The sequence below is a fragment of the Sus scrofa genome, chromosome 3 (genome assembly GCF_054392235.1).
Source record: "Sus scrofa isolate SSC_HxYL_T2T_F1_AM1 chromosome 3, Sscrofa_HxYL_maternal_Yorkshire_Landrace_v2.0, whole genome shotgun sequence".
In the NCBI taxonomy this organism is placed as follows: Eukaryota; Metazoa; Chordata; class Mammalia; order Artiodactyla; family Suidae; genus Sus; species Sus scrofa.
Genome location: NC_139385.1, coordinates 77115376 through 77259554, shown reverse-complemented (window position 1 = coordinate 77259554; position 144179 = coordinate 77115376). Strand labels below are relative to the sequence as shown.

Sequence of the window (144179 nt, the reverse complement as noted above, 5' to 3'; positions counted from 1 at the left end):
CTGTATAGCACAGGGAACTTCTCCAATCTCTTGGGATAGATCATGATGGAAGATAATACACCAAAGGATACACATATATATGACTGGATCACTTTGATGTACATCAAAAATTAGTACAACATAATCTTAATATATAAATATTCTTTCAAATTAATAAGAAAAAAGACTCCACATGGAGAAAGAAAATTAAGAATGTAAAGTGTAAATGTTTTAGGGGAAAATATCCATAGCCAATTTTACACTCTTCAGTTAATAATTCCTAATACATCAGGAAAATGGAAATATAGTAGTTAAGAATAAATTTTTAAACTATAGTAATATAAAAATTAAAAATTTGGTACTACTCAGCATTTGGAAAAGGTATGAGGGAAAGTACCTCTCATACACGGCTAGAAAGAGTATAAATTAGAAGATAATCCAGGAATTTGCACAAAATATATTTAATAGTTCATTCAATTCATTTCCATGCAGCAATTCCACTTCTGGAAATGTCTTTATACAATGCAAATAATTGAGAAAAAAATTGAAGAATTATATACACACACATACATACACATTTATAGTATATTTATAATAATTATATACATAGTATTGTATCTATAATATTTGTAAGATATTTATCAACATAGTTAAAGATATTAAATTGCCCAGTGACCCACAACTTGTACATGGCAAAACTTGATTTGAACTTAGATAATCTTCTATACACCTAAAAGAACTATGTAGTTTAAAAGTGACAACATTGAAAATGAGACATCAGGGACTTTTATTTTCTTTCCTTATTTTCAATGTTTTAAAGCAGGAAAGCAGAGGCGAATGTAAATATTTGACAAGAATAATTTTTTTTTTTTTTTTTTTGTCTTTTTGCCTTGTCTTGAGCCGCTCCCCGTGGCATATGGAGGTTCCCAGGCTAGGGGTCTAATCGGAGCTATAGTCACCGGCCTACGCCAGAGCCACAGCAACGCGGGATCCCGCATCTGCGACCCACACCACAGCTCACGGCAACGCCCGATCCTTAACCCACTGAGCAAGGCCAGGGATGGAACCCGCCGCAACCTCATGGTTCCTAGTTGGATTCGTTAACCACTGCGCCTCAACAGGAACTCCATGGCAAGCATAATTTTAATGAGATTCCGCAGGGCTTTGAATCCCTAAATGTTAAGAGCGCTGGTCTAAACTGCTAATCTCATCATCACTTTCTTGGCTGATGGCAGCGGTAGTTGGCCAGCTGACACTCCTGCTTCTGCCTCCCCTTCCTTTCTTTCACCCTATTGTTGCCATTTGAACTGTTCACCTTCAAACAGTTCCAAACTCATCTCTTGGTCTCCAAGGCCAGATCAAAGAAGTTATTTCTCTAAGGCCAGGGCAACAATTAACTGTAGCCAGACAAAATATAAGAGGCCAATGAAAGAAAATCTCTTCATCCCTTGAGTCAGCAAAATCACTTAGTTGAAGTTTTGCTCTCATTTACTAAAAGTAGCATGCTACTGAGATATTTGTTTTATTCTAAAAAAGGTTTTGCATTGATACAGAGAGCTTGAAGTTTTTAAAAAATCTGCCTTTAACATATAAAGTCCATTCTATTATAACCCATACTATAATCTAGTGCCCTTTTCTGGGTTTCACAGTGAGAAGGAATTAAGTTGGACATTACTAAAGTGAATATCTTGCTGAAATAATGAAGTAAATATGGTAAGCATGATCTAGTAAAAAATAATTGATTCAAACATTCTAATTTTATAAAAGCAGTTTTTGTCTGCTTTACTTAGGCTCAATTACACTCCCCCTTTTACTTGGCATTCAACTTAAAAATGAAATGTAAAATAAGCCATGTTCCTTTCTATTGATCAAGGGAGGAATTAAATATGTAAGGAGGTATAAGGGAAGAGTTGGGAAGAGAGGAAGGTGTCATTGCAACAATTATGCAAATGTATTTCTGTAAAATAATACTGTTAAGGTCATTTTGTTAAGACCTTGAATATTGTTAATTCTAAATACCTATTACATTTTAATCAAACTACCCACATCCCACTCTGCTGAGAAATTTACATTCCAACTACATTTTGAGGGCAGTTAGGATCCAGCTAAGCTCTCAAATATAATAAGTATCAGGAAATTGTCCTGAATTATTCATGTTAATTATGCTGAACTAAACATTGCAGATAGGAAAATGTATTTCCCACTGAAATATGTTTGCCTTACAGAGGTTTCTAAATTGATCATAGCCTCCTTTTCTTCTGATTAGACCTAAAAGCCCCTAGGATGGTCAAAAGAATTCAATTCCAAACACCATCCTGGTTTTTAAGCACAATCAGCATCATCTGAATCAATTCTGCATTTGTTCCTCAGCTTCATAAATAATCACAGCTAAGCCCCAGCCCAAGCCATTATCAATCATTTTAGCACACATCTGTTTGGATTAAACAGGAAAAAATGTTTTAGGGTTGCATTCTATTTCTGTACACACTTTCTAGTCAATATAATAAACTTAATAGTATATAAAGCATATCTTCTATTCAATTTTTATTTGTTCATCCACAAATTCATTTATTCATTCAGTTATTCGAAAAGCAATGTTGAACAGCAGCCGTGAATCAGGTACTATGCTGGGAAATTTCCCCTTGCTTCTGATTACCTGTTGTGATCTGCTCTTTATTATGGTTTGCCTAAAGGATTCCAGGGACTAAGAATTGTGCTAATCACCATCCTTATTTAATGACACATAATCATTATTTTATCGACTTGTCAATCATCTGCAGTACAATCTCATTTCTAACCTCACCAATTTCCCTACACAGATTCATTCTCTTTGTTTATAGACATGTATTTTTAATCCACTGAAATGCTGTATTTAGTATTATTTTAGGTACAATATGCCTAAATGCACTAATTGGTATTATGTTTCATTCTATATCCTACTTTTTCACTCTACATAATGTTTAATGTGGATTTGTTTAGTTACTTCTGAAAGCTGTGTGGTATTCAAGAATAGGTACATTCCACTCAGTTTTTATTGACGAATGGTTGACTGAGTAGATAATGAATATATAGTATAATACATACCAAAGAATATTATTCAGACTTAAAAAAGAAGGAATCGTGTCCTTTGCTACAACATGGGTGAACTTGGAAAGCATTATGCTAAGTGGAATGAGCCAGACACAGAATAATTACTACATGATCCCACTTTATAGCACAAATCAAAAACTAGTTAAAATGCATATTCCATATTTTCTGTGATGGACTTCAGACTAAAGACTTCAACTCTGCTTAGAACAAACAGATCTGATGTGAACACGTCTGTACATGTTTCTGTGTGTCAATGTTGGAGTTTCTTTGGGTTATACAGATAAGACAGAATTGCAAACACTAAATTTCATGTCTAGGAAGGGCCAGATTCCTTAACAAATTGACCATACTCATTAACAATACCACCAGCACTAAAAGAGAATTTCTATTTTTCTACTACTACCCCAGAAGCTGACCATCCATTTTCTCCCAAATATGAAAATGAAATGTTATTTTAGTGTTAATTTAATTTGTATTTCTCTGATAACCAATCCAATTGAATGTCTCTTTAATTGATATTTCCCTTATGGATAATTATTCACTTACATTGTTTGCATTTTCAATTCTATAAAGTCTTTTGCATTTTTATTGTTGGGTTTCCCAAGTTTCTTAGTTATTTATAGGCAATGCAAATATCTATCCCAATCTTTTATCCAGCTTGTTTTATTCTTTTCAGAGAACTAGTGACTGGGAGGGGATGTCCTGGCAGTGTGGAGTTCAGGAAGGCACATAATATTTGTTTCATAAACAGACTTTGAACCAGTATTTCTGTTTTCAACCCCAATTTTATCACCACTTCCAAAGGTAACTGGTCCTTCCATATTATGACACTTTGGAGGGGTAAGCTTTCTATAGATATTATATCATTTACTAGATTTCCCTACTTCAAGCTTAGGGTTCAGTTTTCTCATTTCTATTAAGTCATTTCCACTAAGGTATCAGTTTTCTAGCTTCTAACATCTTGTTGCTAGATTGTCTTCACTTGTCTTCTTAGTCTTTGAAAATATGTCATTTTGAAAAAGTTCTTGTCATTTGGTATGTATCCAAAGGGAGAAGAGTTCAATATATTTGTGCAAACTGCCAACTTGAACTAGAACTTCCATTCTATTTCAACAGTTTTTTAAAATATGTGTCTCTTGAATGCTCTCTCCGGCTTATCTGTTCATATGTTTAGTCTCATATCTAAATTCTGCAGAAACTAGCTCCATAGCAAAATCATTCCTTCAAAATATAAGGAATCACATATTCATCTTTGCCCCGCAAAATTCTAACATTTTACTATATTGCAGAGAGTTTTCTAGAAATGATGATAGGTAAAAATAAAATGATAACAAAATATTTTATATAAACCTATAAAGATAAGTAAAATATACACAAATGACTACAATACAAAATAGAACTTTGGACAAACCAAAAGAGATTTGGTAAGTTATTTACACCCGTCTCTACCCTTCACCTAATGTTACTGGACAGAATATACTCACAAAATGTTATTTTCATAATCCCAAGATTCTTTATTGGTGAGACACATAGTAGACACAAAAATATTTTTGTTTATTGAATATATCAGTGTAAAAATATACACAAGAGATAAAAACATTTAAAAATTATATGCACTTCTTTTAAAGAAGATCCAGCCAATTTTCCCTTTTTTCTGATTGACTCTGAACATTGACAATAATAGTGTATAGGCCAGCATTTCTGATTTTTCCCTACAAAAATTATAAACCCAAGAAAAATAACCTTCCCCCGACACAATATCAGCATTTACTAAGCAGAAGAAATATGTCCTATTGCCCAAGGTTTGCTGATACACTTTCTCTAAGTTCATTCATCCCTAGGACTGCAATCTAATTAAGTGTTACCCTAAATAATTCAATCATTTGAAACCAACACTCCTTTAAAACACTGCCAAAGATATAATAAAGGAATAAGCCTGATAGAGGAACACATTTCCAGTTCCAAAAACCCAGCTGTGCCCTCCCTCTTGTCAGTCTATCAACATTTTATCAAATAAGAACAATACTTCAGCATAGAAAATATCAGCTCATTCGTGTCCCATTTTGCCCTACAGAATCCCAACAGCTCACTACAATCCCATTATGACCATATCCTTGAGATTGTCTGACATAAAAGCAAATTACCACCACTGTAGGAAGGGACCTGAATATAACTATTGCCAGATTTATAGTTCTGCTGCAAACCCTGTCATTTTGATCTAGTTGAATTTCCTGTCACTAAAACAGATTGATGTCTTGAGAAACCTTAACCCAATGAATCCAAGGAATACCAATTAAAATGTCAAATCCTTATAACTAATCTCAAAAAGTTCAGTTTCCACATATGATCTGATTCATATTCTTGATAAACCAGCTCTTCTGCACTCCCATATCCCCAAATTAAATGATTTTCTTTGATATTATGGGAATCCAAATTGTTAAAACAAACCTAAGTTCTCAGAAGGGTTCTTTATAGATACGTATTTAAAAATATCTCTGAGAAGCTTATCCCTCGGTGAAAGAAAATTAAAAAGTAGCTTCAGGATAAAAAAATAAAACATCAATATTTGAGTTCAGAGTAAGGACAGAAGGGGTCGGGTTATTGCTGAGATATTTGAATATGGAGGATATAAACATAAGTGATAGCTCCTCTCCACTGATGCTCACCTCTCTCATCTTTGTTTCTGAAATAAAAATAAAAATAAAAAAGGCTGATTTGACAACCTCCTCTGAGCTTGTAAGGCAGACAATGAAGTTTAGATCTTCCTTAAGTGGTAGGTGAGTTATAAACATGACTTTTAAGAGAAATTTCTGGTTTTATCACCTAGATATGAGGAGACACTGTAATGATAAAATGTCAAACAGGATTATTGATTGGCCTGGTGTAGGTGAGAAGCTGTCATGGAACACACTGAGCCTGGGAGTTCAATCAGGGAAGATGGAATCTCTTTGGAGCCTAGAAATCACACTGTGATACGTGCTTCCCACTTCTCTTAAATGCAGTCATTTCTGATGACCACAGCAACTCAGTGTAACCATCTACCTGAGGTCTGCTTCTTGGTACCCTATTACTGAAGGACACTGGAGTTTAACAGAAGTGGATTTGCCAGATAGAAGGATGAGTTTCCCAACAAAGCTTGATTACTGGAGAGCTGCAGACCAAATCACTTCAGGTTCATTGGTTAATATGTCGTCATTATTATCCACATTGAAAATAGTGACATGATTCTAAATCGCTGAGCCAGAGGAACAGAATAATGTTCTCCAAGAGACAGTGTGAAGCCTGGGGCAGATGATTTGAAATAGGAGAATAATGTGTTGCCATGAATCCGGGCTTTGCCTATTTGTCATCACAGATGGGAAAAGCTCCTGTAAGACCATGCCAAGACCCTTAAGCTTCTTTCTCTTGTGTTGAAGCTGAAAGATTATAAAAGTGATAGTGGTCCCAGTATGTTATTAATGAATCAATTCAGTTTTCAATGGCCATAACAAACATGTTTTAAATAACCAAAATTCATCAAGTTAGAGATGGGTGATAAAAATCCAAATAAGTAAAATAAATTCTCCACTCTGAGATAATAACACTTTTATGGGCATGTTGATATGTTATACAAAACAATACTTCCCCTTATAATGTATGAACAAATTAAAACATTAATATAAATTTTGAGATTATTAATATAAAGTATAAAGTTTAAAGGGAAATTCCCATATGAATACTAAAAATGTGAATATTAGGAAAGAGGTTTAATGCATCTGGTGAGTTATAAGTGCTAATGCTAGCTGGGTTATAAATTAATACAGCATGGAATACATGAGGTCAGTGCTACATCCAAACCTGGTGCATTGATGAGCTTGTTTTTTTCCTTCATTTTTCATGGGGTCCAGGTGTACATGTCCACTTAGCTTATGTAAATTTTTTTGTGTGAATAGTAATAATAGCAACACATTTCAATAAATACTATTACATTGCACCCATTCTAGTCTATTAGTTTCTATTCTGTCGTAATCTATTTCATTTTGCAAATTCTGATCATGGCACACTAAGTCAATTTAATTGCCTAATAATGTGTCAAGACGTGCTGCTTTAGAACTTTACCTATATCTTCTATTTGATAACACATCATTCTTCTGTCACACAGTTATTTACACAATTCAAAGAAATATCTGGAAAATATCTGGAAATATCTGATTTTACTTGAAATGTGTAAGATTGGAGAGAATCAGAATCTGAGGGGTCTTGACATCCCCCTTACAAGTTTCTTCTCTTAGAGGGCCAGCCATAAACTGAAATCCCTAAGATTCATGTACAGAGGTTATACTGGAGATAGTGAAGAAGAGTGGTATCCTAGAAGGAAAGCTGAGTTTTATCAACTAGCAAACAAAAACATACTATTGTAAATATGTCATTATGAGGATTCATCTAATAATCATTCAGCTCAGAGCAGATGCTCTACATTTTTTTTTACATAATATGATTTTACTGAACACCTATACTCCTAAATTGTAGTGTAGCTCTGCCTCAGATGATCTATTAGAACTTGACTTATCTACTCCCCAGTAGGCTACACTTCATGTCGTTACCAAAGACATGACATCACAATATTTGCAGACTTATCATGCCTTACTCTTTGTTTCTTAACATTTCATGTCCTTGCCTATGCTATCCTAATTGCACAGTAATTTCTTTAATGGTATGAAATTTATCTCTAACTCTTCTCCTGCTGCTCTGGTGTTCACATAGTAGATGCTGCAAAAATACTTAATGGTTTATTGAGCAACATCTGAATCATTCATTGCCACCAAACTGGTAACCAATATAAATGATAAAATACAATTAATAAGAAGCAAGATTTTCATTCCTTTCTTATTTCATATTTTTCTCACTTGGCCAAAACCATGTAATCAATTAGCCACTTGAAACTTCCTTTTGGGTATATTGAAGTTATCCTAAATCCATTATTTGCAAAATAAGTGCATCATCTTCCTCTCTATCTCATATCTTGTCCTGTTCCTAATTTCAGAGAAGAAATCTATCATCTATACAGCTGTGAAAACCAAAAAAACCTGTAAATTTTTCTTGTCATTTTACTTCCTTTTACCTCTCTTACCTAATTCACCACCAAGTTCTTTGACTTAACCTCTAAAATATCACCCAAAGTCATCTACTTCTCTTTAACTCCACAAATGCCAATCTAGGGCAGGCTAATTCTATATTTTGCCCTTATTGTTTCTTTAAACATCCATCTTGTCCATGTATCTCTACTTTAGTTCTTTTCTAAACTGTTCTTTGTTCCATAGCCAGTGGCATTATCAAAACACACACATACAATAATTATCTCATGCTTCAAACCTTTTCATTGTTCTTGGGATAAAAATCCACAAGTACTGAATATTTCCTGTGTGGGTAACTCTTAATCATGGCCACTAATTCTTTGACTTTCCTCCGATCATGAGCTGGCCTCAATAGTCTCTCTACTTGAATCTGGGAATTCTTCATCCTATATGAATCCTAGAAGGAACTGTGGGAAGTACAAAGGTCCCTCCATGCCCCCTGCCTCTTGTTTGTAGCAAAGTTGAAATTTCCCAGTCCTCCACTTAGTCACAAAAGAGAAGGCTCAAATAGTTAATGATTAGGATGACAGAATCACAGAATCTTTAGTTCTTCCCTAAAAGACAAGATGACAGTGCCTAATACATAATCCCCAATTTTTTTACAGACACTTTAGCTGTCACCAAAGGGAAGAAACTAACAGCATGATGACGAGACTACAGCCATGATATAAGCTGCCCCATCTTGAGCAGTACTTAATCTATGGCTGGCACAATTCCAAGAACTGACCTCAAGGGAACTGGATTAACACCATCGCTCATAATAATATGTATTTTGTAGACATCAAAATAACTGTGGCTTGTTCTGCCCACATTTGTAAGCAGGCAACTAAAATTGTCAGCAAAGAGATGCAGCAGACCCATGTTGACACCTTCCACTCTAAGAATATGGCATCCTATGTTAGCATGAAGAAGTTACAGAGATGAAATATCACCCCTAGTCCCATAGAAATAGAATAGTTTCTGATAGTGGGGATTTTGTAAGCAGCTCTTCACAGGAAGCAGCTCTTTGCAGGAAGCAGCTCTTTGCAGGAAGCGGCTCTTTGCAGGAAGCGGCTCTTTGCAGGAGGTCCTTTCTCTGTCACTGTAGCAGCTATTTTTTAACTTAACCTTTACATCAGGTGCCCCCATGCTTCACTAACCTCTGGCACACTCATGACTCTTAAATCTTGCTCATTCTTTTCTTATATTAAAGATGTAGGAGTGCAGAGTAAGTAATTAATGGATGACTAGATCTTTTTCCCAGGTTCCCTTTCAGTAATCTTGGAAGAAAACTGTGTGAATAAGTGAACAACTAGAGGAAGATCAAAAGAAGTCAACAAGTCTACTACAATAGAGAATGATGAAAAATCTGACCCCTTACCTGAATGATTAACTGAGAGTATACCCCCTTTTAATCCCCTTAAAACTTTCAATGTTGAGCAGAATCTTCAGAGTTGGTTCTTGAACACAAGACCATCTTCTTCTCAGGTTGTCAGCCTCCTGAATAAAGCAATCTTTCCTTTCTCAACCAACATTTACCTCTCAAATATTGACTTTTGAGAATGGTGAGCAGCCGGGCCTGATATTGGTAAGAGTACATTTGAAGTGACATTATGTGGCTTTCAAGACAAAATCATATAAGGTCATGTGGTTTTCTTGTTGGTAGAACACTTGCACTAAACTGACAAGAAGTTGGATGACTATAAGACTGACATGCTGGAGAGGTCAAATGTAGACACCATTCAACAGCCCCACTAAGTCATTCTTCAGTCATTCAAATTCAGTTGCTAGATGTGGGTATCAAGAAAAAAATCACATAAGTGGACATTTCAGGTCTAACAATTTCAGCCTCCAACCATGCAGGCCATTTCAGACACCATCTAAGAGAAAAGAACCATTCTCACTGGGCTCTCTCCATGTTTCCAGTACTTTCTATCTTTGAGCATAATAAAATGATTATTGATATATGTCTCAAAGTTATGGGGCTGTTTGTAACACTGTAATAGATAACTGAAGCAATCTGAAAGCTTTACAAGATTCTTCTTATCAAATTATTCTGTCTCATATAATACCAAGTTCATCTTTATTCTCTCCTCTCTAGACATGAATGCGAACACTCTGGCTCTTGCACTTACAATGCTCCTTTTCATCATGGGGCCACTGAATATGCCACTTCCTCCGCCTTTTCCTTTTTCCGCTCACATTGCTAAACCTTCACAACACTCAAATCTCAAGTGAAAAAGAGCACATCCTCATCAGTATGTTTCCTTACCTCTCTCACTAGGTCATAACCCAAAATTACAGTCTTTAATAAGCCATGAACCTCTATTTAGCACTTCTAAAAATTATAATTTTATATTTGTGCAAATGATTTCTGGATAGTATTTCCTTCTTCAACATGAGCTTCAGGAAGGAAGAAATTGTTTTTGTGCTAAGCACTGGATACAAATGGTTCAAAATCATATTCCCTGCAACTATTACAGAGCCAGACACATGTTAGGCACTCGGGAAAGATTTAAGTACTGGGTTGTAAAGGATTAAGCAACTTTCAGAGGAAAGTATACATTTTCCAATTTCAGGAGAGGAATCTGGAAAAGGAAAGAGAATAGTACATGTTTGAGTTCTTGCTCCTATTTATCAGATTTATTCCAAAAGGCTTTTTGGAAAGAAAAACATCCTAAGTTTGGAGAGTAAAGGAACACTAATGATCATTCTTTCCCAATTCTAATCACTTTCACATTTTAAGATGATGAGTTGTTTCTGATGTTCAAGGCATTAAAAATGAAAATTATAGTCATTGGATTTTCTCACTTGCTGCCATCTCAAGCAATATTTTAATCAGCCCCCCAAAGGGATTATACTTATTTTACAGATGAGTAAACAGACTCAGAAAAGTAGTTAGTCTGCCCATTGAAATCTGACCAAGTGTTAGAGCTAAAATCTTTCCAACAACCAGTTTCTTTCTGCTACATTATATTAGCTCCAAATCAAGAGGCTGGCAAGAAGATGAGAGGAAATGTTTTCATGCAATTTAGAGGAACGGGTAGTTTGCCCCAGAACTAGTGCACTATTCTCCTCTCCCCTAGTTCCGTAACAAAGTCAGAACAAGATTTTTAGGAAAAAGTGAAGTTAATAACAGTATTAACAGATTATAAAATGAACAAAATATTAAAATCTTATATTTACACAATACCAAATACTTCCTTAGGTAAATCTAAGGAATACAATTCTATGAACACAATTATGGTAAAGAAAAATGCACTTAAATTTGAGGGGTTTTTTCATGAAAAATGGTATCACTGATATACATCAGATTAGAAATTATCAACAAATTAAATTATAGGTTAATTCTAACTGAAATATCATTGTAAATAGTCAAAACAAAAAATCTGATAAATAAGAATTAAGAAATTGTTGGCATGAAAATGTCTTATAGGTATCAGTGAAGAATTTCTCAACATTCAATTAAAATGCTTGGAAACAAAGATAAAGAAGTTTCACCTTTAGGGCAAAAACTAGAAATAACAGTGAAAAAGTTTTCAGATCCCAAGAAGAACATCATTAACCTGAAGGCCAAAGGAACTCCTTGGACAACTAATTTTGTGGCCACTTCATCAAAGAGAAAGCAAAGCCAGCAATTAGATGGCACCTAACAAAGATTTTGATGATTCCCCATGCATGAACCCTGGTTGAAAAATCCCAAGTATCTAACAATAATATAATATACCCCACTATCCCACTCCATTGCTCTTGATTGTTAAGACAAAAATTGTCTTTTACTCCATAAATATCTCTTTTTATAAACAAATGGGTAGAAAATAAAGACTGACATTGGTAGGAACCCCCCCCCCCACAATTAAAGGAGTGCAGACACTAGAGAACAACAACAGCAAAGAGCAGGAGTGAAACTAAGTTTTCATTTTGTTTTGATTGTTTGCTTTTATTAATGTACTTTAACTGCTAAGATTCCCATGTAACAAAAGAGTGAGCAAGACAAGATTCCTTCTTGGATCACCAAGACTACACTAAGTTGTAAAAGTCTTAACAGACTCTACTTTTTTCCTGGAAGCTGGGACCTGGTGGAGAGATATGCTTAAATCTACCTGTTTCTGGCTGTAATTCTGAGACGATTAGAATTGCACCAAAAGCACACAGAGAGAAGCCAAGGGTGAGTCACGCAATTTTTTTTGTCCACTGCAGAGTCTGAATAGATTCCTCATTCTCCCTCTATCTCTCTCTCCAGTGCCACCCCCCCACCCCCCACCGCCCCATGATGAATAACAGGAAAAGTCGACATGCAGCAAGACTAAATTTAAAGGATAAAGGAAATAAAAAACAATTCTGAAGTTAATTTGAAGGAGTAAATTATTCTACACTTTAGAAACTTGTTTCAGCAGGTAAAGATGTCCTGTTGTCTGCCCCTTGGGTTATTGGTATTTCCTCCAGAATTGGAGTTGTTCTAGGTTGACTCTGGCTAGGAGGCTGTCAGTAGGTAAAAAGTGGGATTTATGATTGGTAGGTTTCTTGCCAGGGGCTTGGGCAGGTGTGAATTCTGCCTAGTCCCTGGGTAAATGCAATTGTTTCCAGTACCTTATTCAGCAGGGTAGTGCTGAGGCCAGTGTCTGTTTCACTGTCAACAGTTGGATCTTCAGACAGCAAGCCTTTTAACAGGTATAGTGAAAGTGTGGTTTCAATCAGGTCTTTGTGAGGGTTGCTGCCTGGTCACTGGAAGGGTTTCTTGGTGGACAGGACTGGCCCCTGAACTGACAGAGACAGACTGGAATTGAGCTCCAGGGCTATCTGAAGTTACACATGGAAGATTGATTTTACAGACCTGGTTCTTAAGGCAAAAATGGGCATGTCTCCTACCAGCTCTCTGGACAGGCTAGAGTGGTCTCTGACCATGACTGGAGGGGTTGAATCCAAGTATAGGAATCTCCTGAGTTATCTGGTCCAATAATACTTCTGTGGACTGTGTCTAGAAGGACCTGGATCTAATTACAGAGTCCTTTCAGAATCTCCAGGATAACAGACAGGAATGTGTCCTATTGGATCACAGGCTGACAGGTCTTTTGGCTGAATGAAGCTGTGATGTGTTTGGAGATGAGTATTGGGCCATTTAGAATCTATGGGAGTGCAGCTGCATATACATACCAATAGGATTGTTCATCAGCTATGATATGGAGGAGGTGAGCACAGTGCAGCATCCTTTCAGAATTTTTCTGGAGTTGCAACTGGGAATGTTTCTCACTGGTACCCTGTACACCCTTAGGATTTCTGGCAGACTGTGGCTATGAGGGCCCTGGAGATAACCGTAGGGTCCTTTTAGAATCTCCAGAAATTTCCATAGAGTATCCCCCACTGGGACACTAGACCTTTGATGCAGATGACAGACTAGCATATTGCAGCTGGGAAGAAGTTGGAGTTGCATGTAGAGCCTTTAAGGATCTCTGGAAATGCCAATAGGAGTGGATCCTGATGGGTTCCAGAGCTAGCATGACTAATTACAGAGTGAGATTGGGATAGGTTAGAATCCAACGAAAGGACCATTTCAGAGTCTGAAGTCTGAGTTTTGTGGTCCAGAAGCTCTTGGACCACAGCCAAGAAGGGGCTGGAACTGTTCATAGATCACTTCAGGATCCTTAATCAGGACAAAGATTGATATGTCTATTGCCTGAAGTAGGGTCGGGCATGACTCCTCCCAGGTCCATTGGGGTATGGTGCTGGTAACAGGATCATTTCAAATGGAGCTATAACCAGCTCCTCAAAGGTACAGAGATGTTTCCAAGTCATAGTTAGGACCATAGGCAGTAACTCTGCCATGTGAGTGTGAAACCACCTCCTCAAAATAACTTTCTTTGGTCTTGGACTGTATTAGAGTTTTATAATCTTCTGCTTGGACTCCAAAGTTTTCATGAAATTACTTTTGATCATGAATGGATACCAAATTATTACTGCTAGGGAGGGGTACATGCAAGGGACGTATTTAGCCGTTTTCTTTCTTTCTTTTTAAAATCCTTTTAGGGCCCCACCTGCAGAATTTGGAAGTTCTCAGGCTACAGTTGACTTGGAGCTGTAGCTGCTGGTCTACACCATAGCTGCAGCAACTCCAGATCCAAGCCGAGTCTGTGACTTACACTACAGCTCATGATAATGCCAAATCCTTAACCCATTGAGCAAGGCCAGGGATCGAACCCTCATGGATACTAGTCAGTTTCATTACAACTGAGCCATGAAGGGAACTCCCCCCCTTTTCATTTTTTATCAAACTAATTTTACTTCAAAATTATCCTATTTTTAAAATAGTACTTTTATGATTATTTTTATATAATTAGGTATTCTTCACCATCATTTGTTATAGTTGTTTCCTATCTCATTTAATAGATGTTAATCATTACTTCTTCAATTAATTTAAGCTCTGTTTATTGAGTGGCTACTATGGTTCAGGTACTTTTCTAGACATAAAACACCACAGGGGGCCAGGAATTCAAACAAACAAACAAATTCTGTCCTTATAGAGATTACATAAAAACATAAAAGAGTAAATTCATTATAAGTCAAAAATTGATGTCATGAATAAAAATCAAACAGTAATGAAAATAAGTAATAAGATAAAAAGGTATGGAGGTAATACTTTACAGTGATGATTTCACTGATAAGATGATGCTTATGGCAATATCTAAAGAAAGTGATGGCATGAGCCATGTGGATATCTTTTACGAAACACTTTCAGGCAAATGGAGATTCTTGAATGGGAAATATCCTCAGCAAATTGGCCAAAACCTGTGAAGACCTGTGAGTAAAGAGTAGAGTAATGGAAAATGAGTTCACAGAAGTAGAAGTAGGGTATATCATACAAGGTTTGTAAGAATATTGTTTTTTACTCAGCAGTAAAGTAGAAGCCATTAGAAGCAATGAAGCATGGAAGTGACATGATTTGGTATGTTTTAATAGAATACTCCAACTCCTAGACTGAAAAGAAATTTGAGGAAGACAAAAAATAAAAGTGAAAGACCAGTTGAGATACTACTATAATAATCCAGGTAAGAGAGAATGGTAATTTAGACAATGGAAGCAACTATAGAAGAGTAAGATTTGGTGTTTATTTTGAAGGTAGACCCAAACGGAATATGCCAAAGACCTGAAGAAAGGGTATGAAAAGAGTCAAGAGTGAGGGATAAGGAAAATGAGGCAAGTCTAAGTTTAGAGTGTTTATGAATTAGAGTTCAAACTACAGTGCTAGAATAAAGACACCAAGGAAATAATCATTTAACTAAGAGATAGGCTTATTCCTACCTCACAAAACATTCCAACAGAAAGCCATACAGAGCTAGAAAGACAGTTCTGCTCCAGAATCAACTTGAGACCGAGACTCCTTCTATTTTATTGCTGCACAATTTTCCAGGAGTTTGTCTTTTGCTTATGAGTAAAGCTGGCTCACTTCTATATCTAAAATTTGGCTCACAGTTATGGGAAAAGGAGATTCCAAGACAATTTTAAGGAGACGACCTGGAGGTTGAACACAACAGTTCCACTGCTATTCAAGCTGCGTTAATTTTGTTTTATAGAAACAATAAGCTGAAAGAAATGGCTAGAATATAAGTATAGCCCCTAACCACATAAAAACTCAGGAGTTTCTGTTACAAAACAGCAGGCAGGGAGAATGAACACCAGAAGACAAAACAGTGGTGTCTGCCATAGCATTGAGAATCAGAAGTGATTTGGGACATGTTAAGTTTGAGATACATATTAACTGTCTGGTGGCTATATTGTACAGACAATTGAGAGAGCTGAATATGTAAAATCGGGGTCTGTAAACTTATAGATTATATTTAAATTCAAATGTTGCAATTATCTAAAAAATGAGTGGAGAGAGAAAAAAAATAAGTCCGAAATCTAAGTTCCAGGGCACTACCATATACATAGATCAGGAAGATTAGAAGGTAAAGAAAGTGGGGGGGGGGGGGGAGAAGCGAAGAAGAAAGAGAATAAAAAGATTATATACTCATACGAAATTCCTTGACTTTTTGTCTGATTGGGTACAAATTCTACACTTTATACACTGTGGTAGCTTTGTAGTAAGTTTTGCTAACTGATAGAACAAACTCTCTTACCAGGTTTGTATTGCTCAAGATTGCCTTAGCTATTCTTGGTCTTTGCACTCCAGTATGCAAGAAATGTCTTCAGGCTTAGCTAAATCTTTATTTTAAGTTGTAGAACTGAGCATATTCTTTCAACCACATCACAAATATCACTACATCTTTAGCTGCCCAATCTTGTGTACAGTTCCCCTGAACAAAATCATTTCAATAGCACTGCATTACCCTCTTAGAAGGGTATTGGTGTCTGCTTCTTTTCCACACTGGTCTGAATGACAGTAAGCACAATTATTCCTTTAGAGAATCAAAGATAGCAATTCTTGGATCAACTAAGGATGTCATAAATCTTCATAACTACTTAATAACCTTATACCTGCTAAATAAAAAGGAAGGTCAGCCAAAACATTTAAATATAACACCATTGCCCATAGTAAAGAACTGGAACTGAACAGAGATTATTAATAACAAGCCTCTAAAGACATAATTAATTGCTTAACTTAATGACCCCCATTAATTATCAGACCATAAGCATAGCCAAAATTACAACCTGAGTTTGAACCTCAAGAGAAAAATTTTCCTTCATCTTATTCAAGATTCCTAAATTACTTACTCGAGACTTTCTTGATTAGAATATGGGCAAAATGAAAAGTTAGATAAATCAATTTTTAAGATGTAGGGTGCTAGCAATTTCAGGGGAATATATGAAAGAATATATTTTTTAACTTTTTATTTTGAGATTATTTTGTGTAGGAATAGATATAGATAATATGCACTTGCAAATATGCTACAAAGAGATTTTGTGGACCCTTCACTCATTTTCCCCCAAGGATGACGTTTTGCAAAACTCTAATGCAAATTCACAACCAGGATATCGACATTAATACAGTCAAGATTCTATCACCTCTAGGATCTCTGGTGCTGTCTTTTTATAGTCATGCATCCCTGCCTTCCACACCCATCATCCCTGGTCTGAAACCCTAGTAGTTACTAATATGTTCTCCATATCTGTATTTTTCTCATTTGAAGAATATTATATAGGTGAAAATTTTAGAGTGTATAACTATATGAACATATATCCAGTATGTACCCATTAGATTGTCTTTTTTGAATCAGCATAATTACCTCCAGATTCATCCAAGCTGTTGCATGTAAGCATATTTAATCACCTTTTACTGCTACCAAAGGGGCTGTACCATTTTATATTCCCACCAGCAATGTGTGAGTGGCCCAGTTTTTTTTGCATTCTCATCATATTCTCACTTTAAAAAAAAAGTTTTAGCCATTCTGATACTACTGTGGTTTTAATCTACACTTCCCTAATGGTTAATGATGCTAAACATTTTTTTCATGTGCTTGTATGCCATCTGTCCTTTTTCAGTGAAATGTCTACTCTTATATTTTACTCAGTTTATAATTGTATTGGTTTTTTTGTCTGCTTTACTGTTGATTTTTGAGAGTTCTTAACATATTTTAAATGCAAGTCCTTTACAGATTGAATACATCGTTTTCAAACATTGTGATCCACTCTGTAGTTTGTCATTTGTTTCTTCACAGGATCTTTCACAGAGTTTTGTTTTGTTTTGTTTTGTTTTGTTTTGTTTTAATTTTGATGAGGTATGCAGTGCTGTTTTAAATGAGGAACATGATCGGATTCTATTTCCTAGAGATTTACTTCAGTAATTTATCAGATTCTATGAGGCTTAAGAGTATTCTTATTTATGTTAGAGACATTTCTCATAAACCAAGTCTCCAAGCTGAAGGGTATGTAGAAGTTCCTATGGTGAATCTTTGAGAAACATCACCTGCAACTGTCAATTATAAACTTGAGTATACTGAATTAATCCTTTGTAGTATTTTTAGCAGATCAACCTATAAAAGAGCCAAGTCATAGATAGAAGATAAGATTCCCACGTGTATGGGGCATCTGGTGATCAGCTTTCCCATTTTTCATTGTGTGCTGGCATGGTCTAGATAATACACTTGAGTTTGACAAACTTGGGGTTTATCTTTAGGGTTATGGCACAAAAAGTAAGAGAGCACATCTCTCAAACCTTAAGAAATGTCTGTCCATGTACTGTTGATTCCCCACTAAGTTTGTAAGTAGCTCGTATAAGTCCAGGTCCATGGATAAACTAAAGAATGATGACCATGATAGGCAACTTAATTTGTGGGGTCTAGGGCAAATGAAAATGTGGAGCTCCTTGTTCAAGCATTATTTAAACATTCAAAATGGTGACAGCCTCTGAAAACCAAGGATAAGACCCTTCTCAGCAGGAGGACTTGTTCTACTGCACAGACTGAATGCTCATGTAGCTGACTTTAATAGTGAAGACAGATCCTCTACTGTAAAAAAAAGCATAGAGTTGGTACTACCAGGAAATAAAGAGGTACAAACCTGTCAATATCTAGTAAGCCTTGTACAGAGCAACATCCTTACCCATTTGCCTATTTGACTGGCAGAAAGGAATGTTACCATAGGAAACACACAGGGAATAGCAAGTCCATCCTGAAAGTATAAAGATACAGTGTATACTTTTAGTTTTTTTCAGTGAGTATGGGGCTAGTTTTCATAAAGGCATAGCCAGTTTAACTGAGACTTTTATGGGATTGTGTATGTATCACACATCTGGACCACATTTGTCTCAGAGACTATGTGGGACAAACTTATGTTCTAAAATACCAATAGAGGAAGCAGCAGAAAGCAGGCAGTCAATCTGCATCATCAAATGGCTGGGGACTCTTCTCCTTCTGGGATTTCCAGAAAGAAAACATTTTGTTAACATTTAAAGACACCCCATGTACAAACCAAATCTCATCCCGTTAGATTCATGGTGCCAAGAAAGCATTCTGATTTCTTGAGTGGCTTAAGGAAAGAGAAAAAATTTGCAGTAAGAGGGAGCTTGAAGAGTAATTAAAAGTGCTTGCACCTGTGTTCCCTGTTGTGGCTCAGGGGTTAACGAATCCATCTAGCATCCATGAGGATGTGGATTCGATCTCTGGCCTCACTCAGTGGGTTAAGGATCCGGTGTCCCCATGAGCTGTGGTGTAGGTCATAGACGTGGCTCGGATTCCACGCTGCTGGTGGCTGTGGCGTAGGCAGGTGGCTACAGCTCTGATTCCACCCCTAGCCTGGGAAACTCCATATGCTGCAGGTGCAGCCCTAAAGAGACAAAAAGACCAAAAAAAAAAAAAAAAAAGAAAAAGAAAAAGTACTTGCACTAAGATAGCACGATTATGCCAAGGAAGAGGTGACAGAATGATGGTAGAATTAGCGAGTGAATTATTGCTCATTTGTCCACTAGGAAAGGGACTCTCTGTCCCTATAATCACACAAATAAAATATTTCCCTTTAGAATGTAGTGATAATAGTGGACACAAAGGATAAATTATTTCCTTAGACAATCTTCACTTGGGAAAAGGTGTCTCGCTCTTTCCCTTTACCATGATACTGAGCTGATGTTAGGCATTTGATTTTCCAATGATCATTTTCCCTTACAGTACTATCAAATGCTCCTCATGTATTTTCCGGTTGGATGTTTTCCACTTAGACTTTTATTCCATGGGTTATTCTAATTGTTTAATTTGGGGGTCCATTAGTTTTTCATGGACTTTTCCCTTTCTTTGATCAAGTCTATCTTCAAATATTCTTTTAACCCCTGCAACTTACTTGAAGAAGCAGAAGTCCAGGCAATGTTCTGTGTTTTAGTGATTCAGCTTACTAAAAGTTCTTGAACCTCTGTAGAGAAACTGGAGAGAGCTACAGGAAAGGCTTTTATCTCTTCTAGTCTTGAATATCCCTTACAATTTTAGGGCAGATCAGGAGGTTCCTAAAATATGGAAAAGATTCAGTTTTTATTTATAAGAATGGATTTTGGACCAAGAAGTATTAACAATAAAGACCTTAGGGATCATAGCGAGAAGGATTTATCCTATTCCAATTTCTTTATATACACATATATATTTTTCAGTTAATACTAGATCAGGTTGGACTAAATCTTCTTTTGCAACCTCATGCAGATAACATTTGTAAGTGTTCCATACGTGTTTAAGAAAAATGTATGTTCTCTGATTTTTTTTTTATATAAGGACTTCTGAATATATTAAATTAAGCTCAGTTACACTGGGGCCAACGTGTGTTTCTGTGTGTGTTTTCTTCTGCCTAACCTCTCAGTTACTGAAAAAGGAGTGTGACTAACTGTAAGTTTCATATTTTGCGTAATGTATTTTGAGATTACTTTCTAGATTCCTTAAATATAGAATTTTCCTTTATTCCCAGCTTTACTGAGGTATGCTTAACAAATTTAAATCGTATGCATTTAGGTTGTAACTGTGATGATTTAATATACAAACCCATTGTGAAATAATCCGCAATCGTCCATCCCCTCACAGATTTAACATCTGATGGAAGATTATCTGCTTTTGTGCATTCTATCTCTCTGGTTTTTTGAACATTTCGTTTTTATTTCTATTTTACTGAATTTCTATTGGATTGATTCAGTCCCTATTTTCTTTTTTAATTTTCTTTTTTAAAATTATTTCTATAGCCACACCTGCAGCATATGGAATTCCTGGGCTGGGGTTGAATTGGAGCTGCAGCTGCAGGCCTGTGTCACAGCCACAGAAACACCGGATCTGAGCTGCACCTGTGATCTACACCACAGCTTGTGGCCATGTCAGATCCTTAACCCACTGAGTGAGGGCAGGGATCGAACCTTCATCCCATAGGTGCTATGTGGGGTTCTTAACCCACTGAACCACCAAGGACATGCCTCAGTCCCTATTTTATTATACTAAGTTTTACTTCTACAGATTTGAAAGTTGCATACTTCTACATTTACTTTTTTAGTGGTTACTTTAGAAATTTACCATAATGGAGTTCCCATTGTGGCACAGCATAAACGAACCTGACCGATATCCATGAAGATGTAGGTTTGATCCCTGGCCTCGCTCAGTGGGTTAAAGATCTGGCATTGATTGCTGTGAGCTGTGCTGTCGGTCACAGATGTGGCTTGGATCTGGCATTGGCCAGGAGCTGAAGCTCTGTTTCAACCCCTGGCCTGGGAATTTCCATATGCCATGCATGTGGCCCTAAAGAGCAAAAAGAAAAAAGAAATTTACCACATACACTTAAATTTATAAGGTTCCAATTAAATTAACACTTTATATCCTTCTCTTGGAAAATAAATGGAGATTAAAATATTTTAACTCTGATGGCCGACTCTCAGAATATATTCTAGGGACAGCAGTAGACTTGTTCCATATGTTTACCATTTCCCTCACTCTTGCATCTCAAAGCTTCCTGTCAGTTAGGAATCACTTTTGCCTACTAGTAACAGTGGTCTGACTACAGTGGCCTTAACAAATCAGGAGTTTATTTTAACATGTCAAAACAATTTGGAGCTAGGTAATCCAGTGATATGCCTGTGATTCCACAAAGTCATTAGAGATTGTTAAAGAAAAATAGCCCTGGTTAAGATGAGAAGGCAGAAACTGATTTATTCAGACACTACTGCCAGTAATAAAGGAAAGAGTACAGACCTGTCTGGATAATGAGTTCTGTGGAAACAAGGGGCAGGGGAGATTTTAAGAGCTGAGGTGGGGGATCACAGGCCATCAGTGTTTGTTAATTAGTTTTACTCATAGGAAAAGCAAACTTTATCTTCTCTTTCTGGCAAGAGATAGTTTTAAACTTGGAACAAAACACCCACTGAAGTTATGCTCTTTTCTTTCCACAGAGACTGGCAGATAGGGGTCCATCTTGCTTCGATATTTATATTTCAAGGAGATGATTCCCAGGTCCTTGAAAAGACCTCTCCTAGGTCTTAAAATTTCACAGAAGCTTTTAAAAAGATTCATATATATTCAAAGGAGCAGAGATAGGATTTGCCATTACAAATGTTCTAAAATAAATGTGGTAAGAAAAGGGTGATCAAGGGCTAACAGTCATGAAGAAACGTCTAAAGTTGAGTTAATCTGAAGGGAACATTAAGACCATCTTGGTCAGGATCCTGAACCTTCTCTCTTTCTGCTAACCTACCCTTGGTGCGTTGCTTCTAATTTCAAAGTCACAGGAGGGCTGCAGGACTCCAGCCACAACGCTTGCATTCCAGGTTGGAAATAAAGGGTGAAAAAGGTAAAATGGCAGTCCTTATGTCTAGCCGTCTTAAAGGAATCACTAGAAGCCCTACTCAGCAACTTCTATTTACATTTCTTTATCCATTTTAAACTGTGAGTCCAGAAAATGTAGACTTGCAATGAAGATAACCAGTCCAGAGTAAAGTGAGAATTCTGTTATAGATGAAGGTGAAATGGGTTATTTGATAAATCATACAGTCTCTGTGACAGCCCCTATTTAATGACCCACATCTTTACATGTCCCTCTTCCATTTATTCATGTACTTATTTCCTTGCCAAAAGGTAACAAGTTTCTGCACCTGGTGGGTGTATTCGGCTCAAAGTCCAGGTAATGTGCAGCTCTCTTTATCAGGTCCCCATGCAGCTTCTGCAGGCTGGTCAATTGTAAAGGAAATATATTTATCTGCTACCCCACCCTAGAACACCTCAGATAAGATGGATACAATATAAGAAGAAAATAAGTAGATGCAAGAAAAACTTCCATTTGAAAAGAGAAAAAAAAAAGGGGGGGGAGCCATACAATCACTGCTGGACCAGAACAATTAACCTATCCTGTTTGGAAGAAATAGTGAGAACTCCTTTTCCTAGCAATGGAGTATGTTCTATGATGAATTCCTCTGGTGACCCCTTGTTCTACCTTCCATTTCCCTCCATAGCCTCTGGCCCTTCCATCTGAGAGGTATATCTCTGCAATCTCGCTCATGGTCACAACAAGGTGAGCATTAACAAATTGTTGTTCCTGGGGTCCAAGTTGCTTTAGCAGCTTCATTCTTCTTGGTGGAGGTTTGGACATAGGATATTGTTGTGGTAATTTGACAGTGACAGGCTGTTTTATAACTTATGCCTGACTTGGAGGTGCTTTAAAAATATTATTTTCAAATCTTTGTAGAGCCTCAGTGTACTTGCTTCCGGTAAGTACTTCAAGTAAATACAGCCCAAGGCTTGACTAAATGTTGTTTATATAGCTAAGAACACATCTGTAACTTTCTGGACTCTACATTCTGCATATTCCCTTAGCTCCTAATTAATGGTGGCTACTTTGAGACCTTTTGAAATAAAAGGCTCTGTCAGAAAGCAATGCTGTTAATCTGACCATTGCTCCTATGCTGCTGCATGGGTTATGTTTTCAGCAATTTCTCCATTTGTTCCACTAGGCTCTGAAGTATTTACATTTTTAAATCATTCCTCTCCTATTGTCAATGTTTTTGAGAAGTATTGTGGATTCACAGGTACTTCATTTATGAAATGCATATTATCCCACAATGCATCCAAGAATTTTGTATGCTTTGAGGGGCCACACAAACAAAAGAGATGATTTATTCTAAGATACCAGGTGATGAGAGAAAGAAGAACAGCAAATAATTTCAATTTCTGAAAACAATGAAATGTCCTTTTAGAGATTTCTCTTTTATTTGTAGTATTCTAGATAACATGAAAAAAAGCGCAAGGATAAATTTAGATGTTTTATAAAGAATGATTTCTAATATAATGATGATGGCAATGATGAATAAGACAAGTCTCAGAACTGGGCACTGTGCTAAGATTTTACATGGAATGTATCACTTCGTTCTCATGACAATCTGCTGTCTCATGTCTTGGAAGGTGGCTACTAGAACCTATGATGTGCTCCAGGAATAAAATATTTCAACTGTTTAATTTTGGCACAGTTCATATGCATTTACATGAAAGCCATGTCAATAGTCAAGAAACAAAAGGCATTAAATTATACATTTGCTACATCCTGAAGTGTTTATCATTTAGGTCCATTTTTGTTTTTATTTTAATTTTAGGTATCTATGCAGTACTTTGAGACCTCATGATTCTCTTAAGGGCTTTTTATTAAAATCCATCTAGTGTTGATCCTTTTCTAATGGACAACTCTGCCTGCTCCAGCTGTCACTGTAGCAACAAGATGTGTATTAACAATGACTTTCAAGCCAGAAAGTTTTACATTTGTTTTGACAGCCTATAGTGAATTCTCTACCAAAAGCAATTTCTTGTGAGAGTATTATGAACAAGTCTTTGCAAAGTGGAAAGTTTGGGGACCTTTTGATGTGAGGGTTTGCCTTCTTTGTGCAGAAGAGCATTATATTATTGACCAAGGCTGTTGTCTAAAAATAACCCATTTTATAAATCCAGTTTGTTTTCAGGATGGGAAGCTTAGCTTTCAAACTTTTATTTTATTTTATTTTGAGGGTGAGACGGCAAAAACGTTGTACAAAAGACAAACAGAATTATTTTACTCATAAAGCATAACCTGTCAATGGTTTCCTTGTTATGGGATTTTTTACTATATAAAATAAAATAAAGCTGGTGAAAGAGGTATATGTTACCCTCTTTTTGTAGATAAATACAGCATGATGCCAAATTAGAGACACAAAAAAGAAAAAATGGAAATATTTGGCTACTTAAAAAGTAAAAGAGTAACCTCCTCTGTGTGTGTATGAGAGAGAGAGCAGGGCAAATAAGTTGGGAAGAATACTTACAATACATTGCATCAGGTAATATATTCATCATTTATCATGTGTCAAACACAATATTGATTCTTCACAATAGTCCTGTGAATTAGGTTTTACAGGTTGTATTTTGTCTCCTGCAAATTCATATGTTGAAGTCCTGACTCTTAGTATGTCAGAAAATGAACTTATTAAGAAGTAAAGTCACTGCAGATACAATTAGTTAAGAATTAAGGTTGAGGAGAGAAGGATTAGAAGTTTGGAATTAGATGATGCAAACTAGTATAAATAGGATGGATAAACAACAAGGCCCTACTGTAGAGCATAGGGACTATATTCAATATCCTTTGATAAACCATGATGGAAAAGAACATGAAAAAGAATATACATGTATGTATATATCTGAGTCATATAGATACCTGAGTCACTTTGCTAGTCAGCAGAAATTAACACAGCTGTTAAATCAACTATACTTTAATAATTTTTTTTAAAAAAAGAGCTAAGATTAGTTAAAATGAGATCATATTGGAGTGGGATGGACCTCTAATTCAATATGACTATCTTCTTATAAAAAGGAGAAATTTAGATACAGAGACAGAGAAACAGGGGGAAGGCCTAATGAAGATTGTAGTAATACTGCCATAAGCCAAAAAATGCCAAAGATTGCTGGAAAACCACGAGGAGCTAAGATAGATTTCTCCTGCAAGAAAGTAACCCTGATGACATCTTGATTTCAGACTTCTCGCTTCCAGAACCAGAAGACAATGTGTTCCTATTGTTTAAGCCACCCAGTTTGCAGCACTTCATTATGACAGCCCTAGAAAATAATGCAGTAACCATTATCATTTTTCCCCTTTTGGAGATGAGGAAACACATGCTCAGAAAGTTTAAATAATTGTTTTATGGTCATACAGTTAGTGCATGGTTAAATGAGACTTAGAACTAGACCCTTCTAATGCCAAACCAGCTGTCTTATATAATTCTACAATCAGTAAAACAATATTCCAGGTAGTATGAACAACCAGTGAAAAAATATGGAGATAAGAAAAGCAAGACATTTTGTGCAACTGATGAATAATTCCATATAAAGGCATATTATAATTCCATATAAAGGCTTATCTACCAGGGCTGGCAGTTATTTTTTTGATATTACTACACGTTCCAGGGAAGACGTCCAAAGTGATATCCTTGGTGCCACATTTAACAGACTGATCTGGGTGCTTGTTTAGATCATTCCTTGGCCAATGACATATTGTTCATGCAGCAGGCAATCTCACTGATACGCAGGGCAGGTATCAAATGGAAAGTGAATTCAAATATTCACTTACAACTCCCAGTCCTTGGACTCTTCATGAACACTCTCCCTTCATTTTTATTGGTTGTCATTATTACATATCTCATTATATTTCTGATTTTGAGGCTTAGACATTACTCTGACACTCAGCATTCAGCACATGCCTAATTAATCCCACCACTAACTGAATTTCTATTTTTCCCTCCCTGTAGCCTTTATGTAGTCAGTCTGAAAAGCATGGCCTATCATTACTTGGTTTAGAATTTTTTTACCTTGTCTCAAACACAAATTTGTATAATTTTACATGTTTCAAAGTCAATTACCCAAGTATGTCTTCTCCCTGAACACCCTATATGCAGCTCAATGTTCCATTTCTGAGATAAGCACCTCTTTGTACGTTTCTCCATTTTTCATACATCATAATAGGTATTTTATATATTTATTATGTGCCTAATGGAGTGGAGTGGCAACAGGAAAAAAACAAAAAGCAGTGTTTATACATAAATAAAAGCGAACATTAAATTGTAGCTAACTTGGTTATGAAAAAAAAGCATTAAATGGTAACCAAAAGAAGAGTAAAATCCTACAAATGAAAAGACACAGGAGATGATAATTGGTTTTGGAAATTTAATTAACTACCAAAACATTTAAAATATCTATATGGCTATTTAAACACAATGTGTCATAGTGAAATCTTTATTCTGGTCTACTTTAAGTTATTCAAGGCAGTTGATTTGTGATAGATGTCAAGTTACTGCAAGCAATATTTATTCATTCAGTTTAGCAAATAAAGATTAGCGTTACCGGAAAAAAAAAAAATTATGGAGTTCCCGTCGTGGCGCAGTGGAAACGAATTCAACTAAGAACCATGAAGTTGAGGGTTTGATCCCTGGCCTCACTCAGTAAGGTTAAGGATCTGGCATTGCTGTGAGCTGTGGTGTAGGTCACAGACGCGACTGGGATCTGGTGTTGCTGTGGCTCTGGCACGGGCCGGTTGCAACAGCTCAGATTAGACCCCTAGCCTGGGAACCTCCATATGCCGTGGGTGTGGCCCTAAAAGGACAAAAGACAAAAAATAAAATAAAATAAAAAAAAGACTAGTGTTACTGCATTCTAGGGATATAGCAAGAAAAACAAATTTTACCCACACAGATTATTCACGGAAGTGCCAGCAAACAAGCTGTTAAATAATATTGTTATATATTGACAATTTTTGATAAGTACTATACTAAAAATGATCAAGGTGATAAAATATCATACAACTGAAGGTGTCTCTTTAGTTGCATGGTCAAGGACTTGAAGGATAAAACTGGTTCAGCACTTCAAAGAGTTGGAAGAAAAGAATCTATATTTGTTTCGTATTGCTGCTTAACATATTAGCACAGACTTAGTAGCTTAAAAAAAAACTCCCATGTATTAGCTCACAGTTCTGTTGGTTGCATATCTAGCAGGCTCAAATGGGTTCTCTGAATACATGACAAGTTGGAAATTAGAGGTTGGTTGGCTGGGCTTTTACTTGGAGACATCAAGAAGAATCTGCTTCCAAGTACATTTAAGTTGTTGGCAGAATCCAGCTCTTTATGATTGTAGGTGTAAGGTTCCCAGTTCCTTGCTAGAATAGCCCTCAGCTACTCTCAGCTTCCAGAGGCCACCTGTGTACCTTCTCATGTGGCTCCACTCATCTCAGGCCATCAGCAGTACACTGAATCCTACTAATGCTTCAAATTTCTTTGATGTCTTCTGCCTTTCTTTCACACCACTATTCAGAGAAAACTTCTCTGCTTTTACAAGCTTATATGAATAGGTAAGACAAATCTAGATAATCTCTCTTTTTAAAGGACAACCATGACATACAGCATAACAATCATAATACCACATTCATAGTCTCTGTGGATCTGGAGGCTTAAAATCTGTGAGGGCATTTTTATTTTTTAAGTGGAAATATCAATCATTTTTTAAATTTATTTTTTGAAGTATAGTTGATTTATAATGCTGTGTTAGTTTCTGATGTATAGTAAAGTGATTCAGTTTTATATATGTATAAAATTTTTCAAATTCTTTCTTTTTCAGATTATTTCCCATTATGGCTTATTAGAAGATATTGAATATAGTTCCTTGTGCTATCCTTGTTGTTTATCCTTTCTATATATAATAGTTTGCAAGTGCTAATCTCTAACTCCCAATCTATCCTTCCCTTACCACCCTCCCCCTTGGCAACCACTAATCTATTATTTATGTTTCGAGGGTATTTTTAGGATTATACCTGCTATAGAAGTCTAAACACTAATGGATATGCCTAAAAACTTAATTTGGTTTGTTGTTATCTTTGCTTACTTTTGTCTTTTGCAATTCTGGAGAACTTCTGAATGTTTCTGAAGTCATGATATCCAAAAAGAAGGAATGGGGAAATTTTTAGGGGAGACAAGAGATGTTGATAATGACAAAATCTAAGAATTTGTGGAGCAGCTTCATTGGAAGCCCTGAACATGAAGTCCATGAATGAGTTATCCGTTATCATTTGTACGAACATATCTATGTTGTGTCCCAAAATTCTGATCTGGTTTCATTTTATTCCAACCTGCTCAACGTAACAGGACTCAAGTCCAGTGGGAAAACTACTAAGCTCTCCTCCAAGAAAAGCAAAAGGGAATTTGTCCCTGGAGATATTACAGTGACTTTGTTAATGAAACAATTGTTCCATTTACACGAAATGTAAAACAGAAGAAATTTTTTGCTAGTTATAGAATAAGAAATTTAGAGCTCCTGGGTGGTCAACAGTTGACTCTTTCTTGTATAAAACATGAAACACAAAATTTTCAATCCACATCATACCTTGGATATATTGTCTACTTGCCTCCTTTCTTATCTCTAGGACAGAAATATAGCTATCTTTTAGAACTCTAATATCTAACCCATAGGACATGGGTTCATATATGTGCCTATGCCTTGCATTTTGCTTGACATATAGTTTGTATTCCAAATGTTAAATATTTTATTTGTTTCCCCTTCTTTGAGTCTAAAGTCTTCTTAACTATAGCAAAGTAGAAAGGGACCTCTGCTCTTTGTCTGTATGTGTAAGACATTCTATAAAACTGTATGTTAAAATTTATTTTTTTATCAATACCATTAGATATTGGCTTGACATTTACAGGTTGTGTTATGTTTTGCTGTGCTGTGCTTTCTAATTAAAGCATCCAAGGTTAGAGTTTATAATCTATCACATGGCCACTTAAATACCTCCAATACCAAAAAAAAAAAAAGAACTACTGTTGAGAAAACTCATCAGTGCTGGGTGGCAGCTAGAATGACAATGCCTATGGAATATCATAGCAAGTGGGAAAAGCAAGTGGGAAAAGCTCAGCTATTGGACATTAAATGGTTAAGATGTAGCCACAAGCCAAGAGACATGTTTAAGTTCCATATGAAGCATCACTGTATATAGTTTCTACCTTGAATTTGGGTGGGAAGTGACTCTCTGCATAAGCACAGAGACAATGTGACTTCCCCATCATTGCAGTTCAGCAGAGAACCTTAACAGATAGACAGAGAAGCCAAAACCTCAAAGCAGGAACTCCAGCCTCAACCTCTCTCAGCATGTCATAAAGAGGAATATTATGTTCCACAATAAATGATTAACACCTGTTAGAAGCAAGACAGATATTAATCACATTTATCACAAAACAGATGTATTGTGATCTGAAAGATAATGTTAACAAAAACCATTAAAATATCTTATCTATATGTATTTATTTCACTTAGTTTCATCAAATATAATAAAACTCCCCCACATTTTCTCCTGAGAAAAACCTATATCACAGCCTATAGAACAGGGAAATTGCCTGGTCAAAGAGGGAAGACAAAAAAAAAAAAAAAAAGTAAATCTGGGATGTATAGATCTATTACTTTGATAGATCAAAAGCAAAATTGCAAGTATTCTCATATTTCCCTAACTGGCATCACCCTAACAATCCCTGGATTCTGAAAAAGTGGAAAGAAACGGAATGAGGTTTATTCTTTGGCCCATGACCCATTCAGGAAAATGCTATGGTAGATCCATGGAATACACAAATTACTGTTTAGGGTCCCTTTTCCTGGGGTAGCTTACAAGTACTTTGTGATCTTCCCTCTAGTTCAGGAAAATCTTCAGTAACTTTTGGATGAGTAAATATGGGAACAAAAAGCAGAGTAAATGTGTCTATCAGACACTTGTGAATGAAGGAAATGAAGGAAAAGGAGCCATCATGAAAGAATTAAACAGGCAAGGAAATTTTCTTTAAAACATTCTTAGCAACTTACTCTCAGAGAGCCACAATCCTGGTCCCATAGCTCGATGGAGTCCATTTTAATCTATCTTTTTATCCAAAAAATTACGGGAGCTCCTATTTACCTTAAGACACTACATAGAATAGAAAAAATTTTTTAAAAAAAAGGTAAGAAGAATTAATTTAGTATGATTGGGCCCACACTTTGTTGTGATTCATTTATATAATAAATATCTATTAAGGTCCTAATATTTGCTCAAGTGGGGACAAAATATTTGCGGTAATCACACATAATTATGGGAAATGACTTTCTGGTTTTGAGCCATAACTTGTCAAATAGTTACAGCTCCTAAACCTAGGGGAGAAAAGGGCAATCTCATTTTCTGGAAAAAAAAAAAAACTTTTACCATGAACTTTTCCTGTATGAAATGGACGTATTAACGAAAAGAGGCCTCGGATCATCCCTCCTAAGACCACTCCCTCTGAGAACAGAGAGAGCATCATCTCCCCAGTTTCTCAAAGAAACATATCACTAATGACACAAACCAATGCACCTTTCTCACTTACATGCCAGCATTGCCCAGCTGAGGGCCTTTGGCAGGTTCTGGGATAAATGGACGCAGGCCCCACTATGGGCATATGGACACAGCTGTGAATCTTCTGAATTATAGCATACAATTCAGCATTAATGTTGTTTTGTTTTTCTCATAGCAATTAATAATGATAAAGTCTAGATCAGACTTTGCACTACTTTTAAGTAAGAAGGAAGATTCTTGTCATGCTCCCTTCCATGGTTGAGTTATTGAAAAAGGAAAGCCGGCCTCTCCTCCCCCTCTACCAAAATAGATGGAATTGATTAGGGTGGCCTCTGCCACAGCTACACTGGAATTGCACTGCTAATCATCAATAAACTCACATATAGCGTAGCCAATAAAATGAGCACTCACTGAAGGTTTAAAAAGCCGCAAGAAAGTATTTTTAAATCTGGCAAAAGTCTAACAGCCTTAAATTCATCCTCTCCCAATATATCACAAAAACACCAGCTAAAGTACATGAATAATAAGAAAATAGAAAACATCACCAATATATCAAGACATAGCATAGCAGAATCTTGGAACAATTGTAAGAAATATGTGACAGGTAGAATTGGAATGTGAAAACCTATACGATTTTTTTTTTATGATTTTTATTAAAACCTACACAATCTCCAGTCCAGCTCTGGGGAAACTCGATGAACCAACTGCTTTAAAAAAGCAAGGCTTGTGTTCAGGTATGAATTTACCACGAGTCCTTCTTGGAGTCTTTATTTTTGATGCATATACCTCCTCATGACATATACCTCTTTATCGGAACAAACTTGAGTGCGTTTCTGTACTTTATATAAAAATCCAAATCCCTAACTACAGCAAATTCTTACCCTCTTTTTCTTTTTGCTTTTAATAGATTCCAACTAAAAATATTTTTTAAGAATTCTAGTTTTCTAACTTTAGGTATTTTATGTGCACAGACTTAGACACAGCATTCACAGCAGCAAAGGTGTGAGAAGGTCTAAAGGCCTCCCCTAGTGACTCACTCATAAGCTCAACAATCAGGAGATAAGAAATTGTGAAAATCCTACACACAGATGTTGTATGGAAGACTGGAATGCCCTTTCCCCCCAAGTTATTTCCTTGTCAGACAATTTTCTGTTCTTCCTGCCTCACCTCGGGTATCATATTTTCTGGGAGGACTGCACTGACAGCCTTTCAGCCACCCCACAAATGTGCCACACACTGAATTAGCTGCCCTGTGTTCGCACCATGAAAATAACGATGGCAGTATCAGGATCAATAGCTAACAATTTTTGAGTGCTTGACATGTGCTAAGCTATGTGCTAAATGCTTTATGCACATTGCCCCACTCAATCTTCACTCCAGAAGTGAGATTATTTTACAGATGAGAAAACCATTATCTTACAGATGAGAAAATTCAGGTTTCAAGCACTGTACACTTACTGCTTCATTTTATCATCATAGTGATAGTTTGGAGCAATTCTGAGCTCTACTCTAAAGATGAGAAAAATAATGCTTATAGGAATTGTCTAATTACTGGCTTTTATTTTCATTAGATCTATCATAGAATTTATTCCAATGGAAATGATCTGTTTATGTGTTCATCTCCCCTGGACACAATAAGCCAAAAGATAAAGGTTGTACATTATTCACTTTCGAATTCCAAATTCTGTGCTCAGTAACTACACAATTGTCAATGAATGTTAGTCCTAAGATGCTAAAGTTTTAAATGTGTTTCAATAAATCAATAAACACAACTACACCTTCTCTGAAAAAGACTCTGACATTTTTATGTGGCCACCACATCGTGGTCTCCCCTGCAAAGTACCCCCACGGGATCATACTTCTTGGGGACTCAACCAAAGCCATGGTTGACTGTTGCTCATGCCCTTTCAGGTCTCAGAGCAGGAACTCTGCTCTGGAGGAGCCCAATATTATTCTTTGTTGCTCTTAGGCCACTAAAGGACTCTAAGACCATGGCTATTAATGAAGGTTGTACTCAACAACCCATGCACAGCTCTGCACTGTTGCAGGCAAAACTGTAATATTGGGGGAAAAGCTTATGCCATGGACCATTCTAAACCTCCATTGAGAGGCTAGGGAAAGCTCACGCCGCACACTGCATCTCTTGAGGCCTCTGCAACCTTGGCCTCAATCCACCTCCAAGGTGACAGAGAGAAACGGACCTCCCAAAGCACATCTCCTCCATGTTCTCAGATTAGTTCCTACAGGGAGCAGGAACATCGTTTCTCTTCAGGGCGAAAGGATGTGTCATTGCCAGTGACCCTCAAAAGGGAATCAAAATATTAACACGGTTTCAAATTATTCCTTTTTATCACCAGTCACCTTGTCACAGTCATATAACAGCGGCAGAGATAAACGTAAAATAGCTCTACCTAAAAGCATATAATGAAAGTTAATATGAAGAACGTGTCGACGGACTACTAACTACACAGTTGTAATGAAGAAAAGCCCTTTTCCTGTAAAGCAAAAATGTGAGTGATAAACCACCGAGGCACTCCTGTGCTGCTGAGTGATTAAATTCTGCCACTGGTGCCAGGCAGCATTAATCCTACTGCTTCAGCGGCAGAAAACACGTCATCAAACTGTCGGAACGTCACTGAATTTTCCCGAAGTGCTTTTCCTCTCATCTCGATTGAACATCTAAATCTTTTCTCTACATGATAAAAAAAAAGAAAGAAAGAAAAGAATGAAGAATGGCTTTAAATCTCTTTCCAGTAACTGAGAGCATTATGATCTTATGAATGAAGCCGGGCCTCTTGTGCTCTCAGAGTCTATAGGGACTGATTTATAAATTAACCGGTAATGCATTGATCGTTGCTCATTACTTTTTCGATAAATCTCTTTGGGTGAGTTATCTGCACACTAACCTCAGAAAGGCACCTTTCCATGTCTGGAGTCTGGCTTTCTCTGTGGTGCGCAGTCAACGTCTCTGTACAATAGATTACTCCAGACCTATCTGTCCTTCAAATAAATAATCCTAAACTCCCTTCATACATGTGTGTCATTCTTTCTTTCTTTTTTGTTTTTGTTTTGTTTTGTTTTGTTTTGTTTTGTTTTTTTAGGGACACACCTGTGGTACATGGAGTTTCCCAGGCTGGGGTCGAATAGGAGCTGCAGCTGCCAGAGTACACCACAGCCACACCAAAGCAGGATCCAAGCAGCTTCTGAGAACTACACCACAGCTCACAGCAATGCCAGATCCTTAACCCACTGAGTGAGGCCAGGGATCAAACCCACATCCTCATGGATACTGGTTGGATTTGTTTCCACTGCACCACGATGGGAACTCCCTGTCTCATTATTTCTGGGTCACCAGTAGGTAATTTAGATGGAAAACTAAAGATGTTAAATATATTTTGTGTGTTTAGTCAAATATATTTTACATCATAACAGGTTATATTATACATAACTATATATTACATTGTACTTTTTCAATAATTTGCATTCTTTTAGCTCCATCTTTTTCTGAAGTAAATTGTGTATGAATTTGCTAAACAGACTTAAACAAAGGCACTACTGCTTCATAGAAAGACAAATGGAAGATTGAGGGAGATAGATGTTCAAACTGAGACGGCATTTTCTTTTTTTCTTTTTATCTTTTCTAGGGCCACACCCAAGGCATATGGAGGTTCCCAGGCTAGTGGTCTAATTGGAGCTATAGCTACCAGCCTACATCACAGCCACAGCAAAGCAGGATCCGAGCTGCATCTGTGAACTAGACCACAGCTTGTGGCAACTCCTGATCCTTAACCCACCGAGCAAGGCCAGAGATCAAACCCACAACCTCATGGTTCCTAGTCAGATTTGTTAACCACTGAGCCATGATGGGAACTCCTGAATATGTTTCTTAAGGAGGTGTATTTCCACTTTATGACACCACTAGGAAGTTTTTCTGGGACTGAATCTTTTCTTCTTCCTTCTATGGGAGAGGAGAGATTAGGAATTTTCTTTGTTGATTGTTTTTTCTTTTCTTTTTCTTTTCCTTTGCATTAGGATGTTCTGATCTAACATGTGGCAGGAAGACAAAGACCTAAATGCCCTTGTTGACTTCCAGCAAATGCAGTAAAGGAATGGGGGATATATGGCAGTTATTGCTAAAGTCCTTTATAATATATTTTTCTCAGTGTATGCTTGTTCATCCAGTGTTCTTATCTCTTGCTATGGATGACTTGTGCATTCATACAAACTATGTTATAAGTCTGTTTCATCTAATGAGCTGAATCAAAAAAAAACTTAATCAAAAAAAAAAGTTTGCAAAAAGAGCACTAGTGGTTTAAGTTGCCTACTGTTGTTGCTATTGTGTTGAGTTTTAATTCAAACCTTCCGGCAGTGTGAGCCTCATCACCAGGCCTGGTCTGGCTCATGAGGCTGTGAATCAATCATTTTAGGCAGATAGATAAGGGGCGCATCAAGTTAATGTCAGCATAGAATACACTCAGCTTACCTCCAAGAAGAGGTGGCAGCTTGAAGAATAGTATCTGCTCCCTCTCCTTTTCTTCTCTCCATTTCTCATCTTGCTGATCCAGCAGACATTGCCTAGGAAATGAGAAGGTGATGAAAAATATAGAGAGATGGAAATTAAAAATAAAAACTAAAAAAAATAATCACACAATTTAAAGTCAGGTATCCATATTCTTATTAAAACGTAGGGCCAGCTCAGGGTGACATCAAATTATAATGAAAGGAACCAAGAACTTTAGGAATTTTATCTTACTTCATGGATTTGCATTTCTTCAATGTCATCTCTCATCAAAGTGAGAAAGCCTGAACTAGGATTTAGTAAACTTTCCAGGGTTGGGAAAAGAGAGAGAGGGGGCAGGGAGATTCATCTAATTGCAAGCAATATAGCCATTAGTGTTTGGGGTTAAAATTCTACCTAGTAATATAATATTAATTTGTTTCTTTTTTAAGGCCATACTCACTGGTGGCATATGGAAGTTCCCTGGCCAGGGACTCAATCCCAGCCATAGCTGCGATCTACGTCAAAGCTGCACAGCTGTGTCAATACCGAACCTACTGCTCTGGGCCAGGGATCAAACCTGCACCTCCGCAGTGACCCAAGCTGCTGCAGTCAGATTCTTATCCCACCGCACCACAGCAAGAACTCTGAAGTGCTTCTTTTTCCACATGTATTTGTCTCCCATGTCACACTTTCCAGGGAAAAATCATCATAATCAGGGACAAGAATGAGGACATGGGCCACTAGCGCTTAGAGACAAGATGCTCTAGGCCAGCCACAGTTCCAGAAAGAGGAAAAGACAAATGGACCAATCCTATCGGTTCCTTTAGTCCACAGTGACTTCTTGGGGCCCAATCTGTACTGGAGAATAATTTAGGTACTAGATGCACATGGAGAACCAAAAGGAGACAGGGTCTCTGCTCTTATGCACTGGTCTGCACTGACATTTCCTTTGTGGAAAGCTCTAGTCACTTTTCCCTACTACACCAGAACTATCATTATTTCTCATCCCTAGACAAGTAGCCAAGATTGGACTCAGAAATGAAGAAGAAATCCAGAAGTTTTCTTTGGCACTGACTAGAGCCCTAACCTTCCAAATGCTTGGGGGTGGGGAAAGCAAAGTTGGAAAACAAGAGGCTGCAAGGGGCCAAGCATAGCATGAATGACAACAAATGCAAAACTCCTTTCCTGTTGTCAATGACTCAAATTGGATTAAAATATGGAATTAAATGATATGCTACCTATTCAACTAATAAAAAAGTGAGAAGCAAAGATTGGCAGAGAAATATTAAATGAGAACAAAGGTAAGAGCATAAATTAAATACAGCTGAGTTCAAACAAAATGCATTTTTGAGAAAGTGAAGATCATCAACATATTAACAAAAGAAACAGCAGGAAATCAATGCATAGGACTGCATATTTTTAGATAAAGAAAAGAAAAAACTGATGGAAATGCCAATATGAAATGACAATAATACAATTATAAAAGTTACTTTCATCATTCACTGTTCAGTCATAAGATCATCTAAATATTCACTCAAAAGCTATCTCCTGAAAACACACTCTATACAGGTAGTGTGTTAGGCATTAGAGATACAGTGATGAGCAAGGCAATAATGGCCCCTTCAACATGGAGTTTAGAGTTTGTGGTCAAGACATATACTGATTAAGCAATTAATAAAAAGTTTAAAAGTGGGGTAAATAAGAAGAGTAGGGACAGGATAGAAGAAAGCAGGAGACAGGCAGACGACAAAGGCTTCGCTAGGGGAATAAAATTTAAGTGGGACCCGCAGAGTGATTATGAATCGCATAGGCAAAAAGCCAAGGACCAATCCTTCCAGGAACAGGGGAAAAAAAAAAAAAATAACAAAAGCTATAAAATGCCATGTGGCTAGAATGTAGTAGAGAGTGGAGAAGTGAGATTGGAGAGCTAAACTAGAAACTGATTGTAAATGCAATTCTAATTCTAGCACAACAAGGAAGTCATTAAAAGGTTGAACAGATGGCTGTGTTTACACACTGTATGTTTTAGTATCATGCTGGATATTGCATGGAGAATGGACAAAAGTGAAGAAAGAGTCAAGCAAGGTTGAGCCTGTTTCAATAGTCTAGGTAGGGGATGTGAATGGGCATAGCTGATAATTCAATGTGAAATTAACAGAACGGGGGGAGAGACGTATCACATCTTCTTGAGAAGTGGTGTAGTTGGTGATGCCACTAGGGAGATGGGAACAGGGAAAGAAACATACTAGAGTTGAAGAATCAAGGATTTACTTTTGAACATATTAATTTTGTGAAGTCTATAGTTTAAACAAAAGGGAGAGGGGTGGAATAGAGATAAAAATGTATACGATATCAGAGTATATTTGATATTTAAAATGGGGAAACTAATCACTAAGGAGGAAATGAAGATAATACTAGAATACAATCCAGATTGGAGACCGAGATGACTCAAAATTTAGAATTTAAAAGAGGAGACTGGGTGGGAGATTAAGACAAGCAGGAAGATGAAAGGAAAACTGAGAAGCAGGACAATTCCTGAGGAGAGTTAACTCTATAGAATACTTTAAACAGTTAAATAAAAAATCATAGAAAGCTACTCATTTGCTATATTCTAAAAGAGACATTGCAGATGAATTCTGGGGATGGCAATAAGGGCCCCAATGGGCCAAAAATTATGATAAATCCCTTAAAGGAGATAAGCTGAAAGAAGAAAAACTAAAAGTCCAAAACTTGCTGGGAAAGAGCTAAAAACAGTGTATTCTCCATGCTTAGAGGTCAGAAAAACAGGAGTGAGTCTTAAAGAAATCTGAAATCTAGCTCCAAATCTGGCTATCATATTAATACAAATGAGAAATGATTCATCTCTCATTCCTTACCTTGCTCAGGTAGAAATAATGAATAGTGCTCAAGATGAAGTGATAGGGCTGTGTCCTTGTTGCTAGAAATTCTAAAACTCCAGCTCCTCCAGTATTCTATTTGCTTACCACCAGAAACTGTGAATATGTTGAAATACAACTCCTGTTATTATATGGCAGAGCAAAGTTGAATATAAAATAGGGCGATTACTCCAGATTATCCAGAGAGATGCAGTGTAGTCTCAGAAGACCTTAAAAAAAAAAAAGCCCATTCCCTAGGTGGAGGGCTAAGGGCAAGCTGGAGAGAGATGCTAAGAGTGGGAAAAAATCCACACACCTTTCTTGGTCTGAAGATGGAGGAGGGCCCAAGGGAAGGAATGCAAGCAGCCTCTAGTCTGTGGACTTGACAGCTAGTGAGGAAACGAACAAACCTCAGACCTATAGCTACAAAGAAGTTGATTCTGCAACAACCGAATGAGGCTCGAGGCAGATCCTTCCCGCAAGCCAGCAGATAAAGAGACCAGTTGTGATAACTTTTATTTCAGCCTTGTGAGACACTGAGCAGAAAACATAGCCAAGCCCACCTGGATTTCTGACCTGCAGACTATAAGAGAATAATATGAAGCAGAATAATAATTCAGGTAGTTAGTGTAGGAACATGGGGTTTGATATATTCCCTAATTAATGTCCATGGTTTAAGATTTGTAAAAACTAATCAAAACAAACAGGCCTTGCTTGTTGGAAGATTACCTATTGAAAATATATTTATGTCAAGGTGTGAATTAACCCCTGACCTATACATTTGATTGTTAGAAAAAGAATGTAAAAAGTGGTGACTCTAAGTCTAGGGGAAAGAAGAGCAAAAGGACCATGAAGCTCATGGCACATGGCCCAACTCTAAAATCGCTATTGGACAAGGCCCAATATAGGTAAATTGGGCAAGGCCAATGGAAAAAAGAACTAATATCTGGTACTTCTGTCTTTAAGAGATAAAAACCTCCATAGAACAATAGATAGGGGGCCCTTTTCCTCCCCCTCCCAGTGTTTGTGCTGGGAGCTATTTGCTTTCCTGTAATAAAGACTTTTGCTTGCTTGTTGCCTATGTGTTCATGAAGTTCATTCTTCTGCTCTATGAAAAAGAACCCAGATTCCGGTAACATCTTTCCAGTAACAAATAGGTATTGTTTTAGGCCACTTACTTAGTGGTAATTTGTTACACAGTGAAAGGAAAATAATGCAACTTTTAGAGGCTGAGAATCCCAAATGTAAGAAAAGTATGCACTCAAGAAATACCAAATATCTTAAGCAAGTCAGCAAGAAAGAATGGCACTTAGATTGAAAATCAATAACAAGAATAGCATTTGAGTAAAGAGAGCAAGCAAAGGGAGACCCAAATACAAGTACAATTTTTTCAAAAAAAAAAAAAAATTCTGAACTGGAATTTTGCACTTGCCATCTGCCTCTACATGGATTAAATCATGAGCCACTGCAGCTGCTGACCCACAGCACCTCCTGAGAGGAGCTCAGGGTAGAAATCAGGAATGAAGCACTCTATTCCCTGGAAGAACAGGTCTTCAGAGAGAGATTTTTATGAAAAGATTTTATGAGCCCAATTCTTGCATCTTCTCATGTCTAGAAAAAACTTGAACTCCTTCACGGTGATGTCTGCTCCTCATGAATAGTGATAACCTTCATGAGACCAGCAACAAACTTTTGCAAAATGTGTGCCTGGCTGCATGCACCTCCCCCTTCACCTTTAACACATACGCTGATACGATTTCCCCCTGCCTCTTTGGAGTGGAGTCATCTGAAATACCATCACCTGGGCTGTGTAGCTAAGTGGACAAAACAAAGGATGTCACAGTCATCTTGCAAGTGCAGCCACCTCCAAGGTTGATCTGGTGAACCCTGAGGGAACTCAGGAAAGAAACAAAGAATACCTGCCATCTAGCAGCCATCAGAGGGCAGCCACTCCTAAGAGCAAACCCTGAGGAAACTCAGTATGTGAAAACACAGAATACTGGCCCCAGTAGCTGAGGTTCATATCGAAGGAATGATTTCAGTGAGCCTAGACTTCTGTTCCTACTACCTGCCCATTGTTGCAAAAACTCCTATATATCATAGCTCCCCCTCACCTCCTTGGAGCAGTTTTCTCAGAGTTACCTGAGATGCTGGCTCCTGGCCTTAATTCCTAATTTTACTCCAAATAAAGCTTAACTCTCAACTTTCAAGTTGTGCCTTTTTTTTTTTTTTTTCCCAACAGTTTTGGTGACCATGAAGGGATTCAAACCCTGAATTTGGGGAAAACTCCAGTTCACAAAATTCAGAGGTACATTAAAGGACAGCACAACATAAGAGGAGATTATTTTAGAAAATACAAATTAGATTTTGGCAATGAAAATATATGATTATTAAAGTAATAATGAAATAAAGTCATAAGTTGGACTAAATAGTTGAATGTGCGCTTTTGATAATAAATTAGTGAACTGAAAGACAGAGTCAAGAAATTCTCCTAGAATGCTGTGAAATGCGGAAAAAAAAAGCATGGAGAATAAAAGTTAAGGGGCATTGAAAAAAAACCTCAGAAATTTCAACAGAGGAAAAAGAATGACAGACAAGGAAAGAGAGAAAGAAATCATGGAAAAAATTTCTTACAATTAAAAAGATGCATCATATTTCCTATCATTAAGGAGTTCCTGTCGTGGCACAGCAGAAATGAATCTGACTAGGAACCATGAGGTTGCAGGTTCGACCCCTGACCTCGCTCAGTAGGTTAAGGATCTGGCATTGCCATGAGCTGTGGTGTAGGTCGCAGAAGCGGCTGGGATCTGGCATTGCTGTGGCTCTGGCATACGCCGGCAGCAGCAGCTCTGATTAGACCCCTAGCCTGGGAACCTCCATATGCTGTAGGAGAGGCCCTAAAAAGACAAAAGACGAAAAAAAAAAAAAATCCTACCATTAAATAACCACTAAGTTTCATTTTAAAAAAGAAATTAAATAAATAAATAACTGTGTGTGTGTGTGTGTGTGTGTGTGTGTGTGTGTATCTCAAACCATCATGGAAAATTTTCAAAATGAAAAGATAATGGAAAAAAATTTGAAAAGTTTTCACAGCCTACAAAATCAGATTAGAATCAGACCTCACAGTCTTAACACTTGTTGCAAGAAAATATTGAATGAAGCAATATATTTAATAACATATATGAATGTGATTCTGAAGCTAGAACTATTCTATCACTATTTAAGCAGTTGTTCCAACAATGAGCCTAAAGAAAGATTTGTTCAGACCTGCAGTCTCTCAAAATAATGCATTACAGGCCATTATATGCTGGACTAGGACTGGAACTATTCACAGGAGGCTCCTGGATACAGATTCAGGCAAAACACCTCTGCAGCACAAATGTAAGCATGGGGATGTTGCCTCCATTGAGGCTAGCAAAATGAGAGTCCGAAGGCACACATTCAAATTGGATGATGTGATTATTCTGTGCATTTGGGGATTATTATGTTTTTATGGCTATCACAGAAGTTGTGCTTGATTGCTGGCTACAAATGTCCCAAAACGTTGCCTTAAAAAAATTTGCCTCTTTCTCTCTACATTATTATAGAGATCTTTCTTCCCCTTTCACTCCCCTTCTTTCTCTCTCCTCTGCCTCCTCTTCATCCTCCAATCTTCTCTTCCCCCACCCCTGACCACCCCATCACAGAGTATCTTCTCTTAAATGAAAGAAACCTGGAAATATTTCTAGCTTCCCAACATGCCATCCTTAGCTCGTGATCTCTATCCTTCTCGTGCTTTTAAGATGCCTGACAAAAGTCCAGGGCCCAAAACTATCCAGTTGCTGAGTCAAACCTTATAAAGAGTTTTCCCAAACCCTTCTAAGTGGCTACTGCATTTTTTTTTCTCACTTTTGTGTACCTCATAACATCAGAAGTGATTGAGAAGTGCTCCTGTTTAATTTGGAACACTGCCAATTCAAATAAAACTGGGGTTCTCCTGATAAGGAATATTAAAGGATGGATATTAGGTGCCCCCAAATAGTAGTAAAGTTGTTTTGGATTCTGATGGGTTTTAGTACTTAAAAAAAAGAAGGGACCCTCAGGTCTATGTTTTTTCTGTCTGGAGCACGTTTCATTCCCAAGGGCTGTCAAACTTACTGGATTTGGGAGACATAAGGAAAAAAACAGGGTGCAGCATTTATAGGTTTAGATTCTAAACTCATTTGTATTCTTTCCATTTCCTGTTTGCTGCTTGGGGTAAAACAGTACAAACAACCATGATCTTGCCCAGTCATCCTTCTCATTCACACTTGAGCTGAAAGTCCACTTACTTTTGTGTGTGTGTGTCTTTTGTGTATGGAAGTTCCCAGGCTAGTGGTCCAGTCAGAACTACAGCTGCCAGCCTATACCACAGCCACAGCCACAGCCACAGCAATGCAGGATCCAAGCCATGTCTGCGACCTACATCACAGCTCATGGCAATGCTGGATCCTTATCCCACTGAGCAAGGCCAGGGATCAAACATGCATCTCCATGGGTACTAGTCAGGCTCATTAACCACTGAGCAACAATGAGAACTCCTGAAAGTCCACTTTCTAACTTATCTCTTCCTCTCTAAAAGATTGTCCTAAGGATGAACTACAACTTAGTAAAAACTAAAGATAATGGATCCGAGAAGCATTATACCCAAACAAGATAAAGAAAAACCTGGAGTTCACATCATGACGCAGCGGAAACAAATCCGACTAGGAACCATGAGTTTGTGGGTTCGATCTCTGGCCTTGCTCAGTAGGTTAAAGATCTGGCGTTGCCGTGAGCTGTGGTGTAGGTTGCAAACATGGCTCAGATCTGGTGTTACTGTAGCTGTGGTATAGACCAGCAGCTACAGCTCTGATTGGACCCCTAGCCTGGGAACATCCATGTGCCATGGGTGCTGCCCTAAAGAGCAAAAAAAAAGAAAGAAAAAGAAAAACTTAGTGAAACTTCAATGTCTAAATACTTGGTCTTACTTAAAATCTGATGTGCAAGAGTCAAAACAAAATAAAAAGTACCTGGAACTAAAAACATGGACTGAAATTATGTACATATGGAGAGGAAATGATGAAAGTAGAGAAATAGGACTTGAGAGGAAACAAGGGGAAATTCAACATTACACAGAAAATTTTATTTTATATACACACAGGTATCACTGTATAACTATAACCAAAATAATAAATTATTAACATTTGTGCATTCTCATCGCATGGATACTGTCAGAGTAATCTCTATGCACTCTGGATTTTACAATATATTAATTACAAAGAATAGTGTAAAGTCTTTTGTGTTAAGAATGTCACCTGCCAGAGTTCCCGTCGTAGCGCAGTGGTTAATGAATCCTACTAGGAACCATGAGGTTGCCATCCCTGGCCTTGCTCAGTGGGTTAACGATCCGGCGTTGCCATGAGCTGTGGTGTAGGTTGCAGATGCGGCTCGGATCCCGCGTTGTTGTGGCTCTGGTGTAGGCCGGTGGCTACAGCTCCAATTAGACACCTAGCCTGGGAACCTCCATATGCCACGGTAGTGGCCCAAGAAATGGCAAAAAAAAGACAAAAAGAAAAAAATTTTAAAAAAAAAGAATGTCACCTGCCATATCAGTAAACAATGAATGTTGAGTTCATCAAATCAGCATCCACTGTGAAGCTGACAGCGCTAATGGCCTGAACCTAGCCACAACACAGATTGGGACTTGAACCCACATGCTGGGACTCGAACCCAGCTGAAACCCAGATTGAGACTTAAACCCATGGTTTGAAATTAGAATCACTCACCTGATGTCTGAACTCACAGAGGTTCAGGTTCTTCTTGCCTCCACAGAGAAGGAATTCAGTGAGAGACAAAGTGATAGGCAAGAAATAGATTTAAGATAGGATGCCTGTGAAAGATGCAAGTAGGCAGGCAAGGAGACTCTATCCTGAGGATTAGGGGGGCTACAGTTTTATCATCCAAGGGGAAAAGAAAAGACTGCCTCTTCCTTTCTGGGAGTAGTACTTCCTCCTAGGTGTCTGTTATTCAAATCAGCAGATGTCTAGTCAGTCAATTCCTGCCCTTTGTCTGAACCTGAATGCAGCCCTCATGTCCTCCCCACCCAATGACCTGAGGCAAATCTCAGGCCTCCACTAGTCAGGCAAGCCTGCCTTGTTCTAATGCCTTTCTTGAGCAATTATTAACTTGCAGTGATCTCCCAAAGTTCCTGAGGTTTCCCTCTCTATCTACGGTTCCTTAGAGGGACTTCTACAACTACATGTGCCTACTCCATCCCTATCAACTGCAGCCACCCTCAACTGTGACCCCTAAGAAGTCAGGCAGCAGAAAAGCAGGATACCAGCCATCAATAGTGAAGGTGCCTATCAAAGGAATGATTTCATTGAGCCCAGACTCCCATTTTCCAATAGAAAGCACTAAATTCTTTACCTTGAGATGTCTGATTTTCTTTAATTAACAGTAATCTTTTGATGTTCAGGCTACCTGATTTTTGTCCCCAAACTCCCTGTATATCCTGGCTCCTTCCTTACCTCTTCAGAGCTGTCCTTCAGAGCTACATGAGGGGCAGCTGCCTCCCAGGCTTGAGTCCTCAAGTAGTCTGCCAAAGAAAGTAAATTCTTAACTTGTAGATTGTGTTTTTTTTTCTTCTGTTGACAAACATGTAAGTACATTGAAATAGAAAATAAACACTATGAGTGCATAGCTTCCTTTTTTTCATATCACATTGGCAGAATTTTAGGTCATGTAAAAGAAGACAGTTTCTCTGATACATTTGATACAGACTTTTTAGAGGTTGATACAGAAATGTTTATCTGAGGAATTAGTGAAGTACAAGCATTTTACTCTAGAAAATCCACTTCGAGGAATTAATCCTAAACAATAAGAAAAGTGTGCAAAAGAACAAGTATATGTGTTTATCAAAAAAAGGGAAATTTTTAAATGCCTAAAAGAAGGAAAACATCTAACCATGGTTTATGGACTTAACAAAATATAATCTTTAACAATGAAGTGGTGGAAGTTTATGTTCTCACTGAAACCCTTATCCAAAAAAGTTATACAAAATGTTAAGGGAAATTATCTCCAGATGGTGGAACTATAAGAGCATTAAGTTATCATTTTAGGTTTCTTTTTGTACTTTCTAAATTCCACACAATGAATATGTGTCATTTTATTAGTACAAAAAGAATTTTTTTAGCCAAAATTAACTAATTAGAATTAAACTAGAATATTGCATTTATTTCAGTAAGTTTTCCTTGTGTAAAAGTCCCCTGCCCAAAGAAGCTAATTTAAATGTAAATCCTTTGTTTAAGTAATCCCTTTATTTAAAGAATTCCATTTTGTAATTTGCTGGCCCACTTATATACATTTTGATTATCATAAATTTTTACATTGATCCAATGTTACTTTATTAGCTCAGTTACACTGTCAGAAAAAAAGTAAAATTTTATCCCATTTTTAAAAAAGAAATACCATCCATCAAATTCAAGGCCCTGTCCACTCCATTATTAAAACTCATGAGGGTCAAATTAAACAAGGCTCACATTTATCAGGTATTCATTCTTTTCCTACCATATAACTGAGAAGTATCTGCCAGCAGGTATTAAATTCTTCTTCTTAAGGATTCCAGAGAGCTCCATAAATGTGTGAAAATTCCCTATATGTATATTTTAAATGCAAATTTCTGTGACAATTTTATGAACAGCTGTAGAGTTCAAAAAAAGTGCATTTCCTAATTCATACTATCTATATGCAAAGTCACGGAAAATATCAGATGTGATATGCTCTAGCTTGTTTCAGTAGAATATAACCATTTATATTTATAGTGCACAGCACCCCTCTTTCTCAAGCACATTCTACCCTCAAAGAGAAAAGTTAGTTAGCCTGCTATTACAAAAGAACCATCTTCAGGATGAAATAATGGCTTCCTCTTAAACATGAAGAAATAAGCTGCTTCAAATTGAAGGCAGGAAATTATGACTGATCAACTTCAAGACTTTTTTAAAGGCTGAAGTGAACTTGAATTTCACTGAGAGACCAAAGGCAGTGTAATTGAATGACTATCAGACTGGAAATCAGAACTAAGTGTACTTCCCAGTTCTGAAAGTAGGAAGCCAAGTGGCCAAGAGCAAACCATTCAACTTTGTGAAGTCCCTCCAGAAAAGTAAAAGGGGGAATCCAATTGGTCGCTAAAACCCTATCCAGTTTTGCATTCCACATAATAATCAAAACTCTTTTAGGGTCTGTTGCCAAAACTCAGAACCTGTCCACTGGTGCTGAATAGAAACTTAAGAGACAGTTTGGGGTGAAGGAGAAAGGAGTAGCTTTGATTACTTTGCCAAGCCAAAAAGGCCACAGCAGGCTAATGCCCTAAAGACAGTCTCTCCTTTGAGAGAGAATAGGAAGGGAGTTTACAGTTTGAGAGTGGAAAATAGGGCCAGAGATAAGTGTCAGAGTAGATGGAAGCTGGCATTCTTCAAAGCTGGTGTCAGGAGGTCCAGGGACATGCTCCTATGATCCTAGAGAATATTGCACAATGACCTTATTTCTGGTATGAAGAATGCTTCATAAAGTAACTAACATCTTCCATTTTTTTGAGGCTTTAGTTCTGCAGAAGAGCTCAAAGACATTATTATATGTATCTGGTGAGGGGGGAACCAGGACCCTGCCCCAGGGCTGCACTATTGTTTCCTCACCCCTCCTCCTTCTTCTCTGCATCCCCTCTCTTCCCTGCTTAACATCCGTTTCAACCTGCCCTTTGGAACTTGGGGAAGGTCATAGAGGCTGAATGAGGCCTATTTCCTGAAAACAAGACATGGGGGGACAGAGAAAAGCTTTTGTGCCCAGGATCCCCCCCAGGTCCTGCTTGGTTTCACATCTAAACTGACCTTTGCCACAGACGTGACTGCATCCTGAATGAAAGGGAACAAAATATAGGGAAGGATACTAATGGAAAGGTAATAATGTCCCTTTTCTCTTTCAAATCAGTGGAGTGACAGGGAAAAATACTAGAAAGATGAGAGACATTGTAAAGAAAAATGTTCTGACCATGTACATCCTAGATTTTCTTTTAACTAGATATTTTACATTTGATTTAAAAATCATTTAACAAATAAATATCTACCTAAAATTATGTATTAATTTGTTAATTTATGTGTTCTGTGCAGTGTGCTGTAGCTCTTTGAAGGTTTCTTCTGAAACAGAACCTACTTACTACCAGTGTGTTGTTACCAGGGGCACCTGGACTGTGTGGACCCTAAGTGACACTACCAAGCTCACCATGCTCTGGAGATGTAGCCTTGTACGAAGCTTTCCTGCTAGAACTCTGGGCAAGAGACTAAAGATACAAGTTGACACTTTAAAAAATGTGGTGTAAGTCAGGTTGATAGTGGGATGCCAATAGTTCCAATCTTTCTTGTCTCATGATGCCTTTAGTGTCTCAGCAACTGTCTCTTGGAAGGTCTGGTTAAAACAACATATACTCAACAACTGTATTATTAAGTTAGGACCAAACAACTTACTAAGTATGCATGACTTAAGAACTTAATAGCTGTTTCAAAAAATCTTACACACAAATTGAAAGAGAAACCAACACACATAAATAAATTTTATCTCATTCTTATAGAACCATAATTCTCATCCACAGGAAGTGTGTACCTACTGGGCATTGTAGAATTTCTCGGATCTTGGAATCAGATTGGACAATACCACCCTCATTTCTTATTTCTCATTGGTTTTCACACAGGGCTTGCTTTTATCGCTGAATCCACAAACAACAGCTTCACAAAGACATGATGCCACTAGAAGAAATGTAGCATAATCTAATATTGAAATTGATAACTGCTTCAGTATAGTAGTTTGAGTGCTCTTTGATACTTAGCAAGTATTGCGGTTCAATTGAATTTTAAAATATTTTGTATTGCCCTGGTAATTTTTGAGGGACCTGGGGTGCCTCAGTGCCAATTTTGGGAATTGCTGTTTTAGTGTGGTTTTATTGCTAAATGTATCTAGTGTATAATTCCACTTGTCCCTCTGGGGTTATCAAATTCTCTCTTGTACCTCAGTGCCCTTTTCCACTCTGGATTATACTAATAGAATTCATATATATATATATATATGTATGTATGTATATATATATGTATGTATATATATACACACACACATATATACACACACATATATGAATATATTTATATTTATATATATATTTTATATATATTTATATATATTATCTATCTATCTATCTATCTATATATATATATATATATATTTTTTTTTTTTTTGCTTGCCCATGGCCTGTGGAAGTTCCAGGACCAGGGATCAAATCCACACCACAGCTATAACCAGAGTCACAGTAGTGACAATGCCAGGTCCTTAACACACTGAGTCACCAGGGAACTCCCAGAATTAATCTATAAGAGCCAGCAAAGACTATAAGGGTTGAAAAAAAAAAAGAAAAGAAAGAAAATAAACCACTGGTCAGAGTGTTACAAACTCTGATATAGGGACTGGAGGAAGTTTTTCATTACTCAGAAACTGAAATAAATTAAGACTAGGAAAGAGGAGAAAGGCAGCAAAGATACCACACAAACAGAGTCAGAAAATATAGGGAAAATTTGGACCATGGTAAAGATGAGGGAATGAGGGTGTCCTAGCCTTTAGCATCCTCTTCCTCACCTAGGAAGAAACACACCCACACTGATAAGCAGTCCCCTCACTGATTGAATGGTGTGATGAAAAAAAAAAAAGTTTCACCACCTAACCAAGTTGGACTCTACAAAATGACCTGAGATTGTTCTATGAACCAGGAGAGCCATGAATTTTACACCTTCTTTCCATTCATTCCTTAGTTTTGGGAAAGGGGTATATAAGTGGGTAATTCATTCTGGAGAACAGAATCCTCATACTCTTTCTGGAACATAATTTCTCCAAGTAACATGGTACCTAAGCAGCCAAAATTAGTCATCACACTGATCATTGTAAAGTTAAGGGGGAAAAAATTGTCAGGGATTGAGGCCAGTCATAAGAGATACATATAGCCTTGTAACCCAGCTGGACCATATGGGGCCTTCCCAGAATAGACCCCCACCATGTCCTCTGCCTGCCTTTGTAGAAAAAATTTAGTCAAAGAGTAAGTTTAATCAGAGACATGAGAAAATGCAGAAAGAAAGGAAAACAGTCAAGCAAGACAAAGTAATATTTCAGCCATTAAACAAAGTCCAGGACCTTTAGTTCTTGCATGGGTAATATTTTGAGCCATGTTCTTTGAGCTGTTTTGCAGATACTGAAACCCCCACCAGGTGGAAGAATTTAACTATATGCTGTCCATAGGCATGTAACCCCTCAGACTGGTTGGAAACAGAAGGTGGATGCTGTAAATGCCCAATCACCTCACCACCAACCAACAAGAAGAAGGTCAGTGAGGTGACCACACCCTGCTCCTTGAACATTGTAAGACTCCTCAGTACAACCTCCAGGGCAGCACGCAGTTTTGAGGGCACTAGACTGCTACAGCTCCCTTTGCCTGGCAGAGCAATAAAACTTTTGATTTCTACTTCACCCAAAACTCTGTCCCCATGATTCAATTCAGTGTAGAGAGGCCAAGTTTCAATAACACCCCAAGACATGGAAATTCTCTTTGACCTTCTGCATATTTTACCTCCAGGGAAGGTTGGAAAATTCATGGTTCACATGCAACCCTTCCCCCCAACAAACCCTGGAGATATCATTCATCAATCAGGGCATGCTTTCTCAGTGACACTGGAAGGATCCTGATAATCACTCCCAATCCACCGCACCAGATACTGCCTCGCGAGTTACTCAGAAATTAAATGTTTTCCAACACAGGCCTACAATGACCAGATTACTCCCTTACATGAAATCAGCATCTCTATCTTAATACAATTCTGGATACAGACTACAATATATATAATTGTTTATATATATCATGTTTCTATATGTGTATGTAATTTTATATACAAATATATTTTATATTTTTTAAGTTTATTTTTATTTATTTATATATAAATACACATAAAGTTTATAAATTCCATTTTTCGATTCTAGAGCTACAAACTTTATTTACGTGAATCAAAATCACTGATTATGGTAAAAGCAAGTTGGCATGCTAGTGGTTTCTGGTGAGTGCTAGAAACTCCCCCTCATGAGACCTTGAACTAATGAATTTAACTCTGATAAGGTGATCTTAATATTATACCCTGGAATGACAACCCATTGTCCCCACTCTACACTGACTGCATTATTTTTTTCTATTTAAGGCCACACCCATATGGAGGTTCCCAGGCTAGGGGTCGATTCAGAGTTACAACTGCCTATCTACACCACAACCACAGCAATGCAGGATCTGAACCAGGTCTTCGACCTACATCACAGCTCACAACAATGCCAGATCCTTAACCCACAGAGCGAGGCCAGGGGTGGAACCCGCATCCTCACGGATCCTAGTTGGCTTTGTTAACCACTGAGCCACGAAAGCAACTCCCATGCACTGAATGCATCTTAATAATCAAGAGAAACATAACATTATAGTTAATCCTGAATCCAGTAATTAGCCCTCCGTGGTTTGATCCTGGAAACTCAGTATTCTGAGTAAAAATGGATTTATTGTGTCAAAAATTACAGGAGCTTGTCAGAGTCTGACTACCATTGTTAGTAATAAGAAATGTAATAACTGGGTGGAACATTAGGTTGCCTGTCTTCTTCCATTTTGGAGTTCCTCCCCCAGGAATTTAAGGAATGACTGTGAGACCACTTATAAAGGATTTGGAACAAGAGCAATCAATGTAACTAAAAAACATTATCTAGCTCAAATCAACCAGATGCTCTCTTTGGCTAGTCTCTGTTTTTTCTTGCCAGGCTGTGCTATAATATAAGACTCTTCAAGTTGCCATCTCAAATCTTTCAGTTTCTGGGTAGGATCCTAATCTCTTTGAAAAGAGAGATTCTATACATAGTAATCTCAAACACACATTGACTTCAGAGGAATCTGCCTACCCCAAGCATAAAGGCAATTCAAGTAGGACAATTTGAAAGAAAAAATATTTTAAATATACCTGAGATGACATGTATTCTACTCCTCAAAAACTCAACATCCCCATGAATTCTTTGCAAATACTGCTCTTATTAAATACATGCATCTGGGAGTTCCTGTCATGGCTCAGCAGAAAAAAATCTGACTAGCATCCATGAGGACGCAGGTTTGATCCCTGGCCTCGTTCAGTGGGTTGAGGATCCCGTGTTGCCGTAAGCTGTGGTGTAGGTCACAGACACGGCTTGGATCCTGCGTTGCTGTGGCTGTAGTTTAGGCTGGTGGCTGCACCTCTGATTTGACCCCTGGCCTGGGAACCCCCATGTGCCTCAGGTGTGGCCCTAAAAAGACAAAAAATAAAAATAAAAAATACACGCATCTGAAATTACAAAGTTTTGGTTGTTAATAGTGATTACATGACACATTTAGTTGCACAACATTAAGACACCTGTGTATTAGTATATGCACAAAAGCGAATATGAATTTTTTTCAGATTCAGGATGATGTGAAAAAGAATGTACATATATATTATAACTGGGTCACTTTGCTGTACAGCAGAAATTGACAGAACTTTACAAATCAACTATAATAGAATACTTAAAAAAGGAAGTTTTTTAAAAAAGAAATGAAAGTACAACTTACTGAGAGGGAGAAAATACTTGCAAATGATGCAACTGACAAGTGCTTAATTCCCCAAACATACAAACAGCTCATGCAATTCAACAACAAGAGCAACAAAAAACCCCAATCAAAAAAATGGGCAGAAAATCTAAATACAAAATCCAAAGATGTGCAGATGGCCAACAGGCATATGAAAAAAAAAATGCTCAACTTCACTAATCATTAGATAAATGCAAATCAAAACTATAAGGAAGCACAACCTCAGACCAGTCAGAATGTCAATTAAAACATCTACAAATAAAAAATGCTGAAGAGGATATGGAGAAAAGGAAACCCTCCTCTACTGTTGGTGGGAATGTAGGTTGGTACAGCCACTCTGGAAAACACTATGGAGGTTTCTCAAAAAACTATGAAATAGAGTTAACGTATGATCCAGCAATCCCACTCCTGGGCATACACCTAGACAAACCAATAATTCAGAGGGATGCATGCATGCCAGTGTTCATTGCATCACTGTTCACAATAGCCAAAATTTGGAAACAACCTAAATTTCCCTTGACAGATAAATGGATAAAGAAGATATGGTCATACATACAATGAAATGTTACCCAGCTATTAAAAAGAATAAAATAATGTTGCTTGCAGCAACATGGATGGAACTAGAAATTATCACACTAAGTGAAGTAAGTCAGAATGAAAAGATAAATACTCTATGATATCACTTATATGTAGAATCTAAAAAATAACCCAAAGGAACTTTTATGAAACAGAGTTGCAAAGAGACACTTGTGGTTGCCAAGAGGGTACAGGAGTGGGAGAGAGATGGAGTGGGAGTTTGAGATTAGCAGGTGCAAACTATTATATATAGACTGGATAAATAACAAGGTCCTACTGTATAGCCCAGTGAACTATATTCCATATTCTGTGATAAACAAAATGGAAAAGAATATTTTTAAATGCATACATATATATGTAAATCACTTTGCTCTACAGCATAAATTAACACAACATTGTAATTCAACTATATTTCAGTAAAAAAGCAATATTCAAATTTTTGTTATTGAAAACCCATTCAGTAAATTTTGAACATGTACTCCCTAATTTTATATATATATACTTTTAAAATATATTTATATTTACTTACTTATGGATGATGTACATATACCATTATTCTAATAATATGTATATTCTAAAACACACACCAAAAAGGTATTTTTAAAAGATACAATAAAAAAATCAATATTTCTATTAAAAAAAAAAACTAACAGTCTTTCCCATTGTAAACATATTGAACTTATCTTGCTAATTGTCTTCCTATAAAAATAAACAGCAGTGGAAAAAAGCATTCACATGGTCCCATACATAAGCAAAAAGAAAAATATGTTAATCATCTGAAATCCCATCACCATGCATAGTCACAACATTTTAGTTTTTTACCAGCGATTGGCAAACATTTCCTGCAAAATGTCAGATAGCAAATATTTTAGGCTTTGCAGGTCCTACAGCCTTAATCTCAACAACTTAACTATGTCACTGCAGTAAGAAAACAGCCAAAGATAATGCATAAACAAATGGAAATAGCTGTATTCCAATACAGTTTTATTTGCAAAAACAGATAGCGGGCGTGATTTGGACTGAAGGCTATAGTTTGTCAACTGTGGTGTACACACTCTCAGAATTATTTTCCATGTAAATGCACACATGTGCACACATCCATGTGCCTACATACGTATATGTATATTTACAAAAATATATTTTATATTCATATATATGCATACATATGCATGTGTGTATACATACCTATATGCATTTGTGTGTGTCTATTAATAAGGAAAAAATTTAGGAAAATCTACTATCCGTGGGGTTTTGCAAGATCAGATTTTTCCCTCGAAAAAATATTATTGAACCAGAATATATTTAAAAGGTGCAAAATATAAACTGGATCACAGTATTATAGTTTATTTTCCTAATTTCTATGTTGGGTTTTTATTCAGTTTATTGTTTTACTTTTTTCAGTGATGCTTTTGGTGGATATCATTGTTTAGTCCTTCTGAGCATCTGACCCACTAGAGTGATTCCCCACAAGTCGAATTATGTAGAGTGAAAACATTATATGATTGGGTTAATTTTCCAGTCCCCTAATCAACTTAATTATTATACTCAACTTTGTTTTCCAATTTCATACTTGAAAATTAAAATGTAATTTAAATGTGTCATTGCTTTGTTTGAATATCATTAATCTACATATAGTCTTTCTTTGCTGTGCATATGCATTTAGGATGGAGGGGAGGATTCATCTTTTTAAAATTGATTTGTAAATTTTCCAGGCATTTTCCATTGTAAGAAATAGAAATCTAATCAATGTGGCTCAAAGAGGTGTTTTGTTAATACTGGGAAAAAGAAAGAAGTTGTTATTTTATATAGAAACATTCAACATAAATTCCTATTGTTTCACTGGTCAAACAGCAAAACTAACAAGACTTCAAGAAATTTCTCTCTTTTTCTCATATCGTATGGGTCCCTCACTCTGTTGCCTCAATTTTCTCCTCTGCAGATCAATTTCCTTGGCAGGTTTTTTTTTCTCCCACCTGCAATGGGAATAACAGTAGAATGACTTTAGAAGTATTTATGTAATAGTTATATATTTGCTAGGATCAGTTTTAAGTTCTTATAAAACTCTTACAACTACTCAGTGATCCCCACTTCAAAGACAAGGAAACAGAGACAGAAGTTAAGTGAACTATTCAACGTTACACTCATTATAAGTGGCAGAAGTTAGATTAAAAACTAAGCACTTTAGTCTAGAAGCATACTTTCCCACCAAACTCCACTAACTCTCCAACTCATTTACAAAGTGTTGCCAGGACATAAATTTTGGCTCCAGCTCCACATGGTCATATACTTTGTGAGCCCTTAAAAATACTCATTTGACTTAAAATCTAATTCTCAATTCCAAATTTCTCAGAAAGACACCATGACTGGCTCATCTTGATTCAGAAGTTGGCACAGGCTCCGTCATTTCAGGATTAGGGAACAAGTTCAATTTTTTTTTTTAATAGCACTTGTATATATTTAAACTGTACATGATGATTTGATATGCATAGACATGGTGAAATGATTGCTATATCAAACTAAATTGTCATCTCCTCACAGAGTTAGCATTTTTGTGGCAAGCGCACCCAAAATATATTCTCTTAGCATATTTCTAGTGTTCAATACATGATTATTAACTATAGCCATCATGTTGTACATTAGATCTCTAGACTTCTTAATCTTATATAACTGAAACTATGTACTCTTTGACAAAATTTCCCCTTTCCCCAGCATCAGGAAACCACCATTCTACTTTTTGCTTCTGTGAGTTTCATGTTTTTAGATGCCACTTACAAGCAGATAGTGCAGCATGTGACTTTTCCATCTAGCTTATTTCACTTAGCATAAATAAATCCTCCAGATTCAGCCATGTTTCAAGAGATGGCAGGATATCCTGGTTTGTTTTTGGTTTTTTTTGTTTGTTTGTTTGTTTTTTGTCTTTTATGTTTTTAGGGCCACACTCGCAGCATGTGGAACTTCTGAGGCTAGGGGTGGAATCAGAGGCGTAGTCGCCAGCTAATACCATAGCCAGTGTGGAATCCAAGCCGCGTCTGCGAACTACGCTACAGCTCACAGCAACGCCAGATCCTTAACCCTCTGAGGGAGGCCAGGGATCGAACCCAAGTCCTCATGGATACTAGTCAGATTCATGAACCACTGAGCTAGAACGGGAACTCTGAGGACATCCTTGCTTTTTTATGACTAAATAATATATTTCATTAAATATAACAATGTGTGTGTGTATATATGTATACATATGTCTATATATTATGTATGTGTAATGGTTGTTTTATCTGTTCATCCTTAGATGGGCACTTAAGTTGATTCCATAACTAGGCTATTATAAATAATGCTGAATTGAACATGGGAGTGAAGATGTCTCTTGAAGATATTGAGTTTTTTTCAATACATTCAGTTTTGTATGAAACTTCCATATTGTTTTTCATAATGGTTGTAACAATTTTCATTCCCACCAACAGTGTACAAGGGTTCTTTTTCTCCACATCTTTGCCAACATTTGTCATCTGCTGTCCTTTTGATTAAACATTCTAACGTGTGAGATGATATCTCATGTTGGTTTTTGATAGGCATTTCCCTGATGGTTAACGGTGTTGAGTGTCTTTTCATTTAACTCTTGGCCAACATTAGGTTTTCTTTTGAAGAACATCTATTTGGGGCTTTGCCCAGTTTAATCAGGTTATTTATTTTCTTGCTATTGAATTATATTGTTTGTTATGTAATTCGGATGTTAACCTCTTATTCAGATACATAGTTTACAAATAATTTCTCTCATTGCATTGGTTTTCTATTCCCTCTACCCTCTATTGGTACTTTCCTTCGTTGTGCAAAATCTTTTTCAGTTTGGTGACTTCCAATTTGTTTAGTTTTGCTTTTCTTGCCTGTGCTTTTGGCATTATATGTAAATATTATTGATTAATGTCAAGAATTTTTTTCTGTTTTCTTCTAGGACTTTTAGTTTCAGGTCTACATTCAAGTCTTTAATTCATTTTGAGTTTAGATTTGCATATGGAGTGAGATAAGTTCCAATTTCATTCTTCTGTGTGTGTGTGGATAATAGTTTCCTCAGTACAATTTTTTAAAGTGACTTTGTTTTCCCCATTGTACATTTTTAGTACCTTTGTTAAAGATTCACTGATAATAAATGTGTGGATTTATTTCTGGGGTCTCTATTGCATTCCACTTTATCTACATGTCTGTCTTTATTCCAGCACCATGCTGTTTGGTTACTATAACTTTATATTTTGAAATAGGGTTGTATTAGGACTTCAACTTTCTTTTTCTATTATTCATAGTTATTTTTTATTTCATTTTAGTTTTAGAATTTTTTCTATTCCTGTGAAAAATGACATTGAAATTTTAGCCCCCATTCCTTCAGTGTTCTATATTTTCTCTTATTCTACTTATTTTTTTATTTCTTTGAAGTATAATTGAACTTTATGAAATGATCACTATGACAAATCTAGTTACCATCTACAACTATACAAAATAATTATAATTACTGATTCTATTTTCTATGCTGTACACCTCATCATGTTCTTATTTATTTTATAACCAGAAATTTATACCTGTTAATCCTCTTCCCCTATTTTGCTTATCCTCCCACTCCTCTCCACTCTGGGAACCAAAAGTTCGTTTTCTATGAATCTGTTTCTGTTGTATTATGTTTATTTGCTTTGTGTTTTAGATTCCATGTAGAAGTGAAATGATGTCATATTTGCCTCTCTCTGAGTTATTTCACTTATCATGATACCCTATATGTCCATCTGTGTTGTCACAAATGACAAGATTTTATTTTTTATACCAAGTAACATTCCATTGTGTATACATCCATTTATCTATCAATTGGACACTTAAGTGCTTCTATACCTTGGCTATTATAAATAATGCTTCAGTGGACAGAGAGGTGCATATATCTTTTTAAATGAGTGTTTTTATTTCCAAAAGAAGAACTGCTGGGTATTTCTATTATTTTTTTTTAAATCTCCGTACTATTCTCCATAGCGGTTCCAACAATTTCTCTCCAGCAATATACTAGGATTTCCTTTTCTCCATATCCTTGCCAAAACTTGTTATTTATTGTCTCTTTGATAATAGCCATCTGACAAATGTGAAGTGACAGCTCATTCTACTTTTGGCTTGCATTTCTTTGGTGATTGGTGATGGTGAGCATCTGTCCATATTCCTGTTGGCTATCTGTATGTTTTCTTTGAAAAAAAATGTCTATTTAGGTCATCTACCTTTTTATTCTTTGTTCTTCTTATGGCTGCAACTGCAGCATATGGACGTTCTCAGGCTAGGGGTTGAATTGGAGCTACAGCTTCAGGTCTGTGCCACGGCCACCACAACACCGGATATGAGCCACATCTGCAAACTATTATGCAGCTTGTGGCAATATTGGATCCTTAACCCACTGAGCAAGGCCAGAGATTGAACCAGCATCCTCAAGGAGACAATGTCAGGTCCTTAAGCCACTGAGTCACAATGGGAACCCCAATCTGCCCATTTTTAATTAGGTTGATTACTTGATTGAGTTTTATGAGTTCTTTATATATTGTGTATATTAATTCCTTATTGGACATAGCATTTTCAAATTTATTTTCCTATTGGTAAATTGCCTTTTCCTTTTGTTGAATCTTTGAGTGTTTTCTTCACTGTGCAAAAGCTTTTTTAGTTTGATCAGGTAACATTTTTATTTTGATTCTATTATCCTTACCTGAGAAGACAGATCCCAAAAAATATTGCTAAGACCAATGTTACAGTTTATTTGGTATGTCTTTAATTCATTTTGAGTTTATTTTGTATATTATGTGAGAAAGTGTCCTGGTTTCATTCTTTTGCTTGTAGCTGTACAGTTTTCCAAAAACCATATGTCCCAGGGGATGCCAGGACATGCAACACCAGAGTTGCCTTGGGAAGATGGCTATAGCTACTATGGGCTATATAGCTAATATGGACTATATGTGGTGAACTGGGGCAGCCTATCAGGCTGGTAAGATGCCTGGACCATGTTCCTGTCTGTGCTTTCAAGGTGGAGGAATGCAATAAAAATAGTTCTCCATATTGCATCCAACCACAGAGAGAATTTCAGCCACTTCCCATTTCTTTTGGCAGATGTTCCAGGTTTAGTAAATGGATTTTCTTTGCATATTGACTAGTGCTCTATAAATTTCTGTTTTCTTACTGTACTTCAGAGCGAATGAATCTGTGTGAGTACCTCGCAGTGATATCACTTTTTACCGCAGGTTATTATGACAGACATGGGTTTCTTGTTGAGTTTATGTCTCCATCTTTACCCATTTCTATCTCTATGTGGCCCCTGTATGGTTTGTGGTACAGAAGGTATTCAATCAACACTCATTTTTTCTTCAGGAGAAATTGCTCTATATTTAAGAGTAGACTCGGGGTGTGTGGGGGGGATGTGGATTTGGGTCTTCATATATCATCGTCTTGATCTGTTAACTTCCACCACTGGAATTTTGATAGGAGTTGCATTGATTTATTGATAATTTTGACAGTATGAACATTTTAACAATATAAATTCTTCCAGTTCACAGCCATGAGACAGCTTTCCCTTTGTGTCTTCAGTTTATCATGAGTTTCTTAGAGCTATACTCCTCAGGCTATGGTCAGAAAATTTTTATCTAATCCCAATTTTCTGTAATATTTTTTACACTATGTCACACAAAGAAATCACAATGCTTATGGCATAGTCAGGTAAAATTGAGGCCCATTGCAGCCAGCTACCTCATACCCTACCCAGTGACCGAGGTGATTAATACATCAGGCCGTTTGTAAATCCATCATAACATTTCAAAACTCCACAGAGTACTGCTTAGGGAATATTGTCCCAAGTATGTTTGGGCCTTAGGAGAGATATTATTGCAACTATTAGACTAAAATATGAGTTATATGATTAAGAAATATGTATCAAAAAGTTTTAAAGGATTGCGATGTTTTGTTTTTACATTGCACGTTATATTTACTCCCAAATACAGTTTTAATATTGAGAAACCATTGCCCTTTCCTTTTACAGACTAAAAGTTAAATATTTTCATACTTAATCTAAATATCTTGATGTATTTACATTTTTATTTTATATTTAAATCTATATTAAAATTTCAAACATATTTTGAGATAATATCAAGTATAGGGATCTAACTGCCCCTCCCAAAAAAAGCCAAAAATCTTAGGACTATTTACTGAATAGTTCCTTCTTTAACCTCTAGTTTTATTTTGCATTTTTAAAAATTTTATTATAGTTGATTTACAATATTCTTTCAATTTTGGCTGTACAGTAATCTAGTTATGTGTGTGTGTGTGTGTGTGTGTGTGTGTGTGTGTGTGTGTGTGTGTGTGTATTCTTTTTCTCATATTATCTTCCATCATGTTCCACCACAAATAATTGGATATATATAGTTCCTTGTGCTATACAGTAGGACATTATTGCTTATCTACTCCAAATGCAATAATTTACATCTACTAACCCCAAACTCCCAGTCTACTCCACTCCCTCCTCCTCCCCCTTGGCAAACACAAGTCTGTTCTCTATGTCCATGAGATCATTTCTGTTCTGTAGATAGGTTCTTTTGTGCCATATTTTATATTCCATGTATAAGTGATATTATATGGTACTTGTCATTCTCCTTCTTATTTCAGTTAGTATGAGAATCTTTAGTTCCATCCATGTTGCTGCAAATGGCATTATTCTTTTTTATAGCTGAGTAGTATTCCATTATGTATAAAGACAACATTTTCTTAATCCATTAATCTGTAAAGGGACATGTCATTTGTTTCTATGTCTTGGCTATTGTGAGTAGTGCTGCAAGGAACATAGGGGTGCCTGTATCTTTTTGAATGAAAGTTTTGTCCATTGTATGCCCAGAAGTGGGATTGCTGGATCACATGGTAGTTCTATATTTACTGTTTTCCACAGTGGTTGTATCAATTTACACTCCCACCCACAGTGTAAGAAGGTTCCTTTTTCTCCACACCCTCTCCAGAATTTGTTGTTTGTAGACATATTCATGATAACCACTGTGACCAGTGTGAGAAGTTACCCTCATTTTAGTTTTTTTGTTTGTTTGTTTTGTTTTGTTTTGTTTTGTTTTTTGTCTTTTTGCCATTTCTTGGGCCACTCCCATGGCATATGGAGTTTCCCAGGATAGAAGTCGAATCGGAGCTGTAGCCTCCAGTCTACACCAGAGCCACAGCAACTCGGAATCCGAGCAGCGTCTGTGACACACACCACAGCTCTTGGCAATGCCAGATCCTTTAACCCACTGACCAAGGCCAGGGATCAAATCCACAACCTCATGATTCCTAGTCAGATTCGTTAACCACTGAGCCATGACAGGAACTCCCATTTTAGTTTAGATTTGCATTTCTTTTTTTTTTTTTTTAATGGGTAGAACACTATTTTTATTAAATTCACTGACATTGGTAAATTCTGAGAGGTTTAAGGGTGTAAGGTCCAAGAGCACAACATACCAGCAAAATTTAAGGGGTCGTATAACTATCTCTGTATGGGAACACGCCCTGCAGGGTAAATGCTGGAGTCTCAGGAGTCCGGCCATTGGTTGCTGACCTCAGATAAGACACCAAGCAGTCTTGTCCGCTTATAAAAAACAAGACTTCAGGACCAACAGCAATAGGATTGGAAAGAACCGATTCAAGATGGGGGCCGGTCTGAATCCGGATTAGCTGGGATCGGTAGAATGGCTCGTGAACTGTTCTGAAATCGCTGGTTTCCAGGTCTTAAGATGCTTTTCCCAGACAGAAAGAAAATCCTTTTTTTTTTTTTTTTTTTTTTTTGTCTTTTTGCTATTTCTTTGGGCCGCTCCCGCAGCATATGGAGGTTCCCAGGCTAGGGGTCGAATCGGAGCTGTAGCCACCGGCTTACGCCAGAGCCACAGCAACGCGGGATCCAAACCGTGTCTGCAAACCTACACCACAGGTCACGGCAACGCCGGATCATTAACCCACTGAGCAAGGGCAGGGACCGAACCCACAACCTCATGGTTCCTAGTCGGATTCGTTAACCACTGCGCCACGACGGGAACTCCAGATTTGCATTTCTCTACTAATTAGTGATGTTGAGCATTTTTTCATGTGCATGTCGGACATCAGTATGTCATTTTGGCTCGTTTAGGTCTTCTGCCCATTCTTCAGTGTTTGGGTTTTTTTTTTTTTTTTTTTTTTTTTTTTTTGATGTTAGGTTGTATAGGTTGTATATTTTGGAGATTAAGCCTTTATGTATTGCATCGTTTGTAAATATTTTCTCCCATTCTGTAGTTTTTTTGTTTTTAATGGTTTCTTTTGTTGTGCAAAAGTTTGTCAGTTTAAAAAGGTCCCATTGGTTTATTTATTTATTTTTTTTATCTCTATTGCCTTGGGAGACTGACCTAAGGAAACACTTGTACAGCTGATGTCAGAGAATGCTTTGCCTATGTTCTCTTCTAGGAGTTTTATGGTGTCTTGTCTTATGTTTAAATCTTTAAGCCATTTTTTTTTGTTGCTGTTTTTTGCTTTTTAGGGCCACTTCTGCAGCATATGGATGTTCCCAGGCTAGGGGTCGAATAGGAGCTACAGCTACTGATCTACACCACAGACATAGCAATGCAGGATCCAAGCCATGTGTATGACCTACACCACAGCTCATGGCAATGCCAGATCCCTAACCCATTGACAGAGGCCAGGGCTCAAACCTGCATCCTCATGGATCCCAGTTGGGTTTGTTAACTGCTGAACCACAAAGGGAACTCCAAGCTAAATTTACTCTTAACAATTTTATATTACCATATTATTCAATTATAGGCACAGATGGTATAGAGTTGGTTTTATTTTGTTGGGCTTAGGCTTAAGTACTATGGCAGCTCCTGTGTAAAAAAAAAAAAAAAAAAAAAAAAAAAATTGACCAAGAGTTTTCTTTCTGTATACTTTGTTTTATATTTACTTTTATGGCTGCACCCATGTCATATGGAAATTCCCACACCAAGGATTGAATGCCGGATCCTTTAACTCACTCTGCTAGATGGGGGACTGAACTCCATACATTCAAGCCACTGTAGTCAGATTCTTAAACCACTCTGCCACAACAGAACTCCTATTATGTTTATTTTAAGTGGAATATGAGTTGTTTGTCCCAAAGAAATCATATTGGCCTGTCACTTTGAGTAGGAGATGAGTTATTTGGCAACTTTCCTAATAGCTTTCATAATCATTGGCTATTTCAGGATTTTTATTTTAAAAATTATTTCTATAATGCTACAAAATAATCCATGTCATTCAAATTTTGAGTGAGTCTAAAAAATGTGAGTCTAATTATAAAATACGTGTCTATACAGTTATTTATCAATATTTGTTATTATAGTTCTATTCTCACTTCTAATTTTGTGGTTTTCTAATATTGTGCATTTTTACCCCACACATGCATTTATTTTTAGTTAGAATATTTGGTGGCATATGTGCTTCATTTGTCTGTTCAAAAAATTTATTTTAGGACTTAGTATTATATTTTTAATTATTTGTGGGACTAATTTCTCTCTTTTTTCTTTCTTTTTCTTTTTTCTTTTTTCTTTTTTTTTTTTTTTTTTTTTTTGCTTTTTAGGGCCACATCTGTGACATATGTAAGTTCCCAGGCTAGGGATCAATTTGGAGCTGCAGTTTCTGGCCTATGCCATAGCCATAGCAACACAGGATCCAAGCCACATCTGCAACCTACACCACAGCTCACAGCAACACCAAATCCTTAACCAGCTGAGCGAGGCCAGGGATTGAACCTGAGTCCTCATTAATACTGGTCAAGTTTGCTACTGCCAAGCCATAATGGTAACTCCCCTCCTTTTTTATTCTTCTTGTTTTACATAGGTTTTATCTTTTAATATAATCTCCTGAATTGATATTTTAATTCATTTATATTCATTACCTTTTAGTAGGAAAACTATTATCCTTGTAAGTAGATCTACACACAAGTTGGCCACAGTTTTTAAGCTTTGATAAATATTTTAAACATTGCCATCAGTCATCATTGAGGTGATTTAAATTTGATTCAAAAATTAGTTGGGGGGTTTTCATTTAGTTGAAAATTCTGTCTTTACTTCTAAAATTTAATTGAATTCGGGACACGGAGCATGACATTTTCAATTTTTTTTCTTTTTAGAATTGATGATTTCTTTTTGAATTTATATTTAGTAATTTTTAAAATAAACTGCCCATGGAAGTTGATAAATCAAGTTGATCTTCTGTTGCAGAATACAAAGTACCTTCTATTTGAGGTGGGAGGTGTTCTTGTGAGGTCAGAATACATTGTGTAGTTAATTGGGAGCCTGTTTGGTCATGCCTTAATATACACAACAAGTTGGATATCCTTTCTTCAAAGCAGTGACAAAAAAAGAGAAGACACAAAAATTAAAAATATACAAATAATAAAAAACTTACATAAAGTGCCAGAAAGATTCTCATGCATGATTGCAGAGTTTGTTTCTTGGTTCCAGAGACCAGATAAGACTAGATCCATTTTGTATACTTAATTAATTTGTTTCAAAATGAAGCCTGTCAATTTAAAAATCCTTTCCTTAAACTACTAATTAGGTCATTTTTATTGCCTTAAAAAGACAAGCCTGATGAAAAACAGCCACCATTACACTTTCTTATCTTGGATGCTGGATGAGGCATTTAGACCTTGTTTCCATTTTATAAACTCCAGTCAGTGAATGTGGTCAACATTAGCTGAAAAAGAGCAGGCCATAAAAAGAAAAAAACAAAAACAAAAACAGTAGAGTCACATGTTTTCTAATCAAAGGCACATTTTCATCAATTCAAATTTATATGTGGAAATTATTAAAAAACTTTTGTTCTGAGGTTTTCATAACACCAGTTTCTCCCAGGCATGTAATGTGTCGAAATACAGCAAATGATGCATTTATATTAAAATTAGGCACAGTCAAAAATATTAAAAAGGGGAGTTCCCTAGTGGCCTAGCCGTTCTAAGTTCATATTATGCCTGATCAACTGAACTAACTCATGGACTATTTTTCCTTTAAATTTTTTCCCCTACCAATAAGTATTTATTTTCAATTAATCCAAGTTCTCAAGTTCTCTTTTCTGGATTATTGCAATCACCTCTGAACTAGTTCTTCTGTTCTGACCTCCCCACGGTTTCTCCTTAACAGGACTACTAGAACAATCTTTTCAACTAGAGAATTCACATTTTTAAAAATGTCATGCCTGCCTTTCAATCTTTGCACTATTTACCACCTCACCCTAAAATGTTGTCCACTGCTCTATCCACAAGCCTAACTTCCTCACTTCCCTCATGTCATTGCTTGGTTTCCCTTTTCAATGAGTCCCCCTTTGACATCTTAATACTACAACTTGGTCTCTGATGTCAGCATTTCTAAACTCCCTTACTTTGTTCTACTTTTTCATTTTTCTGTAGTACCTTCTGATCTATCACATGTAGTTATGATTTATTGATTTACTATCAGTGCTAATATATAAGCAGCAGGTTAGGGATCTTCATCTGTTCTGTTCACCTAAGTATCCCAAGCACTACACCTGTTACTTCCCCACAGTATGCACTCAATAAATATTTATTGAATGTTTGACTAATGCTACGATTTTCTACTCACCTGGAAAAATGCATTCTTAAAATACAACATTACCAAAAAAATCCAAACTTACTACAATAATTTAAAGGCCTAAACACAAATATTTAAACATGCAGAGAAAGCACTGAACAAACTCCAGGCTTATGATGGTATGATGAAACATACCATACATTTATCCATATGGAGATGAGGGTGTGAGCGGCAAGGGTGCCCCTGAGCCCTATCCAGGTTTGTGCTGAGCATAAAGAAGCCCTAGTATTGGTAAATGCTGACCATTCGGTTTGAGTGCGCCTTTGTTTTGTGACTTTTACAGGAAGAAATAAATGCACATCATAAAAAAATAATAATATTTATACCTCCAAACCAAACAGAAAGGTCCAAAAGGTCTTCTACTTCTCTCCACAATTTCTATATCCTGGAGGTAAATATCTACAACTGTTTCTCTTCAAATAATATATATTCACTTACATATTTTTAGATAGTCAATACCTAAAAAATATCTATTTATTTCTTGCTTTGAAATATAAAATGTACCTCATTGACATTATTGATCTCTCTCCCCTCTGTGCTCCATCAGTCTTGGCAAGTTATATTATTATGTTTAGATCTTCTTCTGTCTTTCAGATATTAAGTAATATAATTCAGCTTCTCTTCAATGATCCATCAACTTTGGAAAGTATGTCTTCTCACCATTAAGGATGAGAAAATTAGTATCTCCAAAATTCTCTACTTCCATTCACTTTCCCCTTCATTTGCCAATTTCTGTGACCTTTACCATGAATGTATACTAAGTTTATAAAATTTGCAATTTTTTTTCAGAATTGTGATCATCAATTATTCAAATAGCTTTTGGGTTTCCCTGAAGTTACAATGTCTTTATTATTTTTTCTGACTTAAAAACATACTGTGCCTTTAACTTATATCCAAGTTCATTCAGCTTTTAAAAATATGATTTGTTAAAGTAAATACAGTTTCACTTTGTATTTTTATTAATTGCTAGCTAAGCTTACTGCACGTATAATCTTAATTGACCTCCTTTTTGTACATATATATCACTATTCATCCTTCTTGGATTACATTTTAATATTCCTCAAGCATATCTTCAAATTTTTTTAAGTAAATAAGTTCACGGAAAATAAATGTTCAGAAATCTTCTGTGCAGGAGTTCCTGTCGTGTCTCAGTGGTTAATGAATCCGACTAGGAGCCATGAGGTTGCGGGTTCGATCCCTGGCCTTGCTCAGTGAGTTAAGGATCCGGCGTTGCTGTGAACTGTGGTGTAGGTTGCAGGTGAGCTCAGATCCCACGTTGTTGTGGCTCTGGCGTTGCTGTGGCTCTGGCGTGGGCTGGCGGCTACAGCTCCGATTTGACCCCTAGCCTGGGAACCTCCATATGCCTCCATATGGCAAAAAGACAACAACAAAAAAAATCTTCTATGCAGAAAATTTCTTTATTTTGTCTTCATAATTATTCCTTAGTCTGGGTATATAATGCTACTTTGAAATTATTTTCTTTAAAAACTTTGAAAATATTGCATTCTACTGTTATGAATGTGGTGTTGCTGAAGTGAATATTTTGCCTTTTCTGATTTCTGGAAGATTTTTGGATTTTGTTGAGTTGGTTTTTTGCATTTTCTTCCTGTAATGATTATTAAGGAATAATATTACATATTTTTAATCCCTAAGAATTTATCTTATTGTCATATCTCCTTTTCTCTAGTAGTCCATTTTCTTTAAAAATACAATATTGGAGTTTCCACTATGGTGCAGTGTGTTAATGATATGGCCTTCTTGTCTCTGTGGAGGCACCAATTCGATCCCTGGCCTGGTGCAGTGTGTTAAGATCTGGCATTGATGGAGCTGTGATGTGTCTTGCCTTGGGTTTGATCCCTAGCCCAGTAAATTCCATAGATTGCAGGTCCAGCAGAAAAAGAAATAAAAAGAAAAAAAAAAACAAAGAGAACAATGTTTTCTTGTATATCTCTGAAGATAATAAGTACATTTTTTGAGAGCTATCCTCCAATGCATGATTTACCCATTTTTCCAGGGTCTGTATTATACTTGCTTATCTTGGATCTTCTCTGCTGTGCTGTTTTTTATCCTTAAGTAGTTACTGCTCATTGGACACCTGTGAGTAAAGGACTACACAGGTTAAATTCTAGCAGGTTTCTTCTTTTTCTGCGTAAGAGTGCTTTCCAATACATTTTAAGAAAACACAAGGATCTATCTCATTTTCCACATCCCTTGGTTGAGAATGTCATATGGAGTTTTCTATGTATATTAGTTGAGTATGCCAGGCAGTAGGTGTCTCTATAGCCTGCCTGTTGTGTGGTAGGGTTCTGTGTACACTCACTTAGATATCACATGGTACACTGTTGGAATATGTCCCCTGGTTGTGAATGTCATACAGGAACTTCTAGTATGACATATGTATTTTATTGACAGATCACCATTGGGAAGAATTAGGTATTGTGGTCAAAAAAGGAGGGGTTTATTCTGTTGTGCTGATGCACAAACCAGAAGTCCTCATCATTCATACATAGATTCTTAAACATATATCAGCATCTAGTTTTAGACTGGGATTAAATATTAATCTTTCCACTAGTCATTCTTTCTGTAAAAATAATTGAAGAGACTAGATAGAGCCTAATTAACACACCTAAATCTAAAACTTTCAAATATTTATTAACATAACTTCTTGGATAAACAGCTTCCATTTCTGCCGCCGGTGTTCCCTTTGTGTCCTCTGAGCCACTGTTTTGTTTATTTTTTCTCAAACACTAAAACTGTATTCACATTTTGTCTTTTTACCAAAATGTCTGGTCTACTGATGGTCCTCCATTTAATTTTCATCTTGATTATGGGTTTATTTCCTTTTCTTGGAGAGACACTATGGCATGGTGATGAAACATGTGGGTTTAAACTCAGACTCTGCCATTTACTCTTGTGTGATCTCAGGAGAGTTATCTGACTTTCACCTACCTCAGTTTTCTTATTTGCACATGATAAAAAAAATTGTATCAAAACAGGATAATAGTAATATCTATCCCATAGGAATAACAGACATACTTATCTCAGTAATTTAATACAAGTTAAATACTTAAAATCCTAGCACATAGTAGATACTAGGTAAATGTTAGCTATTGTTATTCTGCTTTATTTAATTTATGGGCTTTAAGTGGGAATTTGAAAAGAAGAAGAAGCAGCTTAGTGATCACACAACAAAACAATAAGGTAAACTTTAAGTTCATAGTTATTATTTCAGATAAATATGGGATTTTTTTTTTAGGTCCACACCCACGGCATACGGAAGTTCCCAGGCTAGGGTCAAAGTAGAGCTGTAGCCACTGCCTATGCCACAGCCACAGCAAGTCAGGATCCAAGGCGTGTCTGTGATCTACACCACAGCTCAGGGCAATGCCAGATCCTTAACCCACTGAGCAGGCCAGGGATCCAACCTCCCTCCTCATGGATGCTAATCAGATTCATTTTCGCTGAGCCATGAAGGAAACTCCAAATGTGGAAAATTTTTAATTTGAATACAAAACATAGGTATTTTTCACTGCCTGTCTATAGGTCTTTATTTCTCACCAATGCAAGTGAACACTGAGTTTCTTGCTAGAATTACCCACTTTTTTGTGCTGTGGCTCATGTAACAATATTCCAAGATTTTGTAATGAAATTTTAAGAGGATTATTTAGCAAGTTTCTCATTCTTGTCAGATCAAAAGTTTACCAATTTCTCAGTTCTGATAATGAGTCTTAAAGTTGAGATCCATTGTAACTATACACAAAGACTTCTACCTTTACTTCTTTCCTATTTTTATCAAATTGATTAAAATGTTGCACTCGATGACAAATCCTCAGCTCTCTTAATTTAACATTAGAGTACAATAAGACTGTGTTATTGAAAGCCAAATGCCCTGTAACACTACATTGGCATAATTGCTTCTTTTCTGAAATATTCACAAAGGTATCAACTTTTATCTTTCCTATTGATTGTATTTAAATATAATTAGACCATAGAAGAATAAACTTTAGCATATGTTCTCAATTTCTTTACAAATACACATTGATACATGTTTCTCACCCCACAACAGTCAAAATGTTGCCATTCAAAAGGGATGTCAGTTTTCAAATAATATAAATTTATAAATTACATTATTTTATTTATTTATTTATTTGTCTTTTCTAGGGCAGTACCCATGGCATATGGAGGTTCCCAGGAAAGGGGTCTGATCTGAGATGCAGATGCCGGCCTACACCACAGCCACAGCATCGCCAGGTCCAAGCTGCGTCTGTGACCTACACCACAGCTCATGGCAACGCCAGATCCTTAACCCACTGAGCAAGGCCAGGGATCGAACCCACAACTTTATGGTTCCTAGTCAGATTCGTTAACCACTGTGCCACGACGGGAACTCCAAATTACATTATTTTGCATAAAAGGGATTATTTTTCTAATTCAACTAGTGCTTTCACTCGCCAAACCTATAGTAACAATTGCCCTTCTTCAAGTAACATCATTATCAACTAGGAAACATTTCACCCTAAAGAATAAGAAAATAACACAGAGACAGTGACATCATCTTTCTCAGCAGAAACTGATGTTTTAGACAAAAGTTCTTTTACATACCCTTTATATCATTTGATTTAAACCAAGATTCTGACACTAAAATTAAAATTACCATAATATTCAGAAAACCAAAGGCATCTACATTTGAATAAAATCAAAGAGAAGAGCCGAATAAAAGAAATGAGCAAAACACAGTCATATCCTTAGCCCAGGTTTTTAAAGAACAGTCTCATAGCATCAGTCTCTTCCTCTCTAAACAGCAGCAGTAACAGCAGCAGCAATGCAGCCATTCAACTAGGCATGAAATGAGCATGATTTCCAGGTGGACTTCATCAATGGGATAGCATTCAATGACAATTTAAATTTGCCAGGAAGTGAGACATTTCTCAAATAAGAAGCCTATACAATTGAAATTCTGCCAAGGAACTGAGAAGGGAAGATTTGAAGTTTATACGTACATAGTATCACTATCATCAAGCATTCCAACATTTTTTAAACGAGCAAACTTAATGATAATGAAACTAATTTTACCACATCATTCTGGGAGAGGAAGATTTTCTATAAACTTTTGCTATTAACAGTGAGGATATTCTGAAACTATTTACCATTAAGAGATAAGCACAATGAGAAAAGGTAGTTTTTAATATACAGCACAGAATGTGGAAATAAAACCACCGATACAACAGAATCCCAGAATAATAGCATTTGCAACAGTCAACTTTATAGTTAAGGTTGCAACTCAATTTCATACCCCTGTTTCACTTGCTCATAAAAACTTGGTAGAAAGTTCTTCAACATTAAAACTTTTCATATTTGGCCTCCAAGTAAATATGGATGATAAATATGGGTGTTTTTCCATTTTAATAAAGATTTTTTTTTTTTCTTTCTCCAAGGACAATCCCCCAACCCAGGTACTCAAACAAATAGAGTGAACAATAAGGAATGTAAACACATGAATCTCATAATTAAACTTCAGGCATTAATTATAGATCCTTTTCTTTTAAACAATACCTGAAGTTCAGAGAATTTAAAATTTCATTGCTGGCCCTCCAAAATTAACTGTTTAGATCTAAAACCCGTGTCACCACCTGAAACATTAATATGTTAACAAGAGAGAAGGTGGGTGTGGTTATTGGACGTTTAACAGACAGAATTGGAACTTAGTCTACAACACTACTAAAGTCATATAAAATCATATTTTTGCAGACAGACCTGACCTAGAATTTTCCACTTCTGCCCAGATGGCATCTAATGCCTCCTTGGAAAGGAGACACTGTTGAGTCTTAGCAACAAATCAGACCCTTAATATTTGTTAGTACTACTTCCTTTCTAACCTCTTCCTTCATGTAACCTTCTTCAACATGTATCTTTTACCCCAGGAGATATCTTTCTCTGCTCTCATCAATGATATAAAATTGTCTTTTAAAAGCTGCTGACCTCCCTCAATACCTTCCGCTAACTTCAAGACTGCTTAACCTATTCACTGGCACTAACTGGAAGCCAGAGCCCACCCACCCCCAGGGGCTTTTGGAAATGTATGGAGATAGTAACTTGGGGATTAGGGTGGAGAACCACTGTTCTCTGCAATACTTACCTTTCCCTGGATGAAAAACATTTTAAAATCATACTTATACTACTGTATAGCAAAGGGAACTATATTCAATATCCTGTGATAAGCCATAGTGAAAAATATATACATACATTCTTTTTCATATTCTTCTCTGTGCATATACATATAACTAAGTCACTTTTCTGTACAGCAGAAATTAAGACAACATTGTAAATCAACTACATTTCAATAAAATTATAAAAAAAAAAGAGGAGTTCCTGTAGTAGCACAGTGGAAACAAATCTGACTGGTATCCCTGAGAATGTGGGTTCGATCCCTGGTCTCACTCAGTGGGTGGGGAATCCAGGGTTGCTGTGAGCTGTAGTGTAGGCCAGCAGCTACAGCTCCCATTCATCCCCTAGTCTGAGAACTTCCATATGCCATGGGTACAGCACTAAAAAGCAAAAATAAATTAAATTTTAAAAAAAGAGTTGTATTAGTAAGTGTAAAGTTAGGCTTCTATAACAAAAGGAGCCAGTGGTTTAAAGATATTAAAACTCTATCTTTTATGAACAGTGCAGAGTGTTCATTCATGATGAGCATCTGGCAATACGTGGCTTCCAAGATGGTCCAGTCACTGCCCCTTCTGACTGGCAGGGAGGAAAATGGGGAAAACTCAGGCCACCAAATGTCCTTTTAAGCACATAATATAAAGTGAAGACCTCACTTTCACTCACAGTACATCAGTAAGAATAATAGCTGGAAAATAATGTCTCTAGTCATATAATCATGCATCCAAGACAAAGGAGAAAATGGATTTGGTGAGAAAACTAACTGTTCCCATCACAAGAAGTGACTCAAAACTTTATTCCTGAGGGATCTGTGCCCTTTGTATTTCTGTCTGAATTTGAAATAATTTTCCATTCCCACTGATCACTGGACAAAAGTAAACTAGAAAGTTTCCCCAGGAAAGCCCCTGGGCTCCAGATGTACTATTTTCTCACTTCATTGTGTGACATTCTTGCTTTTTGTTTATTGATAGACTCATTCAAACACATCAGTCATCATTCTTAACTCCTTTTACCTTGTTCATTAGGTAGAAAACGAACTCAAAGAGCTCAGGCAAGAATCTCTATTTTCCAATTAAATTGAATCATGACTGGGTCCTATAATGAATATCTTTCTTTTTTTAGGGACTCAGACAGGTAAGCCAGCAGAGTCCAAAAGCATAGAAATTAGAAATAAAAATGTTGCAAGCTACTTAACATAATAATAAAAGGAAACACTCCCACTTTCATCTTGTTACAGTGGACTGCCCCTTCCATTATCTTGATGTCTAGAGAAAAAATAATTTAAATCAAACACATACATGGTCTCCAGGCTAATTTGATAAATTCCTCTACAAAGTGTAGTGAATGGGTTTGTGATCCAGTTCATCTGATCTTCCCCCTCTCCCTGAGCCTTAGAGGAAGCAACACAGGTAAGTGATTTCCTACCAAGGTTCAAACTTTTCTCTGGGATTCTGTGAGTCAGCTTGTAGGGAGTTAGCATGCCTATACATTTGGTTCTCCCAACACAATATGTCCACCAATCTATAGCTGTCAACTCTACAGAAGATATTTGCTGTTCCATCTCCAAAAATATCTCCAATCTTCCACTTAGTCCTTCAGTCATTCTACTTTATTTATTTATTTATTTTTTTAATGTTCTTGCTTGTTTGGGCCACACCTACAGCATATGGAAGTTCCCAGGCTAGGGTTCAAATCAAAGTTGCATGTGCCAGCCTACACCACAGCCCCAGCAATGTCAGATCTGAGTCATTTCTGCAACCTACACCAAAGTTTTACAGCAATGCTGTATCCTCAACCCACTAAGCAAGGCCAGGAATCAAGAACACATCCTCATGGACACTAACTAGTCAGGTTTGTAACCCGCTGAGCCACAATAGAAACTCTCCCATCATTAACTTGAGATTACATAATTCCACTCAAAGCCACCATCACCTCTCGTGTAGACCGTCTCCTTGTTTAAATTATCTCCACTATCTCCTCATAACCCCACCTCCACCCACTACTTGACCTCTTAGATCTTCACACAAAGCCAAAGTGATCCTTCCAAATACAAGTTAGATCACACATTGTTGTCTTTAAAATCTCCCAGTGAATCCAGAAGACAAGATGTGACATACTCACTAAACCTCTTGACATCATATCTTACCATACACTTCCTTGCTCTCTCTGCCCAAACACACTTTCTTATGATTTCTGGAAGAGACCAAATACAATTTTCTGTATAGCTCTTTCCAAACAGCTCATTTGCTGTTTCTTCTGCCTTGAGTTCCTTACCTACAGATAGCCTGGTGTCCATTTACCCTTCTTTCTCCAAGTCTTTCCTTGAATATGACCTTAATAGTGGGTCCTACACTGACCGAAATATGTAAGAAAACACCTTCCCCATCTCATATGAACGTTTTTCAAATTTTGAAAAATTTGTCATGTTGAAATTGAAATTTTATAAGGTTCCAAGAAAAAAAGCTAAGCACAAGACAGGGAAAGTAATTTTCATGCAGAAATTCTGTAAAAGCTTGCTTTCTTATTGCAATAGCCTAGATTTTATAATTTTCTTGATGTTGAAAGTCACAGTAATTTTTTGGCTATTCTAAAAATAATGTAACATATATATATATGTAGATATATGTGTATATATATATGTATATATATATATGTTTTTTTTTTTCTCACTCATCTCATTTCAGTAGTTACTTTCAAATAAATGACTGTGTGTTTGCATCTCACTGTGTGTATACCTCCTCCTAGGAGAACAATTTTAATTTTACAAAGAATGTGTCTTAGCAAAGGGTTAGATGACATCTTCCTGCCAAAGTTAGTGGCATAATTAAAATGAGTATGAGGCAGATAGATGGCAATTGACTCCCTGCGTCTCTTTCTAATATAGATTCTCTAAATCACACGCCTTGGTTATGACTACAGCAGTATGTTGCCTCCTCTCTAACTACCTTCTTCACAATTGCATGCACCATTCAGGGGATAGATTTTGCTTTACTGCAGGAAAGTAAGATGCAGTACAAGGCCTGGGTGCAATTTTGCACATTTTCTTTCACTGAGAGCATACAATATGATGAAAATTTTAAAATCACCGAAAAGGACAGTGGTTCTCCATTTCCTATGAAGTAAGCTTTAGAAAGTAAAATGATAGTCTTCCAAACATGTTAAATGTACTCATTTAACAAAGGCAAGTTGCTTTGCATATCACAGCTTAATGGAATGTTGCCCAGCTGAGCTGTGTCTCTGAGAGCTGTCAATTCTTAGGAAAAGGAGACAGAATTTAATATTAGTAACTGAACATGAGAGCTATAAAGCCAAGATGACAAAGGCAGAACATCAAAGCTTAGGTCTTTAAAGAGGAAAAAGCTCTGGATCAGTAAGTGACCAAGAAAAAGTGTGTCAGTATTTACTACAGTTGTACAAACATATGACCTAAGCCTGAGTATATCCATTCCCAAATATATATGGACAATAGACATATTATTCAGAATAGCATATTCATAATAGCCAAAATACTGAAAACAGCTTAAATATTCATCCAGAGATCAGAGAGAAATGGTAGTTTATTCATGCAAAAAAGTGTATATAGCAATTAAAATTCATGGATTAGAGCTACATATAAAAATATGAGTAATCCCACAAACACAATAGTAAAGAAAAGAAACAAAATACAAAAGAGGCTCTACTGTATTGTTCCACTTACACAAAATTGCAAAGTAGGCAAATCTGTAGTGTTGGAAATTTGGACAGTGTCTGTCTTTGCGATGGATGTGAGGCACTGTGACTGAGACAGGTTATGGTCAAGGCTTCTGGGTTAATGCCAGTGTCTATTTCTTGACTTGGGTGATGTATACGAGGGAGTTTATTTCAGTAGGGTTCAATGGACTGTACATTTATTGTTTTGTTTACTATTCATTATGTGTGTTACACTTCAATAAGACGAAGGTTTAAAAATGGAATGCATAAATCTATTTGAAAGGACAAGTTTGTAAAGTTCTAGCTAACAGAAATTTTATAGTAGTCCTATTTAACCTCAATTGTTGCTAAACAAAAGGCACAGGGAAAGAAATTGCTGTCCTAAAGCTACATTAATATAAAATCACAGTGGGGGGAGGGATATTGGTTTGTGACTACAGTTACTTTTGCCCACTAGGAGAATGGAAATTCCTCTCTAGAAAAGGATATCATAATGAAGAAAATAAAATAGCTGTTTTGGATGCAGAAGTTAAGGCAAGCATGGTCTGAGCAAAATGCAGAAGGAGACAGCAAGAGTGAGTTGAATTTTTCTTCCTAAAAAATATATCAATAATGGACTTAGGAGAGTTTAAAAGCTAGCAGGTGAGAGAGGGAGGTAAAGTGAAAGATGCACCTGGGGTCCTTTTCTCTTCAGTCAAGTTTAATGCATGCTCCTCAGGCTTTGTTTCCATCTAGTTTGATGTAAAACAAAGAAAGGGAAACAGCAAAGAGAGGTATGAGAAGGTCAATACTAAAACAATAAAAAAAGGACAAATGGGAAATAGCAGTGCAAAAAGTAACTAAGAGTAACATAAGCCTTCTCAAAACAACAGCAATAACAGCAGCAACACTAATAAACCTTAGTAACACTAAGATAAAAGTGAGTGGCCCTTCTTATGTGTGGCAGGATTGGGGCCATCTTATGTAATTTTACAAAAGGTGATTCAAGCAAGGCTGGAAGATTTAGGGACATCTGGGTTATATAAACATTGGCATAGTATCTCTGTAACGTAACACTTTTTACGTTTCATCCTCACCATAATCCTGAAAATTTATTACTATTAGCCTTATTGCATGCCTAAGGATATTGAGATGCAGGAAGCTAAGAAAGCGACCCCTGTCCATGGTTCTAGTATGTGGTGGAGCCAGGGATCAACATAATTCCAAATTCTTCCCATTGAATTCCATTAACTCAAGAAGATCAATAGATTCCTAAGAAGAATTCTAAGTAAAATAAATTTAGTTATCTTTAATCTATGAATATTTTACTCACTCTTTAACTGGGATCCAAGTATGTTATGAATTCCATTTCATTCTAGCCTTTTTGAGAATACCCTAAGCCTGGTGTTTGCAAAACCCAGAAAGTAATAAAAAATAAAATAAAATCCATTCATTATTTTCATAATTTAAAAATATTTTATAATATGCAGAGAAATAGGCTAGACTGAGTATCTGTCTCGGTCTCAGCTTCATAATATACTTTTAAGAGATCAAGAAAGAAGCACCACTCTTTCACAAGACTCTACTGCTAAAATTATGTATGTGAGAATATATATCCTTTAAATGTTAAATTGTTTAAGCATGTAAATCTCCTTGGAAGTGGTAACAGATTCAGCAAGTAGTCATCTTAGTAACGAGGGGCTCAAGCGTGTTTTAGGAACAGAGAGAAAGGTCCAGGCTTTGGAGTGAAAGATATTTGGATTAGAAGGCTGGTTCTAAGGGCAGCTCTGTCACTTTCTATTACCTTAGGTTTCAGTGCTTCAGTTTCCTTAATAATAATAGGAGAATTGGAGTTTCCTCTATGGTGCAATGGGATCAGTTGTGTCTCAGCATTACCAGGACACAGGTTCAATTCACAGCATAGCACAGTGGGCTAAAGGATCTGGCATTGCCACAGCTGCTGAGTAGGTCACAACTGTGGCTCGGACCTATCTCTGGCTAGGGAACACTATACACCATGGAGCAGCCAAAACAGAAACAAACAAACAAACAAAAGAGGATAATAATTCCTACATAATAGAGTTGTTTTGAAGATTCAAGTTTATAATGTAGTACTGCACCATAATACAATACCTGGTATAAGAACTGCTTAACAAATAGTTCCTGTAATTGAACAAAATCATAGAGGTAATAGAATTCTCTGCACTGGTAAACTACAGCTTGCAGAAGAGATTTGGCCCACAATCTGCTTTTGTAAATGAAGTTTTATTAGAATACAACCAAGTCCAGTGTTTATTAATAATCTGTGACTGCTTTTAAATTATAATAGCAGAACTGAGTAGTTGTGACAGAGACTGTTATGTCCTACAAAGCTGAAAATATTACTATCTGGATTCTTCCAGAAACAAATTATTTCTAGGATATAAGAAAGAAATCTTGGCACCTGGACCCTAAAAATAATCAGCTTTTGATGTGAGAAGTTTGCTTACAGAAGGGACACTGCTAGATAATGTATCAATATATACTGTCCTAATTTGGAGGAAAAAAAGTTATCGAAGTTAGAAATAGCAATAATTACTCTAAATGACCAGAGTTCTTGCAAATTTTGGCCATTAACATAAACAGAGTGAGAAATTAGTTTAAATAATCAAAGTCATTATTATTACTGAAAAACACCAAACTGCTAAACATTTAAAATAATAATATAGGATTTTTTTCCATGAAAACTATGAATTTTGTGAGTAGACTCAGATCCTTATTGGCAAAAGATATGCTGTGAAAATAAAGACTATCTACCATCTTTTGGTAACATTAAAATATTTAAAAAATGTATTACAAAACCTTTCAAAACTCAACCAATATTATCCCTGTTGAACAGCAACAATAATATTAACAATAAAAACTTATTAAGTGCTTAATATTTGCCAGTCTCAGAATATATAGTAATCTCTAATTCAATTATTATTAGTAGTATTAGTATTATTAAATCTGAGAGATGATATACTGATATTTGCTTTCTTTGCAGTCATATATTATCTGAAAATTCCACAGTGGTCCTACATGCTTTACAATTAAAAATAAACTTTTTTTTTTTTTTTTCCAGCCACATCCACAGCATGTGGAAGTTCCTGGACAAGGGATCAAACCTGAGCCACAGCAGTGACAATAATGAATTCTTAACTGCCAGGGGCCAGGGAAGTCTCAAAGAACTGTTTACAAGTGGAAAGGAAGACAAATCTAGCTACTAAACTCATTTAACTTATACCCCCCATAACTCTGATTATTAAGAAGTTTGGAGGGGGAATGATAAAGAGAGTCTAGGATAATAAAGGCAAAAAAGAGGCCAACCATGGAGTTACCAGTGATAAGGAGGGAAATATATGAATAAAGATAAATAACCTAAGGAAACAGACAAAGCTAAATCATCACCATCAAGATAATAAGACCTCAGTAAGAGGAAAAAAAGGTTTAGAAGGCATTCACAATCTCAAGGGTGATAACCAAGTAGGAAAGGGAATGAAATGAGATGAGAATTCATTGAAATCACGGTAAGTCTGAAGAAGAGAGACATGAAAATATGTTTGGTTTCATCAATAGGTGCAGCAAGAAGCTAAGTGAGAGTAGAAGAAAAGATTGTCAGAAATTATTTTTGTAAGAACATGATTGATACAACCAATTTGAAGTTGGAAGGGAAATATATTATTTTCCATATTTAGATCCTAACTGCTTCATGGCTAGAGGCATGGAACATGAGATATGGAAAATATAACTGAGAATAACTCTTATACTCTGCATGTGATAGAGAGAAGTGAAAGGATGGTGGACACGTTGCATAAAGCACGATCAAATGCTCTTGCCGTTCTAATGAAATTTTATGTGGCTTCTTAGAAGTTGACAAAGAAGAGAAAGAAGTTTTTACTAGCCCATATCTACAGGGGAAAATATATATATATATATATATATTTTTTTATCAAATTCACACTGATAAACCAAAGAAAGTGAAGGCAAAACTGACATGGAGACTGTCATAGCTTTAACAGTGAGAAGGTTACTCAACCAAATTTTGGTCCTCTCATTTTGTAAATCCAATCTACTGACACTGGCTTGTGGTGAAGGAAAGTGCAGTGTTTATCACAGGCCACCAAGCAAGGACTCTGGGGGCAGCTCATGCTCAAAAAGCCTGAACTTCTGGATGGGTTTCATGAAGGCAATTTTAAAGGCAAGGTGATGGAGGGGAGTTACACACATGCGATCTGCTCCCACTCAGTTCTCTAATTGGTAACAGGGCAATGTCACTGGAGTTAACATTATCAGTTCTCAGACTCTAGCAGATCTTAGGGATACCTACTCATGGTCACTGAGTAGTTAACTTTTTTAGTCTGTAGGGTTTTAGCATCTGTAAAACAACTTAGATGTGTGCTTCAGATAATGTTTTCTATGTATTTCAGGAAGGAACTAAATATTCTTTGACTGCCATATGGTTCATTGGCTTAAGTTACTACCAGTTCTCCTGGCCCAACTGCTACTTTTGTTACTACATGTTCATGGCCTTTTTATCATTAATTATTTTAGGACCACTTTTTAAAATTGAAGTGTAATTAATTTACAGTGCTATGTTAGTTTCAGCTCTACAGCAAAGTGATTCCGTTTTTCAGACTATTTTCCATTATAGATTATTACAAGATATTGAGTATATTTCCCTGTCCTATATAGTAGGTCCTTGTTTTTTTATCTAATTCTTGAGCCATGCCTGTGTGACTCAGGGAAGACCAGGGAGACTACAGATTTTCCACAAATAAGAGGCAGGCAGAGGACAAGGTGGGGAAGAGGGTTTTATCATAGGAAGACTCCATAGAGTCCTACATTGTTAAAAGAATCCTACTAAACCCCTCAGTCTTAGGAGAACCCTTAGTGGTCAGGTCCCACCAGAGGAACTGAGAAAGAACAGCAACTATGTTTTTAGTTTTGTTTTTGCCTTTTTAGGGCCACACCCATGGCACATGGAAGTCCCCAGGCTAGGGGACAAATCAGAGCTATAGCTGCCAGTCTACACCACAGCCACAGCAACTCAGGATCTGAGCTGCCTCTGGGACCTGCACCACAGCTCACAGCAATGCTGGATCCTTAACACACTGAATGAGGCCAGGGATTGAACCCACATCCTCATGGATACTAGTCAGATTTGTTTACGCTGAGCTGAGCCACAACGGGAACTCCCAACAGCAACTGTTAATACCCCTGTTTAGTCTCAGTAGTGAGATCTACTCAGCCAATCATCCTTTCATTAGCAAATAGCACTTAACCCACAAAGCTTCTTAACCTTTAAGCCCAAAAATAACAGATCAAACACTCTCTTCTGTGCGAAGGAAGAGAGTTAAAGATCCCATGGGCATGTCTTTCCATTCACAATAATATATATGAGAAAGATAGGGAGATCGACAGGAAAGCCAGTGATTAAGACTGAAAATATCTTCATCAGGGACCTTTTCAAGCACCCTTGAAAAGATCTGTGCTTCTTTCTTCCAGGCTTGGAGAGAAAACACACACATACACAGACACAAAACTCACACATACATACATACACACGTGCCCACACGCGGATACATATTTTTCAATTAAAAAATAATAAAATAATTGGCCCAGGACCCACATATACCCAAGTAAGTTAAATGCTTTCATCTGAGGTTTTTCTGATAATCTCAAATATTTCAAAAAAACAACATAATCTGCTTCTTCTGACCTCCTTCTCACATCACTTTTTAAGACTTGTAAAATAGTGAACAGAAGTCTTATCATATTTTCATCTTTCTTTACCCAGAAAGTAGAATTCTGAACTCAATGCACTCCTCCCTGTGATTATGCTGAACTAGTAATAATGGCCAGGGTTATACTGTAGATATTACCTTCACTGTTTCAGTAATAGGAACTACACAGACATATATTGCATATATATACAAACATATATATAAATATGTTTGTGTTTATGTGTATATTTATATATGAAAATGCATTTATTGATTATTTGCACTTGACAGAGAAGGAGATTGAGAGTTAGATTAAGTAACTTGCCCATCTTTCACAGCTAATAGAATCAGAGAATTTGAATCTGGTCTCCCTGGCTCCAAAAGCACTCATCCTTATCGTTCTGCTATTCTATAGAAAGAAACAGCGGGAAAGATATTTTTGCTTTGAAAACAAGTATTCTTGGACATTTGACTAGGTTATAAAAAAAAAAAAACGGAAAGAACTCTCTGAAGGTCCTTAGGCTTCTTTATAAAGCATGAGTGTTAATGGTACTTAGTAATTTATTTTCTAAAGGCTAAAATGAGAGGAATTTTAATGCTTTTATTTTGTGAGAGGTAAAACTCATTACTTGTCAGAGAATATGAAAATCATTATTATTAAAAAAATTAAAGGCATGCAGAGAAGTAATGAATTCTAATTTAATAGGATATGCTAGGCATATACTAATAGAGTTCATTCTGTTTCCTTCACTGAAGAATAATTGAATATCTAACCAATGTTTTATAAAGGTTTGTTTGTGTTTTCACTGAGGCACTTTTTAACCTAAAGTCTTAAGTACTATATTTACCACAGTAGGTAGATGAAAACATGACATTTTTTTCTGTCTGGAAAGAGCTGGTAACCTAGTCAGGAATTAAAAATACTTGAGGAAAACCTGAAAAGTGATTCTGAATCAAAAATATATGTAAAATCAGATAATCATAACATGACATGGCCCATATACCAGCTGAAAATTTTTCTTTCAAAATAATCATAGTGTAATGAGATCAGAGGCATCTTTGGAGCACTGGGGGCAGGTTCGATCCCAGACTTGGCACAGTGGGCTAAGGATCCAGCATTGCCACAGCAGTGGAATAAGTCATGACTGTGGTTCAGATCTGATCCATCATCTGGGAATTCCATACGCCACAAACAACCAAAAAGGAAAAAAAAAAAAAAATTAGAGCATAATTACCAGCTGAATGTGTAATACCGCAAGTATGACATTGTTGGTCACCAAGTCAATGACCTGCCACAAGGTGAATGGGGAAGAAAACTGACTAGTTTATGCATTCATTTGAGCATAAAAAATCCTACAACTCAATAGATATTATAAGGAAAATTAGTGATTTAAGTCCTGAAGAGCAAGTTAACTTTATGTCATGGTAAAGCTTAATGGCTTCCCTCACCATGTCCCTGGGATGCACTCATCTTCTCTAACTTCCAGGTCTTTTGATAATCACACTAATTGTGCCTCATTCACTTAAACATGTTTCCAGAAATAGTCAAAAGAGTTCCCCAAGAAAGCTTGACTCCCTAATGCTTATTGAAGCTCATTCTAACTCTTTCATTACTAGAACTTTGAGAGGTGTAATGAGGATTCTGAGGAAAATCAATTGTGTGCTGGATGTGCAATTATCAGGATCTTTAGCATATATGCAATAAGTAAATAAGCCTGGAAGTCTTGCTGTGAAGGGATTCAAAGTAAAACAAATGATGGGAATACAATTGAAGCAGCCGATTATTTCTCATCAGGTACTGTGGGAATATGGAATCACACTGTAGTTTTTTTGTTTTTGTTTTGTGTTTTGTTTTGTTTTGTTTTACTGCATATTCTCTGAAATAATTGGAAAATGCCCAGGAATGATATTAAGACAAATAATTTATATCACACAAATCATTAAACCATAATCAACTTCATTAATTAGCTTTCCATTGGTAGCCTCAACTAAAGCAGCTGGCCTGACCACAGCATATTGAAGAAAAAGTAAAATTTCTTCCACAGTTTAAATCCCTTCTCTCAGATTTATAATGAGTTATTTTATTTAAAGTGACCCAAGGAAAATAAAGAAGCCAAATTAATGCTGAAAAGTCAGCTCTGAGAACATTCCAATACGGATATTTGCTTTGAAATGCTTCAGGTGTTAGGAGTTCCCATTGTGGCACAGCAGAAATGAATCTGACGAGTATCCATAAGGATGTGCGTTCGATCCCTGGCTTCACTCAGTGTGTTAAGGATCCGGCATTGCGGTGAACTGTGGTGTAGGTGGCAAACACAGCTCGGATCCTGAGTTGCTGTAGTTCCTATTTGACCCCTAGCCTGGGAACTTCCTTATGCTGAGGGTGCGGCCCTAAAAAACAAAAAAAAAAAACAAAAAAAACCCTAGATGTTTTACGTAATGATGATGATGATGATAATACAACTACTACTAATAATAACTAGTGTTTACTGAGTATTAAATGACAAACACTATTCTCAATGTTTTATTTCTATTAATTCTATTAATTTTCACAAGATCTCTATAAATATCACCAGATCTGCCTGCATAATGTGAGGGGCCCAGCACAAAATGGAAAGGCAGACCCCTTTGTTCAAGAAGGGCAACAGTCTCTTGCTTGCCCTGTCATGGTATTTTTTATTTGCTATGTAATGCTGCACTCCTATGCGCATGGGAATCCAACCTTGAATAGAGTGCTCCCTTAAACATGAGGCAACTGAGGACAAAGGATATAAAACATTCACCTGGACCTGAGAGCTAATTTAGAGAAGGGTGATAAAATCAGAGCCAGTGAAACAGGAAGAGATACTTTTGTGAATTCTGGGAAAAAAAACTCACTTTTCTCATGGTACTTGAATGTAGGAAGATATACAGTTTAGAGCTCCAGTTAGAGCTCATCTTACCATGTGAAGTTGAGTCTAAACACAATGAAGGGACAGAACCAAAAGCAAGTGTCAGAAACTGTGATCTGTAAATTTTTGGTAGGTCCAGTTAAGATAAACTTTCTTTGGATTTCTCAGTGTACATAAATCCATTCAATTCCATCTGCAGTTGATTTTAGAGCCAGTTGTGTCTTAAGTTTGTCTTTAAAAAAAATGTCCAACTCCCTCCTAAAAGACATTCAGATCCTAATCCCCAGAACCTGTGGATATGCTGTCCTACGTGGCCAAAGGGACTTTGAAGATGCGATTAAGAGAAGGCTCTTAAATTCAGGAGATTACCTGGGTGAGCCCAGTGTAATCACAAGGATTCTTCTAAAAGGGAAGCAGGAGGGTCAAAGTCAGAGAAGGTGTGATGACTAAAATGTTGGAGGTATGGTCATGAGCAGCCTGGAAGAGGGAAGGAAAAATGAATTTTTCATTAAAGGCTCCTACATGAACTTGGCCAATCGGTCTCAGCCTTCTGACCTCCAGAACTCTAAAATAATAAATATGTGTTGTTTTAAGCTGCTAAATTTGTGCTATTTTGTTACAGAGCAACAGGAAACTAATGTAACATCTCTTACAGAAAGAGTCCTGACACATATTTATACCAGAATATAGGGTAGGATATTATGATTTATTTAAATGTAAAAGAAAAAAAATATGGAGAAATTTATGTCAGCAACAAAAACTTTTTTCCATTTTGTATATCCTTCCATCAAAATAAACTTCTAGGAAAGTGATTATCATTTACTGCTATCACTATTGACATTTGATTATAATTTTGCCAAATATTGATTTTTTTTTTTTCTGTTCTGAAGAATTTGTTTTTTCCACTCTTAGAACAAGTGATAAAGTCACTCTGAGAGATTTTAAAATTTCAGGAACAAAACTGAAACTAACAGTTGACAGCCTAAACCTAGCCAGAACACAGATTGGGACTTGAACCCTTGTGCCAGGACTCGAACTCAACCTAAACACAGATTGAGACTTTAACCCAAGGTTTTAAATTAGAATCACTCACCCTGTGTCTGGACTCACAGAGGTTCGGGTTCTTCATGTCTCCACGCAGAAGGAATTCAGTGAGAGACAAAGTGATAGGCAAGAAATAGATTTATTAGGATGGGATGCTTGTGAGAGATGCAGGCAGGCAGGCACGGGAAGCTCTGCCCTGATGATCCGGTGAGCTACAGTTTTATCGTCTGAGGGGAGTGAGGGTTGGAAAAGCCCTCCTTTTTCTTTCTGGGAGTAGTAGCTCCTCCTTAGTATCAAGTAAGGTGTGTATTCAAATCGCAGAAGGGAGAAGGGTGGGCCTCAAACTCTGGTCTGAATCTGAATGCAGGCCTAATCCCATCCCTGACCCAAGGACCTGAAGCAATTCTCAAGGCTCCACTAAGGAAGCAAAAATGCCTTGTTCTGATAGTTTTGTTTTTTTTGTTTTTTGGTTTTTTTGAGCAATTTATTTACTCATAGCAATCTGCCTAAGTCCCCTAAGTTTCCCTGGTTATCTGTGGTCCTTTACTGGGACCTCCAAAAATACCTGTGTCTACTCTATCCCTGTCAGACCTATTAAAACAGGTATCTTCAACCTTTCTACTGCTCCCTACACCCCTGAGTAATATTGCACACAACAAAAACAGTAATTTCAAGCACATGGCCCCCTAGCTCCCTTTGTGAGTCTTATAATTAACAGAAACTAATAAATTGTAACCTTTTCTTTTTTTTTTCTTTTTTTTTTTTTGTCTTTTTGCCGTTTCTAGAGCCGTTCCTGCGGCATATGGAGGTTCCCAGGCGAGGGGTCTAATTGGAGCTACAGCTGCCAGCCTACACTACAGCCACAGCAACATGGGATCCCAGCCAGGTCTGCAACCTACACCACAGCTCACGGCAACACCGGATCCTTAACCCACTGAACAAGGCCAGGGGCCGAACCCACAACCTCATGGTTCCTAGTCAGATTCGTTAACCACTGAGCCATGACAGAACTCCCTAAGTTGTAACTTTTGGATCAACAAAAGAACAGAGAGATATAGAGCCCAATGTGTCTTAACCTGGCCATAGAAGAAAAATTCAGGATTCATATGTCCTTGCAATCTTATCTTGAGTGTTAACAAAGTCCCTTGCTGGTAGTATCTGAATGATTATTGTATGAATCTCTGCTAAGACTATATTTGCGTGAAAGATACAGAAGACTCCTAATAAAAAGTCATCCTCAGGGAAGAGCTTCCTATGAGTGTTTTGGGTGAGAGACAGTTCTGATGACACCATGGATAGTGTTACTCTGATCTGTGCGTTAGTCCAGCCTAGTGCACTAGGATCTGGTTCTAGAAAGAAAGAACATACAATTGCCAAAATAATGAAATTGTGTGGGGTTTCTTCAGAGGAAATTAACATGAAAATGTATAAACTGGAGCACTGGAACTGGCACTGGGGATTCAGTCTTTAGCAGAGAGCCTTGTAATACTCAGCTTTAACATACCAATGGATGAGTGTATCAGCTCTAACAAGGATGCAACCTAAGCTCCAGAAGGAGAAGGGGTGGAGTACAGACTGGGATGCCCAGTGCACCCAGTTCAAAAACAGCTGGAGCTAATATAATAGAGTGAAGGCAAAGAAACAAAGTTGTCTCTTAAAGAGAACTGGGGGTGAGAGGGGTTCAAAGTTTCAGCAATATCTAACGGGAATAAAGAGCCAAAAAAAAAAAAAAGCTTCCTGTGGTTCATGTTGCTTTGAGTTTTAATTCTAAGGACCAAATAAAATAACTACTGATACATGTTTTTGATCTTTCTTCTTATTTATCTTTTCCATCTGCATACAAACAGGCAAAGTCTGGTACTCCTCCTTCTCTCCTTTCTCTTGACACTGAGCAGGACACCGTTGGACTACTTGGCATGGAAGTCTTTCTGTGTCCCCCATTTCTTGCCTATAAGGAATAGGCTTCAGCTTCCATGACCTTCCCTAAATTCCAAACTGCAGGTTCAAAGAGAAGCTAATCAGGGAAGAGAGGGGATGCATAGACAAGGGAGGAGCAGTCAGAAAACAATAGTGCAGTGTCCTGGTTTCACCTCATGGATACATGTATCAATATCTTTGAGTTCTTCTGCAGAACTAAACCCCCCCAGTCAATCAAAGATATTAACTTCTTGACGAAGCATTCTTCATTCCAGAGAGAAAGTCACAGTCTGATAATCTTGAGAACCACAGAAGCTTTTCAGGAGTCCACCTGAGGTCAGATTAAAAGAATACAGGCCCTGAACACACCCTGATCCTTGTCAGCAATTCTACCCTTTTCCATTAGCTTGTCCCACCATTTAAAAACCTTCCCATCTGGAGTTTCCACTGTGGTACACTGGGTTAAGTATCCAGCATTGCTGCAGCTGTGGTGTAGCCCACAACTGTGGCTTGGTTTTGATCCTTGGCCTGGGAAATTCCATATGCCCTCCCGTTTTTTGTTGCGGCAGATTTGAGTTAAATCTTTCTCCCCTACTGAAATAATCTTGACCTAAATTCATCCATTCAATGAAGAATAGTATCTTCCTTGTTTTTTAAGTGCCCTGGTACCATTTTTGTTTAATTATAATCTGGAGGTCTGGGGTCACCCTTTCCATAACCTTGGCTCTGTCCTTTGCTCCCTGTGTTCAGTCTGTCCTTCTCTAACTGAAACGTTGCCTGGATTTAGTCCTATATATTTCTGTTGTATCCTTAGAGTGTTTATAAGAAATGGAACTAGACCCAGGCAACCTTTCCGATAGGCAGAGCCCTCAGGCCTCTCTTTTGCTTTGCCTTTTCCCAGACTATGGAGCTCCTTACATTCATTTCTTCATATACTGTATACCTACGTTATGCCAAGTGCTAGGAAAAGCCTCAGGTATTGTCCACCTGAATAAATTCACACAAAATATACAACACAGTATTATTAGCTATAGGCACTAGAGCATATTAGTATATTAGAGGCATATTAGAGCTCCAGAATGTATTAATTTTCCATAACTTTGGCTATCACCTCTTCACTTTTATAAACTCTCTCTAGCTGTCAGTCAGCAACCACCTCTGCTTCTGATTTTGACTTTTTTTTTCTTTGCTCTTTAGGGCCAGTCCCATGGCATATGGAGGTCCCCAGGCTAGGACTCATATTGGAGCTATAGCCTACACCACAGCTACTGCAGCACAGGATCCAAGCCACGTCTGCAACCTACACCATAGCTCACAGCAATGCCGAATCCCTGACTCAATGAGCAAGACCAGGGATTGAACCTGCATCCTCATGGATATTAGAGGATTAGTTTCTGCTGAGCCACGATGGGAACTCCCCTGATTTTGATTATTTTTTATTTTATATGTGAGATCATACAGTATTTGTCTTCCTCTGCTGAGCTTATTTCACTTAGCATATTGTCTTCCAGATTCATCCATGTCATTGCAAATGGCAAAACTTCCATCTTTTTAAAGGCTGGATAACATTCCATTTATGTATATAATACATTATCTGAATAATGTTCTATAGTATGTGTATGCCACATTCACTGATGAATAAACGAATATATTTATACCTTGATGGGATGGACATTTATATTTTTTCCACATTTTGGTTATTGTGAATAGTTCTGCAATAGACATGAGAGTGCAACTATCTCTGAGATTTTGACTTCAATTCCTAAAAGTAATAAATTCTTAGCCTAGAAAAGTGATAAACCAACTGGGTAATTAAGTAAGCCAAGGATCAGGGAATATTTAAAGTCGGGTTTCATAAAATATCTACCTATAAAACACAGTGTACATGGCTAGGTTCTCAATTCTCCCCACCAATGGGAAATATTATTATACATTATTAAAGACGTCTACATTACTGACGAAGGATCTGGAAGCATTCTCCTATAATGTCCCATTCTTTTGAATTTATTCCTCTTATTTTCTATGACAAGGAAATAAGAGTGGTTATCAAGCTTGGCATTTCATTGATTAAATCAAGTTTCCATAGCAATTCAAGTCAAAAATATTTTCCCCCAAAGAAACCCTTTAATAGCCTATCATTCATGTTTAAGGAGAGAAATAAAAAAGAGGAAAAAAATACATTTGTCAGAGGAAGATAAAATCCCATTGTATTCAAGTATTTCAAGCATAAAAACCTTCTAAAATCCATGTCATCTAATCGCTCTCCTCTATAGGAGTAAACTGCTCCCTGTTTGAAAGGCAATTAACTCTTTCAGACCTCAAAGGAGGGGAAAATGTTGTTTATCACTTATCTTCTGGATTAGGCTTGAAGTGTCCGAAGCTATACTACATCCAATTATCCCTCTTTGGGGTTGTTTTCTATCTTTAGGAGCACATTTTGATGTTTTATGACAAGATTTTACCCAAGGAAAAGAAGGAAATATATTGTAAATATTTGGGTATTTCACACTGATAGCATCTCAGTGGTTTCAGCAAATGGCTTTGGCAAGTTTCTGCATGTAATGATTGCACTCTAATACAAATACTAAACTCACAGTACCAAGGACAATGGAACAAGAACTTTCCAGTTGTATAATGAACCCCATCTATTGTTGAAACTCTTTTAAAAACTAAATAAAACATTTTTTTATCTTTTTTATGTCTTGTTATTACAAGCTATAGCAGCATCAATAAATAAGTGAGAAAGCAGTTTTTGTAAAGATCATGGAATTTGGAGCCCTAGGTACCTGAGAACACAGCTCAGCTTCATCATTTAATCCTTGTGTGACCTTGGGTAGGTTATTCTCTAAGGCCATTTTATCAGGCATAAAAGATAGCTATTAAAACCCACCTCAAAGAGTTCCCACTGTAGTGCAAGGGGATTGATGATGCTCTGGAGCTCTGCAACACAGGTTCAATCCCCTGCTCAGCACAGTGGTTTAAGGACCCAATGTTGCCACAGCTGTGGCTTAGGTCAGCAAGTGCGGCTCGGATTTGGCCTCTGGCCCAGGAACTCCCTATGCCAAAGGGAGGCCAAGGAAGGGAAAAAAAGAAAAAGAAAACCTACCTCAAAATACTGTTCAGGAAGTTGGAGAAATGCCTATCATGTCTGGCACAATGTAAGTATTACATAATTGTATATGCCAGCTCCTATTATTTTTTGATCCTATAAAGAAGTTTGCCATATCATCATAAAAGCAACACATGATTGGAAAGTAAGGCAGGTCATCATCTTATCAGTAAAATACTAAACTTCACTACCACACTGTTTTGAGCTCTGTTTCTGCTAAGTGAAGGACAATGGATTTAAGAATTTAGATTCTTCTTGATATTAGCTCTGTCATTGAAGAAATTAGTGAAGGGTTTCAGATTAGTGAAGGCCTCCCTAATATGTGACTCTTTGGTTTGTGGATTATTTTGAACTGAAAACAATTGGGGCCCAAATGTCTCAAGGAAACTTCTTACTTCCTTTGTACTGCCCAAAAGAATTTATACAGAGAGAGCTTGGTCCAGGCAGAGAGCTATAACCAAAGATAAATACAAAGAGTATGGGATAGGTGTGCTGGGCTGGAGGGAATTCGGCAAGATCTGTTTTGTTCAAATTCCTCTGTATGTCCCGTTGTCTATGCATGACATGATAAACATTGGTTTACTAAACATTTACTCTCCCCATTTTCTTGTGAATTGCCTTTCTCTCTTTGAAATCCTAGACCCCTTCCCCTCCTCCTTAGCTCAGGATGACACTTAAGCCTCAATTTCCTGACTGACTGCCCAGGACCGTTTCATGTCTATATGTGGCTCCTGCCATATATATGAAATTACATTTATTTTTATCTTCTTGATCTGCCTTATGTCAATTGAATTACTATGCCAGCCAATAGAGTCTAGAAGGGAAAGGAAAAAATTATCTTCCCCTACATTAGGGAATCAACCAATCTAACTGGATAATAATGAAAATGCATGACCGATCTTGAAAAATACACTCAATGTAAGGTAATGTGAAGCCTTATCACCTAAGATTGTGTATAAAAATAGCCAGAGCAAATGTACAAGTTACAATAGAAAACAATTATCTCAAATCAGAAGTATTCCATTTATGTTTTTTTCTATCATGGCAACATGAGATGATTGACAATGCAATATACAACTCAAAATAATAGTATAGATGCACTTTGTGCGTAACAGAGAAGGGGACAGTGAAAGTCAAGTTGCTGTAATCTTTTGTGTGGGTGTGTGTGTCTTTTTGCCTTTTCTAGGGCCACTGCCAAGGCATACAGGGGTTCCCAGGCTAGGGGTCTAACTGGAGCTGTAGCCACCAGCCTGCACAAGAGCCACAGCAACGCAGAATCCAAGCTGTGTCTGCAACCTACACCACAGCTCAAGGCAACGCCAGATCCTTAACCCACTGAGCAAGGCCAGGGATCGAATCTGCAACCTCATGGTTCCTAGTCGGATTCGTTAACCACTGAGCCACGACAGGAACTCCAAGCTGCTGTAGTCTTGAAAGGCAGTTTCTACTGCCATACTTCTCGACTAAACAGCAGGATCCCTTTAAGACCAATATGTTTTGAGTTATTCTTTTATCAAAACATATGTTAGTGGAACTTGTAACAAGCTGTAGGAGAAAGTCTAGGGTAGTAGTTAAGAGTACAGACTCTTATTTCAAATTTGCTTACATCTAGTTCGCACTCTGCCACTTTCTGACTACATGACTTTGGACAAGTTTCCTGTCCTCCTCTCTTACTTAGTTTCCCCATTTTAAAAATGAGATGCAGGATTGATCCCCTGGCACATTGGGTTAAGGATCCGGCATTGCTGCAGCTGTTGCTTAGGTCACAACTATGGCTCTGATCTGATCGCTGGCCTAGGAACTCTACATGCCATGTGGCGGCTATTAAAAAAAAAAAAAAAAAAAAGAGTATAAAAAAAAAGGAACTGTAACTACAAATGATTGTTTCATGCATTGAATGAATTAGTATAAGGAGGTGTTTTTTGTTTTTTATTTTTGTCTTTTTGCCATTGCTTGGGCCGCTCCAGAGGCATATGGAGGTTCCCAGGCTAGGGGTCGAATTGGAGTTGTAGACACCAGCCTATGCCAGAGCCACAGCAACTTGGGATCCCAGCCAGGTCTGCAACCTACACCACAGCTCACGGCAATGCCAGATCCCTAACCCACTGAGCAAGGTCAGGGATCGAACCCACAACCTCATGGTCCCTAGTGGGATTCATTAACCACTCAGCCACGACGGGAACTCCGAGATTTTTTAGAATAGTACCTGACACATAGCAAATGTTTATTCTATTTAGCTATTTTTGACTTTCCTGTCTTCTTTCTTATATTGGCCATGTGTCTCAACATCTCCATGGTTTCCCTGGCTATCAAGTAACCAAAACTCCATATCAAGTCATACAACTTCCACTTCCTTTTTATCTGCAACAGTGAATAACTCAGACCTTCTTTCAAATCCCTCCATAATTCCCAAGTGAGAAGTCTTGACTTCAGCCATGACCTTGCCTTGTTCATGCCCAGATATACCTTCAGATTCCAAGGGTTGGAATCAGCCAATTGACCAAACTAATCTAAGCTATGAGCTCAGTTCACCTGTCTCTCTTATCTTGGATTATCTAGTCTTCATCATGAGCCCATTTGACCAAATACAGTGAGCATTATAAACATATTCACTCATTTCATACATATTTATTGACCAGGAAAGAAACTAAATGCTGGGAAACCAGAGGACAATAAATCTTCAGTTGCTGAATAAGGAAGTAGGCAGTTGACTTTAGGTGTATATACAGACAGGTATTTGAATTAGGTAGTCCAGCCTCAGAACACTGCCAGAGCTATATCTATATGTAAGATGAAACTGCCTGGTTCACAACTTCTGCTTCTTAGGAGACCATGCTTTGCATAGCATGACTTTGGATCCTTAGGCAGAAGCAATTACCCAGAGATTGGATCTGGCCCAAGAGTGGTCTATCTGCAGTCTTTTTTTTTTTTTTTTTTTTTTAATAATGGTCTGTCATGTAACAAAAAAGGAAATGATTTGGGCCAGTCAAGCTCTGTTGTAAATCTGAACCAAGAATACTCGTATCCATTAGTGATAGGAGGTAAAGTGGAAGATGCTGTGAAGGAGAGTTTTGTGCCATCCCAAGCTGTGTTAATTGCACATTAATCACTTGAAGTGCTTGATTGCTGAAAGGAGTCACAGAATGCACAGAGTTTATACTCAGACAACAGCTTTATTGCAGGCAAAAAGCATAGGTCAGCAACAGCAAAAGATAGATATAAATTGGGCAGGGACTGCAGAGCTCACACACAAGCTTTTTTCCACCTCCCTTTTTTTAGATTGGGTCACACAGAACTCACTCTATCTTCTAGTCTCAAACCATCACTGGTGTGCGTGTAAAGAGCCCATGCACCAAGAAACCCAAAGTCAACACAGGAAGATGTCTTAGAACGAGCTATCTGACCATTTTTAATCACTGAAATGCCCCTGACCCAAGTCATGAATCCAATTATTGTAACCTAACAATGCTGACAGGCTGGCATGTCCTTCTCATGGATGCATCACATATTTTTAGTTAAAGCATCCTACAATGTTAGCTGCATAGCCATAGTTCTGGAGATAAGTATGCGATCAATCAGAGCAGTTGATACTAATTCCAGTTATGCACAAGTTGAGTAGAAACTATGAATAAACAAAGGAAACTGTTCAATGAAAAGAGAAACAGAGAGGAGGTAGAAACTAAATGTAAAGACGTAAGAGGTAGGGAGTAGAAGAGACAGAAGTTTGTAGGACTTTCTCCATCTTTAATGACTTTCCAGACCTCATTTTATTGTCTTTCTAGTCAAGTAAGCTCAGTAAGTACACATTCTTTTTTTTTTTTTTTCGTCTTTTTGCTATTTCTTTGGGCCGCTCCTCGCGGCATATAGAGGTTCCCAGGCTAGGGGTCAAATCGGAGCTGTAGCCGCAGGCTTACTCCAGAGCCACAGCAATGCGGGATCCGAGCTGCGTCTGCAACCTACACCACAGCTCAAGGCAACGTCGGATGTTAACCCACTGAGCAAGGGCAGGGACCGAACCCGCAACCTCATGGTTCCTAGTCGGATTCGTTAACCACTGCGCCAGGATGGGAACTCCAGTACACATTCTTTATAAAAAAAAAAAAAAGAAGATGGCAAAGACAATACTCTAGGTAGATCTTTCTAGACATGGCAACAATATCTCTCTGATCTAGATTTCTGAGACAAATGCTAATGTTAATGGAAGCCAAGTAAATCACACTCCTTCCTCTATGGGTTCTCAATTAATTGAGAAATTTACAGGAGTAAGAGGGTAGATGTCACAATATTAGTTTACTAAAAAGAAGCAGGGAAATTCAAATATGATAGAATGCATTCTCTCAAGGCAACAGTTCCGAAAGGAAAAGCTAGAAATATTTGAGTAAAGTCTGATAGTTCCCTTTGCTAGTCTCAGCAATCCAATAAATACTCCTATCTTGAGAAACCAGGAATTGGAAATAAAAAAAAAAGACTCAAAGTGTTGTTGTAACTAAAGGATGAGGACAAAGGATTTAGGCTTTCATAACAAAATAATACAATTGACATGAGAAAAAGCATTAGTGATTATTTATTTATTTATTTGTTTATTTTAATGGCTACACCTATAACATATGGAAGTTTGAATCTGAATTTCTTTTTTCTTTTTTTTTGTCTTTTTGCCATTTCTTGGGCCACTCCCGTGGCACATGGAGGTTCCCAGGCTAGGGGTCCAATCAGAGCTGTAGCTCCCAGTCTACGCCAGAGCCACAGCAACACTAGATCCGAGCAGAGTCGGAGACCTACACCACAGCTCATGGCAACGCCGGATCCTTAACGCACTGAGCAAGGGCAGGGATCGAATCTGCAACCTCATGGTTCCTAGTCAGATTCGTTAACCACTGTACCATGACAGGAACTCCTGAATCTGAATTTCTGAATTGCAGAGATTAAATCTGAATTGTAGCTGCAAGCTGCAGCAACGCTGGATCCTTTAACCCACGGCAATGGGCCAGAGATCAAACCTGAAACTGTGGAAACCTGAGCTGATACAGTGGGGTTCTTAATCCACGGCACCACAGCAGGAGCTCCTATTTAAAACATCACAGATGAGACCTTTATTTTACTCAAGGTTGAAGTGAACAGAATACATTATCTCATACTATGCCACTTTGGCATGTGGACAATTTTGAGCCAAAGGCAATCAAGGCCAAGTAGACTCAGGAAGAGTTTGTTTCATTTTTGTTCTCTGTTTGCTTGGGGTTTTTTGTTTGTTTTGTTTGTTTGTTTTGTGTGTCTATGTTTCTTTTTAAGGCTGCGCATACAGCATATGGAAGTTTCCAAACTAGGGGGCAAATCAGAGCTGTAGACTATGCCACAGCCACGGCAATGCAGGATCCCAACCACATCTGTGACCTACATCACATCTTGTGTCAATGCCAGATCCTTAACCTACTGAGCAAGGCCAGGGACCAAACCCTCATCCTCATAGATACTATGCTAGGTTCTTAACCCTCTAAGTCATAATGGGAACTCCTGTTTGCCTGTTTTTTTTTTTTTTTTTTTGTCTTTTCTAGGGCTGCATCCACAGCATATGGAGGTTCCCAGGCTAGGGGTTGAACCAGAGCTGTAGCTGCCAGCCTACAGCACTGCCACAGCAACATGGGATCCGAGCCATGTCTGTGATCTACACCACAGCTCACAGCAACACCGGATCCTTAACCCACTGAGAGAGGCCAGGGATCAAACCCGCAACCCCATGGTTCCTAGTTGGGTTCGTTAGCCACTGGGCCACAATGGGAACTCCTGTTTTTTTTTTTTTTTTTTTTAATCTCTCCTTTAACTGCCTTAAAGAATTTGTATAGAGGTCCTCTACCAGGGGGAGAGCTAATATCAGATACACATCAGAAAGACAAGATGTATCATCATGGCACAGCAAACATTTCTTTACCAGATATTTACTCTTCCACAATTCCCTGAGAATTAGATTCCTCCCCTTTTGAGTCCCAGACTCCCACCTCCTTCCCTTAGCTCAAAATGGCAGGTAAGTCTCAATTGTCTGACTACAAGAAAACTTCATATCTTGTTTCTCAGGTTAATCTGTTTCATGTCAATTTGATTATTGGGCCCTCTGAAGAACATAGACAGGAAGAAGGAGAAATGTTTTCTGCCTATAAATATTCTCTTCGCTCCTCTTTTCCTGAGAACTGGTCCTCTGGAGTTTCCTCGAATTCATCCACCCGCATCTAATCATTTACCTTAAGGAAGGGGCAAAGAGCATCTCAACCAGCCCAGAGTTATTTGCCTTATGTAGCAAAATACTGAAAGTGAAATTCTGGATAATGAGGTGGCACCATATCCCTTATGGCAGCTAAAGCTCTTTGAGTTTAGACTTGAGCAAGGATTTGCTCCTGGAATTCAGCCTGCCACTTTGTGCTTTTGTAGCAAATAAAAAACTAGTTCCAAACTCAGTTCATTGAACGTTCAAGAATTAATCAGCTTCCCTTCACATTATTCTCCCATTTATCTCCGTGCTTCCAAGAGTCTTTCTGACACCACAATTAGGAAAGCTAAAATACTGGATTAAAAGCATTTGCTATAGTAACTTCTCTCCAGTTAGGCACACAAATTATTAGGGGAAATCTAGGAGACTGACTTCGGAGATGTGTCTTCCAGTTCCTTGTTACAGACTTCCTTAAAATAGTACCAAGAGGTACTAATTGGCTCCCCTGGTGTGCCCAGACCTTCACTGGTTGATGTCTGTGTTAAGAAGGAAAAAAAAAGTTTGGGTTCTGAAAGTGAATGCAAATATTAAATAATATACACAAAAGAAAAAGTATGCAATGTAAAAACTAATCATTGAGGACACGGATCTAATACTAAACATCCAGCTTAACAAATATATGCAATCAAGATAGGAGGTTAAAGAAACACATACAAAAGTCTTCATTGTAAATAGAAGGAATAAAAAGATACTGTTACAGTCATTCTTCTGTATGATAACGTTATAAAAATAATTTAAATATTTTTATTTAAATATAACCACAATTTAACTTTAAAATAAATATATAACTCTCCAAAAAGTATGTAGGCAAACAAAATATACTATATGTAGCAAATTAAAGAAAACAAAGGAAACAGCAAGTCTTCTCTAGTTGACCTATTTCTTCTTGGTGGTGGCTGAAGTTTGGGTGACCTGCAGGGATGGACAATATCCATTTCCATATAAACACATGCTCCCATACAGAAGGTATACTGGTGAAGGTATACTGGTGAAGCTACCCTTTTATGAGCCTAATGTCAGCTTGCTTAGCCCATCAACTCTAAAGGTATTTACAGGTCTGAAGTTCCCATTCAACTCACCTTCCTCATCTAAAGTAATCATTCTTTTTATTTTCCATCCTGGTTAGAAATATTTAAATCTGTTCAGCACTTTGGTGTTTACTGTACTGAATTCTTCTGGAAGTGGTCAAGGATGGCTAGGGGTTTTCTCAGTTTTTTCTTTTAACCTAGCTGTAACCTAACCCAAAGCTCATGTTTCCCATAATCACTCATTTTACCCTGTGTCAGCCCAACCTGCTAATTTTGCATTCACTTACCTTTCTCTAGGAAATTTGAAAATTTTAACATATTACACCAAATGAACACTCTTTGTTTTGTTGTATCATTAATTCCACTAAATTATGATATCTCTGATGTTGATTTTTACCCCTTTCCACATTTATGTTCCCATTAATTCGGTTACACCATGCCGATTGATGTTACACATGATACAATAATTGCTATATGTATAAATCTCTTTTCAATATTTCCAGTCCTAAGAATTTCTCAAATCCTAGGATTTTTTGTTATGTCCATCTGTCTTGTACGTGATACAGATATGCACAGTAGAACATATGTTCAAACAAAACTGGATACAAGCAGGGTAACAATTAAATAAACATTATACAGAGTTTTGAGATAAAAATGGATAGGTAGAACATACATAGATAAACATAGAAATCAGCCTGAAAATAGCACATTTAAGCATTATCTGTGATGCTATCTTGGTGAGATTTTTAAAAAAACTCTTATTCTTTGCATTTTAATAGTTTCATGTCTTCTATAGGTATTTTTACAATGCATAATATATGCATATAAATAAATACAATATTTAAATAAATGTGATAATGTAAATAGATACACATTTTTCAATGTCGTGAAATAGGTTAATACCAAAAAACATGATAGGTTTATTTCATTATACTAGAGATAGAGTGAATGCATTCTCTAGAATGAACAAGACATATAGAGCTTTATAGCTTACAACAGTCACTCCTATGATTTCTTTTGAACATTCCTTTTTTCTTTTCTATCAAAATTCTCAGAAGAACAAATATACCCAGACTTATTTTTCTCCTCTGCCAAAACTTTAAACGTATAAAATCCTAACTTTATGAATATTATGAAGCACGCCAAAACAGATATATTCAAATCAGTATCAGGTTTCAGCATTTTAAACCATGAAAAATATTCCCTAACTGAACAATGTTAAATGAAAAGCCTTTTGAGATGTGGCGATGTTATTAACTGATGAACCACAACAAAATCCTGAGTTATTGGCTACCCTCAAGTCTAAAGCAAGGCATTTCATATTGTGATTTATAATTTTAAGTGGACTAAGCAATCATCCCTCCCAGGAGAGTTGAAATCACATCCATCACAGACAATTAAGGTAACCAATCAACGCTTCCTAAGAAAAATATAATCCCCCAAAGTAGGTCAAAACGGTTTAAGGTCACACATCCAAATAAAATATCTTCATACCTTCTTCTCACTTTGTGGAGACACAAATTTGAATGATTCTTGTCACAAAATATTTTATCATCTAAATGCTAAGGATAAGCAACCTATAAAAAGCAATGCAAAAGAGTCTACAGTTGCATTTTAATAAAGAGCATTAAAAGTAACAGCTGAGACGCACATATCAGCCTTTTTTAATGTCAAAGATAAATTGCGATTCCAAAAGGACAATAGCTCAAACTTCTGTCACTAATGAAGAAAGAAAGAAAAAAAAAAACGTTATTAGAGACATTTGTGAATGTGGAAATAATGTTCAGATTGAGATTTCTTAAGGGGCTAAGAAGAGGTTGCATGAGAGTAAGAGAAATAGTCAAAAAGAAATACTTTCCAGATTCAGGTCCCTTCTTGCCACCAGCCCAATCCTCTTACTGAACTTGAAGCTCACCATGGCCCCCAAAACTTCATCCACACTCTTTTAATTCACCCTGATCCATCTATTCAAATCTTAGTCATCTTTTATGACAAAGATTAAGATGCATCTCTTTCTCGAAGTTGGTCCTTACGCTAAAAACCCTTAGAGATCTCTGCGCTAGCTCCTTATGCACCTCTCATTAGAACAGAGCAGTCTGTGTAGATGGAGAGATCGTTGTTCCCATGTGTAGATCCTTCCTTGTAAGCTTTGCAAGCTTCTTAAAGGCAAACATTTCTTGTATTTCTCTGAATCCCTGCATTGCCCAATAGCCTGTTTCTGACTGATAACCTCTAGCTAGAGCTCTATCTTGCTCCCTATACATTTGTTCTCTTTTAATTATTTCATTAATATCAAATGGTCACCATGTGTCAGTATCCTAAGCACCAGAAAATGTCAGGAAACTAGAGAACTGAGGTCATAGTTCAATGAAGGAACTGGGGCCTCATAGTCTCATACAAGAGACTCTCCACCCAAATAGGAAGAATATGATTGGGAAACAAATTTCTGGAGCATTTAATTTAGCATTAGGAAACAAGAAAGGCTTTTCTGGTGGCTATTTTAGACTTTTCCCGGTAAATAGACAAAAGATGAAGAAAAAAAAAAGTGTTCAAAAGAGACATCAAAAGATATATAATACTGAGATAATAGAATAGCGAAGCCAGCAGCTCTGTGCAGAGAATTGAAAGAATTCCACCATTGTGGGAATATGAAGAACAAGAAGGAAGTCAGAGGGAAAATGCTTGAACAGGTCCCTAGTGCTGGATCGTGAAAGACCTATGTGCTCTTAAGGATTCTGAACTTTATCCAAAGGAAATGAGACTGTCATGCTAGCCACATTGTAGAAAACGTATTAAAGGGGAGTAAGGAACAATTGTGATCTTCCCAAACATCATAATCCCACTCTAATCATGAGACATCTCAATTGATATACGGTCTACAAAATACCTGACCTATATATAGTCCTCAAAACTGTCAAAGTCTGAGAAACTGTCACTGCAAGAAGAGTCTAAGAAAGTATGAATAAAAAAAAAAAAAATTGGTGTCTTGAGGAGGATCATAGAACAGAAAAAGATTTTAGGAAACAACTGAAAAAAATTTGAATAAGGTATGGATATTAGTAATAACATGTTAGTATTGGTGCATTAATTCCAACAAGTATGTCTTACTTACATAAAATGTAATAATAGGATAAACTCTGTGTGAAGTCTACACTCTCTCCACAAGAATTTTGTGAATCCAAAACTATTCAAAATAAAAGGTTTGTTTTTTTTTTTTTTTTTTTTAATAATGCAATTCAATCATGTGAAATGCAGCCAAAACAAAAGGAAGACACAGGCCGCCAAACATCCTCTGGCTTTCCAGGCCATGCTGATCTTACGAAGAGTTGTTCCAAAATAGTGGAGGGACAAAAGAAATATTACAGTTAAAAATAAGGAGGAAGACTAGAAGCAGATAAAACATACATTCCAATATGCCTTATTCTGAAAGAATGAGTAAAAAGAATAGAAACAAAACAAAACAAACAAACAAAAAAAAAGTGAGCTTAAGAGAAAATACCTTAGAAAGACAGTGGAGAAATGTTTTTTGTTTTTTTGTGTTTTTTTTTTTTTTGGTGAAACCATTTACAGACATTTAATTGTAATAACAAGAAGTAAATGATCAGGGGTCTTTAAAAATTGGCAGTGGTAGCAGTTACAGTGGGGAGAGCAAAAATTTCACCATTTTGCTTGGTAAATTTACAAGAAATAACACATCCAGCAAACACACGAGTGCCTATAGGTGCTGATCCAGAGTGGGCTGGGACACAACATTTGCTGAATAAAGACACAGTTCCTGCTTGAGCAATGTCACAGTTCTGGGTTGTAGGGATTGTTCTTTGAGTGTTGAGTGTAAAGTAGTAAGTGGTAGATGGAGGTGAGCTCAAGGTTCTAGGGAATTTCAAATGAAGCCACCTTGGCTGGGACAGTTCAGTTTGGCTGAGAGGTCTGTAGGAAGGTGGGCAGGGCATTTGAGGCAGAGGCCACAGCATAAGCCATAGCCTCATAGTAATGGGGGAAGAATCTGGATACAAGAAGTATCACAAGGCACTGCACACAATGGGGCTTAATGAGAAGCTGAGGACTGGAGCTCTTTTCTCTATTTTGCTAAATTAGGTGGTTTTTGACTCAGTAATTGATTCCATTGAAACTTCAAGAAGATGTGAGATATAAGTTAGAATCCTTGGAGTTCCCGACATGGTGGAGAAATGTTTTAAAATGATGAAAAGTGAAAAAATATAGTGTACTAAGGCTTAGAAAGTGTAACTCCCCCAAGATACATTTGGTGTTAGGACTGTTGCACGCTTCAAATGAGATCAGTCATTTTCCTGTTTTATGCATGTCTTATTTGGATCATGGGGTCTTCCCCAGGCCAAAGACTCAGTGCCTGAGATTAGCATGCAGGGAGTTTGAACTCAAGATCAGTACATGCAAGGAAGGCAGAAGAAGAAGTTAGGTCATAACAAATGTACAACAATGATAACCAACTCTGCAGGGAACTGTGAAATTGAGATGGAGCATCAAAAGTGTCTCCCATTGCCGTATCTGAGCCAGATATTGATACTCATCTATCAGTCACTAGATGCCAGCTACCTGAGGAAGGCCATGACACTGGGTGAGGCAGCTAACTCTGGTCAAGGACTGACCACAGAGAACTACAGAGAACTGACAGCTGATGCCAATCTTCCAGAAGCTGGAGCAAACAGGCCCTCCAGTCCTGAAAGGGAACTTCTGCAGCATATCTCACAATCTATCATAATTGTATTCCTGTTGCTCCTCCTCAATCTTTTCTGAATTTAGCTTTCTGTAATATTAACGTTCATAGTTTCAGGTGTGATCTAGTTTATTTATTTGTCTGTTTAAATTAACATTTTTTATTTCTGATTCTCATTCTCCTTTTTGCTTTGGGGTAATTTCTGAGAGGAAAAGTAGCCAGGGCTTTGTGGGGAGTAAGCTAGTGTAGTTCCAGTAAAGTAATGACCACTTGAGGACTTCAGAAGGAGGGCTAGCCCTACCTTATCTTGAAAAGAATTCCCACAAAAGAACTTTTACTCAGAAACCAGAAAAGAATTGGAAGTGTACTTTCAAACAGCAGAGCTCATAGATGGGGGGAGGAGTCAGGGGAAGATGGGAGGGTGCGCTTAGTAAATGTTCAGCCAAAAGGACTTGACATCATGCCAGGGAAGTCCCCAGTCACCTTTCTGTGAAAAGTCGGCTAGCTTTAATAATCACAGAAACATTAAAATTTATGACTACACAGTCCAAATTCCTCAAAAAAAAAACCCCACTTCTTCCATAAAATCCGTTAACTCTACATCCATGAGGACACAATGTGTCAAATCAAGGCACTGAAAACAAAGGCTTCAGGTCTGCTTATGGGCACCATGGGCTCCATTAGTTGTACTGAAATAGTCATTTTCTAAAAGATACTGCTGAGGTTTTTAGAAGTCCATTGACCTTCTAAAAATGATCTTTTATCCCTCCATTCACTTGCTGATTATACATGATGTAGTGCATTTTGCCTCATGTTTCAAAAATAACAGCAGATCTACACCTAAGAAGTAGCTTAAACGTGTAAGCGGATGTTCAAAAAATTAACAACATTTAAAGTAACATTAAAGGTGGAAGCTAAGCACCAGATAACACACCTTGGAAAAATAAATTTTTTTAATGTTAGCCAAATTAATGCATCAGTCAATACCTCTGCTCAAGTGAATAAAGGATTTAAGGTTAAACTAATAAGATAGGCAATGGGCTCAGGTTAATAAAAGGCAGTAGCACATGGACCAGGAAAATTCCCTCACTGCCATCCCATCCCAGGTCCTTCCCAAGGCTCTGTAATTATTTCCAACATTTTGTGCTTGTTTTCATAAAAAGAGCCCTCATGGTTGTATAACTTGACCTACAGACCTGAGTGCCACCCCCTTAGAGTAACACAGACATACACAAATCTAATATTATGTGAAAAAGTAAGGAATATTTGTAACTTATGATGATTTCTATCCCTCAACCTACCATAGTTACACGCCCGTTGTCCTTAAAAGAAAAGTCACAAAATATGCATCTGTATTGTGAAATACTTAACTGAACACTGATAAATGTCATCATGGCAGGCAAGTTTGACATGAAGGTTAAAAACCGAATGCATGTGGTGATAATTTAATAAAAGGTATTTTTAAAACTATTATGTTTTCTTTAACTGATATCTAACTGAGCACATACTATGGACCAAGCACACACAGTATTAAGCTTTCAACACATAAACACCAAATGATCAGCAGACATCAAATGAAAAAAAAACATTTTCTATTTAAAATGTGACTAGCCAATACACAAACTACAGCTTCCAGTGTTGAACCCATAGTCTTTGTGAACATGAAGGAAATAAAGATAAAGACTTCTAAAGAAACTTCTTTATACAATCAGATTTGTTCACTACATAATCATAGAAGATTAGAGATGCAAAAGAGTAGTTCTCATATCTTCTAGCTATTTGGCTTTACATGTATTTTGGCACCACTCCTCATTAAGGGTTAATTACTTTCAAGGCACTATTCTGCATGAAGAAAGTGCCAAAGACAACAGTAAGCAGGTGGAGTAATAGCAAATAAAACACTCATTCCTTTAACAAATATATGCTGTACACAGCATCCACCATGTACTAAGCGCTTGTCTTAGTTGGTTCAGACTACCATAAAAAAATAACATGGAGTGGGTATCTCTCTCTTTTTTTTTTTTTTTTTTTGCATTTTTGTTATAGTTGATTTACAATGTCGTACAAATTTCTGTGGTACAGTAAAGTGACCCAGTGATACATATACCTTCCCTTTCTTATATTATCTTCTATCATGGTCTATCCCAAGAGGTTGGATATAGTTTCCTCTGCTACACAGCGGGATCTCATTGCTTATCCATTTTAAATACAGTAGTTCACATCTACTAACCTCACACTCCCAGTCCATCTCACTTCCTTTCTTCTTCCCCCTTGGCAACCACAAGTCTGTTCTCTATCAGACTGGGTATCTTAACACAGCAGAATTTTATTTCTCACAGTTCCAGAAACTGAAAGTCCAAGATCAGAGTGCCAGTATGGCCAGATTCTAGTGAAGGTTCTCTTCTGGATTATAGATGGCTGGCTTCTTGCAGTATCCATCCAGGATGGAAGAAGCAGCCAAGGATTCTTCTAAATCCTCTTTTATAAGGAACTAATCTTATTCATGAGAGTTCCACTCTGCTGATTGGCACACCTCCTAATATCATCAGTTTAGGGAATGGTATTTCAACACATGAATTTGGTGAACCATAGCAGTACTGGGCATAGACCAATGAGCAAGGCATAGCCCCTTCCCTATGATCCTGTCTGAGAGCCAGAGAATGAAGAATAATTGCAATATATTGAACTAAGCTTTGTAAAAGGGATGCACAGAGAACCCAGAATTAATAGGGTATAAGTTCAGGGAAGACCTCAAGAGAAAAAAGATACCTAATTTGGATCCAAAAAAGGTGAAAGGGGGGTTAAGTGTTCCAGGAACTGAAAAATAGTCAAAATATTCAGAGCATAGAATAGAGTGGGAGTGGGTAGAAGGGTGGGATAGGAATATAAGACAGATCACCAAAGTCTTGCTTTCTTATTCTAAGGAGTTTAAAACTGACCTCAGATAATAAGAAAGAAGATAGCATGGTGTTTGGAAGCAGCCCAGGCTTCACATCCCATCTTCAATAAAAATTAGATGATCTGACTGCGGCATATTATTTAACTTGTCAGAGCCTCAGTGTTTTCATCTGTAACGAATGAATAATAACTTATTAAACAATGTTGAGTGAAGCAAATAGGATAATATATGGGAAAGCCCTGTAGAAAAAAATGTATAGACATGTTCTACAACTATAAGGTGCCATTATTTCATGAATGATTGCAAAGTGTGCTTAGGAAATGACACTAAAATTGAAGACAAAATGCAGCGATATCCAAAGGCTACTCAACCAAGAGGATCTATGCTTTCTTCAGCACAGTTGATGTATGGTCCAGAAGGAAGTCTGACAGCACAGCCGGTACAGTCAGCACATTCCTCTGCATCACAGCTCACTACATAGCAATGCAACGGGGGCCTCTTCTAAGTCCAAAAAGGCCCAAGGATATTCAGAAGGACGCTGATTGCTGAATTTACATATTTTGTACTGCATTCATGCATGTTGGGAAGGTTCGATGTATAACCTCTGAAAGTTACTTTTCTGAATCAGGATAACCTTGATGGCCAAGTCAGGAAATGATAATTGTAAGCACAGGTACAGATTGAGGACTGTCATTTTGAAGGTTTTCTATGTATTAGGAGCCTTGAATCAAATTGCACATACCCATCCACACACACCCATGCATATATATTGTAATCCTATGAATTTGAAATGAATATAAACTCCATTAGAGGAACCTGAGGCTTAGACAAGACAAAGAGCTTTCCCAATATCACCAATAAGTGTTAGATTTGATATATGAACCAATTATTCATCTGACTCTATTATGTAGAGCCTTACATAATAAAGATACTACACCATGAAAAACACAGAGATTTGTACTTCTGGGTCAGAATGGTATCACTAATACAACCAGTCCCAAATTATTACTATGATATCAATGAAAACAAGAAAAACACAAACACTCAATACTACTAAAATTTAAGATACACACATATCAAAGTGCTATAATCTATAAATAACACCTATTTAATATAAAATTCTATGGCTCTTGATTTAGAAAAGTTGAAGCATGCTATGTCTGATCGCATATGAAGATATAGACTCATGAAATTGAGTTTGAATTAACCCAAGATCAGCCAGACCTATTGTAATGAGCTTCTTTCAAAGTCTTAAAAAACATATCCCTTTGCACCTCAAAGTTGTATTTAATTTTCCAAGATAAAAGGATTGATATACTAGTTCTATAAACATTGAGCATCTGGATTTCAGCCTTGTGGATAAGCTGAAATAACATGACATAGTACCTTTAGTTTAAAGTATAAATAATTTAACCATAGACACAGTGGGATATGTTTAATGAATTAATAGCCATCTGTACAGCTCAGCTGAATTACAGTGGTTGTTCTGTATTGATATCCTAGAAGAGAAAATATTTGCCAAAATATAAAATGGAATCTAGGGAGGAATAAGAGTTCACTGGTTTGATTGCAGAATCGATGTCTTCCAAGTACTAGATAATATAAAATGTTAACGGGCACAAATAAAAGTTTCTGCACTGAGATCTACAAACTAAGCACAACAGTACCAGAGTGAGAATCACTGACAGTCAATTATCCATATCAAGGGCTTCACTTCAGAGAACACAGTTGACAGGAAGCCAATAGACCTCCACAGGCATAGAGCAGAGATATCAAAGTAGACAATGACGATTCAGTGCTTCAATAGGATGACACTGTCTGTGACCTGGAGGCAAGTGCCTATCTCATTTCTACATGCAAGATTATGTCCTGGTCAGTGTTTCACTTCTGATGACATCTTTGAGAAAATTAACCATAAGAGAACAGGTTGGTCAAGGACTGAGGACCAAGTAAATAATTAGGACGTCAAGAAATTCTAGTAAGGAGGTAAAAGCCTTAAAACTCACAATACCAGAGACTCCCCTATTTCTTTCATAATAAACATACCTTCTTATTATGGATAAAGGGTTGTTTGACAAGGTTGGAGTTCTAGTAGAAATTGGAGAGACTTGGAGAAGGCACTGTAATAATGTGTGAACGCCTCTATAAAGTCCCCAAAAACGCCCCTCTGAACAAAGCTTGTGACATCACATTGTTGCATTTATGATGCTTGTAGGCTCCAAGGGCTCATCAAAGTCTTCTAAGTTGTACGAATGTTTCTTCCTTTGGTACATTACTCTGCAACTCTAAGGAATCTTGCATATAAAACAAAAGCACCACTTACAGTAACAAAAAACATTCAAGAAATATATAATAAATAAATGAAAGTCTTAATTCCACAAGGGAAGAGGGACAGAAATTTTCTTATAAAGCTATCTTTAAATTAAATGAGGATAGGAGTTCCCATCGTGGCCCAGTGGTTAACAAATCCGACTAGGAACCATGAGATTGCGGGTTCCATCCCTGGCCTTGTTCAGTGGGTTAAGGATCCGGTGTTGCTGTGAGCTGTAGTATAAGTCACAGATGCAGCTCAGATCCCGCGTTGCTGTGGCTCTGGCGTAGGCTGACGGCTACAGCTCCGATTACACCCCTAACCCGGGAACCTTCATATGCCGCGGAAGCGGCTCTCAAAAGGAAAAAAAGACAGAAAAATAATAATTAATTAATTAATTAAATGAGGATATTAAGATTCTAATTAAATGATTATATTAAACATGAAATTGATGTAACAGAATAAAGGTTAAACTAGAATAACTTTGTATCCTGAAATTCTTTTTTTTTGGTCTTTTTGCTATTTCTTGGGCCGCTCCCGTGGCATATGGAGGTTCCCAGGCTAGGGGTCCAATCGGAGCTGTAGCCACTGGCCTACGCCAGAGCCACAGCAACGCAGGATCCGAGCCGCGTCTGCAACCTACACCACAGCTCACGGCAACGCCGGATCCTTAACCCACTGAGCAAGGCCAGGGATCGAACCCACAACCTCATGGTTCCTAGTCGGATTCGTTTACCACTGTGCCACGACGGCAACTCCCCCTGAAATTCTTGAACAGTACAAATACCTTTAATGGCTGTGGAAGGAGTGGAACCTCCCCCTTTCCACACACACACACACACACACACACACACACGCACACACACTTCCCCAAATGAGCCAACTGTAACTATAAGGAAGCTTCAGAACAGCCCTATTCCTGCCATATAATTCCCTCCCTACAAAACATCTCAGCCCCAGTCTTTAGATTTCCCCTTAAGATTTTCTCATCTTCCCCTTCTTCTAATTTTAAATGTAATTGTGGTATCCTTTAGTGGAAGAGATGATTTTTCTCCAAAAATAGGTTAAAATATTGGATGTCTTAGGGAATATATTAGTCAGAGTTCTCCAGAAATACACAACTAATAAGATGTCTGTGATGTGTGTGTGTGTGTGTGTGTGTGTGTGTGTGGAGAGCGAGAGTGAGAGCAAGAGAGGGAGAGAGAGAAAGGGAGATTTATGGTAAAGATTTGGCTCCTGTGATTACGGAGGCTGACAAGTTCCAAGATCTGCAGTCGGTTGGCAAGCTGATGGTGTCATCTCGTCCAGATCTGAAGGTCTGAGATCCAGGAGTGCTGACGATATGTTTCACTCCTAAGACAAAAAGCCTTGAGATCCAGGAAGAGTTGATATTTCAGCCAGAGTCCAAAGGCAGGGAAAACCCGATGTCCCAATTCAGAGGTAGTCAGGCAGGAGGAGGTCCCAGATATTTGAAGGGTTGTCAAGCTTTTGTTCTTGTCAAGCCTTCAAATTGTTAGAGGAGAGCCACCCAGATTAGAAAGAGCAATCTGCTTTCCTCAGTTTGCTGAGTCTAAATGTTAAATTCATCCAAACATCCCTTCATAGAAATACCCAGAATAATGTCTGACCAACATTTGGGTACCCTATGATCCAGATAATTTGACACATAAGATTAACCATTACAGGGCACAGACATAAGAGAATTAGAGGACTTCCCAGTTTATGTGTAGGTTTAGAAATGAGGAAGCTGAAGCACTGCCTTGGGGAGAAGGGGTGCCCTCTTCCATGACTCTGCCCTTTTTCCTTGGAGACCCCACTGTTTTTCCATTGAAAATACACCCTCAGGGAAAGAAAATGCATTACCGGGTTGACACCTCTCTCGGATTTTCATTCTTCGATTCTCCTCAATCTTAAACAAATGCCCTACATTATTTGTGAAAGAGAAAGGCTGGGAGGAAGGGGGAGCATTGCCTGTAAAGACATTTCAAACACTAGCTGATTAGACTGGAATGTTTGTGAGGGAAAGGATCTTTTTCCTCACCTTGTGAGCAAGGTCTGATCCCCACTCCACCTGGTGGAGCCTGTCTGTGGATAATTTAGTAGCTTCAAATTGTGCACTACATCAAAAACTCCCATTAATCTCTTATATTCTATGGCCACCGCTATTTTATTATTTTCCTTTGTGTCACAAATCTCTCAACTTATACTCGGCAGCAGAGCTGAAACCAAAACTGACATTTGATACCAAATCCATTGGCTAAAACGTTTCCCCCAGGTTACCAGATCAGAAGCAGAGTCAGACTCAAAAAAATTCAAAGCCACTTTTATAAAAGCTTCCCAACCTTAAGGTTTTTCTTTCAACTTAGTTCCAGAGGGATTTATGCTAGCAAGTGTTATCTTCCTGAATAAAAATAATTGCAAAGTAAGCAGTATCTAAATAGGGTATACAGAACTGAAAGAAAAACAAACAGAAATTAGGAGAACTGAAAAATGAGACATTCAGGAAAAAAGCTAAGCTCATATGTTATTCAAAGGGAAAACAAAGCAATTGGTGTGCCTCCAAACAACCTCCTCAGGAATATGAAAGAAAAGCTGAGAGCAGTAGACCACGTGAGGAGGGATGAAATACTTTCCGTAAATGTTCCTGATGCTTACTTAGTAAAGTAAATATTATCTCTTTTGTTCAATTTTAAGAGGTAAATTTATTTAATTTTAAATAAGTTTTTTTTTAATTTAACGACACCCAGCACTTAAATTGACATCATATAAAGTGTTGTTGATAGGATATTTGACTTATTATCAATAATGTTCCAAAACACCATCTATTACTTGAAGGTGGATTTCCTAAGCAATTAGGCTTGGGAGCATTCTAATTAAAAATTAAATCAGTGTTCAAATAAGCATAATCGAATAATCACTGTAATTCTCTCGAACACATTAACGGCTAGAAGAGTATCTGGTTTTATCACATTTAGAAAAAAACAAACGTCATCATCTCTACAGCAAAACTACTCTGAAAATACACTCAGAAATTACATTTATGGGGAGGCTATCTGAGTAATACTTTGAATAAAAGTGGTTGTGTGCGTGCTTTTTTCTTTTTTTTTTTTTTTTTTTTTCTTCTTAACAGAAGGTGGAGACTACAATGGTGATAAATCCAGCAAGGAAATGAAGGGACTCCAAAAAATGCAAGACGAATTGGGGTAGAGCTGGAGTAGAGGGTTTCTAAGGTCCCTTGAAATCTTGAAACATGGTGATTTTAAGAGATCCAAAAGAGTTCTTAACCTACCTTCTCAGAATTAGCAAAGCAGGGATATTTTAGATGAAATAGGGCAAAACAATGCTTGAGGGCATGGAAGACTCTGGAGCCAGACTACCTTGGTTCAAGCCCCAGTTCTGCCACTTATTAGCTGTATGAATTTGTCTTAGTTATTAATCCTTTAACTCAGTTACCTTATGAGTGAAATGGGAATAAGAATATCAGCATGTCAAGAGTTACTGTAGGGATTAAATGAGGTAATACATGTAAGGTCTTAGAATGGCATCTGACATGTAGGATGTACTCAACAGATTTATTTGGATGTGAAGCTGGCATATATCAGGGGACTGAAGAGGGTCAGAGTGGCAATTCTGAACCAGCAGCTCAATCCTGTGTGACTTTGGCTATGTTATTTAACCTCTCTGAATCCCTGTCTTCTCATCTTCAAATAAAGGTTAACCCAGTATTTACACCACGGGTGGCTAAGAGTGAGACAATGAGGGCTGAGCTCAAAACTAGGGTGTCCCCGTGAAGTATGGGTCCCCCCAGGAAGGGACCGACTCATCCCCACTGTAGCACAAGGCTTTGGTATTCCCTCTGCATTTAAGAAAGATCTTTAATCATTCACTGCCTTTTTGGGCCTCGGCTTATTGGAAATAGTCAAAAAAATTTTATTTATATATTTATTTTTTGCATGATGTTAAAAAGCACAAGGCAGTGCTTCCAAAGGCCTAGCAGTAATGTGACCTGGTTTGTCAACTACTCAGCTTTCAAGTTCATCACCAAAATAAGGGGGCACCTGTGTTCATCTCATTTTCTTGGCTGGGTGAATTTAGAGTTTATGCACTGAACTGTAGTCAAATGCAACTGAATTAATTGCCTGTGCCTCAAGGCAAAGAAATGCAAAGGATTTTGCCCTCTCTGCTTACTTCCTCACTCTACACTCCTTAAGATGGTGACACTATTTGGAACTAGATAGATGTGCCTGCTGTCAGCTATGGAATACAGCAACAATTGAAATGGCATTTTAGCATATTTCATCATAAAGACCAACGCATCTCAAACTAGACAGACACAAAACTCTGGGAAGAGGAGTCCTGATCTGGGTGCCTGGGGAGGTTTTGTGTTACCTGATCTGACTGTTAATGAGTATAATTTCGAGTCATCTGTGTCATTTGGACACTTGCTCCGCAGAGGAAACACGGCCAGGCCTTTCCTCACAGGCCAGCGTTGGTCATGGCAAAGGATTTCAGCTGATGCCAACTTGGGCACAATTCCACACAGGATCAAAGCAAACACATTGTGGGATTTGAAAGAGACCCCGATCTCCACAGTTTCCCTCAGGGCCTCCTCAATCTGTGTCTCCCTTTGATGTTTTCAGGTACGATAAGCAGGGGAAGGGATTGGGTAATTTTATCCAGAGGATTTAGTTATTATGCTCACCATTGCAGAGAGCAAGGTGGCAGAAAAAGGGATGAGAAGTCAGAGACTGGCAAACTCTTCTTATCTCCTTTGCAAATTTGAAGGCAATGTCTCCTACCACTGCTTCTGCCTGAATCAGTTACCCTTCACCTGGCTCCAGTCTATCATTCTCCTTTGACGAGATTTCTCTCCACACATGCCCTCCAAGCTAAGTGAGACCTTATGCCAATGTATGCAGTCCCCGTGGGTAGGCAGAATTCTAAGACACCCCCCAAAACTCTTACCCTAACGTATATGTTATGAACAATCCCTGGGACCTTTGAACATGATAAGATAGCCTCTTCCATGATAAGGTTCTCTTTCAGGGCACAGTCTGCTTTGAGAAAGAAAGATAGATTCTCTTGAATGGACATGACTTAATCAGGAAAGCCCTGAAAAGGGACCAGGCCCCTTCCAAAGAAAGACATTTAAAGCATGCTGGGACACTCAACATGAGCATGTATCCACTGCTGGCTTTGAAGATGGAAGAGCCCATGTGGCCTAGAATGTGGGCTAAGGAGCTCCTCAGTTTACAGCCAGAAAAAAAAAAAAAAAAAAAATTGAGGCTTTCATTCCTCCAGTTATAAGGCACTATATCAACCTTGAGCCTGGAAAAGAAACCTAACTCAGATAAGAACACAGCCAAGCAATGCCTTAGTCTTATGAGACCCTGGGCACAGAACTTAGTCCTACCATGTCCAGATTTCTGACCTAAAGAATGGTGACCTAATAAGTTGTTGTTTTTAGCTACTGTATTTGTGGAAATTTGGCAACAATATAAAACTAATATGGTCCCATAGTTCCATATAATAAAAACTTATCTAAGTCTATGATGGCAGGGACCTTATCTCTTACTCATTTTTCTGTCACTACCACCCAGCCTAGTGCCCAGAATATAGTAAACGCTCAATAAATATTTATTAATGATATATTAATCCATTCTTTGATTTATTTATTCTTCATACCAGCAGCATGTGGTAGCTCCTGGGATAGGGATTGAACCTGCACCATGGCAGTGACCTCAGGCACTGCAGTGGCAATGCCAGATCCTTAATCTGCTACACCACCAGGCAACTCCTAAACCATCCCTTTAAATCACACTATTTTCAACTAAGTAAATCAAAGTATTTCTATCATGAAGTTACTGACGGATGCCACCCTGATTTACATTGTTATATGATGTCCACCACTTCTGATTTCTCTTCTTTTTTTTTCTTTTTAGGGCTGCACCCATAGCCTATGGAAGTCCCCAGTATAGGGGTCCAACTGGAGCTGCAGCTGCCAGTCTAGCCACAGCCCCAGCAACGCAAGATCTAAGCCGCTTCTGTGAACTATACCATAGCTCATGGCAACACTGGATCCCAACCCACTGAGCGAGGCCAGGGATCAAACCCACATCCTCATGCATACTGGTTGGATTCATTTCCTCTACACCAAAGCAGGAACTCCCTATTTTTATCTATTTTTTTATTTTTTTATCTAATATTTTTTAATCCATTGATTACTTTCATAAATTTAATCAAGACTACAAGACTGAGACTGCTCATAGGCAGAGTCATGCAGCATGGCCATCATCTATAGGGTTCATCCTTCCTGCTCATTCTTTACCAACCCCCACTTGATTTTTCATTCAAGCTTTGAGCAGCACATAGCATGCATGCATGCAAAATGAGCTTCCATGTATGCTCCAGGCCACCTGAAACAAAATGATATATGATGTTTCCCTTAAGCCTTTTCCTCCCTCCCTCTCCTTCCCTTCCTAGCATTCCTTTCTCATCAGCCATATGATTATTAACTCAACCACACCAAAGTACATCTAGCTGAATACCATCATCCCTGTGACTGCCTGAACCCACTCCATATTGTCTCTGCTCATGGGATTGTCCTCTGCCTATGGTGACCTTCACGGAATGAAAAATGTCATTTCATCCATCAAAGTCTCTATTAAATGCCAACTCCACTTTAAAACTCTCCTAGGTCTTCCTTCATCATTATTATATATACGGTACTTTTGTTTCAGTGATGCTCATTCTATGAGAGCTACCTGTTTATACACTTATGAAATCCTCTCTGGACCAAGAGTCCTTCAGAGTTGGGAACAAGCCCCCCATACCCAGCAGTATGCCAGTTCCAATTAAGGGTTTATATATTCACCTACAGTTTTATCTTGGCTTAGAATTGAAAATGATTTAAGGTTAGACCTTCAAAGAGCATTGATGTGTTAAATAAGAAACCTTGAAAGCTGTAAGACTTACTCTCTGGTTTAAGGGGAAATCTGCTTGGTCGCAATGAGCCTCTTGCCCAATTTTGAAGTAGGTAAATGAATGGACCTTACAGAGTCTCATCTGAATTCATGGGACTTGAGTGCCCTCAGAACTTCCAACAAAAGTTTCTCAGCTTCAGAAATATATTTTATTTATTTATTTATTCATATTTTTGTCTTTTTAGGGCTGCACCCACAGCATATGGAGGTGCCCAGGCTAGGGGGTCCAATCAGGGCTGTAATCACTGGCCTACACCACAGCTACAGCAACACAAGATCTGAGCCGCATCTGTGACCTACACCAGAGCTCACGGTGACTCTGAATCCTTAACCCACTGAGCTAGGCCAGGGATCAAACCCAAATCGTCATGGATGCTAGTCGGATTTGTTAACTGCTGAGCCACGACGGGAACTCTCAGAAATATATTTTAAAAGTAAATATAAATACATATAGTAACTTTGAAATATTGCTATGTTATATATCTGATGGGAATCAGGAAGTGAAATCTAGAGACAAGGAAATAAATGTTACCTGGTACAGACAGACACTGATATATTTGGGCCCACAAAGTAGAGCAAATGTTTAATTGTGTGTTTTTCTAAATAGAAGAAGTAATTTTATTGAATAACAAAAACATCTTTTACCAAGAACTCTCTATGTGTCAAGTGCTTTACAGGGTTTATTTAAATTTCATGGTACATATGAGGTAAGTAAATAATATTATTTCCGTTTTGTACATTAGGCCAGTGAAGCTTGGAAAGTTAGAATGAGTCCAAAGTCACATGGCTAGCCAATGTCAAAACTAGGACTCACATCCCAGCCTAACTGTGCTGTCTACTCATGGCAGGTGAAAAAAAGGTACTGCTCCATGCTTAAAACACCTGGTAAAAGAAAAAAGACAACAGAATTCTGGCTGGAAAACAACTTTATGAAATCAGATGCTTGATAAATTGTACCCCTCTCCCATCGAAGAGAACTGGACTAATCTCTGGGCTAAAAATGGTCATAGAATAAATATTCCACCAGTCTTCCACTGTCCTAGTTCAACTTCAGCATTATTTACATTTTTTTGTTGGAAACTGTCCTGTGCCATGTACTAAACTGACATTTGTGAGCATTCATAGCCTCCACCCACCAGAAGCCAGTAATATTTCCCAACCACTTGTGACAGCCAGAATGTCTCCAAATATTGCCAAATATTCTTAGTCCAGGTGGAATATGGGTGGCAAAATCACCCTGGATTGAGAATCCCTGTCCAAGTAGAATAAGCCACTGAAATGGGAATCAAAACTTCAGGTTCAAGTTCTCCTGAAAATCACATCCTTCCAAACCTCAGTCTCCTCATCTGAAAAATATTGGTATATGTTCCCTCTAGATCCTAGGACATTTGTAAGCGCAAAAACACAAATTTAAAATGAGATAACATCTGTTAAAACAGCAGCAGTCGAAATCATGGTATTTCAGCTCCTTCCATGAACTATATTGAATTTAGACAAAGAGTTGTAATGCGGGAAAAGCACTGGACTGGATACTGGGAAAAAACTGAGCCCTATTCCTGGCTCTGCCTCCAGCTACCCATGTTTCTTGGAAAGGTCACTGCAGGTCACCTTCTTGAGACTACAGTAAAATTTTTATTATTATTATCATTATCGATATTATTATTAACTTGCCTTGAAACTTTCCTTCTTCACATAGAAGTGCCATGTTTCTTTTGGAAAACTATTTTTCCCTCACTATGTGTAGTCACAGTGGGATGGTAAACCCAGGTGCTCCCTCCAGTCACAGAAATCCTCCTCTCATCACCTCTGTATAGCCACGGAGCCCAGCCTATTTGGTCTTGTCCAGAGTTTTGCTTCCTGGAAGCACAGATGGGTGTATGGTTTGAATCCCATTGCACTCTTCCTACAAGGCTGTTCCCGTGGTTTTGCCTCTGGTCTTCCAGAGCTGTCTTTTTCCATGCCTGGTTCTCCAGTTTTCCTCTCAATTTCATGACCTCATGTCCTTCTGCATCAGAACCTGCTGATTCCCCTTCTTCCATAGGAACAGTACTCCAATTCTTAGCTTGGCACATTGCCATCAAGAATACAATTTTTAGGAGTTCCCGCCTTGGTACAGTAGGGTAAGAATCCAGCTGCAATGTTTGGAATCGCCGCAGAGGTGTAGGTTCTTCGATCTTCGGCCTGGTATAATGAGCTAAAGGATCTGGCATAGTCGCAACTCTAGCTCAGATTCAATCTCTGGCCTGGGAATTTCCAGATGCCACAAGTGCAGCCATAAAACGAAAATAAATAAATAAGTAAATAAATAAATAAACAAATTTAAACAGATTTTCTGGTTATATAGTTTAGCTGTATGATTAAATTTTGGTTGATGGGTATGTAAGCAGAAGTGATGTGTGCAGATTCCAAAAAGTGTCCTCAAAGAGAAAGGCCATGCCATCTTTTTTTCCTTCTTTTCTCCTACAGATTGGAAGATAGACAGAATGACTGAAGCTTCAACAATATTCTTGGACCATAACATAGTCTTGATATTGTGGAAAATTTGCATGGTAGAAGGAACTTGATTTCTTGACCAGAGCACTATGCCAGACCTGGACTGATTATTTCTAAACTTCTTGAATTGACAGGAAGAAATAACTTTTGTCTTGATTACTGGGGTTAGTACCTCTCCTGCTGGCAGTGACCCTAAGGAACTCACAATTTTGCTTCAGTTAACCCTGTTAATTGTCTTGTGCTTATGCCTCTTTCAGCAAACAGTGACAGAAAATTAAAATATTCAAACCAGCTTGAACAATAAGGAAAAAACATTTGCTTAGGAAACAGCAAAGTTCTGAGGTAGCCCAGGCTTCAGGCAAAATTCAATCAACATTTCATACAATGTCACTGGAGATCAAGTTTCTCTCCCAAACTCCCCTCCAGGATTTCAATTTCACTTTCAATTTCCATATGTTGATTCTTTTGCAGTTTCAGCAACTCTTCACGAACTGGTGAGAAAGGTTGAAGCATTTATTAATACTTCCCATTTTCACTCCTCCTCTTTGGGGAATAACAGAGTCTCCTGCACAATAGTCCCTCCAAACAAATGAAACAAGAAACCTCAAGATAATGTCTTCCCATTTCAGAGGCTCTCACTAACTGAGGAGCCTGTCCCCAAGCCAGTTACTGTGGACAGAGATTAGAGATAGTGACTGGTTTCTATTAATCAGTCCCCATTCCCAAGACTGGAAAGTGGGTCATTCCTGCATAAACCATGCAGCGTAGAATAGATGAGGTGTTTCCCCAAAGAAAATGTAGATATATTTATCTATAAAACAGGAATAGAGACATATTTCCTACCTACCTGAAAATGTCAAGGTGATTAAATTCAATAATTCAGGGGAAGGTGTTTTGAAAATTATTAATTTTCAAAATATGTAGTATAAATATGAGATACTATTATTGGTATAGACTGCATTGATCTCTTTCTTCTTCTCCCCCCCCCCACTGAATTTTCTCAGAGTTTATGGCAAAAGAGTTGACCCTTGAACAATGCAGGGGTTAGGGGCACACAACAATGCAGTTGAAAATCCATGTGTAACTTGTAGTCAGCTCTCTGTGTCCATTGTTCCTCCACACACAAATTCCACATTTGCAGATTCAGCCATCTGTGAATTGCACAGTACTATAATATTTACTATTGAAAAAATCCATGTATAAGTGCCTCTGCACGGTTCAAACTCATGTTCTTCAAGGATCAACTATAGCTTTAGTGTAACAGCCATCTACAATTTTATAGACTTCCTCACTTTTTGAAGGCAAACATTTATGATATTATCATTTAAGCCTTTCAAATACAAACTGACAATATCTCCTCCATTTCCTTGTAGTCTTGTAACGTCAGCTGTGGCATGGTCTTTATGTCTCTTTAAAGTTTTGGATATGCCTCACTAAGTCAAACTTTTTGAGCCAGGAATATACCCAGAAAAGAAGAGTGAGAAGGTGCTACTGCCGTAAACTCTTTTCCCTCTTTTCAGCCTGGACTACTCATTTAGGATACAATTATAACTATATCACACATGGAAATAACATTCTTCCATGACGTCCCAAAACCTTGGGATCAATGCAAGCATGACACCTATGGCCCTGTGTCATGAGGCCCTGACTACCCCTCCACATCCATCTCACCTCTGCCCTATTCCCCTGTCTTCTGAGCTCATATAGAGCTCTCACTTGTGCCTTAGTCTCTCTTGGGCCAGAACTTAATGTTCCCCTTGCCTGCGATACCAATGCCCATCACAGAGCACCTGTCAGCATCACCAACAGATCCACCAATTTATCATTCCTACTTCCAGACTCAGATGAGACATCATTTTCTCAGGGCAGCTTTCCCTCTTGAGCCATGAGATCTAAGAGGTTCTCCCATTATTTGGCTGATGAGCACATTAGGCTTCTACTTTAGTCATTTGTTTAAAGCCTGTGTTTCCTAAGATTTTCCACAAAACCCCAAATTCAGGGAGTATGTCTTTTTCAGTACTGTATCCTCAAAGTTTTCACAATATTCAAAACATTATGGTACCAAATACATAGGTATTGAATTTACCAATTAAACAATGAATCAGCAAAGGCCCAGAGTTTACTCATAGAAATCAAAATGGTAGAAAACTACATAAGAAAATGAAATGTCACGAATGGCCACCTAATAACAGTTAGAAAAATGAATTGGCACTTGGATAAAGGCTTCAGATTATGAGGAAGAGTTGAACGTTAAATTATATTTATGACATCTTTGGTTTGATGTTGTGTGTGTACATCTGTAACCCTTACCTTTTAGAATTTGAATGTTACAGTTTGCTTGATTTCATGATGGTCTCCCATCCAAGTATTAACCAGGCCCAACTCTGCTTAGCTTTTGAGATCAGATAATTTCATGATGGTCTCATCTTTAAAAGTGATTTTTTTTTTCTAAGCCAAGGGGTTAAGAATTTTTTCTTTGTTTGATAACATTCATCAGCCGTTGCTGAGATAACTGATAAATTCCTGGGCTCAAAAGCTCGGTGCCTATGCTCACTCAGTGAAATCTTAAAACACCTGCAATTCAGCAAACCAAATCCAGCCCTTGGGAGATGTGGATCCGTGTCTTGGTTCTTCTCTTTCAAGGCTCTGTGGGGGGTGGGGGTGGAAGGGGAATGTCAAGGAGATAAATGTGGGAGATAGAAACAAGCATCCCAGAACAGATCATAAAACAACTCTGGGATGTTAGCAGATATGGAAGTTGTCATTAATTTCAGTTCAAAATAAGATAATTTTTTTTCTTTGTCAAAGTTCTGCCTCTAAAATAGGGTGCAAGAGGTTTCTAACCCTAGGACAGGAATTTTGCCATAATGGATAAGTGCTCCTAAAACACCATAAAGATAGGATCTGAATAGTAAGGTCTATCTGAGGCTGATTCTGCAGAAGTCTCTTGTGACCCTTTAAATCTACTTTATAAGAGGAGCATTTTAAGTTGATTTAGTGAGGTGGCTAAAACTTAATTAGTTATCAAATGATTACCAAATGGACCTTTTTTGAGATATGAGGTTGAGTCACATCTCTAGCTGCAATGCAATTAATTTTAAATTTTATAAGCCATAAAAAGTAATCACAGCCCTATGAATCAACTAAGGTAGGAAGATAATATTTAGATGCTGCACTGACATCAAGACACCTAAAGCAGGTTAATTAGGCGGCAATTAGTAAGAAGAGTGCTAATCACCATACTAGTCTTATATTATGCAAATGAAATTACATTTCCATTAACAGTTAAGAAACCAAACAATTCAAAATGTAGTATGGGCCATAACAGCAATTGGCATGTTTCACAGAAGCCAAAGAAAAACTCTCTTGGATGAAATATTTCAATCTTGCCCTCAATTAAATAAGATTGGGATCACTTTCCTATTTCAGTGAATGGATTTAGAAGTATGGCCTCATATTTTAGAATTGACACCTGCCAGACCAAAGGTAATTTATAATAGTATATTCTAGGATTACATGTGAAAGAGGAAGCTCATGGTTCATTTAGTTGGGTTCTCTCTTTATAATAGGAGGAAATTAGGACTAAAAATCATGAATGATTTGGTCAAGTTTAAATGGTTAATCAGTGACAAATCTGGATCAAGATCTCAGAGGACTGTCACAAGAACACTTTCTACTGTATGACTGCCAAGGGTCAAACATCACTTACCATCAGTAGCAGAGCACAACAAGTTCAGGAGTCTGGCATTTGGAGTCACACCTATCTGAGTCTTTCACATACTAACTTTGCGACTTTGGGCAAGTTACTTAACTTCTCTAAGCTTAAATTTCATAGCCTGTAAAATGAGGATAAGAGAACACACCTCATTTTCCTATTGGAGGTATTTCTTGAAATAAGCCATGCAGAGTTTGGCTCAATGACTAGCATATATTAAGCACCCTCAAAACATCATCTATTATTATTAGCATTAGTTTATAAGAAAATACGTTGGCATAATTTGAGGGACTCAGAAACGTAATCGCTTTCCCCCCAGGAAGTCATATTGCTTAAAATCTTCTCATTAAAGTGTCTTCATTTTTGATTGTTGGTTGAATGAAAATGTCCCTGGAAGCAACAACACTTTACTTCATTTTCAGCTAACACCTTAGCAGAAATCAAGGTGCTAATGGTAAAGATAAGGGTTCAGTGATTTCAGACTTCTGCAATAGTATGGATGAGCGACTTGTAGGCAAAGTAAAAAGGAGTAGAGAGATGTTGGAAGGGGAAATAGAAGCATACAAAGTAAATGTTGCTGTCTTTCTCATTTTGCCAAGGATAGCTCACTGGGAAAATCTAGGTCGCAAACTTGCCTCTAGGTGTATAACCATTGACATTGGAATTATCAGGTTTGGTGGTTTTGTTTTCAAGCTGTGTAAGCAAAGATAAGTAGTGATTTTAGTTATTTTGACCAATATAAATTAGTTGGCTAAAACCATCCGCATTTGAAGCAAAGGAAATCGCGTTGGTCATGCTTCTGTTTTCGCTTGAATTATCAGTATAAATACAGTTTCCCTTGCTGGCAGGCGTCTGATGCATTATAAAGAACTCTGCCCATGAGCGAAAGTGACAGAGGAGAAATGAGCAGCTGAGGCTTTACAGTGTTTGCTCTGCACGTGTAGAAACCTGACCATTTCAAAATCTTGTAAAAACCATGACTTACATGATTGTAACAACAGATTGGGTTCAAATAGAAAAGAAGGACGTTGGCTCAAGAACACCTTAAAGAGAGTAGCCATTTTGAACAAGGCATCTATAACTGCTTTTCCGTCCAACCTTTACATTGCCCAAGGCCAAATCAAAACAGAGGTTTTAAAAGCGGCGTTAATAGGATTCTCAGTGGTTGCTTCCCTCACTTTCCATTTTTTTCAGCTTTCTTCAAATCCCACCTCTCACCCTCAGTTATTCCGCAGATTCTTTCAGTCTGCCTCATCCCAGCTTCCTCTCCAGAAGTACACTGCATCAGATACTCTGATTAAAACAACTAAAATGACCCTTGGGTGGTCCCCATGATTCCTGCTTCCTGATATTTATGCCCTTGTATAAAACCCTCACTTTAGTGTGGACAGGATCTGTGCTGTGCCTCTCACCAACAATATATGGCAAACATCACTTCTGTGATTATGTTACATTAAATTGTAACATTGATTTTGCTAGGAGACTCTTTCATTTGCTGACTTTGATAAAGTAAATAGCCATGTCAAGGAGATACATGAGCCCAGGAGTTGAGGGCCATCACTAGGCAACAACCAGCCAGGAAGTGAGGGTAGCCTTCACTTAACAACGAGCAAGAAATCCAATCCCTCAGTTCAATATCACTCAAGGACCTGAGTCATGCTAATAACCATAGGAGCTTAGAAGTGGATCCTTCCCTAGTGGAGCCTTCTGATGAGAACCTGATTGACACCTTGATTTCAACCTTATAGAGAATCCAGCTAAGCTAAGTTTCCCATGACCTACAGAAACTGTAACATAATAAATGTGGGTTGTTTTAATCTACTGTTTGTGATAATACTGTTACACAGCTATAGAAAACTGATATAGTGATATTGAGTAAATTACTATCAAACATATTTTAATGCATTCCTGAGCATTAAATAGTAAGGAAATAACAGACTGAAACAACAAACTAAAAATAAGAACCGTAGGAGATAAACAAGTTTGAAAGCCAGATTTCACTGTGAGTATTTATTCCTTGGAAATGCTGAGTTTTAGTTTGATTATTGTATCAGGCATAGAGGGAAAAACAAACAAACAAACAAAAAAAAAACTCTAGAGATTTGTCACTTACAGTATTATAATGACACCCTTGACAAAATCTAGCTACATCTACTCTATAAGGAAAAATAAGAACTAATGAAAAAAAGAGTATAAGAAGAATTGTTTCTCTTAAATGTGGCACTTAGTGGAATAAAAACAAGTAATTCTTTCCCCATAATTCATGAATACAAGTTAATACCATGTGGGTTTGGGACCCAAAATTATTACGTGTAAATTTATTTATGTAAATTTACTTACGTAGTCCCCCCCAAAAAATCACATGCACAATTTGGCTTAAAATAATCAAGTTGGCCAGAAGATAATCAGAAGCAAATGTTAATCCTATTAAATGAAATTGAACTTAAACATAGGCACTAAGGAATTGCAATTTAGATAAAATTCTGAGGAAAATGAGCAGTACATAATAAAAAATTTACAAAAACACACAAGGAAATAGAGTACAATGAGGCAGAACCAGTAGGAATAATATCAGTGCATATAGAGACTCAAAAAATCAGATGTAAATATTTTCAGTTATGGAATATTAAATAATGATTCATACATTTTAAAAAGAGAGTACAAAAACTTGAAAAGATAAGCAGAGAACAAAAAAGTATACAAGCATATTGGAGAAAGAACAAAATAGATTTTTTAAAAATGAATCACCTTAAACACATTAGATGAGGAAGGAGTTCCCACTGTGGCACAATGGGTTAATGATCTGGCTTGTCTTTGTGGAGATGACAGTTTAATCCCCCAGCCCAGTGCAGTGGGTTAAGTATCCAGCATTGTTGCAGCTGTAGAAGAGGTCAAAGCTCCAGCTCAGATTTGATCTCTAACCTGGAACTTTCATATGCCACAGGTGCAGCTAAAAAAGAAAAATAAATAAATAAATAAATAACAGATGAAGTGAGAATTGGCGAATTAAAAAAAAATGTGAATAAGTATTCACAATGCATTCCAGTGAGAAGAAAATATGAGAGTCGTGACGTAGAAAATAGAGTGATCTAATCTATTATCACATTACAAAAAAATTAGTGGTGTGCAATTAAAGCCAAACTTTGGAAAAATATATGGCCTTAAACCATTAAAGTATAAAATAAAATGTTTCAAAATTTATGAATGAGCTACCTAGTGTGTGAAGTTATAAAAGTTACTCCAAAATAAATCTAAAGAAAGTAGAAGGAAAGCTCAAACACAAATTTAATGAAATAAAAAAAAATAAACATACACCACAAATGATCGGTAAATCCAAATGTAAGTTATTTTTTTTTAAGTTTTATGTATTTATTTTTGCTTTTGAGGGCCACACACTCAGCATATGGATGTTCCCAGGCTAGGGTGGAATCAGAGCAACAGCTGTCAGCCACAGCTCCTAGCAATGCCACATCCCCAACCCCCTAAGCAAGGCCAGGGATGAAATTCACACCCCCACGAATACTAGTTGGATTCATTTCTGCTGCACCACAACTGGAACTCCAAAATAAGTTATTTTTAAGAGATAATAAGCTTGATAAAAATCCTTATTGAAGTTGATTGAGGAAAAACAATAATACTAAGAATAGGAAAGGGCTCATAACATTGATGTTGCTAGTGGTAAACATTTAAAGAACTCCCATATTTTTTTAGGTGATAGAAATAGAAGATATATTCCTCTGTTCACTGCATAAGGCTAAGATAATTTTCATGCCAAAGCCAAACAAGAGCAGAACAAAGGAAAGTACAGGCCAGTCTAACTCATGAACAGAGCTGAAAAATTCCTTTGAAAAATATTGAAACATTGAAGATAATAATCATTACCAAATTGGATTAATTTCAGGAATCCAGAGATGATTTAATGTCAGAAAACTGAAGAAGCTAGTTCAACATAATAATATACGAAATGAGAATAAACATGTAGTAATTTCAGATTGTGTGAAATAAACTTTACATAAAATTCAACATCCACGCGGAACAAAATTCTTGAAAATTGAATGAAAGAGCATTTTCTTTTTTTTTACCCATGGCATATGGAGGTTCCCAGGCTAAGAGTCAAATTGGAGCTGTAGCTTCCGGCTTAAGCCACAGCCACAGCAAAGCCAGATCCAAGCCATGTCTGTGACCTACACCACAGCTCAAGGCAACACCAGATCCTTAACCCACTGAGGGGGGCAAGGCATCGAACCCGTGTCCTCATGGATACTAGCTGTGTCATTAAGTGCTGAGCCACATTGGGAACTTTAGGAAGAGCATTTTCTTAATCAGAGGAAAAGCATTTACAAAAACCAGCACACAGACAGAGTTACAGAAAAACTTGAGGTTACTAGTGGCAAAGGAGAGGCAGGATAAGAGTAGGGGATTAAGAAGTACAGACTACTGTGAATGAAATAAATAAGCTGCAATGACATATTGTACAGCACAGGGAATATAGCCAATATTTTATATTAACTTAAATGGAATACAATATAAAAATTTTGAATCAGTATATTGTAAATCAGCTATATGTACTTCAATTAAAAAAGAACAGTAGTTCATAACAAAGATCACTTTAAATCCACCAGACCAATGAAAATTACAAAATCAACAAAATCCAAATGTTGGCAAAGATGTGGAGAAATGAAAAAAAACAGACTACTAATAAATGTAGAAATTACTATAACTATTGTAGAAAACATTTTGACATTACCCACTGAAGTTGAGTTTGTTCATGCTATAAAAAACTCAATAATTCCACTCAAATATATTCTTTAGGAAGAAAATCTGCATCTAAAAAAGTATATAGCTTAGGAAAACTTTTTGCACGAATGCATCAGGTGGCATATACAAGAATGTCCATAACAGCAGTGTTCATAAAAACAAAAACTTGAGATGAGTAAAATGAGAAGACTAAATAATTAGCTTGATTAATCATTAAATGGAAAAAAAAAATGAATGAACTGTGGGACATGGTTTACCCTTAAAATGACACTCATACATAAAATTTAAATAATACTAGGCAAAACTAGCCCGTTACTATATGTGTATGTGTGTGTGTTTATGTGTGTGTGTGTGTGTGTGTGTGTGTGTACACATACACATGTATATACAAAGAGATTTTAAAACACGCAAAAATAAAGCAAAACCAAACAATGTATTTTTTAGGGATGCCTACATAAGTGTTAAAATTTGTAAAAAGGAGTGTGAAAATAGCACAAAATTTATCATTGTAATCAACATTCCAGGAGATGGGGTGAGAGAGCTCCATAGGAAGCTGAAGATACAAATGATGTTCTGATTCTTAATCTGAGTAATTAAAACCAAATAGTCACTTTGTAATCAGATTAAAATAAAAAGACATGTTTAAACATCTTTTGTAAAATTTTAGAAAGCTGTTCTAAAGTTGTATCCAGCATCACTTGGGACAGGTTGTACTCTTCCTTCTGTGTTCCTTCCTTCTCCGTTACTTTTGTTTCCAAGTGCTCCCCTCTCTGAGAGTGTAATTGGAGAGAAGCCTTGACATGATTCTAGACACTTCAATGACCTGCCTGTCTGTGGGCATTCTTGTCATTTTCAAGACACTGAGGTGAATGAGCACCAAAGCTGCCCTCTAGATTCTAGTGTCTTCCATGCCCATGGCAATGGTGTGCTCTGAACAAACTTCACAGAATGTCTTTGTCTCCTATGTGCCTATACTCTGCTCCTCAGGATATCAAGAGTGCAAATAACACCTGCATTTTGTGCTAACATCCTCTCCCTAGAGTTCAACTCAGAATCCATGGGGTGCGTCAAGAGAAATATTTGAAGTCAAAGAATTGAATTAATAGATTTCCCCTTGACATTTATCAGAAATATTAGTCCTCCACTGGACCAAGCCATGCTGCTTCACTCTTTTTTCCTTAGGATACATTTTCTTCAAAGGGATTTCTGTCTACTCTGAGAAGCATTCTCTCTTTCCATCAAAAATGCCCAGAGCTTTCTAAACGTTGGAGCAGAACAAGCTTTTTATTAAAAATAGAAACTTGAAATATAGGCAAAATACCTTGATATATTATGTTCAGTAATGGAACATCAAACATGTTCCAAACTTCAAAGAACGTGGAATTAGTGAAATTAATTATGGTATACCCACGTAATAGAATCTTTCCAGGTTATTATTAGGTAGGAGAATTCAAATAAATTAAAGGACATCAATAACCCAGTTTTAAGTGTAAATGCAGTTTATACAGTATGAAATCTTGTTTGTAAGGCGGTGATGTGTGATGTGCGTGTGTGTGTAGGCATGTTTGAAAAGTTATTAAGAGTAGTTATTTCTGGGTAGAGAGATTATGGGTGATATTTACTTTATATTAAAGGATAAGATATTTAGTTATTTGATTTTTAAATTCCCTTGTATCAGTAACATTTCTTAGAGCTACTAAAAGTTGAGTTTAAACTCCTACAATAGAATTTACATATTTGACTTTAATAAACACATAAAGTTAATGCTGGTTTATTTAAGTGTGGTTCCTCTATCTGACCATTTTTATTAAATGGATGGAAATAGTTGAAAGAAAAATTGATAAGATGCTAAATTGCCAATCATGTTTACTCAAAGGCTTACACGAATCTAATTTTGCTGTTGCTCTGTATTAAAAAGACATTTTTCCGCTATTTGATTAAGACAAAAGATAATCCCAGGGAAAACACTGAAATTAGAATGACAATATCATTTTTACTTTTTCTTGTTTAAAAAAGAAGAGTTATTTGTAGCAAAAAACAATTTTATTGATAATTGTGTGTTTTATACAAAGAATAGTAAAGTGGAATTAAGCATGTCTTCAGTATTTTTTTTTTTTTTTTGTCTTTTTGTCTTTTGTCTTTTTAGGGCTGCACCCATGGCATATGGAGGTCAGGCTAGGGGTCTAATCAGAGCTACAGCTGCCGGCCTATGCCAGAGCCACAGCAAGGCCAGATCCTAACAGCATCTGCGACCTACACCACAGCTCACGGCAACGCCAGATCCTTAACCCAATGAGTGAGGCCAGGGATAGAACACTCAACCTCATGGTTCCTAATGGGATTCGTTTCCGCTGTGCCACAACAGGAACTCCAAGCATGTCTTCAGTATATCAGCCTTGATTAACCAATTTAATTTATATTATTAGTATTGTTTTTTATGCTTTTCTCTTTATTCTTCCTCTTTTTTGCTTTATTGTAGCAAAATCTTAAATCAAGCCAAATATAGAAGTCAAAAGATTCTAAAGCAAAAATCACAAATGGAAACATTCAATTACATTGTTTTTTGGGCAAGTGGGTCCAGGGAGAAAATGAAAAACTTCCTTCTATGCATGAATTTATTTTTGCCATTGTGCAATAAGAAAAGGAATCAAGTTAAAGTAGAAAGAGAAAAAAAATAAAATAAAAGTAGTAAAATAAAAAATGGAGTTCTAAAGTTTTGCCCATTGATGTGCATTTAAGTAAATACATATGTTTTGCATATTAGATGTTTGAGCCAAGCAGGTGACATGTGTCCCATGATCCAGGAAAAGCTCTGCCAGAATTTCCTATTAAACTGTCAGTCACCATACACCAAGTGTCAAAAAGGATGAAGCTGCAGGTTTTGTTTCCTATTTGCTATTTCCCCAAATCAGAACATACAATGTGCTCCAAACATAAGAATCTAGTAATCATAATAAAAAAAATGACATAATTTGTCAATATATGGGTAAATATATCAGAGCAATGCATATAATTAGGGAAATAAAACTTTTGCTCTACTTAGTAGAAACACACACGCATTAAAGTATAAATTAATAAAGATAAAAAAATAATATTGTTCTCAGTGTCTCCTGAGATCTACAAAACATAAACTGAAGTTAATTTACATATAGAATATGTACACTTTTTTTGTGTGTGTGTTTTTGCCATTTCTAGGGCCGCTTCTTTGGCATATGGAGGTTCCCAGGCTAGGAGTCTAATTGGAGCTATAGATGCCAGCCTACCCCAGAGCCACAGCAACTCGGGATCCCAGCCACATCTGTAACCTACACCACAGCTCATGGCAATGCCAGATCCTTAACCCACTGAGCAAGGTCAGGGATTGAACAAGCAACCTCATGGTTCCTAATTGGATTCATTAACCACTGAGCCACAGCGGAAACTCCAGGATATATACACCTTTAAGAGGAGTTCCTGTTATGGCTCAGCAATAATGAACCTGACTAGTATCCATGAGAATGCGGGTTTGATTCCTGACCTCAATCATTGGGTTAAGGGTCTGGCATTGCTGTGAGTTGTGGTGTAGGTCACGGACGTGGCTCAGATCTAGCATTGTTGTGGCTTCGGCTGGCAGCTGCAGCTCCAATTTGATCCCTATGCTGGGAACTTCCATACACCATGGGTGCAGCCCTAAAAAGTTTTAATTACCTGTTTTTTCTTTTTCTTTTTCTTTTTATGGCCACGCCTGTGGCATATGGAAGTTTCCTATGCTAGGAGTCAAATTGGAGCTGCATCTGCCAATGTATGCCACAGCCATAGCAACACCAGATCTGAGCTGCATCTGTGACCTACGCTGCAGCTTGTGGCAACACCAGATCTTTAACTCACTGAGCAAGGCCAGGGATTGAACCCACATTCTCATGTAGACTATGTTGGGTTCTTGCTGAGGCACAACAGGTACTCCTAATTATGTTTTAAGGAAGGATGTTTTTAAAGTAGAGAAAGTTATAAGATGTACACTTTGGATCATAGTCAATACTAGTACAGAAAAATCATTCCATACTTACTAATCCACACAACGAAGTCTTATTGTCAGGCACTGTGTTAAATACTGGATATACAATGGTGAACAAAATGAAAAGGTTTTTTTCTTCTAGTGCAGTGAGGGAGGCAGATTATTCCAAATATACAGATTAAAGTCTGTGATAAGTGTATAGCAGGATGGAATTTTTCCTTTCTCACTTGACTCATTTTTTTCCCCCCACACTTCCATCTTTGTTGCTCCCCCACTCAGTCACTTTTTTGTTTGTTGTTGTGAGACATGTTTCTACAATATTTTCTTAGCCTCTCTGTTTCTATTTTCTATGCTAAAAACTCCATCTTGTCCTGCTTTGCTTTACCCCATATTTCTGCTTGAAAAACAGTCACAGTGCTGACTTAAGCTTAAGAACAAAAAACCAAAGGTACAAGTTATTCATGTGGTCAGCTGAATGAGGACATAATGTGTTGGTCTAGGCACGCTGGACATGTGCAGATTGGCACACCATTTGCACAAGCATGATATGTCCTGTTAAAATAAGAGAAAGAGGAACTTCATGGCCCCAAGTGGTTTATGAGCGGTCCTTAGCAGAATATGCATCAGCAAAGAGAACCCAAGTGCAAACCTAGGCACACCAGGTTGCCTCAGATAGGCCTGCCATTTATGGAAGCACAATGATGATTCTCCAGATGCTATGCATAGATAGTTAACACCAAGCTTCCTCACATGCTAATGATTGTTAAATGCCTAAAGATCAGAGTAAAAGTTTAACCATCTACCAGCTATGCAACTTTTAAAATAATAAAAGAACTTTTAAGATAATAAAAAAATTACTATATTCTGCACCTGCAAACCCCTCCTCTCTTGATGTAATCCTAGAGAGCACAATAGAAGCAGTGTGGTTTCTTGAGGCAGTGCTCTTGGTTCCTGAGACCTTGAGTCCCCAAGTTCCCACCTTTAATTAAGATAAATGTCTCTGTGTCTTGTTTTATGGTAACTTTTTCTTAAGTTCCACAGCGCCGTTCTTCAGCCCTCACCTGCTGAGCTGGTCTCAGCAATTTGTGAGAAAGGATATTTGATAAGCCAGAAAGAAAAAAAAAATGTATGGCACAAATAGTGACTAAAATTAGGGAGAGGAGAATTGTTTCTCTTGCAAATAATATTCTCTGAAAAATATGGAAGAACAACACTTCCTCCTACAACAAAACCAAGCAGATGCTGTTGTCTTATCTCCCTGGTAACAGGAAAACAGAGCAGGGCATAGGTATATAATAGACAGTATTTTGATAAGATGGAAACAAAGCATGGGAGATCTTAGAATAGGACTCAGAGCTAAAGTGTGGGCAACACAGTGACTAATCTCTTGGGTTTCCATGCTATCATATGATATTTTTTTTGCTGGTTTTGGTTCAAATATTGCAGACATACCTGAATATATCAAACACCAAATGAGAAAGTAAATAGCCAAGACTGAAATTAGTGAGGAATAGCCAGAGAAGTCAGGGAGAGTCCCTTGAGGAAGGAGGGTTTCAGCTGAAACCTGAAAGACAAGATTTTAATAGAAAAATAGCACACACTTTTCTTCTGCAAAAGTTAGGAGTAAGGGGAAAGTTCAGGAACTAAAAAAAAAAAAAATGCTTATTGTTAAGGAGACAGGTACAAGATGAGGTCACTGAGTAGGCAGGGGCAAGTCCATACTCTGCCCTGAGAACTATATGAAGCCCTTAAGTCTTCACCTTGAGACTAATGGGAAGCCTTTGACGATTGAAGGAGGGTTGTGACAGCATCCCTGAGACAATGTTTCATTATGATCTTTCCACCAGAGATGAAGAGCACTACAGAAGGGTCTATGAAAAAGGCAAGTAGGCAAAGCTGAAGATTACGGTGTTGTTTAAGAGAGAGAATGGCCACTTAACACAAACAATGTTAGCAGTAGAAATGAAGAAAAATAGACTCAAGAAGTATTTGGAGGTTAATTTGATCAAAACAGGTAGTGAATTGGGGATACAGAGAAATAGAAAGGGAAGACATGAGGAATTTAGATAAATGCTAGTGCCAGTGGGGAAAATGAGACTACAGTAGGTTTGATCGGGAGATTTTCAGGACAAACTTGAATACACTGAGCTAAGATGCCCTTGATAAAAGATATCTGAATGGAAACACAAGAGGAATCCAAATACAAATTTTGCAGCAGACTACTCATGTCAAGAGTTCAAGGTAGAAGTTAGGAGTGGAAGCAGTTAAAGTTAAAAAAGTTTGAGATCTGGGCTATGGCCACTGTTGAAGTGGCACCTGCACAGATTGATGCTCAGACACCAAGCAAAAGGTTAATGGCAGAAGAATCCAAGAGTCTCAATACAGGTTGTACACCTTTCTCCTCATCCCTCCTGCCTCCTTACACTTCTAAAAGATCCTGTTTGACCATTAAGGACTATATAAAAAGAGGTGTCTGGTACTCCCAAGGCTCTATTTTAAAACAAAAACATAAACAAAAACAAACAAACAAAAAAAAAGGTCCCTGTTCTCCACACCCTCTCCAGCATTTGTTTTTTGTAGACATTTTGATGATGGCCAATCTGACCAGTTTGAAGTGGTATCATACTATAGTTTTGCATTGCATTTCTCTGATAATTAGTGAAGTTGAGCATCTTTTCATGTGCCTATTAGCCATGTTTTTGGAGAAATGTCTACTTAGGTCTTCTGCCCATTTTTTGTTTGGGTTGTTCTGTTGTTGTTGAGTTGTATGAGCTGCTTGTATATTTTGGAGATTAAGACCTTGTCAGCTGCATCATTTGCAAATATTTTCTCCCATCCCATAGATTATCTTTCTGTGTAAAATTTGTAAGTTTGATTGTTTCATTTTTTTTTTTTAAATCTCTATTCCTTTAGGGATTGACCTAAGAAAACATTGGTATAATTTATGTCAGAGAATGTTTTCTCTATCTCTTTATGGAGTTTTATGGTGCCATGTCTTATGTTTTCATCTTTAAGCAATTCTGAGCTTTTTTTTTTAATGCATAGTGTGAAGATATGTTCTAACTTCATTGATTTACATGTACAAACACATAGCAAATCAAATATAACATACTTTAATAAAAAAACAAAACATATTTTTAAAGTCATCAGTTAGTTCATTAAATTTAGAGGTAATACATTTGTTAAATCAAGAGCCTGGACCAAAAACATATAAGAATTCAGTTAAGGGCTGTGAATGATAAAAAGACATAATAAAAGAAAAAAAAAATGGTGAATTCTCCCTCTGTGAGACTCACTATTCTGAGTAGTTTATATATTAACCCATTTAATCATCCAAACAACCCCATGGGGTAAGTAAAATTATTCTCTCCATTTTACAGATGAGAAAATGGTGGAATAGAGAGTATTTTTTTTTTTTTTTTTTGTCTTTTTGCCTTTTTGCCATTTCTAGGGTCGCTTCTGCGGCATATGGAGGTTCCTAGGCTAGGGGTCTAATTGAAGCTGTAGCCCCTGGCCTACGCCAGAGCCACAGCAACGTGGGATCTGAGCCGCCTCTGTGACCTACACCACAGCTCACGGCAACGTGGTATCCTTAACCCACTGAGCAAGGCCAGGGATCAAACCCACAACCTGGAGGTTCCTAGTCAGATTCATCAACCACTGAGCCACAACGGGAACTCCTGGGAGTATTTTCTTGTTTCCTACATTCAGCTCACCTCCAGTCACAACTCTTGAACAGATCTCAGAAAACAATCACCTGGTTGGGTGCCATGGAGGTCAGGAATATCGTTACAAAAGAAAATAAATACTCCAATTCAAGACCTCAAACTGAATATCAATTCAAAGGCAAGAAGAAGAAGACAGGGACAGAAGCAAAAATGAATTTAAAAAATTCAATAAAACACAGTGACAGTGATAAGATATATTTTACTGTTGCCAGGATCCTTAGAAAATGGAGTAGATTTAAAAGAAGAGAAAGCCAGACAGGTTGATACTAAACTTTATGAGGGACAAATTGTTTCTAACATACCACTTCATACTCTAAAAATCAGAGATGACTGAAGGAAAAAGTACTTTGACCCTCTTATTATCTTGGGACACATGGTCCCTGAATACACAAGAATCAGAGCTTTATTGAACATTAATGGCCTGTGGGTCCTTCTGCCATCTAGTACCAAGAGTTCCACAAACAATTATAACATAACATAAATGTTAATTAGCAACAGGAGAAAGGTGGAATAAGGCTTAGCAAGTGCAGGTTACAATATAAAATTTAAAGTTTTGATTTATAATGAACTTCCTAAAAGAAGTACTAGAGCTCAGAAACATTGTGACAAAAATAACTAACACTTTTTATGAGCTTATTTGTAGACTGGGCATGGCTGAGGAAAGAATCCCTGAGCTCGAGTACATCTCAAAAGAACCCTCCAAAACTGAAAAGCAAAGAGAACAAAGACTGAAAAAAGGAGAAAAGAATATCCAAGTCCTGCAGGAAAACTACAAAAGGTATAAAACATGCATAATGGAAGGACCAGAAGGAGAAGAAAGGAGCAGAAGAAATGTTTTCAAATAAAATAATAATTATATTTATCATATACAGTTGACATCTCTGGACTACTTGCAGTGACAACAGAATACATATTCCTCTCAAGCTCACATGGAACATTCACTAAAATAGACATATTGGGCCATAAAATACACTTTAACAATTTTAAAAAGTAGAAACCATATAATGTCTATACTCAGATCATAATGAATTAAATAAGAAATAAAAAGATAACTGGAAAATTCCAAAATACATGAAGATTAAATAATGCATATACTAGAAAAGAATCTAAGTATTCCACGTTAGGAAACCAGATATAGAAGGACAAATTAAATTTAAAGTAAGCAAAAGAAAATTAATAATAAAAATAAAAGCAGAAACTGATAAATCAAAACAGGAAATCAATAGAGATAATAAAAGAAAACAAAATCTAGTTAAATGAAAAGGTAAATAAAACTGACAAAACTCTCACCAGGCTAACTAAAGAAAGAAAGAGAGAGGACACAAATTACTTATATAAGAAGTAAAAGAAGTGGTACCATTACAGACCCTATGGATTAAAAGTATAATAAGGGAAAGCTATGAGCATTCTATGCCATAAGTTTCTTGAAATGATCAATTCCTTTGTTGAATTTAACAAAATGTACAAAATCTATCAGAGGTAAACTTAAAAACTTTGATGAAAGGAGAATTATTCTATGTCCATGGGTAAAAAGTTTCAAAATTGCCAGTTCTTGCCGACCTGACCTATAGGTTGAATACAACTCCAGTCAAAATCCCAGAAAGTTCTTTTGTGGCTATTGACAAACTGATTCTAAAGTATAGCTGGAGAGACAAAAAACTCAGAACACTTAACACAAAACTAATTGGGAAGAACAAAATTAGAGGCAGGCAATGATTTCTAGCTTATGACACCAAAAGCAAAGGCAACAGAATGATAAAAAAATAGATAAATGTAACCATATTAAATTTAAAACTTATGCAATTAAAGGAAGTCATCAACAGAGTAGAAGCAGCATATGGAATGGGAGAAAATAACTGCAAATCTTATATAGAAAAGGTTAATATCCAGAATATGTGAAGGACTCAACAACAATGACAAAAAATAACCTGATTAAAACTTGCCAAAGGACATGAATAGACATTTTTCCAAAGAAATTAAAATGGCCAATACGCACATAAAAAGATGCTCAATATCACTAATTATAAGGGGAATGCAATTCAAAGCCACAATGAGACGTTTCTTCCCATCCATAAGATGTCCACTATCAAAAGAGGAGAAAAGAAACAAAGTTGTGCTGGATATGGAAATGTTGGAATATTTGTGTACTGTGGTTGGGGATGTAAAATGCTGCATAGGGTGTGAAATCATATGGAAAACTATACAGAGGTTCCTCAAAAAATACAATAGCTCTGTGACTTGACAATCCCATTTGTGGACATTTATCCAAAATAAGTCAAAGCAGTATCTCAAAGAGAAATTTACACATCCACATTCACAATAGCAAAGAGGTGAAAGCAATCCACTGCCCACTGACAGATAAATGGATATAGAAAAGGTGGTACATACATACAATAGAATTGTAGGCAGCCTTAAAAATGAAGAAAATTCTATTATCAGGAAGTTGTCCCGCTGCACGTGCGCATCTCTCATCTTAAACTCTTCTTTCTCTTTAGGGTTGGCTCTCCCTGATTCTCAGAAAGCTGGCCCGCTCTGTTAACAGTGTCTCTTGTGTCTCAATAAACGTGTCTTTTCTTCACCTTGCCTTGAATCTGGAAATTCTTCTTCTGAACCACCTACACAGACCACAACACTTATCTCCCACCCTTCCAGTCCTGCAAGATTCTAAATCCCCAGGAAGTCCATGATCTCAACCACTGCACCACACAGAGCCCCACTTCCTTCCCCCAGCAGCCTTTTAGGCCCACTGAGCTCCCAGCTCTTCAATTTGTTAGTCTTTTTTTTTTTTTTTTTCTGGCCCACCTGCAGCATACATAAGTTCTTGGGCCAGGAATTGAACCCTTGCCACAGCATTTACCCTCACCACAGCATTGACAATACTGGCTCCCTAACCCACTGGGCCACCGGGGAATTCTTCGACTTCTTAGTTCTGATGAGCAGGCCCACTGCCCCACCACCCAAGAGAAAGACAAAGGAAGCACTCCAGGCCAGCAAGCTGGTGCACCAAAGAAGAAGAAAATAGACAGAAAGAAGAAAGGGAGGGGAGGGAAATTAACAATTTTGGAAATAATTTTTAAATTAAAAATTAAAGCACTTTTTAAAAAATGAAGAAAATTCTGATGATTGTACAACATGGATGAACTATGAGGATTTTATGCTAAGTAAAAGAATGAAATAAGCCAGCCTTCAAAGGGTATATACTGTATGATTCCACTCACAATAAGTATTTAAATTAATCAAAATCATGAAAACAGAAGGTAGTATGATAGTTTTCAAGGGCTAGTGGGGAGGGGAAATTAGTTACCAGTGGATGTAGAGTTTCAGTATTGAAAGATGAAAATGTCGTAGAGACCTGTTGTACAATAATGTGAATATACGTAACACTACTGAACCACATAATTCAAAAGGGACTAAAATGCAAACTTAATATTATGCATTCAGATGACAGAAGAGAAAGTAACACATAATAAAAACATACCATTTGCAATTCAAGAAATGCAAATTTGGAAATGATGAAAAGATTACCCTTCCATCCATGTATGTGTATAGAGAAATATATATGTATATGTACTACATATACATATAAGTTTACACATACAAAGTATTAAAATAGACTCAAAAGAGGGAAATATTCTAACTGAACCAGTTATCTGGAAAGATATTGAGAAGTTATCATTTTATTATTTATTTATTTATTTATTTCTGTCTTTTTGCCATTTCTTGGGCCGCTCCCGTGGCATATGGAGGTTCCCAGCCTAGGGGTCTAATCTGGGCTGTAGCTGCCCGCCTACACCAGAGCCACATCAACACAGGATCTGAGCCGCGTCTGCAACCTACACCACAGCTCACAGCAACACTGGATCCTTAACCCACTGAGCGAGGCCAGGGATCAAACCCGCAACCTCATGGTTCCTAGTCGGATTCGTTAACCACTGCGCCACAACGGGAACTCCTGAGAAGTTATCATTTTAAAAATATGTAAGAAAATCTCCTCCTAGAAAGAGCTGAAGGCACACATAATTTAATGAGCAATTGCTTTTAAACAGTCATGGACCAAAGAATTCCTATCATGTATAAATGTATCCAATGCATAAAAGGGAATAAAGATTTTCAATTCATTTACTCAAGCTAGATTAATAAACCTGTTACTAAGAACAATAAAAGAGAACTGTATGCCAATCCACATCCTGAATATGAGTTTTATTCAATACACCAGTAAATCAAATCCAGAAGAATACTAATGGGAAAATGTACATTATGAAATATAATTTATCTTTAAAAAATATTTTAGCATGAGAAAATATGTTGATATAAGTCACACAGTTGGTGTGATTTCAGAACTTAAAAGATGGGGCTTCCAACACTAATCACTGACTTTGTGACTTGGGGAAAATTACCTAGTTATTCTGGGCCTCTGTTTGCTCACAGACAAAACCAAGATAAAATATCATCTGCCTCACAGGTTTGTTGTGAGGATTAAGTGAGATAATGTGTATAACACACCTGGCACAGTGCCTGGAAAGTCTGGTAATTTGCTACTACTCTTGGACAGGTAGAAAATAATAAAAAGCATTTGATAAAATTTAACATTGATTCTTGATTTTTAAAGTAATAAACTAGCAATAAAAGAATAGTATCAGAACATGATTAACAGAAACTATGCTTATCTCAAAACCTAGAATAACATTTAGCAATAAACAAAAAAAAAAAAAAAAAAGGAAAGGAATTCCTGATACACTCAGTAATAAAACAAGGATGACTTTTTTTTTTTTTTTTTTTTAAACCCAGGCCTAGTCAAACTGTAAGGTTAAAGGTATAGATCTTCAGACTGCTAAGTCCGCCCAGGACTTGTAACATCAACTATGAATAGTTGGGGTCCAACACCAAAGTTTTTGGGAAGATCCCTCACATGATCACCCTCACTTTTGATTACTCCAAATTCTACAGGTTTTTAGAACTCTCCGTTTCTATAATTTTCTAGGAGGATTCGCATAACTCACCAAAAACTATTACACACATAGTTATGGTTAATTTCAGGGAGAGTAAAAAAATTAAAATCAGGCAAATGAGGAAACTCATAGGTCAGAATCCAGGAGAGTTCTAAATGGGAAGCTTCTATTATCCTTAGGATATGTTCCTCCCTCTTCCTTGGTGTGTGATAATATAAAAGAATTATTGCCAACCTGGGAAATTTCATCTCAGATTAGCATCCAGAGAATTTGTTGAGGTTTCATTATTTAAGCATGACTGATGGATTGATCATATTATTGAGCTCAGCATTTACCCCCCAACACACCCAAAAGGTCAGGCCGGTATTGTATAGACCAAAGGGCCCACTCCGAGTCACTTTTTAGCATAAATGTTAGTTGTAGAAAAGGGGCTCACTATGAAAAAGAGACTCCTCTCACTCAGGAAATTCCAAGGATTTGGAAGTTACTTCTCAAGAGTCACAAACATTAGACCTCTCTGTAGGAAGGGCCTCATTCTTTACTACACACTTGTTTTTGCTATCAGCTTTGTTCTGCCGCTTCCAATCAAAACAATTATTGAAGTATAGTCTAAAATATGCATTGGTAGGAGAAAACTAATTTATTACTCATGTATGACATCATTTTCTACCTTCAAGCCGTAATAGATTCAATTATACAATTGAATCCATTTTTCAAATTCAGATCCAAGCAGTTGTAATAAGCAAATTGGCTTAAAACAAACAAAAAACTCCTTAGGATCATTACATCATTCTAATTACACGTATTAATTAGAGAACTGACACTTTCAATCCACATTCTATAACACTTCACTACATCAGTTATCAAGAAGTTGGTAATTTTCATCATGCTCAGGGACTATTTCTCTCTTAATTTACAAAGCATTTTCTGATAAATAGATGCTGAGCTTTTAACAATATATATTGGTTATCTATCAAACGACGTGAATATTTTACTTTGTCCTAATGAATGTTGTTAATAAATTTTCTAAATATAATTTATCATTAGATTACTTGGGAGCAGATAAAATTATGTAGACATAATGTACTTTTCAATTTTTTCCTCTGTTTGCTTTTAAAATTTTTTCTTTATCCTTTGTTTTAAGAAATTTAGTTATAACATGATTTGGTATAGCTTTGTTCATGTTTCTTTTATTTGAAGTTTATCAAGTTTCTTGGGTTTAAAGTTTTCCAGTTGTTTTTTTCAAATTTGAAATTTTTGCAGATACAATTTTTTCAAATATGTCCCCTATTCTTTCCTCCAGGGACTTCAATTACACATATATTAGACTTCTGAAGTTGTCTGGCAGCTTGCGGATGTTCTTTTCATTTTTTTTCAGTATTTTTCTTGATAAATTTCATTTTGAATAGTTTTTTGTTTTGTTTTTTTGTCTTTTTGCCATTTCTTGAGCCGCTCCCGCGGGATATGGAGGTTCCCAGGCTAGGGGTCCAATCGGAGCTGTAGCCGCCGGCCTACACCAGAGCCACAGCAACGCGGGATCCGAGCCGCATCTGCGACCTACACCACAGCTCATGGCAATGCCGGAGCGTTAACCCACTGAGGAAGGCCAGGGATCGAACCCGCAACCTCATGGTCCCTAGTCGGATTCGTTAACCACTGCGCCACAACAGGAACTCCTGAATAGTTTTTTATTGCATATCTTCAAGGTCACTTATCAATTCTTCTGAAATATATAATCTTCTGTTAATCACAGACATTATAATTTCCATCTGTTAAAGTTCAGTATAGGCCTTTTTTATATCTTCTTCGGCTCTACTAAATATGTTCAATCTGTCCTCTATTTTTCTAAATATATTTTTCATACATTTTGTCCACCTTTTCTATTTGTGTCAGACAAGAGGGAAAATGCAGTCCTTGTTATTCTCAATCCTGGTGCAGAAGTCCTGTATAATCAATTTTCAATTTCTTCTGAAAAGAATCTTAGGTCTCCGTTTTGAAGTATAGTTGGGTTATAATATCTTGCTATTCACATTCATGTTAATAGCATGAGGTCAACTTGAAAACTTTACATTTTTAATGTTCTAGAATAGTGAGGATTAATATTAGAGGAACATAGATTCTCCTTAAATCAAAATGCCACTAAGTTATAGGTTGGTGCTGCAGGATGATTTATCAAAATTACCCCAAAATACTTGAAGAAAATACATGATATATAAAGAAATATCAAAGAGAAAATGAGAAGAGTTTACCCAAAAAATAATAAAATCTGATTTAAGAATATAACAATCAGGAGTTCCCGTCGTGGCGCAGTGGTTAACGAATCCAACTAGGAACCATGAGGTTGCGGGTTCGGTCCCTGCCCTTGCTCAGTGGGTTAACGATCCGGCGTTGCGGTGAGCTGTGGTGTAGGTTACAGACACGGCTCGGATCCCGCGTTGCTGTGGCTCTGGCATAGGCCGGTGGCTACAGCTCCGATTGGACCCCTAGCCTGGGAACCTCCATATGCCGCGGGAGCGGCCCAAGAAATAGCAACAACAACAACAAACAACGACAAAAGACAAAAAAAAAAAAAAAAAGAATATAACAATCAGTGAAGTAGAATAAAAAGCCCAGAAATAGCCCCTAATTATGCAATAATTTAATAGATTATAAAGAGATATATTATTTTTATTATTTAATAAGTGTTACCTAAATGAATAGTTAATAATAAAACTATCACTTCCCTACTTCATAGCACTAACAAAAATAAATTCCAGAGTAAATTATGTAATTAAAATTTAAAAAGTAAATTATAAAGAAACAAATAGAAAATTCAGTTGAATATCAGTTATTATAGTGTGGAATAAATCTCTAACTATAAACTCAAAACATGCAAATAATAGAGGAAATTTAAAAATATAAAGTACTGTTTCTTTCATTTGAAAGAACACATTAATAAAATCAAAAGACGAACTGGAAAAATCATTGCAATACATTAAGGGAAAAAATAATTTCTGTGATGAGTTCTTACAAATCAATAAGAAAATTACTAGAAACTCAATATAAAAAAGCAGTCATTGTATGTTTTCAACAATGCATAGAAGAATAAAAAATAATGAACATATGAAAAAATATTTATTGTGTTAATAATAAAACCTCAAAATCATAAATAAAAATGTACATTACCGCCTCAAAATTTGTTAAGCTTAAAAAAAATTTCCCAGGGTAGTGAAGCATTCCTATTCTGATGATGGAGGTGATATTTTTAAATTTGGGGGCAACAACTTGGTAATATGTATATTAAGAACATTAAGAAATTTGTAATATTTAGCAAATTAACATCATGTTTTTAAAACCCATTTAAGGAAATAGAACATTCATAATATATTTTTAAAAAAGAGAATTTAAAAAGGCATGTATTATCTAATATAACAATTTAATAAGAAAATATACCAAAGTATAAATAGTAGCTCCCTCCATATTAGGGAAGTGAATCTGATTTTTATGAAATATTACTTTTGTCATCATAGAATGATTCAACCCTTGCTACTCTTTATTATTTATTCTCACGATGATGTAGGCACTCCACTGAAGTGGTGATGAGGGATCTTCTCTGTAAGAGAATGAAATAAAGTACCCACTCCCCAGAATGTTGGCACCATTTTCGAATGGCAAAAACTCTCCAAGGAACTCTGAGTCCCAAGGAATTTCTTTCTCTCTCTCTCTCTCTGAAAGTCTGTCACTGTGAAGTTTAATCCTTCTGGTGATAGTCAGGCAATTTCAGTACTAACTTCTTAAAGCTGGACAGAGGCAGGGAATAGAGGGCTTTTCTCTGGACATTTGTTCTTCATTACGTCAGTCCCTTTATAGCTACAGCGTCAGGGTGACCTTGAAAGCAAACTCCCTGCAGAGGCAGAAGTTGGGTAGTGTTCGCTGGAGAACAGTTTGGCAGGGCTCAGTGTGTAAGAAGAAGTTACTTCATTCCTCAGAGGTGGTGCAACATCATTTCTGTGCTTATGTAATTAGTAAAGATGCTTGTCTGTACGTAAACCTTCAAAAGAAGTCTCAACCTCTACAGAAAAGTGTATCAACTTCGTGTGGTTCTCAAAAGTACATAGGTTGGAGTTCCCATTGTAGCTCAGTGGGTTAAGAACCCAATGTAACCTCCTTGAGGATATGGGTTCAATCCCTGGCCTTGGCCAGTGGGTTAAGGATCCAGCATTGCCACAAGCTGCAGTATAGATCCAGATGTGGCTCTGATCCAGCACTGCTGTTGCTGTTGCTGTGGCTGGGGCATAGGCCAGTAGATGCAGATTCCATTCGACCCCTACCCTGGAAACTTCTATATGCCACAGGTGAAGCTTAAAAAGCAACGACAACAGCCAAGTTCATAAGTTAGGTACTCAATGAATAACTGCTAAATACTTAATAAATAACTACTAAATAAATATAACTAGTTGGTGAATCTCACAAACAGTGGAATGAAAGAAGTCTTAAAAAACAGTACATACTCTATTGTTCAATTTCCATTATTTTTTCTAATAGAAGAAAGTAAACTGTGATAAAAAAAATCAGAATATAGGTTGTCTCTGGAAGTTCCCATTTTGGCTCAGCAATAACCAATCCAGCTCATATCCATGAGGATGCAGATTCAACAGCTGGCCCCACTCAGTGGGTTAAGGATCTGGGAGTTGCTAGGAGCTGTTATACAGGTTGCAGACGCAGCTCAGACCTAGTGTTTCTGTGGCTGTGGCACAGGCTGGCAGCTGCAGCTCCGATTCTACCCCTAACCTAGGAAATTCCATATGCCACAGGTGCGGCCCTAAAAAGAAAAAAAAAAAAAAGAAAAGTTGTCTTTAGAAAGGGGCAGTGACTAAAAGAAGTTATGAGGAAATTTCTTAGAATGATGATAGAGGTTTGGGTTCAGTATGTGTATTAGTCAAAATTCAGTGAATGGCTGGCTTACTTAAGATTTCCATATTTCATTAGATATAAAGTTAGCCTCAAAAAAAAAAAAAAAAAAAAGGAGGAGTTCCTGTTGTGGCTCAGCAGAAATGAATTGGACAAGTATCCATGAGGATGCAAGTTTGATCCCAGGCCTTGATCAGTGAGTTAAGGATCCAGCGTTGCCGTGAGCTATGGTGTAGAGCACAGACACAGCTAAGATCTGGTGTAGGCTGTGGTGTAGACCAGTGGCTACAGCTCCAATTAGACCCTAGCCTGGGAACCTCCATATGCCAACGGTGTGCCTAAAAAAACAAAAAATATATGTTTTTTTAATTCTATTAATTTTTCTCATTAGTCTATGCATGTTGAAGTGTTTAAGAATAAAGTAGTGTATTAGCTATCTATTGCTCTTTTAAAATTATCCCAAAAAGTAGTGCCTTAAATATTTATTATATTATAGTTTTTATAAGTGAAAATTTGAGAATTGCTTATTTGGGTTGTTCAGGTTCAGGATCTCTCAGGAAGCTGCAAGCAAGACAGTAAAAGAAGCTGTAGTCACCTGAAAGCTTGAGTGATATTGGAGAATTATTTTATGAAAGCTTGAGTGATATTGGAGAATTATTTTATGAGCTTATTCACATGGCTATTGGCAAGAGGCCTCAGTTTCCTCATCATGTGAGTCTCTCCATGGTGTGGCTAGCTTCCCCTAGAGTGAACAGTCTAAGAAAGATTGCAAAGAGGAAGACTCAGTGATCTAGCCTTAGAAGTCACACATTAATTCTGGTATATTCCATTCTACCAGTCACATAGACCAATGCCGATACAATGTAGGCAGAACTAAAACAAGGGTGAAAATATCAAGATGTGAGGCTGGCTCAGAGGCTCTAAGAGGCTGGCTGCCACAAAGTAGTGAGGTCTGCAACCCACATTAAATATATTCGAAAAAGAGAGATTGATAAATGAATAGATGAGTAAATATATTGATAGACATGAGTGAAAACAGGTATAGCAAAATACTAACAATTGTGGAATCTATGTGGTAGGTATATGTGTATTTGTTGTACAAAACTTTCAATTTTCCATATGTTTGAAATGTTTATAATAAAAAAATTGGGGGGAAATCATTCAATTCTAAAGAGAGATGAGAGAGTTCCCGTTGTGGCACAGTGGTTAACAAATCCCACTAGGAACCATGAGATTGTGGGTTCGATCCCTGGCCTTGCTCATTGGGTTAAGGATCTGGTGTTGCTGTGAGCAGTGGTGTAGGTTGCAGACGTGGCTCGGATCTGGCATTGCTATGGCTGTGGTGTAGGCCGGTGGCTACAGCTCTGATTAAACCCCTAGCCTGGGAAGCGACCCTAGAAAAGACAAAAAGACAATAAACAAATAAATAATAAATAACAGATATGAGAAGGCAAGGCCTTGTCTAAGCAAAAACATTATCTCTAAGAAGAGATAAGCCTAATGTGAAGGCAGAAATGTTGAAGGATGATGGTTGGAATGAGACACAAGTGCTGCTCTAGGGGAATGGATTGGAAGAAATGTTTGCATTGGGTGACTGGCAGACAAGCCCGAGAGACCCTTAGAGTGAATGTTCCCATCTGCCCCCTAAATGTGGTGGAGAGCAAGTTATTTCCATTTCTGTAGGTGGCACAGGCTGTGGCCAAACA

At 37.2% G+C, this 144179-nt stretch overlaps 1 long non-coding RNA gene across 2 annotated transcripts; it reads right to left on the bottom strand.

The window, feature by feature from the left end:
• Positions 1-28204: 28204 nt before the first annotated feature.
• LOC146404717 (uncharacterized) lies at positions 28205-135207 on the bottom strand. 2 transcript variants are annotated; one of them, XR_014842603.1, is made up of 4 exons: positions 135023-135207; positions 44852-44919; positions 35428-35519; positions 28205-33636 (listed from the first exon to the last, which is right to left on the bottom strand). It is a non-coding gene; the product is annotated as an uncharacterized LOC146404717 (long non-coding RNA). The 2 variants fall into 2 exon arrangements; XR_014842602.1 differs by lacking the exon at positions 44852-44919 and having other exon boundaries at positions 135023-135206.
• Between the last annotated feature and the right edge of the window lie 8972 nt (positions 135208-144179).